The sequence below is a fragment of the Diadema setosum genome, chromosome 12 (assembly GCF_964275005.1).
Source record: "Diadema setosum chromosome 12, eeDiaSeto1, whole genome shotgun sequence".
NCBI classification, from domain to species: domain Eukaryota; kingdom Metazoa; phylum Echinodermata; class Echinoidea; order Diadematoida; family Diadematidae; genus Diadema; species Diadema setosum.
The window spans coordinates 28,990,677-29,134,855 of record NC_092696.1 but is presented as its reverse complement, the minus strand read 5'-3'; the positions used below and the strand labels follow the sequence as shown (position 1 = coordinate 29,134,855).

At 36.9% G+C, this 144,179-nt stretch overlaps 5 protein-coding genes across 5 annotated transcripts; 4 read left to right on the top strand and 1 right to left on the bottom strand.

The window, feature by feature from the left end:
• Positions 1 to 3,196: 3,196 nt before the first annotated feature.
• Positions 3,197 to 31,724, bottom strand: LOC140236118 (tetraspanin-18-like). Its single transcript, XM_072316090.1, has 9 exons — positions 31,591 to 31,724; positions 13,349 to 13,437; positions 12,250 to 12,447; positions 10,417 to 10,491; positions 8,766 to 8,870; positions 7,385 to 7,495; positions 6,377 to 6,478; positions 4,353 to 4,436; positions 3,197 to 3,346 (listed from the first exon to the last, which is right to left on the bottom strand). The coding sequence occupies exons 2-9, from the start codon at positions 13,418 to 13,420 to the stop codon at positions 3,281 to 3,283; spliced, it is 813 nt and encodes a 270-aa protein (XP_072172191.1). The 5' UTR covers positions 13,421 to 13,437; positions 31,591 to 31,724; the 3' UTR covers positions 3,197 to 3,280.
• Positions 31,725 to 41,533: 9,809 nt separating this feature from the next.
• Positions 41,534 to 48,490, top strand: LOC140236356 (retinol dehydrogenase 8-like). Its single transcript, XM_072316313.1, has 5 exons — positions 41,534 to 41,798; positions 42,681 to 42,860; positions 46,112 to 46,205; positions 47,887 to 48,012; positions 48,241 to 48,490. Exons 1-5 carry the CDS (start codon positions 41,534 to 41,536, stop codon positions 48,488 to 48,490), a joined length of 915 nt encoding a protein of 304 aa, XP_072172414.1.
• An 11,865-nt stretch (positions 48,491 to 60,355) lies between these two features.
• On the top strand, positions 60,356 to 75,814 carry LOC140236183 (retinol dehydrogenase 8-like). Its single transcript, XM_072316150.1, has 6 exons — positions 60,356 to 60,417; positions 61,279 to 61,553; positions 67,338 to 67,517; positions 70,037 to 70,130; positions 71,382 to 71,507; positions 75,474 to 75,814. The coding sequence occupies exons 2-6, from the start codon at positions 61,289 to 61,291 to the stop codon at positions 75,733 to 75,735; spliced, it is 927 nt and encodes a 308-aa protein (XP_072172251.1). The 5' UTR covers positions 60,356 to 60,417; positions 61,279 to 61,288; the 3' UTR covers positions 75,736 to 75,814.
• A 13,090-nt stretch (positions 75,815 to 88,904) lies between these two features.
• Positions 88,905 to 99,154, top strand: LOC140236089 (CD151 antigen-like). Its single transcript, XM_072316062.1, has 7 exons — positions 88,905 to 88,970; positions 90,780 to 90,971; positions 91,777 to 91,851; positions 93,273 to 93,371; positions 94,646 to 94,810; positions 97,439 to 97,522; positions 99,092 to 99,154. Exons 1-7 carry the CDS (start codon positions 88,905 to 88,907, stop codon positions 99,152 to 99,154), a joined length of 744 nt encoding a protein of 247 aa, XP_072172163.1.
• A 10,731-nt stretch (positions 99,155 to 109,885) lies between these two features.
• Positions 109,886 to 137,369, top strand: LOC140235853 (uncharacterized protein KIAA0930 homolog). Its single transcript, XM_072315851.1, has 9 exons — positions 109,886 to 110,003; positions 112,048 to 112,196; positions 114,890 to 114,997; positions 116,336 to 116,512; positions 131,066 to 131,206; positions 132,772 to 132,981; positions 133,525 to 133,663; positions 136,811 to 136,957; positions 137,262 to 137,369. Exons 1-9 carry the CDS (start codon positions 109,886 to 109,888, stop codon positions 137,297 to 137,299), a joined length of 1,227 nt encoding a protein of 408 aa, XP_072171952.1. The 3' UTR covers positions 137,300 to 137,369.
• Positions 137,370 to 144,179: the final 6,810 nt, after the last annotated feature.

Genomic DNA, 144,179 nt, shown 5'->3' with positions numbered 1-144,179 from the left:
ATCGGTTGACAAGCAGGAAAAAGTTAGACCGTAAATTCTCTGCCGGCTGCACTTGCCCTGGATAATAGTACTGCATTATGGATGGACAAGTAACAATGATAAAGAGGATGATGATGATGATGATGATGATGATGATGATGATGATGATGATGATGGTGGTGGTGGTGGTGATGATGATGATGATGATGATATTCCATGGTGGGATAACTAAGGGCGCGACATGGGTGATGTCGAGAAGGCGGTAGTGATGATGTTGATAGTACTGCTTTGACAGTGAGCATAGCAAAAAAAGTTCATATTCCAATGTTGTAATGATAAATGTAACGTGTTCGTATAGGATGTTCTACATGTTCTAAGAAGATTCCCATTTGATGATTTATCAAAGGCATTTGGACTCGACATTACCACTAACTTGGTGATTCACAATGTCACAGTTATCAAATCGTAAAGTTTGTATACGATTTTGAGTGATTTCTCGTTTTGGTCAATTTCAGCAGAATCATTACAAGAGAGAGGAGACAGAAATGCACTACGAACACTGTTACATCCATACATTTATTCAACATACAATTATGAGTCTTAAAACTTGCACGCACAGCTCAATAATAAGTTGACAGGCAACGAAGGACTGGTAATCCAACAGTAGCTCCTCGAAGTACTGTACTTCATTTTAATGGTCATGTACTGCACAGAACATGCAGAATGTCCTAGTTTATTGCCCTTAATCATCCTTTTTTCATGATCATGGGAAAATTGTCTTCCGGGGGAAAGTTATTAAAAAATGTAAACATGGATGACTCATAAATAATTTCATTTTAACCACAGTGAAAGAAGGATTTCGTAAAAATGTACAACTGCATCGTGCATTTCGGTCAATGACAGGTTTTGCATAGCGAATACCGCTGAATTGATCTTAGAGGGCGCTGTTAAACTTCAGATCATTGCTACTGCAGAATTTTCCGTACATAAGCCCTTCCGCATCAAACATGTACGAGCCTGAATACAGGATTTTGCGACAAAAAGTCTACAAACAAGAGATACACAGAATATATCTTATTTCTACAAAAGGTACAGGGAATTTTCATCAGAGCTTGTTCTTCAGCATTTTAAAAGACAGCCTCTCTATAATCTTAAATACAAGTAAGAATTACGTTTCTTATAAAAAGGAAGTTACTATGAAAATAATATGCTAAATGGACGTAGCACACGCACAAGGGATGAGTGATAAACTGATCGACGCATAAAACACTGGAGAAAATGTTTTTCATCAAGGCGTACAGAACTCTCTGAAAAGACGATAAGCAAAACGAGATGTGTTGAAAGAAACGGTAGCATAGTGCACTTTCGAAGGTAGTTCACTGCTCAGAGAAGTGTGTTTACAGCTTCTCTGAATAACAAAACCAAAGGCATCTATATCAGTTCCTGTTACAAAAAGAGTTCAGAAAATAGAACTAATTTTTAGCATTATAATCAGAGGTGTTATACACGCAAATATTACAGCTGTACATTCCTACATACTATGCAGAATAACTTCATCACCCGTAATTTCTTCCACGCATGATTTCAAGTTAATTATTCTATTTCTTCACTTTTAATTTTCAATTTTCTTTTCTTTTTAAATGGCTATTATTAGCTTATTATTCTCCTCGATTTGCAAATTTTTACACTTCATTAAACTCGTAACCCATGATTTTATTCTATATATTATTTTCACCCATGAGCAGTGATGAACCCACACGGAGTGTCTCAGTTTTATCATTTTTACCTGGATTCGGCATCCAATACCAGCAATTTCTCGTCAATAGGCCTATTTACTGATCATGAAAACTTACACTATGCCATTGTTGTTGATTGTTTTTGGTTGGTTTTTTTTTCAAAACTCCGGAGAAACAAGAACGTTGGTTATCTTGTCATTAGGTTGCCTGAAACGATCCAACATTCGTGTTTATAACCGTACTAATGTCTTATCAGGTCAGAACGGTAAGACGGCAGAAATCTTAAACTTGAATAACTATAATTATATACACGCCAGTACACAGGTAACTTGACGGCTGATAGTACATAAGATTATGATAATATTACAAATATTTCTGTGTTATTCCTTTTTTCTCTATGAATGTGGCAGCGTTGTGTCTGTTTGCGTGTTTGCACATTAGCTGCGACATTCTCACGGAAAAAAACAACCCAAAACAACAAAACAATAATCTCATTTCTCGCAAACATGGTTCCTTTCTCAAGGTTTTGTCCAAACGCCAACTAGCGGGAAACGAACAGAAATACACGTTTCTTATTGGTCACTACTGATTTCATTTTTGTTTTTTTTTTGCTTATTGTTTCGTTTAGTTTTTGCTTTTCCCTCCTACTTCTTGCGGTCGTGTCTGATATGCTATGATACATTTTTCTTCTATACAAAAGAGTAGCAAATAGATGTGTAAATCAGTATCAAAGGTTTTGTGGATATTACTTCAATCCAAGGTCCAAGGCGGTCCATTCGGTGGTAGGAGGAATACGGAGGAAATGCGACCTTTGACCCTCTGTGCACCATGTTAATTTCTTGTCTAGGTAGGCCCTATAATATGTGTGTGAAATTAGCGCACGTTTTGGTTCATTGGTATGAAAAGGGTTTACTTGTAAAATAATCAACCCCGGCCTCCATCCCCCGATAATCCCCCTCCCCGCCCTTCCCCTGTTTTTACAGGGGAAATCCTACAAGATTGTAGCATCGAAGCAAATTCACATTGTCGTCGCTATTATGTCTTTAGACATGAAAGAAACAAAAAATTGTTGGGATGATTTTTGTTTTTCAGGAGGTAGATGGAAGACACGGTCGGTTCTAACAAATTTTGCGTGGAATTTCACCCCGTCAATTTTCCTTCAGTAAAAAAATATTATGTAGAATGTAACAAGAAAATTTCACTCAGGAGGTGGACATGCAGGGAATTTTGCGAGGGACTACTTTCACAACACCACCATTCGCCAGAAATCTCGACAGATAAAGGTATTTAGAGAGCGAAAGAGGGAGTATTACAAATAAGAATGAGAGAAGAGAGAGATATTAAAGTAATATCCACTTCCTTTGATACGGAGATTCTTTTTTAAGGACATTTAAGCCTACTTGTCTATTTGCATAATTTAGTTTATTAACAGTTACTTTGTACAGAGAGATAATATTCATCGTGAGAAAATATATCGTAATTTGTAGCAACTTGTGCTAGTCTTGCGTCCAGTCTTCCACCCTCCTGATGATGTCAGAAGTCGGGAACCTGGATGTTTGGTGGCCTTAGACTACATCGTTGGCCTTTCCGATGCCTCGACAGAGTGTGATGTTGAAAATCATGACCAGAATCTAGGGAGGGAAATGATAAGAATACATAGTTCTTATCAATATCAAGTGTGCACAATCGTGGTCTGAGGTACACTGTATAAGCCATTATGACATTGGTGAATCAATGAAGCCGCTACATCCCATGAAAAGTAACTACTATATAATCAATACTACTAGTATATTATTATCATTATTATTATGATTATGATTATGATTGTTATTATCATCATTATTCTCATTGTTATTATTATTAGTAGTAGTAGTATCATTACTATAACTTTCATCATGATTTCTACTACTACTACCACTGCTACTACTACTACTACTACTATCTGACTATACTGTAGTAAATAGTTTATGCAGTGAATACTATACTGCACTCCCGTTATGACAACAACAAAAATATACGATAAAGCAGCATTCTGTATTTGAAGTAGAAATTCGGGTCCCATATTGTTGTCAGTATATCTGTGCATATCTTAATGTTCTGCTATGACGAAATTGTGATACGACGAATGAAAGTTGTTACTACCGAGTACTTCGTTATAATGGGAGTAGCTTGTACAGGCATGATCATGAGTTTCTTTGTTTTGAACAAGGAAGTCTCCTGGTCATTTTGCCGCTAAATGCTTTACCTATATAATATTTGAGAAAATTATTTGGAAGTGATTAAATTCACTAAAACCAGCATACTATCATTTTAATTCTTTTTTTTAATCACCAATTTGCGATAGAAACACTGTATTTAACCATTTAATATGATCGTGTTGTCACTTCACGGATCAGCAACAAATGTAATGATTTTAAGGTAATTTTGCAATTAAAACAAACAAAGAAACACCAATAAAATTTGATTAAAATAGGGCTCAAATGAAGAAATAAATCTTTATTCTATATAACATGCAGAATACCATCAAAGATTGATAAACATCCGGAGGTAAAAACAACATTCAAACAAATAATCATGATACATGGCGCTTGGAAATGGGTGAACATGCGGTATTAAAAATTGGAAGATTCTACATACCTCAATAACGACAAGAGCGATTCCCACGGCTCCAATGTAGTAGATATGATCTGTGACGTAGTTCTGTAAAGATTCGTAGCAGCCCTGAAAAAGAAAGAATCAAAACATGTCATTCTTTGTACACTTTGATTTCTTCCTCTGTTTATCTTACTTGTTCTTTATCCCTCTCCATATATTTTTCCATTCTTCTTCGGCTTTTTTTCTCTATCTCTCATTGTCCACTTCCGCCATCTCCATTTTTTATGTTAATATCCTTTGCTTGTGTATTCTCCTTTTTCTTAAAGGGGCCCTGAAATCCAAATGCATGTTGATTTGTGTTGATTTATGATACCCATCAACATCACCTTTGCGGTGAAACGAATATCTGGAAACATTCCATATATTTTTAAGGATTTTTTTTTTCTTCTGTTTTTCTTCAGATTACTTGGGAACGCCCACACACACACACACACACAAAAAAAATCCTTCGCCATGTCTTTTGTTAGTCGCATTAATATCACAGAAACATGCAAGTTATGCTGAGTCGAGGGGAAGGTGCATTCTTAAACATTTTAGTACTTTAGCAATGATTGACAGATGAGGTCATCTGAGGACTATTGGTTTGGAAGGAATTTTTTGTGGGCGTTCCCAAGTAATCTGAAGATAAATAGAAGAAGAAAATCATTAAAAGTATATGGAATGCTTCTCGTTTCACCGCAAGAGTGATGTTGAGGTTATCATAAATCAACACAAATCAACATGCATTTGGATTTCAGGGCCCCTTTAAAGCTGGTGAATATAAGATACTGTTTGAATTGCTAAGTGCATTACTACTGCCAATTTTTAGTACACAATATTTCTATACGCTTTCTCCGAAAGGTGCAGTGTATACGTAATATTAATTACGCACATATTCCCGTTGCCCCAAAACTCATTGAGTGTCACACTTTTAAACTTGACATTACTGATAGTTCTCAACTCCCAATCCATTACATCGACGGAAACATAAGCAAGCAAGAGAACACAGAATCGCTGAGGGTATGCATAATAGGAAGTGGGGGGGGGGCGTGGAGATCAATGTTTTTCCTATAACCTCTTACAAAAGGCTTTTATCCTCACACCAACGAAGCAAACTGAAGAAAAGTTGAGCGCCTCAAGATATTCTTGAGCTGAGCTGAGAGATAGCCTTCACGGCAGTATCCCTTCTACGAAATAATTCCGTTATGAGTCACTTCGAATTGTGTACATTTCGCCCATCGGCGGTCAGAGCGAAATTATGTGCAGTGTATAATCTTCTCCGAAGAGACCCGGCACATAATGCCAGCTTTGCACTATTGGCTCCGACATTTTGCTGTCAAACGCATAGCAGAATTTGGTAATTCGAAAGCATAAATTCTTTGGAGGGATCTCCAAACGTCGGGCTCATCCCAAGACACCCACAAGTCATACGGGCCCGCGTGTCATACAGCGGGGCTAAATGTGTCGGGCTCGTGGGCCTTTTCCGTTTTGAATAGTGTCGAACTCGTAGGCCCTGTGTGCCTAGCGTCGGACTCGAGGGCCCTAGGGGCCTGTTTCATAAAACTTGTCATCAGTGACAAGTTGTCATAGACGTGACAAGCTGCTGAAATCCTTGCAGCTGATTGGCTGAGAGCAAATTTGTCATAGAAATGTGGCAATTGTCACTGATGACAAGTTTTATGAAACGGGCCCTCTAGTGTTGAGCTCAAAGGCTGTTTGACTCATGGGCTGTATAACTCGTGAGCTGTATGAGACGTGGGCTGTATGACCTGTGGGTTGTATAACTCGTGAGTGTCGAACTCGTGACGTGCACCCAAAATCTCGTCTCACTTGGGCTTGCCTGTTACTGGTGACTTGGTTTCGTCTTGATTTCGTGTGGAGACCCCCTGCTTGCATGCTTTTTGTTTATATATTGCATGTTAAGACGCCATCTATACCGAGACGGCATTGGACAAAGAAACATCATGGAACTATATTGTAGCTCCATGGTTACACTAGCTCTATGGTTACACCGTACGTGCACTTACTCCTGTGTTGACGTAGGTGGCGCTCGTTGTAGTCAGGCAGGCGCTGATGTTGGCAGGCATGGGCCAGTCGGTTCCGGTGAGAAGATCGTTCTTATCGGGGTACTGTCGCAGGCAAAGATTGAACCAAGAAAACGGCACCATGTCAGGAAGGGATTAGCTGCCAACCATTTTTTTCATACTATTATGATTATTTCTGAGATACCATCCATCATCCATACATCATTTCCTGGAGTAGTTTTGGTGCAGCAACGATCCCTATTGAATTGGATTGGCAATCCTAAATCTATTAAGAAGCCTTTATTGGAGGTCTAAAGGGAAATGGTTGTGCATAAAATCGATGGAAATTACAAAACATACCAATGTGAGAAAGAAACTGGAACTTAAATCCCTCAAAACATGATGTCAAACATTTAGGATCAGCTTTAAGAGGCACGACTGAGATGGACTTGAATATTCTTTAAAAAAAAAAACAATTATCAACTGTTTCCACCAAAAATTGGTTCGATTAAAGTGAAAGTTTTCATCATAATTTGGAAAATACTTTACAATGGGTAATGAATAGATTATTGCATAAATTTATAGGCGTTTTAAGCAAGATCACAGTTTTCGTGAAAGCATTATCGCTTTATACTTTAAAATGTCATTGTTTTCTTATTTTGTGTGGGATTTTAGTGAATTCGTGTTCGAATTCATTTATCTTTTTAAATGAAGTTCGTCATATTCATTTTAAGCATGAATAACGAAATTGTATATCTTCTTTTATCTTCTTTCTTTTTTTTTTTTTCTTGTTGGAAGGGGGTGATTGGAATTATAGCCATCCTCTTGAAAGCTATCACTGCAACTATTTTTTTTTTCACAAAGAAACTTCAACATTTAGGTACAAATAACGAATTAAATGTCACATCATAACAAAAAGCAAGATACGTAAAGCAGCTAATAAATACGGTTAGTCATGTTGAAACTCTGTCCACGAACAGAATTCTGGGAAACATGACGGCATGTACTTACCACGCAGCAGGTAAGGGGGTAGTCTTGAGAGTAAGATTGGTATGTGGGATTACCGTCGTACCAAGTTGTGTTTTGCCAGTCAGCATAGCCGTTGGTTCCGCAGCACTCGAACTGCGCCCCACGGGAAAAAAACAAAACAAGAGGCAAATAATCTCAATAAACATCATTAAGAAGAATACTCTCTATGTATGCATGTATGCAAACGTTTCCTTGAGCGTATGTTTTTTAAACTTTCTAATAACTTAGCCTCTGCACTTTGGGCTTATTGTCTACCCTACAGTTATATCACATAGCAATTTTGTTTTCATAAATAAATTCTATTCAGATTTAAACATTAAGGTACAAATACATGTTATGTTATGACGTTGTGCATGTTGTATATGATACAATTTGACAGGTAGCTACAAATAGTCCATATAATATTAAAGGGATGGTACAGTATTGGTGGAGATGAGAATTGAGCTTTTAACTTTTTGCGAGATACCAAGAAAGCACTTATGATATAGTACAGAGCATACCATTTTAAGAGCAATTCAAGGTTTATTTGATGAAAATCAGGTTTGGAGTGACTGAAACATCCAAAAACAAAGTAAAACAAAGCGATCGTAATAAAGTGTGGGTCCCACACTTTATTAGAATCACTCTTTTTCGATATCTTAGCCATTTCAAAACCAATTTTCATCAAATAAACGTTGAATTCCTCATAGAATAACATGCTCTTTCATAGTTCATGAGAGGTTTCTCATTATCTTATATAAACTTGTCCTTTAAGGATTGACCATTGCCAACCAAGCATAATAATTTTTTTTTTTTGTTTTGGCAGAGCAATGAAAATTTGATTAAAAACGGATAAAATAAGGAAGTTATGACATTTTGATATTCCACTAATTTTTAGGCAGCAGCTCTTAAACAATCTTTTTGACTATGCAGATAGTGACGTGGTGATGTCATCCTCTTACAAGATTGCCATAATACTGTGTATATAAGATTTTGACGTTTTTGTTTCATCGAACGCAATTACGCCGCGTCCTCAAAATATATCTAATTGATCATTATTCTGAAATTATTTAAATCCGAATAAAATCACATTTTAAACTTCAATAACACAAACATTTAATTTTTCACCCTTTTTTTTACATGAGCAATGGAAAATGTTGGTGTGACGTCATCAGCTCACTCATTTGAATATCATATCAACTGTGCTAGAACTAACGGCAGAAATATAGCTATATTTCACATTTCCTAACTTCTTTAAATTTTTATCCGATTTTGATAAGATTTTTACTGATGTAATTTTAAGATCTTACTCTTTCTTCTCAGACTAACATATAATTTTACTGGAATTGTTCTTTGATAATGTAACAAGAAGTGAGTCTCTTACCAGGATCTGGACAGCGTTCCAGCCAGTGCTGGTGGAGTCGGTTGCGTTCTCTCCATTGTAATCGTCCATGGTGGTGATCAAAGTATCGGTGAGGAAACTGTCAACCTGCAGATGAGATAGGGAGACATTAACCCGTCAAGGTTCTACAAACCCGATTTCTGTGTTTTGGTGCATTATCTGTTTTATAATATTATCTACTTTAAATTGTCAGAGTGTCATATATAAGGTAAAAAATTTTGAACCCTTTTTTGTGTATTTATCACATTAATTTGGTTCCAAGATTTGCAAGAGCCCCTTTATTCGTAAACGAATGCTTCTTTTTAAATTGGTAGCACTCATCCAAGACCATGTTTCTCTCACAATCAGTAATCGGTGTTAATTTCTGTCTCACCCCTCCCCCCCCCCCCCTTTTGTGAATTAAATGGCTTTACCAGTCCAATCTAATTTTCGCCAGAATAAGTCAGAATAAGAGGAGACTGCTATATTCAATGATCAAAAGGTGATAATCATCAGTGGCAAAATTTCCCTGGACTTGCATAATCTAATAGATGTCACACACTGACTAGATATCGGTGCACTTCCTATTTAACTTCTGTTTTTCTATTCACAAAATGAAGAGTTTGGTCGCAAAAGGATTTAACTCCATTCTTCTTAATTTCAGATCTTTGTGTTCAAAGCTGCTTATAAACGAATGTAAAAATGAGAAAATATAGGGAATTCTTAATCACAACTACAGGAATAATCCTTGTTATGTAATAGATGAGGTATCACCGGAATAGTCTAATTTTGCTCTATCTAATGATGGACTTATTTCAAATTCGAAAAGGCCTCTATCACTCAGTCAAAGGGAACATTTTTACTGAACGTCAACACCTCATTTTTCCGATACGTTGACTAGTAACTTTCTACGACACAATCGAAAGTCCTCAATACTTAGTACTCAAGGATCTCAAGGATATTATTGTATTCTTTTAGAGAAAATTTTATGGAGGCTCTTTTTCTATCTTGAGTAATATAAGCAGGAAACTTTGTTTTTATATATTTGCACCGTATTGTGTTGTACTTGTATTCAGGGATAGGCAAATTCTGTTACTTTGGTGGAGAAAGGTCACAATGTGATGGTCTTGCTGATGGAGGTTTTAATTACTATTTATTTATTTATTCATTCATTCATTTATTTATTTATTCGTTCATTCATTTAGTTAGCTAGTTAGTTAGTAATTTATTTGCTTATTTATTCCTTTACGTATGTATGTATGCATGTATGTATTAATGTATTTATTTATTTATCTATCCCGATGTCTTCATTTATCTATTTATCTATCTGCCTGTCTGTCTATCTATCTGTCTCTCTATCTATCTATCTGTCTATCTATCTCTCTGTCTATCTATCTCCCTATCAATCTATCCATCTATCTATCTTTCTACCTACCTATCTATTTATCTATCTATCTATCTATCTTTCTATCTACCTATATATCTTTCTATCTATCTATCTATATCTATTTTCAGGGATTGATGCAAAAGAGGACGGGATCATCTATAAGGTTTCGTCTCAGCTCCCTGAAGTCAGGGATGGAACTAGAACACAAGGCAAGCTAGAATTGGGGGAGGCAGATAGGGGAGTAGGCCAAGCAGGTTCGATACTCACGTCGCTCTTGTAGGCGAGCACAAGGGCGCAGGCGACCAGCTGTGCGACGAATACAATGAAAACGACGATGAAGTGCTGTGAAGAAAGAGAAAGAGACCAAAAAAATGAGACTTGCAGAAGTGGGAAGGAATCATACTCGAGAGAACTTTGTGCCATGCACTGAGGGGCGGATCCAGGAATCCGCCTTTACAAAATTAAAGGGGGACGCACGCACCATCCTTCATTTTTTTTTTCTTTTCTTTTTACAAAAAATAGTGGGGCGTGACCGGTGTGCTCCCCCTGGATCCGCCACTGCCCCTTGAGGGGACTTATCAGCAATTTGTGATCAATCACAAGTTCTGTTATTCTCGATCCCATTAAAAAGCAAACAAACAAACAAAAACAAAAATCCTGTAATTATCTTTCAGTCTATTCCATGAGAGATTTTAAAAGCCATGATACAATTCATAATCCAAATTCGATATACTGCAATGATAACAATAATGATGATAATGATGAAATCAATGCTCCGATAATCTAAAGATGCATTATCCCCGTAAAGCTCTTCACATCGAATTTGATATTAAACATAACAATCATATTAAATCAATGCCATTATCATCACCACAAGCAGAGGGTATTAACCATTCACAATTTTACGCTTCTTAATAGCAGCATAGAAATATTGCAAAGTATATCATAAATCAAAGACATTTTATTATATCAACAAGCATGGCTTTGTAAATCATATAGAGGGAGAGAAAGCGAAAGGTATATAACATCCCGGCGAAAAGTTTCTTGGTGGAATTTTACGATAAATTGCAAGCAGATTCCAATGATGGTGGAAGGTGAATTTTGAGTCCTGCGAAGTACGTTTTAGCTTTATACAATTTATATTATGTTTTATTCAAATCTAGAATAAAGCTCTCCCAGCCTCTAAATGAGATGTATTTTGCATAGTGCCCTGCTGGAAAGAACACAGTGTTCCAGTGTGTTCACAGTGTGGTCACTGTGTGGTCACATAGTCGAATGTGTGAAAATGTTCGAATTTACATCGTGTCGATGATTTCACACTGTGGTTTGGTTTTCACAGAGTGTTCACATGGTAATGTTTTGTGACTCACTGTGAATTGATGATTCACAACGTGTTCACACGAATTTCACAGTGTGCAGAGATTTCACACTGTGTCCACAATGCGTTCACACTGTGTGTCTCATACTGTGGACACTGTGTTCTTTTTTTCTCTTTTTCGAAACCTGATATTTGATATTCGATCAGGAGTTTCCCAGATAATTCTAATTATCTTTGGTACAACAAACTTCTGGGATTCATAAGCTGGTCCATCTTATTAAAGGTAATGTTTACCATTGAGAGCAGTGATTTAAAAAATAAATGTTTGAGTGTTCACTTGTTTTTTATTCATAGGTTAGTTGTATCACAAAACATCCTACCATAATATAAACATTTTGCAATGAACCCTAAAACTACAAGGAGATATCACTATTTTTTCTCAATAAACCATAACTGTAGAGACGATTTGTTATAGAAACAATTTCTCATATTTTTTGTTCACATTAACATATCTAACATCGATTACACTGACTAAGCTTTCTATATTGATTGTTTCTCTCTCTTGAGTCACATATTAGAACTATTTTGAAGCATCAAAACTGTTTTTTTATTTGCAAATGGCAAACAATGCCTTTAATATACACGCGTGAAGTCTAGTGCGCACTAATAACAGAACTTATACAGAAAGCGACAAAAACCACCTGACAGTTATCATTATGTCACATGAGAGACCACCTGACAAAGTTATGGTTAGGTCACGTGAGATCAGGCTGCATACGTACCAAGACCAACATGCACTTGCTGTTGGAGCATGCCCCTCCGAACCCGATGCCGGACATGGCCATGATGAAGGAACCGATGGCGATGAGCACGTGGGCGCTATTCTTGATGAGGGGGTTATCGAGGATCTCCAGGATGTCCACCTGGTAGGGTTGGACCTGCACCCATATTCCCACGGCTAGGAGGGCCACTCCTACCAGCTGGTTATCCAGCGAGGAGATACAGAATCGATAACATCGAGAGTTAAAAATCATCAACGCACGAAAACATTGATACAGCCGAGTTGAAATCATTAATAGACCAAAAAAATAATGTTAATGATAATAGCACAGTTTTAAAGTCTTCAACAAATAAAAGCATCAATAACACAGAGGTAAAATCATATACATCAAAGACCTCGATAACGCAGAGAAGAAATCATTAACAAGCAAAAGCATCAATAACGCCGAGTTGAAACCATCAATAAACAGGAAAAAAAAACAGAAAAATAACGTAGAATTAGATTTGTCAACAATCAAAAAACAGAAGACAAAAAGACTGTTTCGTTAATGTCAGTACTAGTAATCTAATATGATACAAATTTTATGCGTCTTAATGTCGAGTCTAGTCTTGGGTAGTGACAACCTCGCCTCATGAGAAGTTGGCAACAGATTCATCATTTTTAAAAAGGAACAAATTCATATTAAATTCATTGCGCACTTAAAGGTTGCTACAATTTCGAAAGACATATTTGCGGTAAAACTTAATCTACATTCATGATTTTTTCATTGGTATCACTGGAGTAGTTCTCTTAATCTTATAATTCTCTTAATACAATGTACATATTGTACGAAATTCACCCATTTTTGACACATTAGAGACATTAACTTTATTCTTCCAAGATATGTGTTGATAATATAACCGTTGGTGATAAAGTAGATAGCAAGAGGCTTTTGGAATCTTTATAACCAAAGGAAACAAGATTATATGCCCAAAATAACATGAATAAAGGGGCTCATATCAAAGTAAATTATTTTCCTCAATCCTAAAAAGATAGTGAAATGTTCCAAACACAGAAATGTGTTCTGTCCATCTAAGGAGTGGTGTTTTGGGGAAACTCACGAAAAATAGGATGTTGAAGACGATGAGGAGATATCTGGAGCATTTAGCACATCCTCCGAGGTCGGCTCCCATGGTGACTTGATGTCAGTCTGTAAGAAGGATAAAAGAAACCGTCGCAACGGGTGTCAAGCATGATGAGAGGATGTAAAGAAAGTCATGGTAGAATGATGAGAACATAATGAAGATGATGAGAGGCAGAAACGTAACTCTTATTATTATTATTTTTTTTTCTTTTTTTTTTTTTTTTGCCGCTTTGGCAAAGTGATATCAAAAAGTTGGTGTAGCGTATTCTCTTCCTTAGTGCAAATCTGTTGTAAAAGTATTGATTAAATGACAATATTGCATTTAGCACGAATGTAAGCAATAGTAACAACAGCAACAATTCGCAGACTGTCAGCATCTTAATTCTCATCATACATGACCCTAAAACACAAACATTAGAGGTAATACAACGTGTAGTGTACTTGTATTAAACTTTACATAATTATCAGAGAAAGGGTTGCGAAAAGTTATAAAACCGTTCTTGTAGACGTCAATCCTGTGCAATGATATAACCTATAACTCCCTACAGTTAAATACGATAAGTCAAGCTTTGGTGTGTTTTGCCTGTTTTGCTTGTTTGTTTGTTTTGGTTTTTTTCTTTTTTAGTTCTCATTTGAATTCGTAGGTATCACGATGCGTTTGAGTCGTTGATCACTCAAGCAATACCAATCCTATTTTGATGTCATGAGAATTGTTAATTCCAATCACATTCAGCGGAAAACAAAACGAAACAAAAATAATAAAAAAAAAACAAGAAAACAACGTTTCCCTGGGAATTAGTTGGCGTTCGGTCTTCCTTAAAATCGCCTTCTTTAAACACGTGACTCTTGATTATCCAACCCACCACTCTTCCACATTGATTTCCTTCTTCCGCGACCACGCCCTCTTCCGGAAACACAAATTGGAAACGATTTCACGGCTGAGTGAGCAGGGACGAAGAATCCGATCTTTTTACAAGCTATTGAACTTCTATACTATGCATTGTTTTATTATTTGTCGATTTTAACAGTTTACATATGTAAAGCTGTTTCAATAATCAGTATGGTGTTAGAAAACTCAGCAAATTTGCGATTCCAGACTGAATACTCAGCTATTAGTTATGATGAAAAGCGACGCAAAAAGTCTGCTGAAAAGGGGTGTTTTTTTTTTCTTCTTCTTTATTTTTTGGTGGTGGTGGTACACACACACACACACACACACACACACACACACACACACACACACACACGGGGTCTTTTTCTTGCTATCTACGTGGGTCTACTATATGGGATAGCGCCGTGATACGATGGGAAAACATATATGGTAAGCGTAACACGTATAATTGACAAAACGTAAAGGTTTAAGGTGAAACGTTCTTTTCCATTGCACCTCCCTCCTTTCAATGGATCATGTACATGTGCCTGTGTGTGTGTGTGTGTGTGTGTGTGTGTGCGTGTGTGTGTGTGTGTGTGTGCGTGACCTTGTCTTGCCCTTTTTTGACATGCATGCTGGGACTAAGAAGCAATAGAAATGCATTTCATTCATATCGCCCCCAAACAAATGGGTTTTTATATTTTTCTGTCCTTGTATTATTATTCTGAGCATTGTGCTTTTCCAGCTTTCGACACACATACACAATCACACGTACGCTAGAGAGAGAGAGAGAGAGAGAGAGATAGAGAGAGAGAGAGAGTTAGTAATGGTGTTATCTTAAAGGACAAGTTCACCTTCATTAACATATAGGACTGAGAGAATGTAGCAATATTAGTAGAACACATCATTGAAAGTTTGAGGAAAATCGGACAATCCGTTCAAAAGTTATGAATTTTTGAAGTTTTTGTGCAGTCACCGCTCGATGAGAAGATTACTGCAGTGTATGATGTCACATGCGTACAACAATATAAGGAAAACATAAAAAGAATTTCACAAAATTTCATCTTTTGAAAAAAGTACACATTCCCTTGACTCGTTACTGACATATGTTATGGGTAATATTATTCACACTGCCTTCAGAAAGAGGCAAGTCAAGTGCTTTTTTATTATGCGAAAAAAGTGAAAATATGTTGAATTTTCTTTACATTTTCTTTATACTGTTGTAATCATATGACATCACAAGCCTTAGTAGTCTCCTCATCCAGCGGTTCCAGCACAAAAATTGTAAAAATTCATAATTTTTGCATCGATTGTCCAATTTTCCTCAAAGTTTCATTGATGTGTTCTACTAATATTGCTGCATTCTCTCAATCCTTATGTTTATGAAGGTGAACTTGTCGTTTAATGACGAACAGAATTGAGATTATAGCTAGCACGCAACCATGTAAGCCCACAATACACTGTACGTGGGGCATAATACTCGTAATAAGCTCTAACAATAACACAATAATATGGACAAATTATGGCCTTCAAATACCACGTCGCAGTTTCTCTCCGGGTTATTATTGTGATCTGTGAAAATTATTGATCTGGTAGATACTGGCAACACGTCGTTTAATATTTTAGTTCATTTGCTTTTGTTTTTGTTGTAATTCTGTCCTGTGTACTTTATGATCGGACCCTTTTACGAATGAGACTGTGTCAGAATTTTTGAGAGATTGAGCGTGATAGTACTTGCTTTCACGTGAGCAAAACTGCTTCAAAAATATATCACTTTCTCCCTGTCTTACTATATACATACCTTGACACAGATATCAACACCGTGATCTCATTGACGTTCACCAATAGTATCACTGCCACCTGTCTAATATCTAAATAATTGTATAATGTACGACAAACTTCCGTAAGCCCCTACTTACCTATCAAAAATGTCTCACAAAATCAGAACCGAAGCCTTTCCTATGATGGAGGATGCCTGCTAAAAATAGTGTCAGAAATTCCCAGGTGCTTTGATACAAAGACGACACAGAATAATATAATCCCACGACCATCCAGGTAGAAAAGTCAACAGTGATCGGCAGGGACACCACGGGCGTAGCAAACTATACGACGTTTTGACTGGACGCCGTGCCAACGCAAAGCACAAAATGCAACTATATCCCAAAGCACAGCGTATAACTACTACAGTATAGCTTCGGAGTACGGTGGCGTCGTATAGATAGGTAACGAAAGGGTCAAATCTAAACGTACACCAGTGTGTTGCGTGGGCACACGAAAAAAATGTGTGGTTATATACGGCTTCACTTTTTTTCCCCATTTTGAACGACTAGAGCGTAGCTGGTTAAACTCTTTTGGTTTTTTGGTCGATCCCATTTTGAACGACTAGAGCGTAGCAGGTTAAACTCTTTTTGAACAGGATCTGTTTAAAGCGGGTTGTTTTCTCTCCCTTCTTTCTTTCTTTTTTTTCGATTGACTTTACCCCCAACGGTTTCAATGACTGACGAAATCAAACCGGATGCTAGACTGTACTATTCCAATCACTAGTTTTATTCTCTCTTCATCTCCCTTTGAACTAACAAGAAATATGTGCATATATAATTTGATCTTTTTATGAGTCTGATCAACGGTCATGCTTGCATAATTAATTATGAATGTCTTACAGCACACAACTCTTTATGATATGGCAGGTGGGTCCGTGGTTGTTGGCACGCTGGTGTCGTTATGACACTTACCTCCTATATTGAATTGTGTCCAAAAATATTTTGCAGTGTTGATTAAAAATTCAAAGAAGATGAAGAAGATGAAGAAGAAGAAAAAGAAGAAAACTGCACTTGATCTACTCGATGTGTCAGGTGCCTTTGACACTGTTCATCATTCAATCTTGATCAAGAGGTTAGAATCCCTTGGAGTCACATCACAAGCACTTCAGTGGTTCAGCTCGTACCTTCATGGTAGACATTGTAGCGTGTCTCTGTAAATGGCGTCTGTTCTCCTCAAACTCTTCTCTCACATGGAGTTCCACAGGGGTCTGTAGGTGGACCACTTCTGTTTGTTGTTTACACACAGCCTCTTGGCAATATCATCCGTTCTCATGGCATCAATTTTCACTCATACGCCGATGACTTTCAGTTGTATATAAGAATCATTTAACCCAACGGATTAAAACCTCTCCTCTTCAATCCATTGCTTGGAAAAATGTGTAACAGATGTCAAGGAATGGATGTCCCAGAATAATCTGAAACTGAATGACAGTAAATCAGAATTCATTCTTCATGGTTCCAAATCTAACCTGAAGAAGGTGTCTTCTTTGCTTACCATCCGAATAGGAGACTTGGATATCCACCCTAAGAAAAAAATGCCGAAACCTGGGTGTTGTCATTGATTCAGGTATGACTTTCAATGACCACATTTCCACTGTTTGCAGAGGAGTGAGATTTCAGATGCGAAATTTATCGCACATTCGTAAGTATCTCTCTCCTAAGACAACTGAATGTTTGGTTCACTCCCTTATATCTTCTCGTCTTGACTTTGCAAATGGGATCCTGATAAACCTACCAGGCTACCAAATACATCGCCTCCAGCTGCTCCAGAACTCTGTTGCTAGACTAGTAACTCTAACGAAGAAAACTTCACACATCTCTCACGTCCTTCATAAATTACACTGGCTTCCAGTTGACAAGCGAATTGTCTACAAGATCTTGATCCTGGTTTTCCGTTCTTTACATGGCACAGCACCCAGTTACCTTCAGGAACTATTCCATAAGTACAAACCAACTATAGATTTCTTCGTTCATCCACTGCTCACACCCTTCGAGTTCCCCGTACTCATCATTCATGGGGAACAGAGCTTTCACACAGTCTGACTCTTCTCTCTGGAACTCATTGCCGTTGAAAGTGAGAATGGAGACCTCTTTCCCTCTGTTCAAGAGGGAACTCAAGACCTTTTTATTTCAGTAACCGTGTTTTTGTTTTTTTTTTTTCAAATGGGATCTTTTCCTGAATGAAGCAATGTGGGAGGAGGTCTTACCTTTCTGCGCCAGGAGTGCCACTGTGTGGCAGACATGGCGCATTACAAGACTCCATTATTATTATTATCAAAAAGAAAAAGAAGAAGAATAATTATGCTTGAATCTTATCTTATCACCAGAATTCATTTCTTTTAAATCCTATCTTATGGTCATCTCTTGACGTAATGCGTTATTAAATGCTTTCTGACTTTACAGTGGAAATAGATGCTTTGATAGCCAGCCAGCTCTAAAGTGAATTGCTACAATCCAATACGCCTAATTTCGATATCATGGGTACTAATGAAACATATAAATAAATAGACAAAACATCTTTACTATTTAAAACAAGTATTACAATATTGTCTCTGAATGCCGAAAGAAAAATAAAAAGGATTAAAAAAAGGCAGTCTATAGTTGTGACTGCAGGAGAAATAGAATAACTGGGTAAAAATTGAAGAAGAAGACAAATAAGAAGAACAAGAGGAAGAAAAAAAGAAAAAATAAGAAGGAAAGAACATGAAGAGTTCCTGATGGCAGCAATGGTACCACGAAAAATAGAAGAAAAACATAGACATGTTTAAAAGGATGGTACACCATTTCAACGAAAGCCATTATAAAAAAAAAAAAACACACACACACACACACACAACAGAAGCAAAGACGAGAAGCCACTTCACCAGACATGGGCGTTGCCCCCATACATGTGTGCCATACGTGGCGTATAAACCCCCCTGGCTCCCAGTCAACCTGTCTTCAACACACCATTGTAGGTTTCATCAATGAACAGGAGATGAATGGCGGACAAAGACAAGCTTCAAATTACGATACTTCTAAAACGCCATGCAGACTACAGAGTCCCTCTCCTCGCATGAGTAATCCGTCTTTTTGCGTGTACTTCCCACGCAAATACCATTCGTCTATTGTTAGTAGTGTATGGCGTTAAGTCGACGAACTATTTTCATTGCAACCACTTGGATACGCCAGCAAAGCCGTGTTCCCTCCAACAGGTAGTATGACGAGCTTTAGAAAAGATGACCTTACCTGCAGCCTCACTAAAATCCCCCTCTCTCTATTTCTTGCTCTTTTTTTTTTCTAATGTGTACGCAATTTCCACTTGCCCCGTTTTAGTCGATGACAACATGAACTAGGGCGTGTACATTTCTTATCATTTTATTCACGATTCTACAGTGTGTGACGTTCCTATATGAATTGATATTGGGGAAACTCCACAGAATTTTTGGAAAACCTTCTTGGCAGATAAAAACAATATAAGCTAATGAGATGGCAATTCGTATCATGAGGCTGGCACAGTTCTTCCCCAGTCATGAGATCAAAAATATCGACACCCCCCCCCCCCCTCCTTTCCCCTCCGGCAAAATTGGTTGTGGGAAGACAGAATAAGATAAAATGCAGACACATCATTCCTAACTCTTGACAATAATGCCTAAGATTAAAGGGGCATTCCAGACGATTTTCATAATTTCACATCATGCAGTACATAAATCAACAGCTCCATGTGTAGATTTGTGGAATTTACTGTGGTCCTTGAGCAGAGAAAAAATACTTTGAAAAACCTTAAACAAATTACACTGAACAGTGATGATGACATAGAGCCTCACATATTTCAAAAATGTAGCAGTGTAGTTCCCATTACAATACTGCCAGTTTGCAAGTTCACCTGTGGATAATGTATGCATGCCTTCTTCTTTTGTTCTGCTTCCTTGAGCCCCAACTTGTGCATTCCTTTAGTGAGGCTGTCATGTCATCATCCTTGTTCATAGTGATTTGTTATACATTTTGAAAACATTCTTTTTCCTCATCCCAATCACTGTAAATTCTGAAACTCTGTACCTGGTATAACCAATTTATAGTTGTTCATATGTAAAAGTCTGAAAATCATCTGGAGGTCTCCTTTAAATATCACGGATATAACCACTTCGTTTCTGTCTTGGAACTGTTCTATTCTCAAGCAGTTCATAGACTCTGAGGCCCGAATTCACGAAGGTGGTACAAATGAAACCATGGTTTAAACCATGGACAAAAACCATGGAATGCCAAGTGTCGCATGGGATATTTCGCTACGAAATCAGTCATTTCGTCGATGAAATGATTATTTTGTAAAGAAATGACAACATTTTGTAACTAAATGAACATTTAGTTAACATTTCGTTAACGAAACAGTCATTTTGCCGACGAAATGACCAATTTAGTGACGAAATATTCCGTTTGACACTTGGCGCTCCATGGTTTTTGTCCATGGTTTAGACCATGGTTTCGTTTGTACCACCTTCGTGAATTCGGGCCTGAGAGACATCGAATGAACACCATTACCATGTCTTTGACGGTCGACTGTACGCAAGAATTTTGTTTTCATTTCTCTCTTTACAAACCGGGGAGAAAACGGAGTAATATCATGCCTATCTGGCCCAAAACTGACACTTTGAATAAGATGTAGAGGACGGTATCCTATTTAAATAATTCTCACCATCTATCGGGGGTAATATACAATAAATGGCAATATCAAGATGAAATCGTTGCGATCATTTATGGCAGTATGTACTATCAAGGATTGAGAAGACGCGTGCACAACATCGAAAACAAACAAGCAAACAAACAACGAATAAATACTGTGTAATCGTACCTTCGAAAGACTCAAAAGAATTCTAACAATTTGTTTTTCTTTGTGTTCTCTCCCCCACTCCACCCCACCCCGTCCATTCAATTGTAATTCATGTTCAGGCCCTGATTGTGTGTAAGCATGGAGCTTCGTTTGTAGCTCCATGGTGTAAGCAAGGAGTAAACTGTACCTTTGTGGTGTTCCTAGCGGATTTGCATGCCTGACAAGTACTTTTTTTTTCAGCATGGTGTGGAGATACAGGGATGTGTATTCTTCCTTTACCATCTACAAAGAAACGCACACACACACACACACACACACACGAAGTACAGCCCAAACTAAAACGGTAACATAAGTTCAAATTTATTCTAAAAGCCACATAATGAGCCTTAGCCCAAATGAAAATGATAATGAATATAAACTATAAAAAAATAAGACATTTACAATAATTTATAAGTGAGAAATTGTAAAAGTCATTCACACTAAAGAAAAATGAAACAATAACACCTAAACACAAGCGCACTCAAAAGTCTACCCATGCGTCATTAGTTGTTGGGTTTGTTTGTTTGTTTGTTTGTTTGTTTGTTTGTTTGTTTGTTTGTTTGTTTGTTTGTTTGTTTTTGGGGGGGTTCACCGATTGGTATAATCATTAATATAAAAAGATAATATCAATTTTTTGCTTACCGAGACTGACGCACAAAATGGGCAAAGAAAAGAAAAATCCCTGCATTCAATAATTGGGACTAAGTGAGACAAAGAATCTTATATAAGATACAGTATCTCTGTGCGAATATCATCACGTTTATAAGCCGTTTGGGAATGGGATTTTATTTTAAGTCCACCATGGTTCGGAAGGGGAGAGGCGACAAATATGTTAGATTTTAAAGGCAGTAAAAGTTCTCGAAATTATTAAAATAAATGAAACATCATGAGCACATAGTCACACAGACACAAGCACACACAAACACACGCACACGCTGACGCACGCAATAGCCTCGAGTACACACAATAACAGAGATCCATCATTCTAGCATGTATGACACTAAAATCCATTTTTGTTTTCTAATTTTATTATCATTGTTTTCTCTACACCCTACTTTTTCCAATCTGAAAAAAAAAAAGATACTTAAAACAACGCCTTTCATGAAATCAGATGGCTACAGAGCTAATTGGGAAATGATATAGAACGCTTTCATCTCTAACCATGATATGTGTTTGACCCGACATATTTTTAGATTATGGCTAACCTGAGAAAGCGTTACAGATCCCCTACGAGATTACTAATAAACATTCTGTATTTGTATAAGTGGATTTCATCGAAGCGAAAATAATATTTGCATCGCATATAACCCTGAATATTTTGACGTTGTATTTTCACTTCGTTTTCCCATCACCAGGTCTCATTTGAAATAGTGTATAGTGTAAATAATTATCATAATAAATTGTTACAAAGGGAAAATATATTAAATTATCTGATTAATGTATACAGTGGTAGTGGAGGACAGGGTGCAGGAGATGTTCAGTATCACGGGCTAAGAATAATCATTATACACCACGGGCGTTGGGTCAACCGCGGGTTTTTCGACTGGTTTTTCGATTTATTCATAATTTCCAACCAAACAGGGCTCTACTCTTGAGTGTGACACAAAGGTTTTATATACCATGTGTACGGAGCCTTCCAATTGAAAAAGGTGTTTTTTCCCCCTTTGTTTCTGCCTTTCAGTCAGGGCCAGACAAAGACCAAGGCCTTATTGTGGTTGTTAGCAACTGATAGAAAGCATAAAGCCAAAAGCCTAGAGAGATGACGCATTTACCATTTAAAATGATATCGTCTTCTCATTGTTTACTTTATGAAAACATTGTTATATCGTGCATTTTTGTCTGAATTTGATGTGTCCAGCAGTTTATAATAACTGCGTCAACAAAATAATGGGTGCATATACTTATGCAGTAAAAGGTAGATTGAGGGATTGTCTTTCCGCTCTGGGTTGACTGCTTTGGTTGTTGCTTTTTAGCAGCCTCTATATTTGGATTTGTTGTTAAATACATAGACGGAAGTGAACAAACCTCCAGAGGAATTTCAAGAATTCCGTGATAAGCAAACATAAAATTTATTTCAAACATTTTAGATCGGAATGTCACGCATTATCCCAGTTTCCCATTTCCCCCGTAACGATGACCCAGTTATCAATAAATTCTGCGCAATAAATAATGGAAATGAAGAAACAGGTTGTAATACCTATTACAGTATAATTATGGTATGGCGCTGTGCTACAAACATAATTATGGAAGGCTACCGGAAGCTACACTGTCGACACGTTGCTCACAGAACGCAGAAACGCTATCTAAAACTTTATTTCTAAGGATCTTTATCTTATAGACTCTAGCATATGAACATGAACATTATGTCAATGGCTTTATGACAACCATAGATTGGTATTTTGAAATGTGTCATCTAACAATAGTTATGTAAAGTATGTAAATGTTGTACGTCAGTACGAATGTTTCTATTAAAACATCCGAGTCCACGAATTACCACTGAATTCTTAACGTTTTGTTTATCCGTATAATAGCAGCAAAGCTTTATTGCCTAAATCATTAAAATTCTTTCGACTGCTATAAAAGTGCGATATTCTGGTTCATGATGACAACGTGGGCGATCGCTGACCCGGATGTTTTTCAGAGATAGACGCATCACCAACTGTTAAAACTCACGGTATAGAACATTCCATGGTAAAGTTTTGATGGAGTCATATTAATTTTGACATGCTTTTTCTCCTTCATTAGATCGTATAATCTTTCATACGAGCATATTGATGAATGCATGTTGTTTCGGTAATTAAAATACCTAGCATATTCAACGATGGAATGTTCTTTAGTCATTCCTTGTTTCAGTGCAGAAAGCCTGTAAGTCTCATAAATTGATGATTATGTGTTTTTGTTGACATCACAATTAACTTATTTAATTTTTATTTATATAATTAGCTATCCGTTTGTTTGTTTTTTGTATGTTTGTTTGTTTGTTTGTTTGTTTTTGATGAGGAAGTAATTCCCAAAATGTAATGCGTCACAAATCCAGACTTTACAGGTATACCAAATACATCACGAATTTTGATTGTTGGAATCTTCATGCACGTTAGACATAATGCTTGTTTTGTGGGGTTTTTTTTTTCTTCTTCTTTGTGATACCCGTCTTCTGCAAGCTTTCATTTTCAACATGGTTTTGTGCCATTCTCAATATTTGATGAATCAGAATGATGTACAAATATCCATGTGTTTCCCGTAGCCATGGGACATGGGAGTGCTTTTATCGTATTTCTTTGAATGCCGGAGGCGCCCTTAGATTTCTGATAAAGAAATGATTGCATTAAGACTTACTGGTACAGTAATGTGATCATAATGCTCTTTGAAACTTAATTCCTGTATGCGTCATGCGAAATCATGGCAGTATAACTCGTCGTATTTTTACGAGACCATTATATTCGACACTGAATCTTCGCAAGAAGAAAAAAAAAAATAATAGAAGAATTGAACAGAAAGAAATGATCAATCGATGTCAGTGGTACGCGGAGATTCATGGCACGTCGAGTCAATGACGTCAGGATGACCCGGATGAAGAATTTCCCCATTGAAAGTTGCGTCAATGTCTGAAAATATCAGTGACACGCTCACACACTTACACACATTCTACACACAAACACAAACAGAAGCCGCCCAGACCCTAAAGTAAATTCTCGTTGCGCGGCGAACACGGTATAAACCGACGACGTAGGCCTACGTGCGCGTCGCGTCGTGTCAAACAGTTTGAACGTGAGCGTGGTTGTCTGCAATGTGTGCTCGTTTTAGGTAATAATGTACTGATACCTTAAACTTGATAAAAGAGAAACCGTTCCAATTAGGTAATGGATGGTGTTCGGTTTTGGCGTCGCTTCACTCGTAATGCATGGTCGGCAATCACTGATACACCTGCCTGCTTTCCGGCGGAAAGACTGCAATATTAAATAGGGTCTGCACACTGCATTGTTAGAAGAGTTCCGTATAAAAGCGAGTGCCTTTGAATCAAGTCTGTAAAGACACTCTAAAACTGATAAAATTATAAGTAGAGATGTAGAAGTTAGCCAGATATGAAAGGTCGTACTGAGGTTTGATAACGCACGCTGGCAAACACAGTCACCGAATACACAAACTGCATAATAATTTATTATGTAACTTGGTGTGTGTGTGTGTGTTGTGTGTGTGTATGTGTGTACGTATGTGTGTACTATTGGTACGCATTTTTTGCTTATAACAATTCTACTTTTTGATACATGCCGATAATGCAATTTCTTTATATAAGAAAATTAACCCATTCTATCTAAACTTTGTGAAATTCCAGCGTGCTTTTTACACGACCCGCCCAGATTCTTTAGGCAATAGACTATAATAGAATACTATAGCATATTCGGTCTATATTCATTGGCAAGACCACCGCAGTGAAATTAGGGTCGGGGCATAGTACATTCATTGGCAAGAGTGCGATTAATAACCCATGCCTACGGGCATGGCGGGTCAGGATGCGTTGGACCACGCCTTTCATGCAATATATTGTTCCTTCTTGAACTATCAATACCCGATCTCGGCCTTGAACTAGTGTAATTTGTACGAATATAAGCTACACTGGTTCACCTTTTGTCACGCAAACAAGGTTGTGAGCAATGAACTCGATATTTCCATTATGATAATGCGTATACGCGTGAAATATGTAACGAACACAGTGCCCCCTATCGTTTTTATTCTCCTTTAGGTCGGCCATCTTTTACTATAAGCTGTTTACCACTAGGAAATGACCAGTACCTCTCCGTCACGGTATAATCAATAAACAGCTCACTCCTGTTCAGTTAATACATATACTTGCCCTGTATAATTATTATGAATTTTATCTCAATTTCTAGACATACTGTACACACACATTTTGCATGCAATAAACATTACAATGTTCCCTCTTTACAAGTTACGCTTTTTTAATTCTCTTTTACGTCGACTATGTCTTGCTAATCTCACTGCTCATATCTCACACGACTTACATGCAGACTATCGCGTGATCATATGCTGAATATCTGTATCACTAAATTTCTGCCCTTTCTCCCTCTCTCTTTCTCTCTATCTGCACCGCGTACGTTTATATATATATATATATATATATATATATATATATATATATATATATATATAATTATATATATATAATCATACATATATGTATATACATACATATGTATTAATATACAATTATATATATATATATATATATATATATATATATATATATGATTATATTTCTATCTCTACCCTTCTCTTTCTCTCTTTCTCTCTCTCTATCTGCTACTTTTGTGCATACTTAATTTTCCACATAGAGGACATATAAATATGTAGTTGACCTTGTCATGCGAAAAGGGGAATCATATGATTTATATGCCGTTCCAATTCTGTTGCAGCTGATTAATAGGTTCTGCCTAGCTGCTAGCACAAAGCGGGGTTAATTGCATCATTGATCTCTTTTTTTTTTAAAGACATTTAGGCCCTTTGGCAGGAGCCAACACGAACTGTCTTTCATAACATATAACATACTAAAACTGGTATGTGAAAGAAACAGCAACAACACATCATTTCCCTAGATACGCTATAAGGGCCTACGTCAACACGGAATTACAGGAAGATAACACAAAATGATGTATGTGCCCGATGATGTTGGCACATACTTCCAGGTCCTTATGCCTGTATTTATAGGTCCTACATCTATGTATATGTATGTGTGTATAGTGATATGATTACGGTGTGTAAATGTACAGTATGTACATGTATGTGTTTATGTGTGTATGTATACATTCATTAATGACAACATACTTGAATGTATCGTATTCAACAAAAAATGCATGATTATATAAAAAGCCTACAATGTTTGTGTGAGTATAAGGGAAATTGGCATGTTTCAATTTTTGTATGAACCTGTGAAGTATAAAAAGGTAGAGTTCTCAATTATAATTGGTTCATTCGAATTGATTTAAATCCGACACCCAGGGGAAAAGAAAAGAAAACAAAAATCAACATGTGACCACTGTACCTTGATAATGCGTTTCCCTGGCCTAAGAGACAAGAAATAATGAATCATACGTTTGGTAACAGCTCGTGACAAGTCTATACTCTAGTCATCGATGTCAATAAAGAATATGTAATACAAAGGCAACTTTAAAGACATCGTGACGTCAAACTCTTAGTTGCCTAACAATGGACTTTGTGGAATCATAAAAGACTGCGCACAAAGGCGTATACTCCAACACCGAATCCATGTTCACTTGGCCCGTTTTCCCTTGAACTCGAAAGCTGTTAGTTTTACGGCGCGTCATCCATTGTATATAGACACAACTTTTTTCTCTGAAGTTAAACAAACACGGCGTATTCTCTGTACTTTCTGCTTCGAGTTGGCCGCTTACCACATGGACACGGCCAGAGCTTGTAATAACACCAGAGAACTGACACAAATTTGGGATCTGTTGATACATTTGTTGTGACCAGTATTCCTCTACCAATGTCTCCATCACTACAATCATTGATTTCACTGGTCGCCAACCCACCCCTCTTTGAATATTTCCAAATTCTACGAAAATCATCTCGATTATAGAAGAATGAATAATCAAATATTGGTTTAAAGAGACAGCGATATAATACATAGCACAGATTTATTTTAGAAAGAATCAACCAAAAAGAAAAAAAAAAAATATGTTACCAGTTATCTGAACTGATGAAAGTTAAAAAGTTCAAAACACAAAATAACTAGTCATACGTAACCCAGTTATCTAGTATAATATAGTTTGAGCATATTGTCTAAATGAAAAGTATATTACCTTATTGTATATTCTACGACGTCTTCCTTATCCTAAAGCCACAACTATGTTACATAACATTCTTTAGATTGTGTCTCATGTGCCTGTGTGTAAATGGATGCTACATTTTGCCTTTCTATCGCCATGGAAAGAGAACACTTGGATGCTTTCTTTTTCACTTGAGAAGGTTTATCGTTGGGAAACATAAAGGTGATTTCAGCTCTTCTACGACAGTTTCTTTTTTCCTAGGGGTCGTCGCGGTTCGTCATGTTCCTTGCTGCTTTTCACGTTAGTTGAGCTGCGTTTGGTAGGTCTGAACATGGCTCAATAGTCATGCGCAAAATCAAATACCTTCTACTCATCGTCGCGCAGTTTTCTACACACCATGAAGGTATATTTTCAACATCACACGGCACGCAGAGGAGAAAATGCTTATACGGGGACTTTCTACCAAATCTATTGAACCCACATTTTCTAACAAAGTAGACACAACATTTGTAATGATTCCCTTTTCAAATTGACGGTATCGTAGCACGCATACGAATCACAGATTTGTGTTCCTTCATCCTCGCGCTGTAATCCCCCGGGGGCAGGGTTGCGTAAGTTCAGCCTATAGTTTTGTTACGTAATGATTGCAACGCGTATTTGCCCACGAGATTGTTTTGGCAATACTGTTTTTGGTTACCATTTCTTTTTCTTTTTCTTTTTCTTTTTACTCTCTCTTTGCCAATCTACTCTCCCTTTCTCCCCCTTACCTGCTACACCAGCTAGATTTACTCGAGGCCGCTAGTAATTCACTGTCACTATTGAAAGTCTTCTTCTAGATCATCCGGTCTTCTAGATAACGCATAATCTCAGCTCCAATGTTAGCTCCATCTCATTGCATACCTCCATTCTCTTTCAAAGGAGGTACTCTCCTTGGGCTTACAGTGAAATTTTGCATGTAGTATTAGCACAGGCAAGATGATGCATTTTACACACAATGGAGTTATTTGCATGACAACACGTTTGCGACACTCTTTAATCCACCCCACCTCATCCATAGTGATAGGGGTTGGAGAGATTAGCGAGTCCGTTGTTTTCATTTTGTTTTGCGTGGTGATTAATTTTATGTTTAGGCCACACTACAGGAGCAGTGCTGGAGCCAGAGATCTCTATAGGAGATGTCTGGATATCTCTTTGGCCCATTCAGGCTTCAGAAGTGAAGCCGTCGCGCCGCCATCTTACGCCGCACGCTCTATGGGGATTCGCAGGCATTTTCCATCAGAGTCTGTCCCCAAGATTATGTGAATTCGTCGGCGTACACAAAATGAAAATGTACTAGTACGCGGGCGATGTGCGTGTTAAGATGGCGGCGGGGTACAGTGGCTTCAAGTCGGTTCACTCATGAGCGATCCAGTATCAGTGGCTGGAGTCAATAGCCCCTGATCACAGGGTCATTTTTGCTCGTTTTTTTTTTGGTTTCTCTCCCCCCCCCCCCCCCTCCCCAGTCGGACTTCCCAACGCGGTTTCATCCTAACTCGATGCGACTTTATTGTAAACAGTTAACCACGAAACGGTGCTTTGTATTTCTTTGAAATTAACCTTGTTTCACCCCCACAGCAGACTACCAACTCACTCATCTTCAGATTAATTACAGAAAAAAAAAAATCTGCATGCTTGTAAGGAGCCCTCTTTCTTTCTTTTCTACTCATCCCTCTTGTGGAAGGCATTACGATATTAAGAGCAATGAATACAAAGCAATGAATGATTTAATCAAATGACTTAGCAGAGAGCAGTGACAATGAAGTGAGATGGTAATTCTGCTTTCATGTTCCGCATAAAAATTAAAATGTTATCGCAGGCTATTTTCTGCCCCCTCAAATAATATTATGTCCGGGTCTCTTTAGTTGACGTTGGCTCGTTGGTACTTGCGAGTTTTTAGTCTTATTGAATTTACTGCCGTCCAAACCAAGCTAAGGCGGACCCTGTTACGGCTTCTCGGGGGTGATGTGTACACACAGAGACATCGATTTGTTGACAGCCGAGACGGATAGGACGGTAATTCGTTGACGGAGGGACGTCATCGGTAAATTATTCATCGTCATCGGAACTATGTAGTCACGGAGAGCGAATTCGACGCCAATCCTGAATGCAATCTACGTTATTACCTTCATGCTGTCATTACCTTCATGCAGTATACTGGGTATATTATAGTGTATCATCCCTGTTGTCAATAAGGAACATGAAATGAGATCATGTTTTATACATGTATATGCCATTATTCAGCCGTTATTCCTTTTATAGTTTTTTTTTTTTTTTTTTAAATCAATGTAATAGGCTGATGACGCTCATGCGCGCACGACAATAATCATGTCGATCCATGATTGATAACATTTTACGCCCCAGAAGTGCGTTTGTGCGATTTGGATGAATACATGCATACGCTTGAAGAGCAACAGCTAAGAAAGCATGCAATATGCACAGTAGATCTATTAAGAGAACTAGGAGAATAAGATAATGGCGGAGGCATACCAGTCGCCATCACGACATTCTTTATTAATAAGGGAAATTAAGTTTGAATGGTATTAATCATTGTTTTTTGCAGTTTTGCATCTGTTTTATTTCATCTAAATGTATACCTTACAAAATTTAGTTACACTTTTTTTTTCCAATGAAGTTTAGATCATTATCACATTCGTACATTCACTCTACTAGGTGTTTTCATCATATCACATTATTTTATATCATTTTTACATGTAAGTTTCATTTTACCTTGCATCTCTACCGAGAAGGTATATTCATACAAGTGGATATTTGATAATTCAAAGTTGTTATAACAAGAAATATTTATGATTTATTTCCTTTCTATATTCCTTTTCTATAAGTGCTGCAAATTAAAGTACATGCAATATATATATATATATATATATATATATATATATATATATATAGAGAGAGAGAGAGAGAGAGAGAGAGAGAGAGAGATATTGATATATCTACGTACATTTATATATATGATATATGAATGTCAATGTGTATATGTAAATGTATATAGATATACTTAACGACATATACATACACACGTTGGATATTAAAGAAAATATGAGTCAATATTTAGAAAGAAATAAATCAAAGGTATTCCTTTGATGCCCTGCACGTGTATATCATAAACGTTCAATGACATATGCCTTTGACCCTTCATAAACGTCGTAACTAGATACACGACAAACACAGGCAAGCACGTTTGACACCGCAGGCATATTATATTTCATATTTTTCAAGACTATACATGCTGCAGGAATACAAGCTATAATGTAGACTTCTTGGAATGCAGTATTGCAAGAACGTGGAATCGACTCCAGAGCGTATACAGCTGTGACAACGGTATCATTATTATGTCGTATGGGTATAAAGGTATGGAACTGGCAAGTCTATAGCCGCCTCACATGGTTCACATTCAAGAGCGCCATAAAATCTTTTTGCTTGCTTAAAGCAACACAATATTCTGCTCTTGTGATTTATCTTTTTTTTTTTTTTTTTTTTTTTTTTTTTTTTTTTGTTCTTCGATCTGGAAATGGCGTCATTTTGTTTTTCGCGCACGGACATTTGCCGTTTTAGAGGCATCGGCAATACATCATCTCATTTTGCTGGGCCTATATTGATACGAACGTCATCTAACCCGGATCAGTTTCTCTATTGTTGGTTCTTCATGGTGCGTATGCACAGTATCTGTTCCAACAGTGCAACTATACCGCGAAGCCAACACGGTTGCCATGGGAGAAGAGCATTTCACGCCATTAAAGGCTCCCTCAAATTTTATCGTTAGATCACAGCCCGTGCAAGAAAGGTTTAGGGACAATAATATTTCTAAAAGCGACATACCTGTATGTTCTTGAGGAAAGAAAAGTTGTCCGTCTGTGGCGGATGCTGGCCAGAACTACGGGGAGATGCGGCTATTCAACTCTGTGGACGAGTTTTCGATTTGTCTGCTAGGGAGAACGTGTATATGTGACACTACTGTGGAAGTGCTTGAATGATAATACAGGACGTATTCTACCGAGGTCGGTCACCCAATTAAACGTTCAGATATAACAATAGGTGACGGGACGGGGAAAAATCAATACGCGTTCGCTCGCATCGACGTAATAGAAAGTTCGCGCGGGGTCTTCGCCTAATACGTTGAGGGGGCCATAGAAGTGCAAAGGGAATGTTTGAGCGTTGCTTGCGATCTCCACACCAACAGAGCGAAACACTCTTTTCAAAGTGGCCGTGCCCTCCCCCGTCCCCGATACGTACTGGCACGACGCTTATACAGACAAACAGCGAAAGAGGGAAGGGGAACAAAAAACGACAACAAAACAAAAGGAAATAAGAAGACGGATGAAAAAAGGGAAGGAGGGGTGATCCACTTAAAATGGCGATTCGATCTTTAGACACGTTGATATGGCAACTGACCAGTCTTTAATTACTAATCATTAATAGCACTAATTCTTATGACGTCACATTTTTCCATCTTTCGTAGTTATTACACCATCTATCTCGCAACAAGAAGTTTCTCGATGAAGGTTGAAGGCAATACAAAATGAAGAAGAGATTAAATAGATATGACCTACGAGAGAAAGAAAAAAAATTGATAGAGAATGACAACACCGTTTTACTCTCAAGCTAAAATTAGAAGAAAAAAACAACAACGGGATGGTATCATTCACAATCTTTAATAAGATATAAGAGCCCGGACAAAATGACCCAATGTACGTCACAAAAGAGACATGTCATTATATACACTCACACACACTCACACAGACACACGCACAACAGTACACATATGAATAGTTTAATGAGTTGAAAACGAGATAAGCGCCATTTAAAAAATTCATTAAAATAAGTCCACCATCAGATAAGCAAAAAAAAAAAACAAACAAACTTTCCAGTCATACCTCACTCATGATATATCAAGAATATTCTGTAAGTTATTTTTAAAAACTCTTCATATTTTCTCACTATTTTCTTTAGTTTTTAAGCGATTTTAATCATAAATAACTCGACAAGAACGAAGTTAATTGGTTTGGCGATCAAATTCTTCATAACAATAAATGACGGAAAGATACAAGCAGAGTATAGATGCAGAGTTTACCCATAATAAACCGGAGATTTCGACAAGAACTCTCACCCACCAGGAACCGCTTGCATCCAAAAGGCGCTAAATCCATCATTTTTCAATGAATTTGGCGCCTTTTGGAAGCAAGCTCTTCATACGTAATCATACTAGTTATTATTGCAAAGCGTACATTTCTTTCTCGTTATATAATCATCTGTAAAAAAAAAAATGTATCAAATTTCATGACATACACTTTCTTTTCTTCTCAAGTTGCTTAACAATATGAGTAGACAAATTGTGTAGTGTGTATACGTTTTGCTTTTCGTTTAATGCAAAGAAAGTACAATTGAATTGCATTGAAATGGAATTGAATAGTACATATAGGCCTAAATCTGAAGGCAACCCACAAAAACGAACTTTAAAAAGCCAGCGTAACTAATTCATCATCGATTTCCCCCAAGAATGACCTGAACAATGTCGCATAGAACAGATTTGATGGATTGATTGACTTTTTTGCATTTCTTTTTAGTGATACAAAGTCAACTGAACAAATCAATTGAGTACAATATAATTTGAATCTAACAGGTGAAACTGATAAGTGATTAATTTAAGTCAATACAATTTAATGTTATTGTGAAGAAATTTACAACTCTCCCCAAAGATCAAATCAACTATGTTAAACAAATGCCCTAACAAGGCCAATACAAGCATGCTCTTAGCACAGGGGTAACTACACGAGTGAAGCACGTGAGTCGGTGAACACTGTATTCTGGGTAAGTGAATAGAGTGAATAGCTCGTGCAAGGACCACACCCAACAGTACAATAATATGAAGCCAAGTCTGATTGATGAAGCAGAATGGGGGGGGGGGGGGGGGGTTAAATCCCATCCTGCTTAAAGGGCCCTGCAATGAGATTAAAAACCCATGATAACTCTGCCGAGCTGATAGTAACTTAGTAGTATTGACTATCTGAAATGCATAGGCATAAGCAGGATAAAGTACGTACTTGTTTATTGCAAGCATAGTGATACTACTAAAAGTACCCATTCAATGGTTTGTCAACCAGAGACATACAAAAGATAATGCTTTTAAATCTAGCAAATCTAAAGACGGTCTTAAATCATAACTTAAGCTGCTTCAACCTAACCATAGAACAGGAGCAGGATAGAATAGGATATGAAGACTTACATGTTCATATAAACGTACATTCATGATATACCCATATTTAAAATTCAATCTGCTGAAAACCAAAGAAAAATGGTTGAAATAATTATACAAATATGATGATTTTGTTTTAATTTTCACAAATATTTCTTGTTATAAAATGACTTTATGATCATTGAAAAGATTTTATTTTCCTCAACGTGAAGATGCCCTTACTAAAAAAAGAAATTAAAATCTTTATTCGAGTGTATGTTTTTCTACTCTTTCGATTATTGAGTATCTTTGAAATATCCAATATCCACATTTTATGTACGTATATGATTGTATTCATATTTATGCACACGAATTATATCATATAGTTCACATAAGATAACGACGATGATGATAATAATAATAATAATAATAACAGTAATAATATTAATAATAATAGTAATAATAATAATAATAATAATAATAATAATAATAATAATAATAATAATAATAATAATAATAATAATAATAATAATAATATATGGGGCTTATAAGGCGCCAAATCCATCTAATAATTAAATGCACTGGCTGCAACCATGTGCAAGATTACATACAGGTACATAAGAGAAAGCAAAAGTGAAACAGTGCAGGATATATGAAATAAAGATAGTAGTACAATGTACACATGGAGTTATAAAAAAATCGATATAAACTAAGGTGCATGATGGGATAGAAATGGTGAACATTAAAGGGGCCCTGAAATCCAAAAGCACGTTGATTTGTGTTGATTTATGATACCCTCAACATCACTTTTGCGGTGAAACGAATATCTAGAAACATTCCATATATCTTTAACGAATTTTTCTTCTGTTTTTCTTCAGATTGCTTGGGAACGCCCACAAAAAATCCTTCCACACCAATCAATATTAATATTCTTGAGATTACCTCATCTGTCAATCATTGCTAAAGTACTGAAATGTTTAACAAAAGACATTGGAATGCACCTTCCCCTCGACTCAGTATAACTTGCATGTTCCCTCGCCATGTCTTTTGTTAGTCACATTAATATGACAGAAACATGCAAGTTATGCTGAGTCCAGAGGAAGGTGCATTCCAAAGTCTTTTGTTAAACATTTCAGTACTTTAGCAATGTTTGACAGATGAGGTCATCACAAGAATATTAATATTGATTGGTTTGGAAGGATTTTTTGTGGGCGTTCCCAAGTAATCTGAAGAAAAATAGAAGAAAAAATCGTTAAAAATATATGAATGTTTCTAGATATTTGTTTTACCGCAAAAGTGATAGTGAGGGTATCATAAATCAACACTAATCAAGATGCATTTGAATTTCAGGGCCCCTTTAAGATGATACAATAATCTGTGACAGAATGCAAAATGAACAAAATAAACGTAATGGTTTTGAAACACATTTGGCGATTACAAAGCATTAAAAATTTTACTGAATTACAGGTATAAATAGGCCTAGACAGGTATGATAATCAAACGTAAGCAAAACATGTATACGCAAATTTTTCTGATGCCATTATCCTCGTCAAGCTTTTGCTTATCATGATGGTCTTCTGTATTTCAGTTATATTTCGAGTTGATTAACCTGTCTTTTGAACGATGGCTATAGGATGCGTAGGTTTGCTCGTCTTCATTTTTGTATTATCATTAATAATGTTATATACTGGTAATGACAGTTTAAGTAATCACTTACCTTTTTCAACTGTTAGATTCAAACAGGGAGATTAACGAAACAATATTGGCGTACTCAATCAGTTTGGTGATTTACGTTGTGCTCCACGTATGTATGAAAAAGAAATATAAATGCAGAATTTAAATCGATCAACCGGATTATGGTTGGCCTTTTATAAACATGACATCAGGAAAAGAAATAGTAATGGAAAATATTGTAGAAGAGTGTAGTTACCTGTTTCGCAAACGTATGTGTTGCTTTGGTTGTGTTGTAGCTGCCTGTGGCGGGATGAGCATAGAATAACGATCCAGTATATGGGAAGGAACATAAGGAAGTGTATGTTGTGCGGTCTCTGGCAGCGTTTGATTCTGATGGCGGCTTACAGGGTGAGAAGTACTTTATTCTATAGTGGTCATTTTGGAGGTCATTATATGCTGATGATCGATCATTTCTACAATATGCTGGTCCACTATTATTTTGTGTGCATGATGCTATAGGGCTTTGCGTGCCTGTCGGCACACAAAACACACAAATAATGGTTAAAGTCATGCACACTTATAAAGAAAAAAAAAAGAAAGAAAGAAAAACCATTACGTCATTGTTGCGGCAAGACCTCTAATCTACAAAATGCTAAATGTTGAGGAGGAAAAAAAAAAACATGTCAGCTAAAGCACCACATCAAATAGGATAGTCTTTCTTTTGACATGCCATGGTTGCTTCATTTTTGTGTTAAGACAACTAAGATTTGGACAGGAAAAAAGAATTCATTTTCACCAAAATTTGAGATACAAGGTCTTGCCATACAGCGACGCATAATGAACCAAAATCACACAAGAAAAATACACATGGCCACTCAACACAATAGATACAAATACAACAATATTATGAATAGCAGTTGTCCATTCCACTCTCATGCAAATATAATATCGCATAACAAATCATCATCGTTAAAAGAATGGGTAAGGAATACCTTTCAGCGTGATGAAAATCTTTCAAGGACAAAAAAAAAAAAAAAAAAAAAATAGTGAATGGCGCCACCTATGGGGCAATGCCATGCATGCGAGTGTTTGGATGGATCAGCTGTGTCATCTATGCAAACATTGAATGTGTGTAGATGCGTGGTTGTAGTGAGGAAGAAAACAGCGCCATCTGTGGTGACGTCAACCAGTTATATAACCGTAACGCCCCACCCCTGTTGAGTTTCACAGCTATTCAACATTTGATATAATGGAGCAACACATTTATTACCTTGAAGTAAAAGTTGGTAAGAAATATAGTAGGAAGGTGAATAAGTGTTTGTTTGTTTTTTAATGTAAAAAAAAAAATGCAGCCTGTTAAGCCTACTTTTATTTCCTGTCTGTTCCGTCCCTGCTATCGTTCTTGTCCTTGTCATAGTCCTTTCTTTCTCTTTGTTTCGCCTGACGTCATGATATCATCATTCTCATACATGGAGTCCTTGACGGATCTTGAGATGCCCTCATTTCCCAGAGTAATTCACAACATTTACAAGGTATGCTTTTCTCGTGAATTCCTATTTTCCATCTAGAGTTACAAATATTGAATTGTATTGCTCACTTGTTTATTTACGTAAAAACAGTTGATATTTGTCATAACTGTACTTACCTACTATCCATGTTTTGTTGAAACTTATGTGATTCGAAGTTCCTTGAAATATTATGTACTCATGCAAGTGTTATGTATATTGCTTTTTATTACTTTATATAGAAATAAAATCATTTGAATTGAATTTGAATCATAATTGTTTACTTACTAGATCTGTGCCTGTATAGTTCTCTCTTGCTGGACATCATGCGCTTAACTCTTTTGGAAACACCAACTTAAATAATGAGAGGAGATCTGGCATTATAGTTATTGTATTTCATCCGGGCTGCATTCATGAGAAAACATATAGTGATATATGCCAGTCACCTCAGATGGTATTTCAGCTGGTACGTCTTAGCAGGGAGGTGAGAATAAATGTAGTAGCTCCACCATCCTGGTCTTACCCGCTTAGACCAGGGAGTTGGGAAACGTTTACCTCCCTGCTTTCAGCAGGGGAAAACTCAGGGAGCAAAGTTCAACTACCTCCGAGCATCTCGATCGCTCCGCTGCTCTTATAAATCCTGCGCAGAATTACGAACCGACCTGTTAAGTTGGGTATGTATTAACTTGTTTGATCTGTAATGGCTTTAGATCACGTTCAAATACAATACCTTGTGGTTGCACATGTAATGTTTTTGTCATGCTTTTATAAGATAACGTAATTAAGCGATGTTTTTATTGAGCACGAAATTCGTACTCTATACATACTCAATCCGAGTCTAACGCAGGGCAACGCAAACCCGTTCTGCAATGTTGCCGCTCTTCTGGCAAAGCAGACGGTGATAGGTTGGTCACGCAACGAACTGCACCTATCGCCAGTTTTTATAGGGCGCTATATCTGAATCTTGCAATGTTAAGACGACGTAGCTCCTAGATTTTGTCTCAGTGACTCTCAGCAGGATGTGTGTATGTTTACAAATGACAGAAACTAGGTAAAAATCAAGTTTGTCATCAGAATGGACAGATTGTCGAAGTTACGTGCTGGACTGGTGTACGTTTCCCCTCAAAACGACTCTGCAAACCATGCTACAACCAACAATGACACATCGTGACCGGCATTTGATTAAATAGAAGTCATTGTGTCTGATATGAACGCTGTTGCAGAGAAGTTGTCCACCTCTCTGCTCTAGGCTTTTTCAGTATAGGGCCTATACACATGCGCTATACTCATATAGTTACATGTACCTATATATGCAGGGTCAGGGAGGTGACACCTCCCTGGCTATAGGATCTGTTTACAGAGGTCAGTAAGAGCAACGTACAGCTGGCAATAGGACCCTATACGCCTGACCAGAATGGCAAACCATGCAATCTGTGCTTTGTTTGTGGTTTGGTACTCCGGGTATGCGCTGATTCAATATGCAGGTAGTAATATGGCTATTGAGACAAAAGATATCTTGTTTGTTTGTTTGTTTGTTTGTTGTCTATAGTCCATAATAGATATTACAAAAGTGTGCCAAATAGACAGAGCAGCATGGGCCGGAACGTACGCAGGTGAAAGTTTCTAAATCAAGTCTTCGTGTTATTCCGGGAGACTTTTGCTATCGAGAGAGCGTAAATGTCGAAGGTAAAGCGCTTCCGTGCATAAACATAAAAACTTAAAGGGATGGTACAGTATTGGTGGAGATGAGAATTGGGCTTTTAATTTTTTGGGAGATACTAAGAAAACACTTATGATATAGTACAGAGCATACCATCTTAAGAGGAATTCAAAGTTTATTTGATGAAAATCGGCTTTGGAATGACTGAAACATCAAAAAACAAAGTAAAACAAAGCGATCACAATAAAGTGTGGATCCCATACTTTATTAGAATCGCTCTGTTTTGGATATCTCAGCCATTTCAAAACCAATTTTCATCAAATAAACGTTGAATTCCTCATAGAATTACATGCTCTTTCAAAATTTATAAGAGGTTTCTCATTATCTCACCAAAAAATGTTAGAAACCTGAAATTACGTCTCAACCAAAACTATACGATCCCTTTAAGGATGGGGAGTTAAACCAAGGAGGTATAGCCTGTACCTGTACCTGTGATACATATGCGATAGGGGAGCTTCAAAGCTGAAATGAACATATAGGCCTATGTGTGTTTTCGTACGTGTACAATGGATAGCCTACACTGGTGCTTGTTATACGAAGCTGGAGTGTGATCCTCTCAGAATATCATTAAAGTGTCAATCTATCGACATGAAGCAGAAAACCTTCTACTGAATGGTGATATATTACTCAGGAGAAGGTTATCTGTTTTATGTCGATAGATCGACACTTTGACACCGTAAATGCAGAGAGAGAGAGAAAAAAAAAATCGTGGGGGACCAGAATGACTGATAGGCCTACAAATATTGTGGTCACATGAATCCGTAAGAGCAATGCAGACTACAATCTCAAATTTTGGCCCTGATCTAGATGAATGATAACACAATACAGCGTTTTGAAAAGTTCACACCATTCTTTGGCTATTATCCTGGACTCTGCAGGCTCACTACGAAGTTGCTGCTGCTGCTGCTGCTGTTTTTATTTCCGTGTTCAGATAAAGATATAAACAAGTGGTATATAGTATACATTGCATATAGGCCTACATACAGTACTGAAGAAAAGGGAGATTGCCCGTTCAGCCAAATCTGCAGAATATGACTATTATTCCTCAGGGTCCCGTTCATGTAGCAGAGACAAAAATAACCCTTAGTTGGGCTCAATGAATACCACTTTCATCTACAGCGCCGTTACAAAATTATTTTAATCATGTTTGATCGCGACACAGAGGCGGTAACTCAGTGTTATGTAATATATATATTTAGAAAAAGAATTACAGACTAGGATATGTCTTCTGGCTTTTGACTTTATAAATGGACAAGCTCGAAGTTAAACCTATTTTCTTTCTGTTTTTATTGCCAGTAAACCATCTCAGTTTTTTATTTTCTTAGGATACAATTCTCTTAGCAAAACGATGAAAATGTGATCAAAATCGAAAAGCCCCATAAGGTTTTTTTTTTTTTTTTCGAAGGGGGGGGGGGGGTGAGATTAACCTTGCTCAGAACCCTATACATATTTCAGGATTGTTCAGGAAAGGTTTGGTAAACTACCTTCAAATGGAAGGTCTTTCCGGGAAGCAATACGAAAAGTAACCCCTTTCAACGGTTTAAGGATTTGTTTTTCCGTGATTTGAGCCCCTTAAAGGGAAAATCCAGTCCAAATATAAGTTAGGCTGATTAGAAAGAGTAAAATACTACGAGATTAATATTAACATTTTGATCGAAATCGGGTGAAAAATGACATTTTGAAGTTTCCAAATCTTTCAGGAAACAGTTCTTGAACGGTCAATTATGAATATGCAAATGGCAAAGTGAGCATGTCATTCCCTCACAACTTGCCATATAGTTTGAATATTACATTTTGAAATTTCCAGTTTTTCATTAAAACGCAATTATACCCAAGGCTCAGATCCTGGGGACTGTTTCATAAAACTTGTCATCAGTGACAAGTTGTCATAGATGTGACAAGCTACTGAAATCCTTGCATCTGATTGGCTGAGAGCAAATTTGTCATAGAAATGTGGTAGTTGTCACTGATGACAAGTTTTATGAAACGGGCACCTGGTTTATCTACTTGATCAGTATTCGGAATTTATTCAACCAGGAATAACGTCATGTTTCAGACTTCAATGACATGAACACTGAATTTTCGTCATTTTGTGCACACGATCAATGGAAAATTGTCAGGTTATGACAATGTTAGCTCACACGTTTACATATTCATATCCAATGTACAAGAACTGTTTTGCAGAAATAAGCAGAACTTCAAAATGACATTGCCTCCGTGCATTTCAGCTGATTTCATTTGATTTAACTTTGAACTCGTAAGATTTTGCTCTTTTTTTTATCAGACTAAGTTATATTTGGACTGGATTTCCCCTTTATAGGCGGTACTATAGAGATAAGGAGCCTGATCTCAACTCCTTCATGCAAATGACAGTCACATGCATGCTTGCTAGTTAATGTTTCATTAATTTGAACTAATTTGCTATACACTTGTAGAGTAGCATAAACTCTCATGACCACAGTCAAGTGCTTTGACTCAGTATTGTACATTGAGCCTTTTTAAGTACCCCCTGTCTCACCTAGTTCGATTCTGATATGTATCATTGATAAAAATGAGGGGATCCAAAAGTCATGTTGCAACAGAAGAACCGCTGTGTAAAATCAACGACAAGGCGACTATAGCTACATACAGAAATTGCTCAGTGTTCTGTTTTTTTTCTGCAATTTTTCAGAGAGGGAGAGAGAGTAGAATATGGCAGCTAAGGTTACGCTGATCACGGGTTGCTCCAGCGGCATTGGTTTAGCCCTGGCAGCGCGGCTCGCCGGGGACCAGGCGAAAAACTACATCGTATACGCCACGATGAGGAACTTGAAAAAGAGGGACGAACTGGAGAAAGCAGCGAGGGATCATGTCGACAAGACGCTGTTCATCCGCGAGCTCGACGTCAAGAACAGAGCTTCTGTCCAGAGGGGGGTGCAGCAAGTCATAGAAGAGCAGGGAAGAGTGGACGCTCTGGGTACGGTACTCCCCTACCAGAACCCCTCCCCAATTAAAACTAAATGAAAACAAACAAGAACCACACATACCGTCAAAACTTTGTAAGCTCTTCCTTATCGGCTTAAAAAGAACACATACCGTAAATATGCAAATCATTGAAATCAGTTTTCTTCAACAACACTGATTACCTATAAACTACACCGTGACCGTGTATTATCGACTGGCGGTTTTTGAGTCCGTCTTGAAATTCCGAGCGAAAAAGTACAAACCACATATTATCCCGTTGTGAATGATTCAAATGTATACTGTTAACCATTGGGAGCAGTGATTTAAATATCATGTTCATGATATCACATTTGATGCGTATGTGTAGGTCAGTTGTATCACATAACATCCTACCATTTAAAAATCTTAATAAAGCCTGACATAAAGGAGATGTCGCTATTTTTCTCACTAAACCATAACTGTAGACGGTTTAGTCGAGAAACATTTTTATCATAACTATGAATTGTTCACATTTTGTATATTTTTGACAATATTTAACATCAAATTGCACTGATTCAAAATTTCACATTGATTGTTTCTATCCCTAGCTCACATTTTTAGATCTATTTTGAAGCACTAAATCTTGGATCTTGTTTTATCTGCAACTGGTAAATAATGCCTTTAATGCATAGACTTATGAATCCTCCACGCTTCTGACACGATAAAACTGAAATTATTAAGCAGGCAGATGAAAAAAAAGAAGAAGAAAAAGCTGCCGCCGAGAATTATTCAATAACTTGTTGGCATACCTTCCCGAGATTCCTACTTGTGAGTATATTTGTTATGAAGATTTTATTCTGTTGTCTATATTTATTGATTTATTTTCGTTTGTATGTTTGTTTTTGTTCTTGCGCAGTCAACAACGCTGGCATCGCCGGGTTCAACGCCCTCGAGTACATGGAGCACGAGGAGATTGAAGACATCGTCGACACAAATTTCATGGGCAGCTTGCGGATGATAAAAGAGGTACTGCCCCACATGAAAGAAAGAAGAGCTGGTCGTATCATCAACGTGTCATCACTATCGGGCCTTTTTGGTGAGTCTGGGTTTCTTTCTTCTTCTTTTTTTCATTCCATTGCGACAAAAAGAGCAAGAATAGACTGGTGCACATTATTTTCCACGAATTCGAGTGATCCACGTATTGCAATCCTTGCTTTTATAGTGAATCACTCTTTTTTTTTCATCCTTATCGGTCAACCTTTCAAAGTGTGCATTTATTGTCTTGGTTATTCTACTTTGATGTACATCTGAAGGGTTTGTTTGCAAAAACCGATAAGTCCATTTTTGAAGATTTTGAAGTACGATCACTGTCATAAAGTACAAAATAATACATTTTTAATGATATATTGGTCACTACATATAAAGGTATATTTTTGAAGTTATGGTCAAAAGAAGCAAAATGTTGTTATTATTCTCTTTATTTTTCTTGACCTTTAATCGCAAATATCTCCATTTGACAAATATGGACTTATCGGTTTTTGCAAACAAACTCTTCATCTTATCATGGTATATACTTTATGATTTATATTGCATTATGTATCTTCTTTTTCAAATTGACCGAATAATGTGATGTTGTGTAATTACCGAATTCATACTTTGCATTATGTTGTACTCTTTGTTAGATGTCAGATGGACATGATGGAAAATAAATGGAATAAATCCCTTCTCTTGTCATATTTGCGGATTCGATAATATGCACAAATGTTGAAAAGTTATTATTTTGTACATGTGTTTACTGTATAAACTGTGATACAGTTAACCCGATACATTTTGGTGGCCCGATAGAGTCTGACCGGTCATCAAAACATATCATTTCTTATATACGTAATAGTGGCCCGACATCTATTTTTGGTAATAATAATAATGATAATAATAGTAATAATAATAATAATAATAATAGTAATAATAATGATGATGATACTTTCATTCCACAACCTGAAGGAGCACTGAAACTAACAAAAAATAAAGATCAGTATGAGATATGGAGCTAGAAACTGATATCAGTTTAAGAGATATCTGGTACTTATTTTCCGAGAGTTATGCTATCATGTTCCATTTTCCGATAACATCTTGTTAAGAGTAGTTAGTTTTGAATATGGACTTAAAATCTTTCATAGTTTACGATCATTCATAGGCTGGCATGCGTCATATATATATATATATATATATATATATATATATATATATATATATATATATATATATATTAACTGGCTATCAAACTAGTAGTTAATACAAAAGGAAACTTTACGTATGAGTGAACACGTTCGTTTTAATCCTTCAAGGCACAAAAGTAAAAATTGTAAAAGTTGTCATGTAGTCTTTCGTTTGCAAATGCCCTTTACGATAACATGACAACAAAAGACCAGTTTAACTCAATGAGAGACATGAATGAAACATCAAAAATAAGTTTTTGTGTTCTTTATCTCTTTATAACCTCTAACATAAACAAAGTTGGAAACTAAAGGGAGAAAATAAGTAATATCAGGTAGGTCAGGCAATATCATCTCAAATACACTTGGAGTACAATGTGTACAATGCCCTTGTGTAGACCCAGTGGATCCTAAAGTCCCAAAAGATATTGCAAAGGTATGCTTAAACATCTTCTTCTGTGGAATAATAAAATTAATGATAATAATAATAATAAAATAGTTATGATAAGAATAATAACAATAAAATAAATAATGATAATGATGATAATAATAACAATGATTTTAATGATAATAATAATAATAATAATAATAATAATAATAATAATAATAATAAAATGAATGAATGCTGTGAATAAGTACGTTGGTGACTGTGATCGAAAAGTTTGTTCACGTTGGATCGGGAGCGGGGGTGGGAGTGGCTGGGGTCAAATTGAGGTCAGTTTTCGCATTAATGATAACCGAACTTGGCATGTAGATAAATTATTATCGCTGTCGGTTCAAAGAATATATTTGCACAAATTAGTACTTCGTGCCCTAGTTGATAGTTCCATGTCGCCCTGTACCCAAAAATAGATAATCTCAGAGATATTTTTTATGTGTATTATCTTTATTCGGGTAGATGATTCTTGCGCCAATAAATTCATAAGTCGCTCTTCATTAATGCAAATCAGCAACGAATATTCATACTTTGAGGAAAAGCCATGATAAAAAAAGATATATATATATGAAGAGTTTGTTTGCAAAAACCGATAAGTCCATATTTGTCAAATGGGGATATTTGCGATTAAAGGTCAAGAAAAATAAAGAGAATAATGAGAAAATTTTTGCTTCTTTTGACCATAACTTCAAAAATGTACCTTCATGTGTAGTGACCAATATATCATTTAAAAGGTATTATTTTGTACTTTATGACAGAGACCGTATTTCAAAATTTTCAAAAATGGACTTATCGGTTTTTGCAAACAAACTCTTCATATATATATATATATATATATATATATATATATATAATATATATATAATATATATATAAGAGCATGCCTACTAGATCATGTCAAATCCACAAGACTACAGGACCATGGTTTTTATCCCCTATAATAAGAACTATGCGGTGCCAAATCAGTACATTTAATAAATCATACAGTACCCGCTTTGTTGGATAGCACCACTTACACCTATCAGGATGGAAGCTAGTCTAGCACTAGTAATCTAGTTGATATGACACCTGTCCAGAAGGTCTTGGGTTCGAATTCCATTCACTGACAAGTACGTAACAAGCCCTTTTTTTTCATCAAAGCCGTTACACAGCTAATTATGTTGATGAAGGACAATGAAATTTGTAATCAGTTGCCAAAAAACCCAAAACAATAAAAACAACAACGAATATTTTGTATAAAACTTGCAATGATACAGCTGACATGTTAAATTAAGGAGGCCTATAGGTTTGTAAGTACAGTTTTCAGTTTGTTCATGACAGATTAAGGGGTGCCCCCCTCAGTTAGGTATCAGATGGGGGGGGGGGGGGAGGACTGGTGGACATAGGTCGGGGCCAGTCATTTTCACTCTTTTTTTTTCTCGAAAAGCATGATCAAGTTTTGTCACCAAATTTGCAGGTATTATCACGAGGGTAATAGACAAGTAGCACACCCCGCACCCCGCCTAAATTTTGCTAATTTTGCTAAATTTTGCTATTTATATACATATATACATATATATATATATATATATATATATATATATATATATATACATATAAACATATGTTTGTGTGTTTGTGCGTACGTGTGTCCGTGTGCATGTGATAATCAAACTGGGTTTCTTGCTGTAAGAAGGACGTTCTTCTGTCACTACACAGGGTACCCTTTCTACGAGGTGTACTGCTCCTCAAAATTTGCCACCCAGGGTCTGATAGACTCGTTAGCCAGCCGTCTGCACGAGTTTAATATCAGGTGAGGATTCCATAAAGCTGTTTTTTTTTTTCTTTCTAGGCCATTTACTTATCATAACGTCCTCACTTTGCACGCCCTATTGTTCTTTTTTTCTAGGTCCAAGTTTGCAAGTTGTATAAATACAACAAATTACTGCAAACTTGCACATAAAAAAAAAAATAAGCTTATAAAAATTATTTTTCAAAATTCTGCAAAAGTGGTCAAAATCTCAGTTCTAATTAATTATTGCTTTCAAAGATATCTTATTCATAGATGGATGCATGCCAAGTGCTAATTTCTGCTGACTTCACAAAACTGGGACAAAGTAATAGCGATAGTGTGTCGCATATTGAAAACGCTAAGGTATCAATTTCTACAAACGACTTACTCCTTTTGTTGTCATGCAAAACGCACTGAACCATGTTCACCTAATCTTATGGAAAAGGGGAAATAGTTTTGTCTGTATAAATATCTAAATAAGAAAAAGACACTAAGTTCAGTCATAACGTTCTCTTCAGAAATTAAATGGCACAAATAAGAACAATGATGATAACGAACTTGATAATGATTATAATAATGGTGGAGTCAACATTAGAGGGTAAATTTTGTAAATTCATTTTTTTTTTTTTTTACTAGATCTTGGAAGGGGGAAGCGCCCCCCCCCCCCCCACAACTCTGCCGTTCGCGCGATCGTGGTGAAACTTGGAACGCATGCTGCCCTTCACGTAATCGCCAAAAATGAATCATTATTTTTTTTTTCCAAAATCATCCTCATTTCTCTAAATAATGCTGAATAAGCTACTTTATGCAGTGGTTTTTTGATGCATCAGATTTTACGCTGTAAATCCCTGAATGAAGCTTCAAATGGGCTAATTATTTTTCTCTAAATATATTTTGTAGTATCGCTAATGAGTCAATGCGAACAAAAAAAAAAAACAAGAAAAAAAAAAGAAATGCGGTAACCAAATGAATTTTCATGTATTTTACTGTTTTTTATTTCTTATGTATTTCTTTTTTTTAAATCGTTATGTATTCCTTTGTTTTTCTATTTTTCTTCTTCATTATTTCTCTTTACCTATAGAATAGTTGATGATAAACGAAAAGGGTGTTAATATAGAAAAAAAAAAACAGGGAAAGACATTGATCTTACACTTCTTGCAAACCCCATACGCTGTACCTGCAAAAGCTAAGATAACTGCCATTTTCGGTGACATTCATCTTTATAATGAACAGTCTGACTAAAAATCATTAAAAAATGCATGTATATCACATAATGTATCCAACAAAATGGAATATGGGAAATTTATGTATTAAATGAGATTTTGTATGGATCTTATCTAGTCACACATTGCGTATTAAATGATCCGTTTTACAAAATTTGCTTTATTCAGTGTAAACCACTATTGTCCATCTTTATGCGCACTTTTCTGTCAACCTTGGAATGAAAGCATTGCAATTTTAAGTTATTCTGATTTATGGCTTAATTGCTTAATCTTACTAGACACGTTGTACATTATGATCCGCACCGCAGTATGTATTTTTTTATTTTTTTATTTTTTACAAAAATGATAAAAGAATGATATATGATTTGGGTATTGTATAATGCTTTATATTTTGTTTCATGTTTTTTGTTTTTCCTTGATGGAAATAAATGAAAATTGAAATGAATTGAAATTGGATTAAATTGATATACTTTCCCTAGTTTATGTTCACTAAATCCTGGCCCGGTGACCTCCATGATTAACGATAACATCCGAGACGGCGGTCGTCTACCAGACAAGCAACGCATTGATGACGTCACAAAACGACAACTAAAATTGGTTGGAAGGTAAGCGCTGTTACAGGCAAACGCAAGAACGCACTACATTCATGCATGACATTTCACATTATCGTATACCTTGATTCTTGCATTTCTCAAATCACGTGATGATGGGTAGGCCTTACCCATGTAAAAGTTCTACAACTTTAAATTTCTACAAACATGACATGTCGACTTTAAGATCGAGGTTTTAATCTGTAATCAATTCCCTTCTGTCTTTCCCGCCTCTTTTGAAAGGTATCAAAGATATCATTTCGAGGATGGCGTTGCCCAGACGACGGAAGACATGGCATACCATTTACAACAAGTCCTCGAGATGGACAATCCACCGTTGTGGAACATGACCCGGAAGTACTGCTACGAAAAGATGCCTTATCGGTACAACGACATCACGGGGCTGCAATGGGTCAACCACAAACGGCGACTTGTGGAGATGCCAGGGGTCGATATAGATGAACTGAGGAGAAAAGACGCGGAATCGGATTAGATTTAGAGGTGTTGTTCAGTTTCTTACGTGATCGCAATCAACTAACACATGATGGTGCCCGTTGATGGCAGTAGTTTTATTTTTTTTTCTTCCCCCTACGACCTGAAATACGAAACATTACATCAAACATACATTGTATTATGATAACTATTGTGATTTATGAGGGATATAGTTGTACATACATCATTTATATTCAATTATACAAGATTTGTGAGGGGAAAAATGTTGCAATTTTCTGTTATGGAATATCCTGTGAGTCATTTCCCGATATGGGACCTCATTTGAGAATGCATTCCAATATCGGCCACATAGTGCAGGAGAAAGAATCCAAAGAATCGGAAGTCTTTTTCCTTTTCTCCTTCCTTTATTTCTGCATTCCTTCTTCGTACAAGACTATAGCAGGAAGCCAAGTGAGCAAAGTTCGTGCATGGGTAATATCAAAATTTTCAACAGTGAATTACATGGATCGGCTGTTAGTTAAAAGAACCGAATAACACTTAATCTTAATGATACAAAACAATTTCGAGCAGGTGTCGCTACGCATTAAATGAAAATACGATTTCACGTACCTGCTGTTCGAAAGACAAGTTAAACAAATCTAGGAGTAATAAGAATGCAGGAGACTATAATCGTAGCATTCTTGACGAGGATAGTGGCTTCACACACACATATCAGACTGGCTGTCCAGTCTGTCGGGAAACGTCACGTCGGTAGTTCGCTCTACGCTGATGATTGCACCATGAATGTCCGCGAAAATATTATACACTGTATTATTATTATTATTATCATTATTATTATTATTATTATTATTATTATTATTATTATTATTATCATCATCATCATCATCATTACTATTATTATTATTTATAAAATGGGCTTTAGAATGTCTACACTCTGATTGGTCAATTGTCATGCATTGATTTTTACTGACCCACGCTGAGCCATGCGTCCGGTAAAATCCGAACATATGGCTCAAGTCTTGTATAGTGTTGTAGGTGTACCGGACGCATGATGGGGAAAATGGTTGTATTTCATGAATTTACTCTCTAAAAACAAAAACAAAAAATCGAGTGAAAATATTCTCTCTTAAAGGAGTGAATACAAAAATGAGTGAATTTAGAGTGAAATTGGAGTGAATTTTGACTGAAAATGTTCATTTTCACTCGTTTAGGAGTGACCTCAGGGATCACTCCTAAATCTTCGAGTGATCCCTGCTGTTCATGAGGTCACTCCAAAATGAGTGAAAATGAGCATTTTCACTCAAAATTCACTCCAATTTCACTCTAGATTCACTCTTGTTTGTATTCACATTCAAAGATTATAATCGGCTCTGACCCATTGCCGTGACAAGGTAAAGGAAAACAAAGTTGGGAGGAAGTCGGGCTGTAACCACGTTCTTATCCCCAAATAATCACCCTATCAAAAGCTATTTAAAGGCAGCCGGTCGTCGCAGGCGATTCGCAGCTCAGTAGAAAAGCACGACAAGCTGCTCCTCCCGTTATTGTACCCCCGTACGTACCGAATGCCGAACACGACGCTACGCAGCGCACCAGCGAAAACCTGATGGGGCACGAGCGCCGTGCGAGCTGTCCACTGTAATTTCAACATGGACGCCCGAATACCTACCGAATGGGGCCGAATGGGTGCATGCACAAAACCGCACAACAGCCATGCGCATGAAAATCTCTCCCGGTCCGCGACACAACAAGTAGTGAGAGCTGTAGGGTGTACGTACGTACGTATCTGGCTCCAGTCTCTGTTTATATGCACTATGGTGCCAATTTCAGCAATCTAGGCAATAATATCTAAAAATGTCTGAAAATATTATATAACAATATCATAAATTATTCATATATTACGTTGTTTAATATTTGGTATTTATAAATATGCTTTGATGAAGAAATATTAAAACTCTAAGCTTCATGTATAGCAAGTTGCAATGCATATGGCCATAATATGGCAGGTTGTTATGATCTCATCGTGCAATGTTGTCTGCTGCGTCAGCTGCATGTGTTATACGTACAGCTTACAGTACGTTGGGTCGGATCGTAACATAACAAAGTTGATAGAAAGTCGTCGGTACCGGTATGTCAGTATCAATATTGTGAGTGGTATGCGAGTACTGTTTGCAATAAAAAGTGCTGTACTGTTTCGGCTTAGCCTTGGCTTTGGTTTAGTAATGAAACCTCACAATGGAGATCAAACAGCCGTCCAACTCGAGGCAACGTATCTACTTGTTTGACACTATCGACGAGTGGAGAACGCAGAGAGACGTGTTCTTAGCTGGAGGACAAGTAGTAAGAGACCAGAGGGGGAGGCTTCAGCGTCAGCGTGCCGATGAAAATTTTGCTTTCCACTTGCTGGAGTTGCATGAACAGTTTTGCAGGAATTTTTATTTCGAATGTGCAAATTCGTGTTACGACATGCACGGTGGAATTGTGTTGCCACGGCTTACGCCAATCAAGCAACCCCAGCTGGCCAAGTCAACAACTTCAAGGAATCCAGATCCAGATGATGTGTAAGTAGAAGTCTACACATGAATCAGTGATTGAAGTGGAATGACTTTTTCTAATCTAGTATCAGTAACTTTAGGGCATTTGCGTTTGATCGACAAGTAGGCCTATTTTTCTATGTATAATTCCGCATTCTCATTTATGTCAAAATATGATAATGCCGTAATTGAAATGACATTTGCTGGGTCAGTTTAATGTCATTAGTCCCATTAAATGAGAAGTTTTTCATATCAATCATGTTATGCAAATTCCCCAAGAATATGATTTAGGATTTGCAAATAAATTTAAAAAAAATGAATAGATCTATCGCAAGCTCCATCATACATGTAGTCTAACCCAATAGATCTGGTAGAACTCTAACGTTTAAACAGGGGAGCTAAAGGTTCAAAGATGATAGATCTAACAATAATAGATTCTAGTTTAGGCCCTACTTCGACTTGAAGGTATGTCGGTTGGTGCACGGCCCCCTTCTATCACGGCCACAATTACACTGTGCAGTGCAACTGTGGCCGTTGGCCCTGCACGGGCACAGTCGCTTCCGGTCCCCGTCCTGAATTTACACACGCCAGGGCAAGTATGGTTGGACCTACTACTAATCGACCGCCTAATGTTTATCTGCTTGATAAGAATATTTAACACTGAAATTCACGTAAAAAAACTTGACCTACGTGATTGAGAAAATCCAGCTCTATCAAATGCCGTTGTTCCGTTTTCGATTCGAAGTTTCAGTGCAAAAATATCGCCGACGAACTTGCGTGGCCTCGTTTCAGCTCCCCGCGGTAAATCGCGTTAATAGGATCGACCGCTGTTTTTGCATTGACAATGCACGCAAACCGAGTTGTATTGAACACCGTGTTGTACGAAGCTTTTTAGAAGCCTTTTAGAAACTTCCATAGACATAACATTGTGCTGTCATTACGATTCGGTGAAAATATTCATTCGAAATTTTGTCCTTGATTAAAACCATTAATGAACAATGAATTATCGCGTTTTCCCACACCATCCTCATCTACATTCAAAGCCAATCCATTTTTAAGTGCTTTGCGCGCAGAGAAGTGCGTACTAAGTGTTTAGTGCGCGAATTATACGCGGTCGGTTTCAATAAGGGTGCTACATGGTATGGTCGATATGTAGTAGGGCTACACAAGACACAGGGTCTCCGACCCAATCGTCCGCGTTCAGAATGGACAACTCGGCGGTAATATCCGCTACCCATGACGATGTGTCATCGTCCATGATGGCCACCCTACCTATATATAATCTGATCTGACGATTACAGTGTAGTTAACGACTGACGACGATCGACGGTGCGATGAAGAGAAGGCGTACACTGTAGTCGTACAAGTATAGGCAGCTAGCTACTATAGCTCATGCGAACATTGCATCACACAGTACATACAGTATACCATACATTCAATTCACATTACACAAAATGTACTCCCCGCGCTCAGATCAATCAAGCGAGCAAACGAGATACTATAGCGCGATACATTGCTTTAGGGATGTCTTGCGCACACACACATTTCGCTTCGTATAGCAACTTCGGAAGCGAGTTTACGTGCTGCCGCCCGCGGCTGAAATATGTCCATGTATCCTCGCGACTGGGTGTCTTTAAGATATGTATTTTCAATTTCGTTGAAACTTTCTTAAGTCGTTTGGACTAAAATAAAAATGCGTTAAAAAATACTTCCGCAAAAAGCCTGTAAATGAACTTACAGAATGTATCCGCACCCTCTGTTCGTGTTAAGGGAAGAGTAAGTTGAAGACTTTCTTTTAAAGAAGGAGAGCTGTGATTGTACATTTCATTTTTGAAACCGTCATAAGCTCCCCCAAACCTGCCTCGGCGGCCACCTGCCATACATGACCACTGAAAAATTGGTTGTTAAAGATAGCGGCCACTATCTATGGTTGACTGTACACTCTTCTTTTGTACAACTTCCTGCACACACACACACACACACACACACACACACACACGGACACACACACATACCAGCAAATGGATGGATAGATCCAAACTCTTGTATTTCACCATATTAGACTAGGAACTAAGAAAGACTTGATATCACTTAAAGAATTAAAGAAGACTAGCAGGAAAAAAAAAATGATTGTAAACTACAGTTACGAAAACAAACTGAAACTGCGTGCAAGCGTGCAGACTTAAAAAACAAAACAAAACGCATCACCCCGAACAGCAAAAAAGTCATATAAAGATAAAACATCGAAAGAGAAGAAGCACTGGATCTAGACGGTGAACCCAAATAAAGCAAATGATGTGGTAATTTTTATTACCAATGCTTTGTCTTTTAATAAGACGGACTTTGGGGTACAGGCCTCCCATTATTGTGCAATCCTTAGAACTTTGGAGCATGCCAACAAATTCAAGTTCATACAATTTGATTAGTTCACACAAACATGAATAGAAAGGTACACAAGCTGCAGACAATTCGGCAAATATTTACATTGCACTGTACGAGGCGAAGTTTTAGACGTATCGAGCGTGGTAATCAAGCGAATCAAAAGATGTTTGTATACTCCTGTTACTTTGTTGGAGAACAAAAAGTATCAATGTCACACTTTACTAAACACACAAGAATTAAAAGAGGATAGTTATCACAATGAATCTATTGTATAATTTTGTAATACAATTTACAAGCCTTTCACAAAAGAGTAATATTTGCTCAGCTTTTCGTTTTCTTCAAATGTTATTGAGTTGCAACTGTTCCGTGACACGACAGTTCATTATAGCCCTTGTGTTCTTTTTGTTGTTGTTGTTGTTGAAATACAAATGCTGATTATTGTATTTGTCTATATTGTGTTTGTGTAACATAGAAGATAAATACCCCATGCAGTGGGATAGAATTCATTACCGTAGGTGCAGATGTAATCAGTACCATGATGTTGACTACTGTATTTGTATTCAGTCATGTCAGTTATGCACGTTTTTGATTGCTTGATATTTCCAATTTTATACTGCCCAATATTTCATTCATTGATTTCGCTTCATTGTAGAAATAACGGAATAAGTTTACCTGTCTGAAATAAAGTGAAAAGAAACGAAACTAAATATATAGAAAGGTATAATGTGCTCGGTAACAAGACATGACATTCTATGAGAAAAAAAAAGAAAATAACAATAACAAAACAACAACATTGCGTCTTCGGCTCTAAAGCCAAACCCACAATCTTTGAGTAATATGTTTGCATGTATGCATGTTTATTGGTTTGTTTCTACGCTTGCTGAATTTATTCAGCAAATGGACGTCATCCTTATACGATGTTCTTAAAGATTTACGAAAGCTTTAAAAATCACATATTAAAGTGATTTTCTAGGAGGAATTATCAACGCTATACCAATTTGCATGCCTGAATTCCAGTAGTTGGATTGCCTTTTTTCTCTCGAAATTTTTGTTTTATTTCGATTCTATCGTTGCTGTACATTCCGCTTGAATGTGTGAATACACAAAATGAATATACGAAACAGAATATCTCCTGTCAAGGAGTGCACATGACTCATTCTACTTGAATGTTCATATAGACACATATGCAAAATATTCACATACCCAAATGCAGATGTGTATCATTAGGCCCTATGTAATAGAACATATATATATAAACGTTCAAATACATACACATATGATACAATATTATTGTCAGCAAAACTTGCACGAGAGACGTGGCTGTGATTTTGAGTAGCAACCCCTTTAATTGAGCTTTCGGGCTAATTGCCCTTCTTCAGAATCTACAATGACAATGTATAGCAACAACATTTAAGCAAAATCAACCACGGTCTAAGATCATACAAAACTTAACCAACCTTCAATACACTAATTGTATGCATTTTTATACTTAAAGGGTGTGTACAGTTCTGGTCGAGGTGAAGATTTAGCTTTTAACGTTTTGTGAGATATTCAGGAACCACTCTATGAGATGTCAAAGAGCAAGCGGTTCTAAGGGGTATCAAAAGTTTATTCGATGAAAATCGGTTTTGAAATGGCTGAGATATCCAAAAACTAGGTGAAACAAAGAGATACTAATAAAGTTGGGGCATGTCGCCTTTTATTATTAGCACTTTTTTGGATATCTCAGCCATTTGAAAACCAATTTTCATCAAATAAACGTTGAATCCTTCTTAAATTTACATGCTCTTTCATATTTCATGAGAGGCTTTTCATTATCTCACTTAGGAATGTTCAAAACATGAATCACTACCTCAACCAGTACTGTACAGTCCCTTTAAACATAACAATAACTACAAAACATATACAAAAATACAACACATGTTTAAGAAATACCACATAACAAACAAACATAATACATTTATTACTAAATACAATCACAGAACGGAACTAGTCTTTTGATGCTGAGAACGGACTTATATGTTGTCTGTGTAAGGATTATACTAACCGGGTGTATGTGTGTGTGTGGGAGGGGGAGGGGAGATGTTCTGGTTTAGTCTATTGCTGTCACTCAACATGTTATATAATACATGTATGAATATACATATATATATATATATATATATATATATATATATATATATATATAAAGTTTGATGGCAAAACGGGTTAAGCGCCTTTTTAAACATCTTTGAAGGGTGGTGAAGCTTTAGTTGAGACTTGACTTCAGGTTTCTAACTATTTTGTAAGACACGATGAGATAAGCCTCTAATGAGATATAGTTCAGAGCACTGTCTGAATTTAAAGGGGATGGCTAGTAACTGATCAGCGGGAATCAGTGGGAATGCTTGGGATTATTGTCCCAATCCTTGTAGGATTCATTTCAGAGTACATTATATATCTCGTTAATTATATAGCATTAACAGGCCGTTAACGATCGCCCCGCCACTGTACAGGCATGCTAGCCTGGAAACATTAAACTGCACATTACTTGAATATGAGACCATTCTGAAGCAAATAATTTTCACACAACTCTTAGAATCTCACAAGGATTGGAACAATCACCCCCCCCCCCCCCAGCATTCCCACTGATTCCCACTGATCACTTACTAGCCATCCCCTTTAAGTTTGGTGCACTACAGGGATCTGTTGGTGGTCTACCACTCTTTTCCATAAAGGACTGCATGGCAAAATCTCCCAAACGCGCGGCATTGATTGGTACCATTAAGCAGATGACATCCCAATTATAAGTATCTACCCAACCTTCACTCCCATCACTTTTACAAGCAATATCATAAACTTCAGTTAAGTTTGGATGAACTCAAACTGTGGTTGACATCAAATCGTCTTAAATTGAATTATCAAAAGAAAAAGAAATCTTGCTATTTGCATCAAAACAAATAGTATTCACAATAAATTACTATTCTTGTAAAGTTTGAATTGTTGGCACAAATTACTACATCCAGTGCAGCACGTTAATGGCGTAATACTTGATCCTAAAATGTCTTCTTTGAATCACAATCATCCTGTACATAGAAGAAGCTGTTATAAGCTTTGTCGGAAGGTAATTCCCTGAACTTTATACAAATACATATATATATAATATATATATATATATATATATATATATATATATATATAAACATGCTTTGATCTCCAGTCACTTGCATTTCGTTTATTCACTGCTGAGTTCAATTTAACTCAATTAGATTGAATTTAATTTAATTTCATTATTTTTTCTCAAGTATGTAAACGATCTCGTGAATTGTTACATGCTAAAGATAACAAACTTCGAACAGGGTCATATAGAATACTATTAAATGATGTATGAAATACATTGTAAGTGGCAATCAAATCGGTTGTTACAAATGTAGGGGACTGCAAGTGCAGTCTCCTCAAAAAAAAAAAGCACAGGGTCATACATCAGTGTAACCCTTACTGCTCATTAAGAAATACAAATGGGAACAAAGCGCGATCTGAATTTGCAGCATTGACGTAAACACGGAAGTAAATGAAGGAAGGGGGACAGAAACTACTAAAAACTTTATACGAGCAGAGGAAATATATACTTGTACAGGACATTACAGAGAATGACAAAATAGAAACACGCTGTGCATGATCTACCCAGCCCAGAAATTCCTGGGGTATGTCAAGAAGAGGTAATTTGTATCCGAACACGGAAATATGAAATACGAATGTCAGCTGGCATCAACACTGATAAGCGTCAGACGAGACCTGGTAATGGTTTAAAAGAGATTTCTCCTTCAATTTCAATTTGAGGGTATTAAAACTAAAGGCATATTTGATTGATTGATGGATTGATTTTATTTTATTTCTGAATTTCTCTTTCATGACGCAATGTTATATATAGTCAGTTGAACGAACTAATTGATCACAGTATTATTTGAATCTGACAGTTGAAACAGATAAATGATTAATTAAAATATCTAACATTATCCTGTCACAATGCAAAATGATATCTTATGCATTACGTAAACATATTTAATATAATATGTATATATTGAAAAAAAAAATATGTTTTCTTTATGTGTTCCTCATTTTCACATGTACTTTGTTAATTTACGTTTTTGCGATTATTACTAATATTATGTTCTGCTTATACTTTGTATATGATTTCTCTGTTTATTTGATGGCTATGAAAATAAATTTGAATCTTCAATCTTAAAATACCATAACGAGGAAGCTTGAAAAGCAGATATGCCGCGCAACAGACCTTGGAGACAGTCCAAGAAAATACCGCTTTAAAAAGTGGGAGTGATTATCTCTTGTATGCATGCGCCACTTTATCATAGTAATAAACTACCCAGGGTAGCCTCATGAAAAGCTTTATAAAGACATAACTGTGCCATGTTCCTGTAAAAACCCAAACTACGCGATTGCGAAAGAACTATTGTAAAGTACCTGGAAAATTCATTGTTGTATCAAATTTGTATCTTTTTTTTTTTTTGATAAGGGAATGAAATCATCAATATCGATTTCCTTGGTTAGGTTACCGCTTAATGATTATGAATTTATCAAAAGAATGTTGTAGGAGATCAGCAATATGCCATAAAACATGTAAAATCACATCGTTTAAATGAAATTACTAATGTAATGTAATGTAATCACGACCTGCACTTTGTTCTTCATATCAGGGAATATAGCTGTTATTATAGGTCCTATCTGTTCTTATAAGAGAGAGAGAAAGAGAGAGAGAGAGAGAGAAAGAGAGCTCTAATGGATATATACCTACGAACTTAGAAAAATGTTTATCAGTAAACAGTACAAGGGAAAGTTCTGCGCAAAATATGTCGAAAAGTAAAGATTAGAAACATGAGAAATGTCGCCTATCTTCTCACAAGGAATTTCAAAATCCTGGTTTTTAAATCGTAATTCATTGCTAGCTGATGTCTCTTGATATCATATGCATAGCCTCATCTATGTCCTTCGATAATGTATCTTTGATATCATGCTTTAAACATTGTGCCTCGATTCATCTTTCATCTACTATAGGCGTATTAAAAGTGTAGATTAAATGGATCGTATAGTTTTGGTTGAGACCTAATTTCAGGTTTCTATAAACATTTTTGGTGAGAAAATGAGAAACCTCTTATGAAATATGAAAGAACATGTAATTCCATGAGGAATTCAACATTTATTTGATGAAAATTGTTTTTTAAATGGCTGAGATATCCAACACAGAGCGATTCACAGAAAGTGTGGGACGTACCTTTTATTACGATCGCTTTGTTTTACATTGTTTTTTGGATATTTCAGTCATTCCAAACAAGATTTCAGTCAAATAAAATTTGAATTCCTCTTAAAATGGTATTCTCTGTATTATTTCATAAGTGTTTTCTTGGTATCTCACAAAAAGTTGAAAGCCCAGTTCTCATCTACACCAATACTGTACCATTCCTTTAAGGCATGGACCTACTTAATAGGAACATTGCTCGTTAATGAATTCGTACACCTGTTTATGCCAAAGGTGTCAAAATAAGATTTTGAATATTGAAATTCATGAAATTCTTCCGTCGAGATGTTTTCATTGCAACTGATTCACTAATTGCCCTACATTGACGTAAATAAGCACTGAATTAATCAGTGTTTTAGAAGGAGTCATGATGAAAAAAAAAATCATGGGCGTACACACTCGAGCAGGATTTGAATCCTGCTCGAGTACGTACGCCCATGATTTGAAGTCATGCTGGAGTATGTACACCCATGGTTTTATTTTTTTTTCTTTTTTTTTTTTTTACCATGGCTCCTGCTATAACGCTTATCAATTTCACTGCTTATTTAAGTCAATGTAGGGCAATTTGTCAATCACTTTTTCAAAGATTTTGAATATGTTTTCCTGCTTTGATCTCATCAAAAGTGTCTGTAGTCAGCCTGAATCAACAAGACGACGCTTTGAGAAATCTAAAAACTACACTCGCAGAAGATACTCTCTTAAGTTTAAAAAAAAAAATGCATATGAATTTGTAGTCTATGATTGGAAATCATCGCTCAAACATTTCCATTTACGAATACGTACTTTACAAGAGAAAGCAAATATTTTGTCAGGTTGATTACGATTCAGATTTCCCCCTTTTTTTCTCTGTAAAGTTATAACGTCTTTGCTGTTGATTGAACGTGACAAGGATTTAGAAATCCAGAGTAGTCTTGGGAATGTTTCATGATTAACACAATTATTATTCTGTCGTGTCTGTCTGGGAATGTTAACATTAAAGGGTGTGTACAGTTCGAGGTGAGGATTTAGCTTTTAACTTTTTGCGAGATATTCAGAAACCACTCTATGAGATGTCAAAGAGCATGTAGTTCTAAGGGGTAGGCCTATCAAAAGTTTATTCGATGAAAATCGGTTTTGAAATGGCTGAGATATCCAAAAACAAGGTGAAACAAAGAGATCCTAATAAAGTTGTGGCATGTCGCCTTTTATTATTAGCACTTTTTTTGATATCTCAGCCATTTGAAAACCAATTTTCGTCAATAAACATTGAATTCTTCTTAAAATTACATGCTCTTTCATATTTCATAAGAGGCCTTTCATTATCTCACTTAGGAATGTTCAAAACATGAATCCCCACCTCAACCAGTACTGTGCAGTCCCTTTAAGTGCTCGTTACAGACATTCAAGAAGTTTTCCAATGATAAATTAACAAATTGCAATCATAAACACAATGCCAGTCACCACTATATCTATCTACCTATATATACATGTCACAGCTATATATAGGATCTTCTGCTAAAGGTACGACAGATAACAATAAGTACACCTTGAAATGTTTGCACTATCTCCAGACATGCCCAGCTAATTTATCAGTCCATGATTCTGGGGTCGACATTGACGCGACCCGGCACGTCGTCATGCAAGTTTGCCGAGGGAAAAGAACGCGAAGCGACGGCGACAATATTTAAACGGCAGTTATACTTCATGGTCATCATTTTTAGCAAGGCAAGTTGGTCTTTCGTCTCTGTTCAGACAAGGAACAAAACGTCGCATCTTTCTCAGGTATATATATTCTTTGATTGGGTTCATGTCTCACTAAAGGAAAGGAGATACTAGATACTAATATGTATTTATCGCCTTTTTCTTCGATGGCATCGGAGGGATGCGGTGTGAAAGTAACTGCCTATGCCTTTTTGGCCCGAATTCACGAAGGTGGTACAAATGAAACCATGGTTTAAACCATGGACAAAAACCATGGAGCGCCAAGTGTCGCATGGAATATTTCTTTACGAAATCGGTCATTTCGTCCATGAAATGATTATTTTGTAACGAAATGTCAACATTGTGTGACTAAATGAGCATTTTGTCCACGAAATTATAATTTCGTTAAGGAAACGGTCATTTTGTCGACGAAATGACCAATTTCGTAACGAAATATTCTGTGCGACACTTGGCGCACCATGGTTTTTGTCCGTGGTTTGAACCATGGTTTCATTTGTACCACCTTTGAGAATTCGGGCCTTTATGTGTCTGTTTGTGTGTGTTTGAATGTGTATTTGGCATGTGTAATATAAATTGCACATACGGATTTAGTTAGATGCTTCATTCCATTATATACACAATTTAGGGTTTATCCTGACGTTTAGTAATCTCAGTGTAAATAGAGGATGCACTGTGAGCCCTTATCGTATATTGACCATAATGTGTCTTTCTCTCTATTGAATATAATAATATGAATCTCATTGCTCAGAATACCTCGGAATATTTTTTGACAAACTTACAAGATGCAAAGAGTAGTCTCCGACGCTGGAGCATGTTGAGATAATACTCATCAGTCACTATAATTCGATGAGCCCTAAAGCTGTGGGGAAAACACCGTTTTTGTTTGTTCATGTCATTATTATAGTAATCATATTCATCCAGACAGGTTGAAATGGCGGCGAAAGTTACACTGGTCACCGGCTGTTCTACCGGCATTGGGCTGTCGATTGCCGCCAGACTTGCCCGGGACCCTGCGAAAGGCTACCTTGTTTACGCCAGCATGCGAAACCTGAAAAAGAAGGACGAGTTGTTGGAGGCAGCTGGTGACAGCCTGAACAAGACGCTTTTCCTTCAAGAGCTCGATGTTAGGAACCTTGCTTCTGTAAAAGGAGCAGTGAAGCGGGTCATTGAAGACCATGGTCGAATAGACACTTTGGGTAAATAAGCTAACGCATCCTCTATATGATGCATGTTGCAGAATAATATAGGCCTAGCCAGTATTCGCTGTCAGTTTAGCAAAGGTCTGATAGTCATGTTAAGGACGCTTATTCGTAGAAGATATTACTTCATCACGCCATTTCAGTGCTTCTATGAGGTCGTTTTATGACACTGTAATTCAACAATTCAATTCAATTCATTTCATTTCATTTATTTCATTCTCATTTTTTTCTTCCAACAAAATATAACAGAAAGTACAAATATGATAGGGAATTCTATAATAAGGATATATACATCCCAAAGTACGAAATATAAACGATAGTTAACAAACTAATAAAGATAAATTATGTATACATACCGGAAAATAAAAAGGTGTGCATTATGTAACATCACTCACCTTCACGATATGATATTTAATCTTTGTATCGATGAAAGAAGGAATAATATAAACGATACTTGCTCTCTTTGAATTAATGAGTAAATGGAAAGTACCACTTTCTGAAATAAAGCGGTCAATTCTAGCTTCATTCAGATCAAAAACATGTAGTTCATTCTCGAAGTGTTCTCAGTCATGATTTGTCAATGTTTGTTTGATTTCCACTTGATATTTCACGAGGCCAACAATATTCAATTGTAAAAACTTTCTTCCTCAGAAAATTGTTCATATTAAAAATTTCTGTCTCTCTTTTCATTATACTTTGAATAGTTCTCAAATAAAGCAATAGCATCATAGTCTCTTAGCTGTGTTCAGTAAACCGGAAAATGTTGTAATAAACATCTTTTACATTCCCAATTTAGAAATTTATTTTTTATCATGGTATCTGTTCACAGAGATTCCTGAGCATGATATGTGTACTCATTTCTGACATAAAATAAATGAAAATGATATTGTTGTACCAATTTGATAGCTTGCCCAAAAGTATCAGGGTATGTAATGCCCAAACTTAAAAATGCAAGAAAGGTATAAAAAAAAGTAATGAAAAAATACCAACGTCAGTATAAAAACAAATGAAATAACGGTGAACATAACTGTTCAAGGTTACACACTATCAATGTATAAATGCAACCAAAGGTGAAGATAAAACAGAGGTATTTACCATGTATACATTAAAATAAAGAAGTAATCATCTCCTGTTTAAAGGGCTGGTACAGTGACAGTTGAGTTAGGGCTTCAACTTACCAACGTTTTTTGATGACTTTTTTTTTTAGATAATTCAAAATAATTTATGAAATATGGAAACATAAATAAGAAGCAGTCAAAGTTTATTTGGTGAAAATTGGTTTTCGAATGGCTGAGATGTATAAAAACAAATTAAGCGATCCTAATAAAAGGTGGGACTTATCGCTTTGATCGCTTTGTTTAACTTTGTTTTTGGATATCTCAGCCATTGCAAAGCCGATTTTCATGAAAAAACAACAACATTGAATTCCTCTTAGAATTGTATGCTCTCTCATAAAGAGGTCTCCTCTAAGTAAAAAGTTAAATGCTTAATCCTCATCTGATCAATACTATACCCTCCCTTTAAGATTTGTGCCTTATTGTCAAGATCGTAGGGAAAGAAAAACAGATAGGAGAAACGAGAAGTCGCTCGTATTAATGTCATATAGTGTAAACATTTCTAGTGCCATGGCAACATAGTCGAAACTTGAAATTTCTTCAGTGGAATGCAGTCACTTCTTACGATATGCCATATGGCAATTACAAGAAAGTGGAGATAGCAGAGGCCTGACGAATACAAAACATGCAAAATGAAAACAAGATGTGTTCAGACGTTTTGCACAAAATCACTATATGGGGAGTATGTACAATTGACACCGCTCTGCAGCGATTCAAAATTGACTCGCAAAAGATATCGAGTCAAGATGAAACGAAATGAATAACCAAGACACACAATGTACCACCATACAGTAGTTTCACAGATGAAGTGATGATGATTTGAAGAAAGCCTTGATGTCCACTATCTATATAACCTTGACCCAAAGCACACTAACATACTTATGTAGAGTGGAATGGCACGTGTTCTTGAACTAGCTGCTTACAGCAGTAACAACAACCTGACAATGGATGAGAGTCTCCATTTTTGAAGGTATATGTTTACCATTGGGAGCAGTGATTTAAAAATGTTAGAGTTGTCACATTTGATTCATATGTGTATGTCATTATTTAACATCCTACCATATAAATGTGGCAACAAATTCTAAAGGAGACATCGCGATTTTTGTCACTAAACCATTACTGTAGATGGTTTATTCAAGAAACAATTTTATTGTTCACATTCTGTATATTTAACGGGACTTAACTTTGATTAAACGTATTAACAACTTTAGCATTATATCTACAACTATTTTGAAGCATGAAAGCAAGGGTTTTGTTTCATCTGCAAATTCATTTAATTTCATTTCATTCATTTTATCTCACCACGGATAAAAAGCCCAATCAGCAAATATGCTGTTTTTCAATGGGGCTGTGAATCAGTGTACAAAAATCATATTAACATGACATCTGTTGAGAATGAGAAGGGCGTTAAGTTGTCTCGAACACTATGGGTTTTGTGACAACTTAACGCCCTTATCATTCTCAACCGACGAATTTGATAAGAAATGATTTAAGTAAAAAACATCGACATTTGTTGCACTATATTCACAAAAGTAAGGTTTAACATGATGATTTTCATAACACAAATCTACACAATAATCACAGAATGAACATAGATATAACAAAGATATCACGGTCCCACCCTCCCAGATCATGTATATACCCCTCCAGACATCCAAAAACATTTCATTTATACCTAAAAATCCATTGAAATATCAATATAAAGTTATAATCAATACTTCAAAAAAATTATATATATGACTTATCTTTCATGCCATTCTAAACAATTTCTTATTTTTTTCTTGAAAATAGATATAAATCTTATACTTTTGAGATCAGTGGTTAGATTATTCCAGGCCACTGCTCCCCTGTATCCTAATTTCCCATAGTTTGTTTTGTTTGTTTTGTTCTATTTCCCATAGTTTGTTTTAACTCGAGGAACACAGATGCTATATTCTGACTTCCGTGTAACATAATGAGGATTTTGAAAAATAAACCTGCGACTTATATAATCAGGAACCATACCGTATAAAATTTTATGCATAAAAAGTATCATTCTTTCATTAATCCTTTCTGTGACTTTATTAATCTTGAGTTGGTGGAAAAGTTGTTCAGTTGGATATCTTTTATTCACCATAAGCACAATCTTAAGTGCTCGTTTTTTGTAATAGGTTTAACTGTGCAATGTACCCCTTTCCAGTGTTTCCCCAAACTCCATCACAATAATCCAAATGACATTGTATCAAAGTTTTATACAGTATCAGCGCTTCATTCTGAGATATACAAGGTCGAATCCTCTTTAAAAGGTATACACATTTGGTTGGTATACACATTTGGTTGGTTTGTCTTACCTTCAAGTCTAACACCCCATGGCATTTATAATGACATTCTTGGCAATGCGGGACATTCGGCAACGCTGAGACCCATATGCGGCTATCTTACATTGTAGGTCCAAATACTTTAACATCCACTTTTGAACTTTGACTTCAGCCGAGACATCCGATCTCGGCCTGTTATGGCTTTCCTGAATGATAGATGGGATCTCGTTGCAGATCTCTCATGAATTTCTGTTTGCATAGAACACACGGTCCCTGACGTCATGGCTGGTGAACCGCACTATGAGTTTCAATGATGTTCTCCAATAATTTAATTCCCAATGCATTGGTATAATTACAGTAGACGGATTCGTCAATACCGGAGCTAAACTGAGAAAGACATGACATTTCAAATGTTTTCAGCTTGTACTGTTTTTGGTCGCAATCAAATACACAAATGAGAAGAGAAGCTGCAGTCTGCACGTCACAATTTTTTTAATACGTGCTCGGTTTGCTTTCGAGTCAGAACGAAAGATAACGAGATGCTTATAGGCCTACAGGTCAGTGGAAGCATTGGGACGTAATGATATCAATCACCGCTCCCATTATGTGAGTACTAGAGTACTTGTATCACTTTTGATATGATATGATATGATATGAGTATTTATTGTCTGCCCATTCATTGAAATTTGATTTTCATTGATGACATATAAAAAAAAAAATAATAATACTCAAATGCAAACATACACACTTACATACAATATACATACAAACATATACACATATAGGCCTACATAATGTATTTGATATATAGGTGTAATTATATTCATGCACATACAATGTAATTACAACTACCATAATGATATCATCAAATTTCAAAAATATATGCTAATCAAACCTATAGGGTACAACCCAATTTATATTACCCCGTTGACAATACTTACCACATAAAGAAGCACAATTCAATTCATATAATATTATTATCATATACACATTTTATAAGCATACGTACGTGTGTTTCTATCTCTGAAATCCAACATTTTAATTTATCAACACAAAGAAAACAATATCAAGAAACATTAAGTATTCCTCTCTAAAAAAAAAAAACAACTAACTCCTACTGCAACTTAACCTTTAAATCTAATATTGAATACACTCCTAATATTCCATTACACAAATTACAGTTATTCTATATTAAAAAAAAAAGGAAGACCTTAGAAGAAACGGAGAGTGTGATCGGAAAACAGACCATTGTCAGACAGTATTCAAAGGTCTTACATTTTAAGTCCATCATTGCAAACAGCAAACTAAATCATTTCAGCTTGTTACATAATAAGAAATGCTTTTATGTTAAAAATATTTTTGTGTAAGAAATATCCTATGTTTTCTTATCATTTCTTTATCTTCAGTAGCTTTAATTGCAAACATCTGGAATCGGCAAGAGTGGGGTTAACTTGTTTTGCACTCAATCTTTTCAAATGTAAATGTAACTGTTTTATTTGAGTTTTTTGTGAAACCTCTTCTACCTTCTTTTTATCTTTAACTATTAAAGCTAAATTGAACATGGTTTGCTATATCAATTTTACTTACAATCCCAGTTTTTCAAAATGCGCTTAGCGCTTATCAAAATGGCAACTAAGTATCGCTGAACAAGTTCCAGCTTAGCTCTATGTTTCGAATTTCACCTCCCACCTCCGCTTCCCGAGTGCTGAAGGGCGGGTCGCATTCTCAACGTATCTTCACTTGTGGGTCTATTGGGTGAGCCCTACAATCCCTACTGGAACGAACACAGTGTCCCACAGGGTGTTCACAGTGTGGTAACTGTCATAGTCGATTATGTGAAAACGCTCGAATTTAACAGTGTGGAGATGATTTCACACTGTGTGGTTTGGTTCTCACAGAGTGTTCACATGGTAACGTTCTGTGTCACACTGTGAATTGATGATTCACAAAGTGTTCACACTGTTAAAACGCTCGAATTTTACAGTGTCAAGAGATTTCACACTGTGTTCACAATGTTTCGAATTTCACCTCCCACCTCCGCTTCCCGAGTGCTGAAGATACAAATGTATGTCATGGCTTTTCCTGGCATACATTTCCAGAAATGAAGTCTTTGATCACAGTTTAGAACTAAAGAATTCCATAAAAAGCTGCCAAGATAATGAATGAACGTTCTTGATTATTTTTCCCCATGAGAGGAAACTAATGCTATTTACAACAACAAATAAAGTGTTTGTAATAGTAACGATGGGATATAAAAACGTAAAAAAAAAAATGAATGGAATGAAATTGACATATTATGATAGGGAATATCAAAGACTCGTAACTGAACTTGATTCTTTCTCTCCTTCTTTGCTTTTTTTCGAGCGTAGTCAACAACGCCGGCATCGCCGGATTCAACGCTCTTGAGTACATGGAGTACGAGGAGATCCAGGACATCATTGACACCAATTTCATGGGCAGCTTGCGGATGATAAAAGAGACAATCCCCTATATGAAGAAGCGAAGGGCGGGTCGCATTCTCAACGTATCTTCACTTGTGGGTCTATTGGGTGAGCCCTACAATCCCTACTGGAACGAACACAGTGTCCCACAGGGTGTTCACAGTGTGGTAACTGTCATAGTCGATTATGTGAAAACGCTCGAATTTAATAGTGTAGAGATGATTTCACACTGTGTGGTTTGGTTCTCACAGAGTGTTCACATGGTAACGTTCTGTGTCACACTGTGAATTGATGATTCACAAAGTGTTCACACTGTTAAAACGCTCGAATTTTACAGTGTCAAGAGATTTCACACTGTGTTCACAATGTGTTCATATTGCGTTCATATTAGCCTGTATTCTACTGTAATTCAAGGTTTAAACCCATTTTTGACCCAAACGTGGGTTTAAACTCGGTCTAAGTTTTTAATAATAATAATAATAATAATGATAATAATAATAATAATAATGAGACTCTTATAAAGCGCTCATTTCTACCTAAAAATGATACTCAAGGGGCTATACATAGAACAGATACATATTGTGTCACGTTACAACAGTATCACAGAAAATGATAAGACAATAAACCAACAAACAATATATACGTACACATATACATACAGGTATGGTCAATATTGAATATGTATGTCTTGAGATTCTTTTCGAAACCATCAATGGAAGATGCTTCTCTAAGAGATTTTGGTAGGCCATTCCATAGTTTTGGGCCCATATATGAAAAAGCCCGATCCCCCAATTATGCTTGATTCGAGGTACCTGTGATTTTAGCAAGTTTGATGAACGGAGAATACGATTTTAGCAGAATACGGGCCATTGTGTTCAGGATGTGTTTCTCACACTGTGGGACACTGTGTTCTTTCCAGCAGGTATTCTTGAGCATCTTGCCTGTTGTCGTTTCTTATATTTTGTTGGGGTAGAATATCATTGCATGCCATGACTTCCATTAAGCCCGGATTTCCTATAGATATCATACGTTCCTCGGTGAATTTTGTCGCTAACCATGTCATTTCTTTTCTTCTTCTTCTTTTTTGCGTCATCGACTTCTATCAACGCCACTGCATATTTATTCAGAATTGGTGAAAATAAATAACATAGCCTTACATTCACCAACGAGAGAAAAGTGTAATAATGCTCGTTTTATGGAAAAGATGAATTTTTGATCTGTGCTAATACGCTACCATTTATAGATTGAGGCTTTAAAAATGTATTACAGAAGCACATTTGATGTAATGATCGGTTTAAGATACGACAGAGAATTTCGTTTTAGCTTTAAAAAACACAATTGTAAAAATGATAAAAAAAAAACCTGTAAAGCATAAACCCAAAGAATTGCTGCTTTTCTGGGACATGATGGCTTTCAAAATTCTACGTATCGTATGTGTGTGTTTGTTTGTTTGTTTGTTTGTTTGTGTGTGGTGGGGGGGGGGTGTTTGTACTGCCCCATAACCGTCTGTGACATTATATCTTTTTCCACCTTATCTGCCTTTTAAGTTCAAACTCAATTTTGGTGAAACATAAGTCTACTTTGGTACTAAAAATTCTGCTAACACTTAATCATTTGTGGGTCTCTCCTTTTCTAAAGAAAATTGTGCTTATTTTTGAAGAAAAAAGATCAATTGGAAATTGCATTAACATAGGTAATAACTCCTTATTTATATAACTTACCATGTTTTAGTTTTGTATTCTCATTAAACCAAAATGAGAATCAATTTTATTTTGCTGAAAAAAAAAAATGAAGTATGCGATGAACTGAAATGAGCTGAGTTAATACCATTCCAAACACAATTTCATACGGTTCAATATAACCAAGAATTCCTTAGTCATTCCTGAAAGGTCCAATTGAAATTAGGGAAAATAAGAGAGATATTCATTCTTATTATGGATTTCTTTTCAAATTATACCTGAGCAAAACAGAAGTAACAATCAATACATAGAAAAGACTAGATGATTTATGCAGTATTACTCCCCGACTCCCCAACTAAAGACGAAAAACGATATTATGAGTGCTTTCTAGAATTCCTTATCATTAGTTTTGATTAGCTATGATATGTAATGTATTAAAATGTATTAAATAAGAATGAGAATGGAAATGGAGGGTCCCACTATAAAAAGCAAAGCTTGTGCCATATGGGACCCTCAAAAAAATACATAAGAGAGTGAATAATGAATTAATGAATCTACAAACAGATATAAAACAAAATCGAACGAGCCAAATGTCAAGTGACATGAAATGAAATTAGGAAGGAAAAGAGAGAGAGAGAAAGGGAACTACAACACGTGACATTGTGGACACAAGCAAACTAGATTCCATGACCAATGATGTAAGAGTAATGATAAGATGCAACCTGGACTGAATATACTGCAAGGGATTGTACCGGTAAGCATGTGGTAAGAATGCAATGTGGTAAGAGTGGTCATAAAAGAAGGAGAGAATAGACACACAGTGCAATGACAGGAGCATCTGAGGAGGACTGGTGTTTAATAGACTATTTTTCCCTAATAGAAAAATAACTTATATGTGATTGTTTGATTTTTTAACTTTATTTTCCTTCACTCTCTGTCCGTGTGCAGGGTATCCATTTTATGAGGTTTACACCGCCTCCAAACACGCCATGGAAGGCTTGACAGACGCACTAGCCAGCCGTTTTTATGAGTTTGATATCAGGTGTGAATAGCAGAATATCATGTTGTACATAAAAATCAGTTTCACTGATGTAATTTTTAACTTTATCACGTATTAACTCAATGGGGACTGTCCACATAAGGGCAGTGCTTATCATCAAATGTCTTATACACTTAAAACATGTAAAAAGAACTTGTTTTTCAAACGCCCAACCCACTAGTTGGTAACTCCATCCCAAAAATAAATACACTTCAAAAGAAAGAGTAAAAATATTCTCCACAGAACGACACTAAACTAATGACAAAATTATAATGAGAAATAAGGAAGAAATGACATTTTGAAATGTCACAATTTTTTCGGAAAGCATTGCATTACCAGTCCTTATGAATATTCAAATTAGCAAGCTGATGATGTCATACTCTCACAAATTCTTTTAATATTCATTTCATATACAGAAAGATAAAAAATCTTGTATTTCAGCTGTATGAATATAAAAGTTGTCTTAAACCACCCACAATGATAAAAAATAACAAATAATTCTGATATATCTTAGTATGGCAACATGATTTTCCTTGTAATAGCTAAAAATTACATTTGTTTTCTGAATTCCTGTATATTACACATAAAAGAATGTCAGGGTATGACATCATCAACTCGGTCATTTAAATATTCACAAGGACTGGTCAAGAAACCTTTTGCGAAAAAAATTGTAAATTTAAAAATGTCATTTCTGCCTTATTTCTTATCCGATTTGTTGTCATTTTTTCATCAATCTGTAGGGAATATTTTTCTCTTTGTTTTGGAGCTTATTTTTTTTTATTATTTTCGCAGTTTTCATTTGACCGGAAGATTTTCGAAAAAAAAAAAATATTTATTGTGATACTTGACGTGCAATTGCATATGATATGATATATATCTATACACACACACACACACACACACACATATATATATATATATATATATATATATATATATATATATATCAATTTCTTTAACAAACATGTCGGACATGTTTGCTAAGGTTCTTTTTTTCCGACATGTTTGTTAATTTCCAGATCAGCAGTTGCGATCTTAACAAATCTAATTTGTAGAGGGAGACAAAGTGAAGAAATTCGCACCTGAACCTTCACCCCTCTTTATGATATCTTTCTTTCAGATCTTATTAGTGTTTGCTCTGGATCGCTTCAACACATATTATTCTATTATCATAACACGACGTTGTAAACATAGTAAAATTTACATATTATGTACATCTTATCCACCACATATATATATTCATAATTGTTACAGAATCTCTTCACTGATACTTGGTCCGGTGACAACAATGATAAACGAGAACATCAAAAATCTAGGTCGCCTACCCTCAACGGAACATGCCGATGACGTCACAAACCGGCAACTAAAATTGCTGTCAAAGTAAGTACGACGTGATGTGCTTTTTTCATATGCCTGTTCCCTATTAACACTTTGACACTTTTGCGATCAGGTATTTCAAGCAAAGAGGTGATGCGGAAATATGAAGATAAAAGGAAACAGAACAACCCATTTTGAATGCCCAATCGGAACACCATATAATTAATATAGTTATATGTATATATATATATATATATATATATATATATATATATATGAAGAGTTTGTTTGCAAAAACCGATAAGTCCATATTTGCCAAATGGAGATATTTGCGATTAAAGGTCAAGAAAAATAAAGAGAATGATAAGAAAATCTTTGCTTCTTTTGACCATAACTTCAAAAATATACCTTTATCTGTAGTGACCAATATATCATTTAAAAGGTATTATTTTGTACCTTCTGACAGAGATCGTACTTCAAAATCTTCAAAAATGGACTTATCGGTTTTTGCAAACAAACCCTTCATATATATATATATATATATATATATATATATATATATATATATATATATATAGAATGTGAAGCGGGCTTGGCCTCGTACGTGGTGGGTAATGCATCATTGGTATATGTGAGACGGAAGGAAAACTTGCAGTATAGACGTTGCAGTGGTGTTCAGTCTTGCCTTTATTCCCCGAGCTTTCGGCTATTTCACTAGCCTTTTTCGAGGGCTTGATGAGACATAACATAAAACCAACAAAGCAAAAGAAACATGGTATATATATATATATATATATATATATATATATGTATATATATATATATATATATATATATATATATATATATATATATATATATAATATACGTCACATATTACATATATAATTGGAAAGTTAGGTGGCTCGATATCAATTTTAGTGGATACAGCAGGGTACCTGACCACCGCATACAGAGGAAGTTATGTCGAGCCCTGCTATTATGTTCACGTAATACAGAACCTACAAGATAATAATTCCTGTGTATATTGCAAAACAGGGGGCACATGCAGAACTTGTGACTTATAACACCAAACGGATATCAAAACCATTCATGCTTGTCCCCCATTCTTAAAAAAAAAAAGTCCACCCATGACACGAAGATAGAAAAAGACAAATTTGCATAAGATAATCAAAACATCATGTGAAGCATGCTATTCCATTTTCAGGTATCTTTATAAGCAATTAAGTTAATTACTCTTTGCACGTAATGGCCTATTCGTGCGAGTTGTTGTTGGGTTTTTTTTTTTCTTCACTTTTTTTCCCAAATCATGCAGTCCATTATGACAGGTGAACCAGGAGAATTTGAATAAAATCAATGCTCATTAGATTCCTCCTGTTGAGTGAAGTAGTGTTGACACACTACTGTAGATATACTATATCATGCATCATGCTATTGGTAGTATAACACCAAAAATGGTTTCGTTAGAGCCAAGATTTGCGAAATTAAAATGCACGTCAAAGGTCTTGTCGGCAGTATGTGCATTGAATGCCAGTGGCAATTTGCGAAAATATCTTTCTCTACAGTATATTGTTGACTGTGTCTTAAATTCACTACTCTTCAAGCATGTCCGAAAGCATCATCCGCACATTTTCTCAAAATGCATTGTATAATGTGGGACAGACAGTTCACGTGTGGTTCTAGAAGTACGTATTATTAGTCACATGTGAGTTGAAAATAATTAAGGTCGTAATGCAATAGGGCAACAGAAATAGTAGTTTCTTCCAGCTGCACCCTCCATCCCCCAAATTTTCTTAGTATACCTTTTGTTTAGAAGAAGAAAAAAATCATCTTCAATAATCAACAGAAATTTCTTCCTCCAACTAATGAAATGTGACATTGTAATATTTGATAGGACATACTCTAAGTCAAGAGGAAATGATATTATTATTCTTTCTTGGAAACAACTTGCAGCTGAGTTAAAAAGCGTATAACTTAATTTCATAACTATTATTTTATTTCAGTTTAGGGAATAACATGATTGCTTTGTTAGTGTCTATTAGATGCAGACGTTCGAAATTTCGTTGAATAAACAGTGTGAAACCGAAAGCATGAAATAAGAACGATCAGCGATCAGTGTGACCTAGATTTGGTGCTGACTCTGCTTAAGGGACATATTCATCCAATGAATTATCTGGAAACACACGGATCCTTTTAAGGCCGCCGCACGACGGACAGACTTTGGTTCCGAAATAAATTACGTTAATGTCAGAATAAACATGCACGCTTGTTTATTTCAAATCGAAAGTCGCTCAGTCGTGCGACCGAAAGTCGTATAAAAGTAGTCAGTGGTCAGTCTCTCCACAGTCTTAACCAAGGGGGCGCTACGCATATTTTCTGATGGTTACAGTTTTGGTTTATATAGATGGGGCTGCAGGTTTCCAAACTTTGTGTGTGTGCGTGTTTCTGAGATAATGAGAAACCTCTTTCTATATGGAATTTGAAAGGACATGTAATTCTTACATAGAGGAATTCACAGTTTATGTGATGAAAATTGGTCTTGAAATGGCTGAGAAATAAAAATAATAATAACTATAAAATGCGACAGGCCATGACTTTTATTGGGGTCTCTTTGTTTTACCTTGTTTTGGGCTTCCTCAAGTCAGTCATTTCAAACCCGATTTTCATCAAATAAACTTTCAATTCCAATGAGAATTGTATGCTTCTTAACATTTTTTAGTGTGGTTTCTAAATATCTCACAAAACGTTAAAGGGAAAATCCAGTCCAAATATAAGTTAGTCTGATAAGAAAGAGTAAAATATTATTAGTTCAACGGTAAAATTTTGATCGAAATCGAGTGGAAAAACAAGGAAGTTATGACATTTTGAATTTTTGCTGATCTTTAAGGAAACAGTTCTTGAACGGTCAATATGAATAAGCAAATGGAAAAGTGAGCATGTCATACCCTCACAACTTACCATATTATAGTTTGTACATAAAGTTGTTAAATTTCCCGTTTTTCATTCAAACGCAATTATGCCCGAGGTTCAAATCCTGATATATTTATAATATTGATCACTATTCTGAGGTTATTCAGCCACGAATAACATCATGTTTCAGACTTCAGTGACAGAAACATTGAATTTTCGTCATTTTTTGTACATGATCAATGAAAAATTGTGAGGTTATGACATGGCCAGCTCACTCATTTTCATAACTTCCTTATTTTTCATTCGATTTCAGTCAAATTTTTACCGTTGAACTCGTAAGATTTTATCATTTTTTATCAGACTAACTCATTTTCGGACTGGATATCTCCTTTAACAGCTGATTCCTCACCTGAACCAATACTATACCATCCCTTTATTAGATATTAATTTCCATTATTCAGGAAGTGTGAGAGTTTTGATCAATTACAGATTACATTTTTGTACTGTTTGCAATACTATGGAACGTTATATAAAAATAGTTTTAACAACTTGGAAGTTTGTGCATGGAGGAATATGGCCTATACACATCACGAAATCTCATATCGAAAATGTATTATTTGCTTATAATCTGTTCTTCCCATAGGGAGACAAAAGAGAACGAGTATTAAAACACTGTCCTAAGGTTTTGTGTTGTCATATATGATTCAGTATCATATTTATGTTATATCAAGTATTAAGTATGAAGTATTTCATTGAAATATCACACACATTGTATTTTGTTACAGGAATTAATGTACACATTTATTTTCTTTCTTCGAATTATGTAAATTATAATATGTATATTGATTTTTCTGCAATTTTAATGAAAAGAATTTTGATTTATGTGGGAAATCATATTGTGACGCAAATGTAATCAAACAAACAAACAAACAGACAGACAAAATAATTGGCTGACAGGAATGGGTAGATGATTTTTTTTTCTTTAACTTTTGTATGTCTGTATTACACCATATCAACATCAGGATGAAAATCCCCTTTAAGTATGATGTGATGAAAGACAAGTAAACAAACAAAGAAACTGATTTCCTGTCGACCCTCTCTTTATTGCGTGCGGTGCAGGTACCAAAAGTACCGATTCGAACATGGCGTCGCCCAAAGTCCGGAAGACATGGCGCGCTGCGTGCAAGAGTGTCTCGAGACGGTCGACCCGCCGCTGTGGGCCATGACTGGCAAGTTCTGCAGAGACAGAGTGGCTTACCGGTACGCCGATCCAACGGGGATGAAATGGGTTCATCACCAGCGGCAGCTAGTGGAGCCGCCCGGGATGGATATCGATGAACTTAGGCGCCAAGAAAAAGCAGAAGCGCTGGAATCAGATTAGAAGCAGATATCGTAGTGTTGATGTTTCGAAATAAAGTTGATTTGACATAATCATCAGTGGCGGATCCAGAGGGGGCGCACCGGGCACACTATCACTCTTCATTTTCTTTTTTTCAGGAAAAATAGGGGGGGGGGGGGGCGTACGCCGCCACCCTTCCCCCTTTACGGAAATCCTGGATCCGCCCCTGATCATAGGCATCAAAGAGGTATAATATACTGGAGGTGTTCTTTAGTATAAATATGTCTCTTCGATACACATGCATGTCCCACAGATAAGCTTACACTCTGCAAAGACTACATACCGCAATCTATCGACTATTAAACAGAAGAGTGTAAGTGAAGAAGTCGCGGTTGTAAATCTGATGTAATAATACGGTTTCATTGAGGCCTAGAGGGAAATCCCATCCTGATATCATGTTGCTTTGTATGAAAGCTATAAAAATAGAGAGCAGGACATAAAAATAACAACTCTATGTGACATAATCATAATAATATAGTGTTGAACAAATCTGTATTCCATTTCTACACAAAAAAGTCACAATTTCTGTTTTTCTCATAAGATGACTTTTCTTCAGATCTGATCTTGGAATGCATGTACAATATGATTGATGTTCTTGCATTTCCTCCTTAGTAGATGAGTGCTGTCTGTGCCAAAATATATGAGAAAAATAGACATTAGGAATTTTGTGGGCAAAACAATTTCTGTGTGCTTTATCGTGGCGGATTCGCAGCACGATAAATAAAGCAGCTGACTCTTAATCTCGAGTCTTGCGGTTCGAGCCCTTTTCAAAAGTTATGCCTCTTGTCATGAATATGCATTTGTACAAAATGGCACACGTTGGGAAAAGATGGATCGATACTGGGATGATACCGTGTGAGGCGAGGGAAGAATAAAGTTTGTGTGTCTTTAAGTTTGATATCATTGGTGGTGGTGATTTGTTTTGATGTCCGAATGTGTGACATGTTGTTGTACCACCAGTACTTCCCTCCCTCCCGTAAAACTCTCTAGTGTCTGGTATCAAAATACAATGACTGACAAACAAAACGGAAATGGTCTGGTTGATCACCGGATGAATTTCGCATCTAGTCCATAAATCGAGAAGGCCACCCTGAAAAAAATATTAATTCTCTGTCTGCTGTATTGCCGGCAAGGTCAACTCCAGAGGCCTACTTGCAGAAGTCTTGAAATCGCACTGTCACCTTTATACATTGTAGCTAGAGCATATCAGTCCTGATGTGCCATGTGTGTTGCGGTTTGGATTTTTATAAAACACATAGCGCATAGTCATAACGGCAAGCATTATAAATCTACAAAAACCGACAAAGATGTCTGTCATATACATTTCACTTTTATTTTATTCCTTTCACAATTTCTTCACAATTTACATCGTTGGACAATATCAATGCATTTGATTCCTTCACTAGAAATACAAACAAACTGAAGGTGAGAAACCAGTTACAGGCAGTGTAATTATAATACACCACGACAGTATTATAATTACATGACTAGTGCTATCATTACATGACTGGTACTACCTTCACAAGTAACGTTAGATGGCATGGTACACCCATGTTTTATTCTATATGATAGGAATGAATATCTAAACCAAAATTACTCGAATGTATTTTCATATGTCTAATGATTTCTTCTTTTCTTTGGTACACATTACACTTTATATGTTTTCAAATTGGTTTTCTTTGTTTGATTCGAGTTTGTACAACTCAAAGTGTGGACTTGCAACAATACGTTCACTGGGACGTCGTTTCGATATTACCCTCCCCCAAGTTAAACCCAAGTAGATCTTGTAAGTTTAAATTTGAATTGCTTTATTGTTGCCTGGTGTGCTCACAAGTTTAACCACTTGCTGTATAGTGCATGGTTTGAAATGTAAATGAGCTCAATGGAAATGTAGAAAGGAACATAATGCCCGCGTTGTTCCAATCATTTAGAAAGACCTTGAAGTAATATAACCTATTGTTTCAAAGTTTTCTTCATGCTTTTCAATTTTCAGCTTTATCCTGTCCTCAATATGTGTTCTTGTGGCTATATCTGTACATATTATGCAAATTCATTCCCAATTCATTTACTTGCATTTCTTTCGCCATGTTCGTGACCCGCACATACATGTACTGTTTTTTAGTTGGCCCCTCCATTTTCCTTGAACATGTCTTTAACTTACCTTGCATTGTTTTAGCTACCGTAGTTTTATAAGAACGACGTTGGACAATTGACTACTTTGCATCATTATCTCATCTACTTGCCTTATTACATTACTTTGTGCTCTGTTGAAAAAATAATACAATTCAAAATTGGAATGAATTGATTTCCAATCTTCAACCTCCAACGGATTCTTTTTTCTTTATTTGAGTGTGCGTGCGTCCGCGCGCGCGAGTGTGTGTGTGTGTGTGTGTGTGTGTGTGTGCGTGTGTGTGCGTGTGTGTGCATCAGCGTGACCCCTCCCAGCGGGGTACGGACTGGAAGGGGAATATTATCAAATTGTTTAAATGGTTAAAGAGTTTGGTTTGACGTCTGTATTATCAACCCCTGAAGAAAAGTCCCATCATATAATTTGTTTTTATCCTCATAAACCTGTGTGCTTTACTAAAATTAAAATAAATCATTCTTTATAAACCCCATCTTAAATCCTAGAATATTATATTCCAAGACAATAGTGATGCAATATTTCCTAACCTAGATAAATTCAGAGCATATTTTTGTGTATTTTCGAACGATTTATATAAAGATATATAGATATGTAACTTAACGTTGAGAGAGCAACATTTTTAAGTAAACGTACTTTTCCATTTATACTTTGCAAACTGATACAAATTGTGTGCGTGTGTGTGCGTGTGTGTGTGTGTGTGTGTAATTAAAATTATGCGAGACTTTAATTTACTGCAGGGTTTTGTGTAATGCTGTCATTTATGTTGTAGTCTTTAAAGACCTTATAGAAACATGAGAAAGGCATTTGATGCGGTCCATCACCCCTTTTTGATCCATGAACTGATACGGAGTGCGAAGCACATCTTTGGCACGGTTTGAAGAATACCTGACAAATGATAAACGATAGGTCTCATTTCAATGTAAATACTAAAAAACATAAAGGCCCGAATTCACGAAGGTGGTACAAATGAAACCATGGTTTAAACCATGGACAAAAACCATGGAGCGCCAAATGTCGCATGAAATATTTCGTTACGAAATCAGTCATTTCGTCGATGAAATGATTATTTTGTAACGAAATGACAACATTTTGTAACTAAATGAACATTTCGTTAACGAAACGGTCATTTTGCCGACGAAATGACCAATTTCGTAACGAAATATTCCGTGCGACACTCGGCGCTCCATGGTTTTTGTCCATGGTTTAAACCATGGTTTCATTTGTACCACCTTCGTGAATTCGGGCCAAAATGTGGAATTCTGTAAGGCTCCTCATCGGGCCCTCTTTTGTTTTATAGTTTGTACATGAACAGCATTGTTCGTTCCTCTCCAAAATTGACTTTCTATTTTTTTTTCTTTTTGCGGATTAGACCAATATTATATTCACATAAATATATTGATGTTTTTACCACAACGATCAATGCATTATTCTTAACATTCTAAGCAAAAGTCGGTTATGGTTTGGTTTAACAAGCTTTCAACATAAATAATTTCATGAATGTTCAACATTCTTTTGCTTCAATTTTAAATCTCGACATTATGAAATGGTATATCTCTTTAGTGGGAAATTTTCATGATTTGGCATGATGATGTCAACGATGTATCTAGTTCAATAACATAATTGCTATACATGTATTATGATTATACAAGTTGAAAGATTTGATGTCTCTTTTTTTTTGTATATAACACTTTTATTCCCCTTATCTGATCCAGTGCATACTGTATATAGTGATTGTGGAAACTGCTGCAAAACCAAGATCGAAGCACTCTTTCTACTATAGTACAAAAGAAAACAATTAAAGGCATTATTTACTATTTGAAGATGAAACAACATCAACAACAACAACAGCAACAAAACCAGCTTTAGTGCTTCAAAATAGTTCTAAAATGTGAGTGTTAGGGATAGAAACAACGAATGTAAGTTTGAATCTGTAATGATTTAAGTATTGTTAGATATACAAAATGTGAACAATCGTTGTAGCAAAGATGTTTCTAGATGAAACCATCTATAACAGCCATGGTTTAGTGGGGGAAATAGTGATATCTCTTTATAATTTTGGCTTTATTACGAAAATTTCTATATAGTATGATGTTTTGTGATACAACTGACCTACACATATGTATCAAATGTGATATCTTGAACATTTTTAAATCACTGCTCCCGATGGTAAACAGTACCTTTAGGACATGTTTTTAGGACATGACGTGTGGAGCTCATTACTCGAACACTAAAATCAAAAACAGTCCTTCATTCTTTCGAGGTACCTACTACTTCTTCTACTAAAAAAAAAAAATGTTTACCGTCTAACATACTGAATTTATAATATGTCTGATGTCAGATTCTGAATTCGATTACATATTTAGTCGTATAGGGTGTTATATCATAATATCTGGATTGCATTTGATGATGATTAATAAATGTTGGAAAATACAGATGTAAAACCAAACCAAACCAAACCAAAGGTATCATTATCTGCAAGCAGTGATCAAGTCGTATGTGCTCGGATGTACATGACTTGTGAAATCTGTTTCATCGATGACGTTATATGCTCATCGCAACTTTACATTTTATTTAATTCGCTGATGACTCCAGCGTCTTATACACATAATGACCGAAGTAGGTCCTATTCTATTCCATACTATCAGTTATTGTGATATACTATTACTCATTTTCGTTATTTATCGAATAGAGTCAATCCCTTTCCCTTTCATTTGCAAAAAAAAAAAAAACAACAACAAACAAACATCATCAACAAGAACAACAAACACCATGATACAAACTAACTCGATTGAAAATCTTCCTGGCGAAATAACACTGAGCCAATGGTAAGAAACTAAACGCGTAGATCGTCACTAATGTTTGCCCTTGGTAGGAATTATTGCAAATGACAAAATGCTAAAAAGGACTATAGGCAATATAAATTTTATTTATCCAGTGTTCTGGACATACCAACTATAAACACACACACACACACACACACACAGCACACACACGCAGATACTCTATATCGTAAAAACCTCACATTAAGAGGTTTTGTTGTTGTTTTTCTTCACAAAGAAGATTGCTTTTGATGTCCAAGCTTTATTTCAGCAATATAGTTGATCATTCGGGAAACATCAGGGAAGAGTAAGTGTGTGTTTTATTACCAATAGAAAATGGTTATTATTGAAATCTGCCAAAGGACTTTAGGATTACATTCTCTGTGAACATAATCACTGATTCATTCTTTATGCTGGACTGTACAAATAGAAAAAAAAAAAATTCTCGTTTTCACAAATGCAAAGTATAAGAGCGATCAAGATTTTTATCCCCTGGTCAGATCTCTATGTCCTGTAAGGACACTCATTTGTCGACTTACTCCTCCCATGGTCAAGAAATTTTTCCGTCATTAATCATAGGTAAGTCTACATTTACAAACGCCCACATCATACCTCCACGATGCTGGAAAATGCTGTAGTTCACACTGCGCATGCACCGATACCGTAACAGTGTTTTTACGTATTTGGCGCTATCCTTACGAGCCAGCATTATCTCCATGGCGTTAATCGGTCGTATATAAGAAAACTCCGTTTCTATTTTTGCGCCATTACCGACGCTGGAGACTACACGCAACCACACAGTTTGACTTAGGTATCTTCTCCCTGAATCAACCGTCTTCATATCCGATTCAAGGTAACATCATTGTCTTCTTTCTAGTGGTAGCATTCTCGCCACGACAAGTATTGTCCAAGCGTGTATATTAGACGTTTAAGGAATTTAGATACGAGTATGCTCTTCATGTTAAAGGTAAAGCTTTAGATATTCCTACTGCTACATTATAAGCTTTAATCTAATATTTACACATTTTATACCAAGTCAACTGCCATATAGCCATTATTGATGACACTTATTAATCACGATCGTAATAATGAGTGTTGTTGTTGTTATGGTAACTATTATTTTGTTAGATCTACATCTATCAAATCTGAAATTTTGATACAAAATTTCCCGAGATCAGCTGTTCTCTTTCAGTAGAATTTACCTTTTACCTTGTTGCGAATATTGACAGATCATATTTATTGCGACAGTCCAATGCCAACATAATTAGGAATGTTGGCACACATGGGATGGATTGTGCTCGAATGGCGACTATTCGGCTTCAATGGCAGTATAGAGTCTCATGCGGCAATACAATGAAGAGCGCTCGATATTCCCGCAATTTTAAAGAAAATCAATTTGATATTCTACTATCCAACAGAATAACAAAACTGATATCATAGTCAGCAGAATTTGATAAATTCTCAACAATCAATTACTTCAAACTGAGTTGATATCGGAAAACGGAGAGACCATGTAAGCGATTCCTAATAATGTATTCCTCTAATAAGCCAGTGTGAATATGAATTTGAGATACCCCCTATACACGGAGTAACAAAATGAGGCACAATAAAGGAAGAATAATAAGTATGTTCTACGCACAGACACGACTACAACACAATTATTTGGGTGCATTGACGGATGCTCGTGCATTGTCGGCTCAGTACACAACTATTGTTACATAAACAATTGTCGGTATCCTGTAACACATTCATTTTTTATTGCTAGGAGTGGTTATCAGAGTCAGTTGATGTGGTCATATAGGGCGTTGTTTCTATGCCGTGCAAACCGTGCCCAAATTGACAAAGAGGGACCGTTCCTAATCAAACTGTTTGGTTTCCACTAGGTTCCAGATGTACACCATGGTCACTGCCGAATAAAATTTGAAATATTTAATACCAAGAGCGTTTTAAAATCTACAGTGAATAATTTTCATCAGCCTCATCCGTACCATCGCTTTATATACATATTCATTTGTATAAGAAGACTATTTATATGAAATGATAGAATTTTATACTAAATATAATACATACATTATACATACAAACAAACGAGCCTGCATACATTTGTGTGGGTATTGGAAAATGATGCTGTCCGTATCAGCATCAACACTGTCGTCATGACGACCGAATTGTACTACCAAGCGTGCACCATAATATGTGATGACAGAGTGCAAATAGCGAGTCGCAAGTGTGATTGCATTATCAGATTACTTTAGGAAAACTCTCCCTCTACATGCTTTGTGCTGTAAGGGCGTATTGCTGTATATATCGCGTTTCAGTGGCTACAGTTTGCGGGTAATACGGCAGTGCATCGTAGGCGCTGTCAGTGTATTAAACCTGTGCCATGACAGGCGTTGACAAACCCTGCCATCATGACTGCGTTGCCGATTTGAGAGAAACACGAGTCCATTTTCAAAATTACTTAAATAAGGAGTGAGATCGAGCAGACGGCGAAAAGCCAAAACCTCATTTAACATTCGTAAAGAAAAATTGAATTGTCAAAGTATTTATATTTGCATGAGACAGTACGTGTCATGAGTTGCAATACAATGTGCATATTTTTAAATGACAATGATCATGAAAATATCCTTCACAAGACTCCAATTACCGTGTTTGCAAGTCTACTTTTTGAAATAGGAATAAAACCCAACTACCTTATCAATAACGGAGTTGTATGTATGTATAGGTATATATATATGAACATATACATTAGATTATATAATTAGAGCCTAATACATATGTATTTTTTAAGAAACATTTCACCAGTATAGAATAAAAGAGGTGTGTAGGAGATAACAATTATTGAAAGAACGTTTCATAAAAGTATAAGTCACAAGCACACACGTCTGGATAAATCATAAAGCGCCGTCAGCATCATGGTCAGATCTTGACTTAACATTTCATTAGGTGCAATATTTTTTTCCCCATGGAAGTTAAAGAATCAAGTCTTCATATCCATCGCAGAGTTTTCCATATACTTTCCAAAACAAGCCTAAGAAACTTATATTGTGAACTGCCTTCTGTAAGGATTCTTCACAACTTTCAATGGTATTATGAAGTAAGTCTTAGGTCTAACTGTCACCAATGCAGCCGTGTTAAATATTAACCAGAGGAAAGCAGCAAACAAATATTGACTGGTGACTCAATATATTTTCCCCTTGTATACGTCACAGCCGTGTTAATTCATTCCTTTCGAAGCAAGTGTTTCTAAATTTCGTTACAGGGTCAAGTGGGTGAATTAATACTACATTGCTCAGCAGAACGTAACTTTGATGTAAAAGAAAACCGCCTACTCGATCTCTATAGTTCCTAATGTATTTATGATTTGGACATTGTGGTGTTTGGATTTCAATAAACCTGACCAATTATGGTCTTATTTAAACGAATATTGGCCTCTTCGGAAAGGGTAAAGGTACTTTATACCGCAAGGCCCTGTCTCTAAATTTTATGACTGTGATCTCCTTTGGAGCTCATGCCGTGCTGAGGTACTTCATCATCGGTCATGGGGCAATCCAATCAATTATGTATGTAAATGACATATTGTCATATCATCCATCAAAATGTTATACTCACCAATGCAGTAAGCATGACACTAACGAACGTATTGAAATGTAGTTTGTGACTAATCGACAACAGTAGGAAAAATGCATATCTATACTACAAAGAAAATATTGTTACCCTATGGAAGGCGCACTTTCATAAGTATGTGCACATACACATAATGCATATATATATTATATAATCTATATTATACAGTATTTCATTTCTACGGTCACAGTGTTCTCTTTGTTACAAACTCCATTTGTTGAGTTCTACTGAAAAAAAAATAACTGTATGAAGTTATCAAGTTTTGCACGTATTATCCCGGTATTTCATACTTAATTGGACATGTATAGCATTGCGTTCTCCTTGTTCCTATAGATTGCGTTGCTGTATAACTTGTCTTGTCTGTAGTGCTGGAGATGCACCTTTGTATATCATTGCGTTGGACAGCAGTAAAGTTATGGTTGAACGTATCGATGTATATTCCGAAAAGCTGGTTATTAATTAACATGCAATGTTAATTGGCCTACGTCGATAATCCATTAGGAAAACAGGATCCCAGATGACTGCTATGTTCGTTATCTCGCGATTACGTAATCACGAAGGGTGTGGACCTGTGATGATTACTACGGACGAAATTTTTAAGTTCATGGATCACCGCGCACTTTTGGCAAAGAAATTGGGAAGGGCATCCATAGCGCTGTGCACATATAGATCTCATATTATGTGGGTAACTTAATCCTTTGAACACAAAATTTAACACTGGTGTTGGTTCATTTAATAAACTTTAACCAACAGCAAACGAACAAACTAGCAACGTAAGCTGACTGAGCATTATAGAAATGCTCATAATCATTTTGGATAAATCAACATTCAAGCATTTGACATTTTGAATATGATCCTATAACACGTTTTGAAGATACCTCTGAGCAAAAATGTCTTCATATTGATAGTAAACCTTTTTACAAAAAAAGTTCATGCTGATACTCTGTCGCGATATGGGGAACATTGACTATGGTATAAATTGATCAGATATTTATTTGTTGTTTTTTCATTCAGTTCTAATCGCAATTATAAAATCTTCATTAGCATGCAATGCAGTGATATAGATTTATGATTTTTTTTGTTTCAATTTTTTAACCTTAAAGATGAAAACATATTAAAACGAAGCCTGAACAAAAAAAAAAAACAAAACAACAACTATCCAATCAGTATTTCAAGTTCCATTCATGATGCTGCATTTCTGCACAATGAATTGGTGAAGTTGATGTAAACGCAGGGCTGCGTTCGTTTCATTTGTTGGCAGAATTTAGTTACTAAAATATCAAACTACATAGGCCTACATATACCGAGAAAAAAAAAAGTAAACACTTTTTCAAGTTTATATTTCTCATAGAATATTTTAGTAAAAGTTGAAGAATTATTACCATTTGAAAGGTAATTTAATTGGCTATCAACCTGATAGGTCAATAAAAAGTGAAACTTTGAGTGAATACCATTGGTTTCTATTCCAAGGCACAAAACAAAAAATAGCAAAAATTAACAAGTTGTCATTCATGCGTAAGTGCTTTTCCATTAAACAATAAGAAAAAAAGACAAATTTAACACAACAAAGAATATGAATTAAGTTGCAAAAATAAGCAAATGATCTTAATCTTTGAAGCCCAAAAGATCAACAAAGGATAAGAAGAATGGAGGATAATGTAATAATAAAGTAATAGTAGGAAGAAGCAATATTAATGAAAATAAAAAAGGAAAATTGTAAATAATATTTCGTTCTTGAATTTGTCTCATGAATTTTAGATTACTTAATCAAAAGAATAAAATAAAGATATTCTGTTTATTTAATCATCTTTGTGCCCGTACTCCTTATGTCATGTTTGAGTTGATATGAAATTCTTATTTTCCCCTTTTAGTTTCCCACTGTTGATAAAGAGAACGGAAACTTACTTTTGCTGTTTCACTCACGTCTCTCATAGTGTTAAATTGGTCTTTTGTTATTATTGCTATCTTGAAGGGCATTTTCAAACGTAAGAGAACATGTCAATTTTTGCAATTTCTACTTTTGTGCCTTAGAGGACAAAAATGAATGTGTTCACTCATGCGTAAAAATTTCCCTTGATATTGACAGACTAGGTTGATAGCCAATCAAATAATCTTTGATATGGTATGTGATACAGAGATTTTTTTTTCAGAATTTTCTAAGAAAGATATGAACTCGACAAAGTGTTTACCTTCTTTTTTTTTTTTTTTTTTGCTGGGTGTATTATATTATGACATGTGCTGACAAAATAAGTATATAAATCTACATTAAATTGACTGTACAGGCACACTGTTGATATCTTAAGGGCACATTGTAGGTATTATCTTGAACCCAAATGTATTTCCTATTGATATGAGTATACATGTTCAGAAAAACAAAAAGTTTAAGTACAAAACCTATTACGTAATTTCAATTGCTGAACTTTATACACTTTGATTGCTTACTGACTAATTGTCTCTAAAACAATTAAGCATGAATACCATTAAAGTAGTTTTGAAAAATTATCTTGTTTTTATTTCTGTTTGTTGTCATTGTTTCGTTTTACATTCAAGTGAATTCTGGATGTTTAACATGGCTGTGGTAATTTGATATATCTGAATGTTTTCTCAGTGTTTAAAGGTGTTCCGTGTAGAGAACTGCTCGTTCGAAATTCATAATCATTTCAGGGCAAATAATTCATTTTGTCAGAACATGGCCACACCTTTTCAAAATTATGCTCTCTTCGAAGTCGATGTGAACTATAGAGTTTAAATGCGCAATTGTAGAGACCTGCGTAAAAGATCCCTATATTCAAATATGCACCATAGTATACCATTATGTTCACCTTCTTTATGTGAAAATAAGAATGTTTTGTTTAATTTTGATTCGAGTTCAGGAAAGATATTAAAGAGAACATTGCCGAAAATGTGGAATAGGTTGTGGATAGATACCATAGACGGACTGATAATGTCCATGTATATCGCCTGTTGGTATAAGATCAATATTATCTGATTAGAATGTCGATATTACCCACTTACATTTCTTTTCTTTTTGGGGGAGGTATGTGCATGTACTGTACGACAATTCAAAATTTGCCGCTTAGAAGGCAGGCGTTGGCAAGGCAGTGCGATAAAACTTGCGAAAAGTCTAAGCATTTTCCCCCTCCACCCAATCTTATCTGATAGGCGATTAGTAATGTGCATCACTCTTGGAGGTAGAATCAAAGCCTTGAATCGCTGTTAATGATTAACAGTGCGATGACCCCAAAATTTAGGTTCTGGCAGAGTGCTTTTTTTCATGACGTAATGCAACAGAAATGTCCCCAACAGAGGGCAGGGCGTCATTTGGTCTCTTGTGTTACATAATATCGCCACGAACACACACACTATACGCAACAGGTAGTCATGCAAAATCATGTGCGTATCAGCGTTACTGCGCGTATGTGTATGTGCATAATATATGCACACATACATAAAAAAAATTGTAGGCCTATAAGCACACACACACACACACACACACACACACATATATGTATAATATATATATATATATATATATATATATATATATATATATATATATATATACGTAAGTAGAGTGTGAACTGCAATATGGCTGACAGTGCTCAACTATTTAGGAGCCCATGTAGTACAATATATAGTAGGATGGAAGGCGTTGCTTTATTAGTGACTTAGCTGGACAGTCTGTTTCGTCTGCTGACGAGGCTTCGGCCGAAACAGACTGTCCAGCTAAGTCACTAATAAAGCAACGCCTTCCATCCTACTATATATTGTACTATATATATATATTATATATATATATATATATATATATATGTTATGTGTGTGTGTGTTTGTGTGTGTGTTGCATAGAAACTTGATTTGCTAGATGTAGACCTACCATGAGTCTGAATAAATTGATTGAAGCACAGATAATTCAGCTCTCTTTACAATACTCCAAGAAATCTGACGTGGCCTATGTTATATGCCAGGAACGCTTATATAAATGATTATATAAATGTATACAACTAGATAGTTAGACAGAAAGATAATGCATACACTGTATTGATTTGGTAACCATCTTTAATTCGGCATATCACTTATTTTCTGAGGTCATTCAAGTTACTATTGACAGATATACTTGCACTGCATCCTTCAACAAAGAAGGTGTTCATACAAAATGTTTAATGTAAGTTTCTAGACATCTTTAAAGACAGCATACTAAAATTATTGGTAAATCAAACGTCGTCTTGCTTGTGGCAAACTTCGTGAATGTCGTACTTGTATCACATGACGGAAACTTCTCGTTCAAACACGAGCCTTGCAATATGTCGCTTGGAATTTACTTAGGAATGGTGACGTAACAGTGATGAAGGGTACGGTTGTCATGATGATATTGACAACAATCTAAATATAAACATTGAAAGACTGTGTGATCGCAAGAGGATGAGACACTTTAGATAGCAGGCGTGACGTATAGCGGGTAGCATTGCTCAAGATCCGTTTATGCTCTCGCCCCTCAAAATCATCATTTTCTTCGTGTCTTCATTTTCAGACCAGGCCCTTTCAACAACAAAAGCAAAATGGTAGCCGGTTGTGGACCAAAGATCGCCAAGCTCATTCTATTCATTCTAAACTTTTGTGTGTGGGTAAGTCTTTCACTATGCTTATCAAATTCTATAACGTCATTTTCGGGATCCTTTCAACGGTTAATCAAGGAATTCATGCATGTAGATTATTACATTAAAAATACTGACGATGGCATCTTGCAGAGATGCAACTTGAAGTAATACAATTAATGTGGAGATGTTATATCGAGCTTCGATGACTTGTCTGCAGCAGTATATACACTGACTTGAAAAAGGGAAAGTAAAAACCCCACAACAACAACGCTGGAAATAATTGTTTCCATGACCAAATGGAAACAGAAATCCCAACAGAAGTAACGATATTTACAGGGATAGGCAGAATGGAAATAAAACAAGGTTCAAATTATTATTTACTGTTCCAGAGGCACCATTATAGCATTCGATGACTTAACAAAGAAAAAGAATGTTTTTAATACTGCAGCTGTTAGTTTGTTGGGTTGGTTTTTTTTAATTACCCCTGTATACAATTTGTCCTCGTACTGCCAAGATTGATTTCGAACTACAAGTCTTATTTTACAAGTGTTTTATTGTTCTGGAGCTTGTAACAGATAAGCAAATTCTTTCATTATATGAAGGAAGAGCATTAGGGTGAAAAAAAAAACTTTAAAAAATGGGGATGAAGAGATTTGAAAATCATGCATAAAGTGACAATGTGCCCACTTTTCTCTCTGTTTTGAACACTGACGGCATCCACAAACATTCCTTGTCAACAATTCGATAAACATGAATACGAGCTGGCTTTCTAACATGCTATACAGCCTGATTACAAACATAGTCCATCAGGACCATGTTTTAATAAGAGATATAATTGATTATATAGTTGATTTGTATGGTAAGTCTATGGCAGCCTGTGTGGTATAAAGGAATAATAGGGGATTATATCTTTTGATAAAACAGGGCCCAGCTCGAGTCAATATAAGACGAATGAAACGTTCATGTCCCGGCAGTCAGAGACTTCCATAGCTGTATTGTAAATTAGGATTTCATGTCAACTCCTATGTATCTCAGTTGGTATTTCCTAGGCCTACTTATACGTCACAAAAGAAAATCATCATTATTGTGTATAACAAAAAAACAACAACAACCACAAACTAGACATAAGTGAACGACGGGTGAAAGGATAACACATCCTCTTGGAATAATTTCAATAGTGGAGCACTGAAATTATTTCTTATTTACTCGCTTTTTAATGTTAAACAGATATTACTTAAATTCATCTTACTAGGGAGAAGTCCCTCGATATCCTAAACTAATAGCACCCTTTATACTTGAAATATAAATCCAACTTGTCAAAGACGAATAAAAAAGAATGAATCGGGCCAAGGACGATTTCGCCTCCATCTACTGGAATTAGAAGCCTTGGGATTAGAAGACATGGAGGGGTATTCTTACCCCCCCCCCCCCCGATCTTGCTTTTCTGCAGTCGTGAACTTCCTTGTCCTATCCAGGGTTCGAAATTAGGGGTGGCCCAGTGGCCCGGTGGCCCTGGGCCACTAACATTGATGCTGGGCCACCTCATTTCCCCATAAAAAAAAAAAAAAGTTATCTATATTGATGGCCTAATCTTGCAACTAAGATCCCAGTGGATTTTACGTTCCTTTTTTTTTTTTCAGGGACAATGCAATTCTTTTTCACGCCATAAAAATTCAGATTTACAAATTTTAGTGTCCCGAATGGGCCACATGAGAAACATTACAGTGTCCAGTTTGTCCTTTTCATAAAGTTTTATTCAGTAACCGGGCCCTTTCACACGTCACCTAAAAGGCAACATTAAAAATGTCACCAACGCAACGCCTTTATTTATAACAGGCGGCGGGAATTATTCTGATCTCCATTGGGTCGTGGATCACCGCAAAGCAACAGGACTACACGGATCTCTTTTCGGAGGATACCATCCTTATAGTCACAGGTACGACGATAGGTGTGGGCTGTTTTATCTTCATCGTCGGCTTCTGCGGGTGCTGCGGCGCCGTCAAGGAAGGAACATGTCTGCTGAAAACGGTACGTTGGCGCCGCGAGTGCGGCGTTGCGTGTGGTTGAGTTTGTGCGTGTGCGTGTGCGTGTGTATACGTTTGTGCGGATTTGCATGTGTGTGTGCGTTTTATTATTCATACACATACAAAACATACACACATATAAAAAGTAACATTGTGTGTGTTTCATCAAACTTTTTAGAAAAAAAAAAGAGTTAGATTTATAAATATTCTTTGAGAAATACACATTTTTGGTCAGTGCATGTAAAAATCCGTTTATTTTCCGATAGATGCATTAAATGCGTAAGACCCAGATGTGCTACTCTCTTATTAACACAAACAATTTCAGAATATTATGTTATCACACAGATTCATTCAAACTAAACTCCAAAATTTACGACTTGGTTTTGACAGACATAATTCATGGTCCTTCATTTGCAAACAAGAACTAGGGACATATTCACACTTTTTGGGGTATTATGATAGAATATTAAACATATATATATATATATATATATATATATTGAAAAAAAGTATAACAGTCATGTTAGGGTGTAACAGAAATTAGAAATGATAAGGACTCGACAGAGAGGACTGTCGAAATTCAGTTCGAATTAAGTTTGTTGGGCCTTTTATAACAATAATTAAATCGTTATCATTCAATCAACTAACCGGATTGATCAGTCCATAATTTGTGAATATGTGCGTGCATTTATGACATGCATGTATTTATGCGGGCGTCCTGTTTTGTCGAACTAAAATGTTTGAACGCGTTTTGCTTCTTTATTGAATGTTTGACTACAGTTTTTCCCTCTTACTCTAATTCCTTACAGTATTTCTTCTTCATGATCCTGATCATCTGCATGGAAATCACTGCTGGAGTTCTCGCATTTGTCTACGATGATGAGGTAAAATTCCCCACACAGCTATTTGTGACCCTGCATCACAAAACAAACAAAAAGTCGCCAAACACGGATTCTTAGTTAAGAGCAGATTCTGAAAGAGCAGACTCTAAGCTTTAAAATGATGTATAACTCAATTCAAATGAACTTCCCTAACCTATCTAAATACTGGAAAGAAAGCACACACTCCGGAAAAGTGTGAACTGAGAAAAGAGGCTCTGAAGTACAGCGTCTATTCAAGCAGTTAATTGTTACCAAGCTGTGCTAGCTGTGCGATGAAAGGGACAAAACACAGGATGTAAACCACCAGAGCAACAACAATGAATAGATTATCAGATTAAACTGAAATCAAACATTTTTAAACACATTTTGTCCATGATTAATGCCAACTTTCAAGGCAGTAGCATTATCCTTTCAAAGGTTATTAGACTTGAAAGTGAAGAGTGTGCAAAGGATTTTAAGAAATGAAAATGGGCCTTTAAGACATACCTGATCATTCTACCCTCCTTCAAAAAAGGGTTGTAGAAATACTGCTGGAAACACACTTTCCCATTCATGTTATGATCCCAAATTACAGAATAATGTAGAAGGATAGCTCTTTCAGAAAATATGAACAACTCAAGATTGACTCGGTTGACCAATTTCACCTTTTTTGAGCCCTCACATAAAATCAAGGGGTGCGACTTTTTGTTCGTTTTGTGATGCACGGTCACATTTTGTAAAAGTTTTCTGCATCGGAACTGCTTTGGGCAAATACATCATATGGCTAAAGTTGGTTCTTAATGACTATACACTATTGCATAATTTATTATTGATTCATTGCTGGTAGTGGTATCTAGTAATATTCTGAAATAATCATGATATAGCCATTTCTCTCTAATTTCCAACATAATTATGTATCACAGGAAGAAGTAAAGAGCATCGAGAGTAAAGAAAAAGTAAAGAAGTTGAATTATGGTTTTCAGTAATCTGTCTTTGATTATCATCATCCAATCATTTCAGAATAGTTACCATCAACATCAAAATAACTGTTAGCATTGTTTATAGATTGCACTATAATACGTATGCTTGAACGACCATCATTAAAACGAAATAGGGAAGGGCGAACATAACTAATCGTTGTGTACATGGCACCGTTGTTTTACAGGCAGTTTTAGTTTGCATTGCAAGTAAATTAATCGGGTACATTAATGATCATGACGTATTATCAAAAAAGAGAGATTAAAGTATTAAAGCTATTGTCAGTGATTGTGTTGCAGAATGCATGGCTTAACCTCTTTCGTGTTTTTTTTTTTTTGTTGTTGCATTGTCTTTGTACTCACAGGAATGTGTTCACGTGATCATTTTCCTTTGCTGAGTCATTCGTTATGTCTTACAATGATACAGAAAGCAATTAATAACAGCAAATCAAAACATTCTTCTCCTAGTTGGAACAAAGCATGTTGGAAGGTATGACCTACACCATCAATAACACTTACGGCCAGACTGATGCTGCCACAGAGTCCGTGGACGGAGTGCAAGAACTGGTAAGCAAATGACGTCATAAAACGTTGCGCATTGCATGCTGGGACTGATAAACAGAGGGCTTACATTAACCCATCATGCTAAATTTGAAGAAAATAGAGTAATCTACAAACACGACAAATGTCCTGCTGTTATTTTCATGAACCTCAAAGAAAACCAGCGGAAGTGGTTGATCCAAATTGGTCAATAATATGCTACGTAGTCAATATTAATGAGTCAGCAAATGTTATAGGCCTATGTGGTATCTGATCTGATTGGCTAACCAAAATAGACTGAACCACACATTTTGATGAAAACCACGCACTCCGAAAGTTGCTGGTACTAGTGACGCTATAGGTCAAGTGTACCGTCATTAACGACACTTTCAGTCGTATTGATATTCTATTTTGGAATTATGGTGAGTAATCGATATCTATTGACCTTGTTCGAAATCTCAAGTATAATCATGATAATAATATGTTTAGAATTAATAGGCCTATACCTTACATACCACTGAAATGTAGGTGATTTGCGATGATGGAATTTTACCATTGTTTGGTCTGTTAATGGATATATATTATTGTTGAATAACTGTTATTTCTTTTACAGAACATTTGTATGCGGCTCATTAGAGGCATCGATACGTGATGTCAACGTCCAAAAGATAAACATGCTTAAAATCTTAAAGGTCCTGGCTTTGGGAACACTTATTTCAAAAATGTTCAATGTATCATTTTTGATGCATATAATATGTGTAGGTCAGTTGTATCACAAAACATTCTACCTTATAACATTTTTTGCAATAACGCCTGATATATAAGGAGATACTATTTTTCTCATTAAACCATAACTGTAGACGGTTTAATCTGGAAACCTTTTTATCATAATTATATTGTTCACATTTTTGCTTAACAATACTTAACATGGTTATACTGGTTCAAATTTTTGCATTGGTTATTTCTATCCCAATCTCACATTTTAGAACTATTTTGAAACACTATAATGCTGGGTTTTTGGTTCATCTGCAAATGGCAAATAATGCCTTTAATAATTATCAATCAAAGTATCAATTACATGTGTTAATCTCAGGCAGTGTGCCCTTTGTATTTATATGATTTCAACATTGTTGCATCTAACTCTGTTATTTCCAGAGTGAGTGCAGAATTCATAGACATGGTCGCCCCACTCCTGAAAAAAGAAGAATAAAAAGTACACAAAAATTGTGGAATAATCATTGAGAACATATCTTGCAATAGTATTGATGCATTCCTTTATACAAATATATCTCTCACGAAAGTTTGATTGCTGTGGAGCTACTAGCTACGAAGATTACAAGTACGCGACGAACTTCGCTTCGAACCTGGCCGTACCGACGTCGTGCTGCGTCGACCAAAACAACATAGCAGCCTGCCAAAGTGGAACCAAAGGTGTACCCGACAACCCAACTCAAGTCCACCAGGAGGTACGTATCCATTGTTAGGCAGCATCACGCAGACTGAAAATCTGAAAAACTGCATGGTGGTTAGGGGCAGGGCCGGCGCGATACGTTATTGAAAATGGGGTGGGGGTAGTTTATATTTCTGGAGCCACTTCCGGGTTTCGCCAGCTGACAATCAAAAACAAAACAAAACAAAACAAAAAAACAAACCAAAACAAAACAAAACATGAGGCAAATCTCGCGTTTGAAGAAGCTACACCCCTGTAGACAATGCCAGTGTATATCTTGGCAATCAAGGACTTAAAAACCAAAGATATAAAACACCTGTTTCTTGACCCTGGCCTAATCTAAGCATTAGTCATCGCCACAGCGCGGGGGGGGGGGGGGGGGGAGGGGGCACCCACGAGAGGAGGAGATTGTTTTGGTTTTGGCATGGGCTATGTAGCTCTATGGTATACATGCAGGTGGTCGATCTGTGTACGCATGCATTGTTTCGTTATTTATGGGTCAATTTTTTTCGTTCGAAATTTAAAACGGATGACCATAGCATTTGTCAATAGAATATAAAATTGAAAACTTTAGAAAGAATAGAGAAAATTGAGTTCACTTTGAATGGTCTGCCACAGGCAGATATCCTTATCATGCTCTTACGTAAGATGCTGTTGTTGTAGTCATTAAACCCTGGCTTGGCCTCCAGGTTTGCCACGCCTGAGTAGAAAGTTATTTTGCAATGGGCAAATACATATCCTCCCACTTCTCAAACGAGGACTCGTTAGGGGGTATAGCACCCCATCAGCTTCGTTTGCCAATGGGGTCTTGTCTCAAACGGGGGTTTGACGGCATGACAAAACAAAAAACAACAACAAAAAAAGATGTCCGTCAGTTCAATTTTCGGGTGCAACTTCCGGGTTTCTTTAACTCACAAGAAATAAAGAAAAGAAAAGGAAAGAAAAGAAAAGAAAAGAGGAGAAAAGACCTTATACACGCACTTTTCTGCTTTTCAGCTGATAAGCAAAAAGAAAAAAAAAAGAAAAACTTATAACCACATTTTTTTCTGTTGCCACTTCTGGGTAAAAAAGGGGGAGGGGGTACCCTCTGTGTTATGCGAGGGCCCTTAGAGGAGCATGCAAATAATCATAATACTGCACACTAGAGAAAAAACCTGACATAATATTTCTCAAAACAGTTGTAATGGTATCGATTTCAGAAAAAAAAAATTGTAAAAAAAGCCTGATAAGCAAACACAAAAAGATTACTGTAATACTATTATTTGTGGCGCCATTGGCTGTTACAGTTTTGTGCCTGAAGCCGTTATGCAATAAGTATGTATCCTATCCGAATTAATACCTATTACAAAACACACACACAATGTAGCTCTTCCCTTATTCAAAATGTCATAACTTTTGAACGAATCGGATTTTAGCAAAAGAATACGGCAGGGATATTTCTACATTAATCTTAATAACTAACTGCAGTGTGAAAATGAGAGTGATCTGTTGAGTCATGCTTGTTTGAGCACACATTTAAGGAAAACGAACACTTTACAGAAGGCACAAAAGTCATTATATTCATGTGTGAAATTGTTTGTTTCTGTTAAATGTTTATCAGTCATTGTTTTATCATCCATTGTTGACCCCCGTCCTTTATACCATATCAATTCAATTCAATTCATTTATTTTCATTCTTCTTTTCCAAACAAAACGTAACACTGCAACTGATGAGACGTAACACATAATAAAAAACGCAACACGTAACGTAACACATAATAAATCTGAAATTACATCATAAACATAAACATTCAACTTTGCAAAAGATATATGATACAGATAAACAAAGTAATACATACTGACAAAAAAAAAATAGAAAGCTATGCAAGCTTGTATATTGTGAACCACTCAAAAAAGAATGAATTACTTACTTACAAACACTTATCACAGATATAATTTACGACAGGACGGAACTAAACAGGAGAAACAAAAAAGCATGGCACTACTTGACAGAATAGATGGAAAGAATGGAAGGAGAGAAAGGAAAAATATCAGCAGTACATTTCAGCACTTCTTGCTCCATTTCTTTTCACAGGGTGCTCACTTAACCACACAGCTCTCTCTCTCTGTTCACACGACTTGTGCTGTTGAAATTTCGTGTGGAAAAAAAATGATATGATGCCATTTCTTTCAATAAAAGTGTGTAACGAGTTTTGCAGTAACTGTTATCTGATGGTTTAACATAGTCATTCACCCTAAAATTGTGCTTGCTTACTTGCCAAAAAAAAAGAAAAAAAAAAAAGAGGAAATGTAAGGATATTGTAAGGGGGTCAAAAATGGATGACAAAACAACAACGGCATAAATATGTACCAGACACGGAATATCTCACAGTCTTCCTAAAATGACTCTTGTAAAATTTGATTTTTTTTTTTCTGGTTATATACATAAATTATATGCAATACATTGTATATTATATTTAAACAAAGCATTACAGATAATGAATATAATGGATGAATTAAACGCTTGTAGATAATACATGTACAAAATAAAATGTATTCATATCGGCATATGTAACGTTAAAGAATTACTTATTGCAGTCTAATCTGATTTCTTTTTGTTGTTGTTGTTGTTGTTGTTGTTGCTATCCTTACGATTCTCATTTAGGGTTGCGTTGCAGCCTCCGTAGATACTATCCAAGATAACTACCTGATCATTGGAGCGGTTTGTCTGGCTCTTCTTGTGTTTGAGGTAAGCATGATACCAGCCAAAGTGGTTTTAGTTAACACCAGCTCAAGAGGAGGGGGAGGAGAAGAGGGTGGGGACGTGGAGATGGAAATATTCAAGTTTTTAAACTTTTGACATGTAGAATGTCTGTTAACGCCGTCGCAGCCCATCGGCTACTTTATGTGAATCAACAGCATAACATGACGGCCCCATTCTTTTTTTCTAACACACAAGATGTGATTTCTATATAATTTGTATTCATACGTTTTGTTTTTCATGAGATAGTGTGAAAGAATATGAAAAACGTTGACATTACCTTATCTTGTTATATTTTTGTTATCTAACTTCTACCATTTTACCTATTGCATTGAAGTATTTATATAGGGTAATCTTCCCTTCCGAGATTACAAAACAAAGTTCCTGCAAAAAGGCACAAATCGAAGGCATAAGTAACATCACACTGCTTGCGTGTTTCTGTACATTTCTTTAACTTTGATATCCAAAAATAGTCGATTGATTCCTGTGGGATTCTATTGATAGGAACTTTCTCACAATTTTGGATGGTTATTGTTGTTGCATTTTTCTTCATCTGTAGGAGAAAACTATACATTTATTTCTGCATGAAGAACCATACACAGATTGCATCTCCGATTCTCATTCTTAAACACATGACTTCCACGACAACTCAGGTTCTTTATGTATATAATACAATGCAATATATGTGTTGCAGTGTTGCATTTCATGTGTATTTCTGAGGATACTCCTTGTAACTCCAGCACTTACCTGTACACTGAGGCGTGATTCTCCCTTCTATTTCACATATAAGACATCGGACCTAAGTTTTTCCCCATAGCTGATTTTCATTATGATCATGTTTGCTTCACCTTTCTTACATGAACCCGGTGTTTATTATCATATCCAACTTCCCCCCTTTTTTTCTCTAATTTGCATCATTAAGATGTTAATATTTGTCCTAATCCCATTTCTGTGGATACCACCAATCATTCAGAATATTACTTTTCCTATAACCAATTTCATAGATGATGACTGTGACAATAGTGTCATTACTTTTTGTTTTGTTTATGGTCGTATACAGCACGTAACTTGAAATCATCAACTTTGTCATTATTTTCATTGCTATAATAAAAAGAAGAAGAAAGAATTAACATTTAGATATTTCTGATGTTAAAGGTTCATGTTAAGCAAGACTGAAAAGCACCTGTGCCGACAGACCTGAGCAATCTAAGTCTACAATGACAGACAAAACTTGTGAAAGTAAATGTATACTTTCACCAAAATCTAACACGAGCTTTGTTAATTTAATGTATAAGTCAGCTGTAAGTCCTCTTCCGCCAGTTTGAAGGCATCTTTAGGTCTTGATGTTGATGGTGTATATGAAGCATTGACATGATTGAAAGAAAAAGTAATAGAATCTTGAGAGAGTAGAAAATTATATATCCCTTCATTTCTTATCAACCCGTATACCATTCCCGAACCTTGGCATTTCCTTGCACTGCAACATTTGGATTCATTTTAGTCCATTCTTTTCCATTTTCTTCCGCCCTGTCTTTCTCTCTCTCTTCTCATACGCAGATTCTTACGATGGTGTTTACATGCTGTGTTATTAGTGGAATTGAGAAGGGCGAATACGCATAAACGTCGAGCAATAAGGCATGTTACACGTATAGTGGTTTTATCCGTGCATGTCCTTGATGTTTTGTAAACGTGTGATATGAAAAGTGCTCCAGTGCTTGAAAGGCTTATCATTAGTACGCATTGTGCACTAGTGCAGGTGCACGGGATGTTCACATCTACTGTAGCTAAACTGTTTTCGTTAACCTGAGCACTTGTATAGATTACAATAATGATAATCTTTTATAAAAATGTTTTTTTTTTCATTTGCTTCATTCTACAAGCCATTGCGAAAAATAAACATTCTTAATGTTTTACATGTTTTTGAATATGCAATATACATGTAGTCTCAAAACGGTTATGAAGCCATTAATTTTACTGTTCTAAATTAAATGCTTTATATAATCTCGTCAAATTAGAGGCAATTTTGAATAAGGATGGACACGATGCTTCAAAAGACAATCGAATTTTGGATATTCATGCGTCAGAATGACCTTTTGATTTGTTATTAAACTGTGAGGATTTTAACCAAAATAATTATGATTTATGTGCTCTTTAACGAACATTACGTCTCAATAATTTTTTTTTTTTCAATGAATTTATGCATGCGTATATCTTGTGTTCTGTATACAATAATGTAACATGTATAGTGTGTTTATACATAATAGTTATATGCATACATACTAATGTACGCATATATACATACACACATACATACATACATGTATATTCATCTACTTACATTACCATGATTACATGAAAATCGGTTTCTGCTTCTGTACACAGGTTTTGACTCTGTGGGCCACGTGTTGTGTGATCAGTGCAGTCGGCGATAAGGACTATTGAGGATAACTTCCGGGTGTAAAACCAGCACGGCAATGCCAAACTGACCGCACTGCACGCCACGTATACAGAAATCCAGCTAAAAACCCCTTTTTGACAGTGTGCTCACTCTTACGAGTCTGTGATTTAAAAATATATATAGTTTTTAGAAAATATTGTAAAAAGAAATACTGCCCTTCGACATTTTACCCAATGTGACACAATGAAATGCACTTGAATAATTTTGAACACACATTCTAGGCGTAGATTAACAGATAAATCAAGTGATCTCAGTGAACTATAAGCGTTCCTGACCAAGACCGTAACATCGCCACGGTGACGTCACTACCGTTGACCATAGTAACATCATCACGGTGACGTCATACTGTAGACCATAGTAACAGGGTTTTTGTTGTTGTTGTTGTTTTTACCAATTCTTTATCGTAACATTTTTCTAGCAATCATTATCCTCGCAAGAAGAAACAAAATACTTGAACAAATAAAGGATTTGATCGCAAAAAAGACTTAACTCCATTCTTGTTGATTTAAGATATTTGCGATTAAAGCTCCTGCAAAGTAACAGAAGATAATAAAAACCTATTGAACATTCTTGATTTTAAGAATACATCGTATCTTTGTTATGGAACATTTTAGTGAAGTATAGAAAGGTTTTATTTTGTTCTATGTGATGATGGGCTTAACATAAAAATGTTTAAAAATGAGGTTAAAAAAAAAAAAGACTCGTTTTGCGATCAAGTCTTCAAATTTAATGGAGCCCACATGTTTCTTTTCTCATTATGTTCTTTTTGGCAAGCATTTAGAATGAATATATAAAATCCTGCCATGCGTAGGGGAGTTGTTAAAGTGTTTTCTATTCATTTCATATCTCAAACTGGGCGAGAAAAGGCATGACCTCATGTTTGTGTCACTTTGATAACTCCCAAAATTCTTATTGAAATGTTTTTGTTTTAAATGTTTGCCTGCTTAAGATATTCAATTTTGTGTGTTTCACATTTCGTATGAGAATCTGATTTTAAAATTTTTAGTTATACATTGCGTTTAATTTACCTTTGCTATTTCATAATTCTTTTAGTACATGGAAGATAAAAAAGGCATTCTGTACAGGTTTTCACACTTTAGCACTCAGTCGCATTAAATGTTTACCTAATAACTGACGTAATCATTATGAATACTTATGTAGGGCTACATCGCAACGTCGTGGACATCATTTACACACACAAAAAAAAAATAATTTACAAGAAAAAATCAAATAAGAAAATGTCAATAGTAGAGAATCAACTTTCTATTCGATAAACGTGGTAAAGTTGTACAAAGGTTCTGCCGTTCTTGTTCGTAAATTATGATATATCTTCGTATAATCATGTGTACATTCCAATTTACGTGAACATTGCACATGTATTAGGTATGTAAGTATACACACACGTGATATGTACACTCGATATTATTCTTTTTTTCAGTTCAAATATACTTTATGTATACATGTATTTCTTTGAATTAAAAAAAAAATCTTGCATATGTAATGTAACCACTTGATTTTGTCCCCTTGAATGCAAAATGTAATGATTGTAATTATCCTTTGTTTTATTGATATCCACAAGAGAAAAAAAGAGAATAAAGAATTATTGGTAATCAGACAAACTTTCTTGTTTGCCCTCTGGTTGCTGTACCCCCGGGTCTTCATTAGATGAGGTGACGACACTGCAAAAAAATTGGTGTTAGATTTAATACCACGGGTGTTAAATCTAACACCAATCAAGTGTCAATAGAGGACCAAACCACAGGTGTAGAAAGTATGTTGTGATGGTGTTGAAAAGTGTTCACCTGGCACTTCATGGTGTTAATTTGACACTGCAGCTGGTGATACTTTTGACACTGCACTGGCGTTAATTGAACAATGACACTGCATGGTGTTGATTTGATATTGCTGGTGTTATAGTCAATGGTATAATACCCGCGCAGCTTCAATAGGAGACCACACCCATTGGTGTTGCTGTGGTGTAAAATGTGTTCACACCTTAAAAAAAATCAAGTATTTTATCGGAGAATTCTTGATCGTCTTGTTGAAGTTCAAAATCAACAAGAAAAACAGCAACTAAGGAACTATTAAAAAAAAAATCATTTTGAAATGACACCTGGAGGTGTTGATCGAACACCACAAACAATGAGCACGGAAAATAATACCAGCTCAGTGTTTCATATTTAACAACGGACTTTTTACAGTGGTTATTTAGTCATTGTTGTTGTTGCTTTTTCCTTATTTCTTCCCTTTCCATCTGACAAAATGGCTTGATACCCATGTTTAGCTGCACAACATAGTCTAATAATGGGTTCCAGTTGTATGTACGTGAAGCGGACCACTTCATACTGTAAATCACCTCGCTCTTTTACAACGAATGAATAAATGAAACGGGATATTTTAAGTGCGTGGGTTATGACTCTCTCACACCCCCATAGGGTCCTCCATTTAACCCACTGCACGCCGCATTAATTTCCATCCACAGGTAAGTGGGTGAAATTTGTTCACATTCTTGACCCATTGGGACAGAAAGTGTTAATATTCTATTGGTGCCTACAATGTATATCCCACGGACAGAGTGTTTTGCCTCTTATACAAGCAGTGGCGGATCCATCATGCGGGGGCGCACCGGCCGCGTGCCCCCTCCCCTTTATTTTCTATTAAAACGAAAGAAATAAAAAGAAAAATGGGAGGAGGCGTGTGCCCCTCCCCTTTAATTTTGTAAAATCGCCCCCCCCCCCCCCCCATCTTCACGGAATTCCTGGATCCGCCCCTGACAAGAGGACGGCATGCTAACACACAGTATTGCTATAACATCAGGGGGATCCCGCGTCCAAAACTGAGCCATCCAAATGACTGCGAGGCAGAAACGATACCGACTGAGCCACGTACATTACAGCCCTGCTGGAAAATCCATTCTGTTATCAAGATCACCACCCCCCCCCCCCCACACACACACACACATACACACACACATACACACACACTGCAAAAAGTCCGGTGTTAAATATGAAACACCGAGCTGGTGTTAAATTTCCGGTGCTCATTCATGGTGTTAGATTAACACCTCCGGGTGTCATTTCAAAATATAAGATTGTTTTTTTGATAGTTTCTTAGTTACTAAATTTCCTTAATTCTGTACTTCAACAAGACGATGAAGAATTGTCCGATAAAATACTTGATTTTTGAAAAAATGTGTAAACACATTTACACCACAGTATAACACCAGTTGGTATGGTCTCCTATTGAAGCTGGACGGGTGTTATACCATTGAAATTAACACCACCAATATCAAATCAACACCATGCGGTGTCATTAATGAATTAACTCCAGCGCAGTGTCAAAAATATCACCAGCTACAGTGTCAAAGTACACCACGAAGTGCCAGGTGAACACTTTTTAACACCGTCACAATACATTTTCTACACCTGTGGGTGTGGTCCTCTATTGAAGATTGATCGGTGTTAGATTTAACACCCATGGTGTTAAATCTAACACAGATGTTTTTACAGTGCACACACAAATTGCATTGCACTATACTCGGATATAGCATTAATAGAGACCAAACAATATTGAAAAGAAAAAAAAAGAAAAAAAACTGTCTATACGTATAGAAACCACCTAAAAAGCTCTGAAGTAATTAGTTAGAAAATGCACCGATAACAGTCGACAATACTTTGTCTCTGTTGAAAATCAAGATAATGTAGGAGTGGTTCCGAAGAAAAAGAGTTGCACACACACACACACACACACACCAGGAATGCAAGTACACCTGATCCAACTCGACCAAAGAGATTGTATACGGGCCTACTAGCTGATTGGTTTAGATACAGTCTTTTTGACCTTGACAAGTGTATTATGCACACAACACACCACAGGGAGAACTGAAAAACACTGAATTTACAATAGGACCGAGGAGACCGTCATAAAGACGGCATTAAAAAAATAGAATAGGATAGATAATGTGGGTACCGGCAGCTGGGAGAGAAAAGAAAGCATTCAAAACAAAGGAGAAGAGATTATTATTCTTTTATGGACCTGCTGAGCGGGTCACAAGACATTGAACTGCATGTTTCGCTTCCAGTCCCACATGGCTTAAATTATGACATTTATAGTGCTTTTGAATAGAATATCATAGTCTATATACCTATATTATCCATTTGGAAAGAACGTTTGGAAAGAAAATTAACGTGTCTTTTGTTCTTGGACGAATCATTATACCTATAGTACATTAGTCATTTCCCACATCCGAAAGGAACCTACACTAGCCAAGAGGACACCTCTGAAGAAGATGGTGTCATACCGTTATAACCCTTAAGGAAAGTTACTGATACCGTATTACAAAGTAGGCCTATAGTATAAACAATAAACCTATATAATAATATACATATATACATATACATACATATATATATATATATATATATATATATATATATATATATATATATATAAAATGATCAAGTTTAGAAAGTGAGTAAGAACATGTAGAAAGAGAAAACATTTATGCGGATATACGTTTTAGAGTAAAAACTGCATTTACCTGTCAAAATCTACAGTGTGTGGTGCTTATAATATAAAGCGATATTTTGGAGGCTTCTCTGGAGACACCACGTACATGGTGTACACTTGAAAAATATCTTTCAGAAATATTTTCAGTGTTTATGTCCTTGCATTATGACCGCCAATAAGATGCAAAGCCTCTTCTAACTTAACATGACACATACATGCAAATGTTAAGGCACGGTACACGGCTTATAGGAAAATTGGGTGCAACGAATAATAATAAACTTAATGTTTGCATGCGGGGGTGACAGAATGAATTCATCTGAAACAATTTTGATTTGATTTTATCTGAAAATTCAACTCAAACATACAATACACGTGTAAAAAAAAAGTTATCAACAATTGGAGAAAATATAGATTCTGTTAAAACGCACAAACGTGATTTTGGATTGACACTATAAAGAAACTCCATTGTGACCCCTACAAGGAAACATAATACACTGTTCTAATATTCTATTAACTTATTTGAGTATGAGATAATGACTCGCAGGTCAGATTATCATTTCATTACAAAGAAATCAGAGATTTATAAACAAGCCAACATTTCGCACTGTATAATGGTGAATGAGGCAGAGATTCTCTTATAGCAGTGGGGCCTATCATTCATTTTACATTAAAGAGGAAATCCAGTTCAAATATAAGATAGTCTGATAAAAAAAAAAGTGAAATGTTACGAATTCAACGGTAAAAATTTGACTGAAATCGGAGGAAAAATAAGGAAGTTATGAAATTATGAAATTTTTATAATCTGCCCCCCCACGGAAGAAAGCAGTAACTGCATAACTGCTGAGCTGAGATAAATGCGATTTTGTGTTTTTTGCAGATTCTTTAAAAACACAGAAACATTCAAAAATAATTTTGTGGTATGATTATGTACCATACCTAGTTGTCTAAAAATACCTAGAAAAAAAAATGTTTCCATTATTTTTTAAATGTTATTTAGGAAAATGCAGTTACTGCGGTGGCTCACCCTTGTTTCTGGGTAGTTTCCCCACGGAAAAAAGCAGTAACTGCAGACGGCCAGGAGTCTGCTGTTTTCCCCATGGAAAAAAGCAGTAACTGCACATGTCACATGACCATAGGAGGAGAATTGTTACCACCACCAGGTTATAAAGTTCTTCTACTTTCTGGTTAGTCTAGATCTATAAGATCTAGGACCTAACGCTAGACCTAGACTAGGTCTTGTCGATTGAATGGCATTCTGTGTAAAAATAAGGCCTACCCTAATTGAACTTTGAAGTGCCCGGCCTTGCCCCTGACACATGACCCTGGACTAGACAATAAAATATCAAGTCTCTTCGTCTTAGATCCTAGTCGAACTCTGACATTACACTTAAGCTAGACTACAGATCTATGCCCAATGTTAGTGCTAGACCTAGATCTATTACGTCAGATTAGGCCTACTGACATTTTATCTAACACTAAACAGTTAACAATAGGCCTAGATCTACTCTGTAACGTTAGATCTGGTACGCGGTAGACCTATAGGGCCTACATCTAACGTTAGACTAACGTTAGTGTATTAATACTAGTGCTCATCTCCCTTCAATATATTTTCAGCTCACCTAGATTTTCTGGTTCTGGCCAAAGCCATGGCTACCATGACTTTTCTTCTGCAATTCATGATAGATTTACAGGCATGCGATGCCTGGACCGCAGAAACTGTGTGACAGCATGGTTAGCACTGGCATGATCACTCAGACTGTACCAGACAATACTGTGCAAGTGATGACTGTGATGTGATGCAGTGTTTAGCTAGTTCACTTACTGTGCAGTATGCTGCAGAATTTACGCGCATGCAGCTAGCTGCACGCGTATTCTACACTCTGAGCGCGCTGAGTCTGCCAGGTTTGCTAGTCTCCAGAAAGAAGCTTTTTCTACAACTTGTCATATGATTCCCTGCGGGCAGAGTCAAGTTACTGGTGAAACAATCTTTTTTATATCTACTCCCCTAAATCATGGAAGAAACTGCTGTTTACATTGTTAAAAAAAAAAAATAGTAGAAAAAATAAATGGTATTAGGGAAAAAAATATACAGGAAGGACTATACAGAGTCTGAATGATTAGACTAAATTGTTAGTTACTGCTTTCTTCCGTGGGCTTTGTTAGTTACTGCTTTCTTCCGTGGGGAAACTTGCAAAGTTGAATCAACTGGATGCAGTTACTGCTTTTTGCAAAAGTGAAAAATTGCATTTTTGGTCACTTTCATTTTTTTTTGTGCAAAACTGACCTGTTAACATTGGAGAGCACTGGGTAAACTATTCATTTTTGCAAAAAAGTAAACATTCATAAAAATGTCAGTTACTGCGTTTTTCCGTGGGGGGCAGAAATTTCTCCAAAACAGTTCCTGTACAGTGGGTATAATTATGCAAATGAGTGAGCTAACCATGTCATACCCTCACAATTTCCCATTGATCGTGTACAAATAATTACGAATAATTATTCATTGTTTCTGTCGCTGAAGTCTGAAACATGTTATTCCTGGTTCAGAATAGTGGTCTTAGTTAGATATACGAGGATTTGAGCCTCAGGTATAATTGCGTTTGAATGAAAAACTGAAAATTTCAAAATTTTCTCTACAAACTATATACGTATGGTAAGTTGTGAGGGAAAGATATGCTCACTTTGCCATTTGCATATTCATATTGACAGTTCAAGAACTGTTTTCCCCAAAAATAGCGAAACTTCAAAATGTCATAACTTCCTTATTTTTTTTTTCGATTTTGGTCAAATGTATGCCGTTGAACTCGTAATATTTACTCTTTCTTATCACACTAACTTATATTTGGACTGGATTTCCCCTTTAAGTGTAAATTACAGAGAGGGGTCCTTCTTTTTCTTTGCCCCCAACCTGGATACTGCAGTAGGTTTTGGATAATATTTTACGATACTTTTTTCATCCATTTACAATAATGAATTTCAAAAGATAGTTGTTGTTTTTTTTTCTTTTCAGGCTTTATAAAACCATTCCTATAAGATATGATAACATTTTAGTTCTTTGGCACAGTATATTTTGTATAATCAGAGAGTATGATATCACACAATTATGTTTGACATTTTTTTTTCTTATTTTTCGGGTGCTATTCTGATTAGATTCAAGATTCAAGATTCAAGATTCAAATTTATTTTCATCAAAGAAACATAGAAATTATATACAATGTATATGCAGAAGATGTTTGTAATAATTGCAAAAAAAAACAACAACCGTGATTTAATAAAGTACATGTGAAAAATAGTAACAGAGGAAGAAAGCACAATTGTATTTTTAGATATATATTATAATAATATATAATACAAGTTAATTAAGGATGGGGATGGAAATGGAGGGTCCCATTGAGAAGCGAAGCTTGTACAATATGTGACCCTCAGAAAATACACAAGACAGCGAATAATAAATTAAGCTACAAACCAATATAAAAAATGAAATAAAATGAACAAAAACAGTGTCAACTGACATGAATTCATATTGGGAAGGAAAAAAAAAAGACACCACAGCACGTGCCATCGTGGACGCAAGCAAACTAGATTCCCTTATGTAAGAGTAATGATAGAATACAACCCTATTATTGCATATATATATATATATATATATATATATATATATATATATGACCTATTGGAACTATATATATATATGTATATATACATATTTATATATGTAATTATACCGGTAAGAATGCAGGAGAGAATAGACACAATGGTATATACGGACCAATAAGAGGAACATCTGAGGAGGACTTGTGTTTAACAGATTAATTTTTCTCTAATAAAAAAATAAAAAGAATACATAATTGTTACTTGACTGAGATGATAAAACGAAACTAATTCCGTTGTACGTTATGAGATATTCAATAGGAACAATTTTAACTTGTTCGTGAAGGAGTTCAAAGTTTGAGCTGTTTTTGTATTGTTATGAAGTGAGTTCCAATAGGTCCTAGAGATGCCATGTGTTCTGAGCTATTTTAGTTCTCAAAAATGGCAAATCGAAATCTATTTCGATTGCCTATTCGGATAATATTGTGTATAGATTAATTTCTTTGAAACATTGTTTCAAGTATATTTGGAAAATTGTTTTTATTATAATTATACATAAGTTGTCCTAAGTTGAACAAATACAAATCTTTAATTTGAAAAGAAAACAACTGAAATATAGGAATATGATCCGACGTCCGCGCTGGAAGCCAAATTGTCAGTGAATTTTTTTTTTAATCATTATATGAAGAGTTTGATTGCAAAAACCGATAAGTCCATATTTGTCAAATGGAGATATTTGCGATTGAAGATGAAGAAAAATAAAGAGAATAATAAGAAAATTTTTGCTTCTTTTGACCATAACTTCAAAAATGTACCTTTATATATGTAGTGACCAATATATCATTTAAAAGGTATTATTTTGTACTTTATGACAGAGACCGTACTTCGAAATCTTCAAAAATGGACTTATCGGTTTTTGCAAACAAACTCTTCATATACTACATCACCAAAGTTCTGTGAATGCAGTATATTGCTTTTACAACTGTAACAATTTTTCGTAAAAACAAAAACAAAAACAAAAAACAACAAACCAAACTCCAGCTATTTTTGCGCACCCTCCCTCTCTCCCTCTCTTTGTGTTTCTCAATTTACGTGTGCCTATGCAATATTGTATATCACTGTACAAGCTTTCTAACTTTTGGTCCTTCCTTACAAAAAACACAAAAGAAAAAAAATATTTTATTATTATGCAAAATTATATATTTCAGCTTCCTCTTTTCTTTTCTCTCTGATGCGATCACACATTTTGTTTCCAACACGAAAAACAAACAAAAACGTGCTAGTATTCAATCCTAGAATTTGTCAATTTTCCTCTTAGTATTTTCGCGATCTTTCAAAGTACTATCAAAGTGAAAGTGCCGCGAAGTCCACAACAGCTGTTCATCGATGACCATAAATTTGCTGATCCGAGGAAGTAGCACAATGCGGGTCAGCAATTCAACAAGATTTCACCCAAACAGAAAAACCGCCAAAATACGTTTTAACAGCAAAACTGGCTTATACTTGGTGATTGGGCGGTGCCACGAATGTGAACGAATTATTTTTCGGAATATCATCTCAAATATGCTGCGGTTTTTAGCCCATAAATGGCTATACGACGGGTGGGAGCATCGTAACCTGGCGGCGATACTCGCTACACTCGGAGCTCGCGGGTCGTGTGTGTGATGTGCAAGCGCAAAAGGGGAAGCTTCAACTGTGGGCCAGGGGAGAGGAGTTAGAGAGACCGGCTGTGGAGTCAAACCGGACATCTAAAGTGCAGAAATGCACCCTGGTTTTGTCGACCGATAGCTAGCATAATGGCGACTGGTCCCGGCGGGCGACCCAGGGCGAAACAGAGCTCATTTCGGAAGATGATCAATGAGATTTTGGATGAAAGAGGCAGGGATAAGCTATGTCGGTCATTACCAACACAAGGTGAGCTTGCCTTTTTGCCTTTCAGGACCGTAGCCTGAACAATATACCACTGCAGGTGCAGCGGTGTGATAATAGGGAATGGTAGTGTCTCGTTGGTTCGTGCAGCAGCAGGGATTGGGAGGCAGGCATGCAGGTAAACCTGTGAACATGATGTATTGTAACGTTAGACAGAAAGATCGGCAGAAAGATCCGTCTGTCCGGAGGAGTCTTTTATTTTATTTATTTATTTATTTATTTTTTTGACGTTATCGCTCTCCTCCGTAGACAAGGAGGGGATCCGTGAAGCCAGACGCAGTCTCCGCGGAACATTTCCCCGACGACCAGATACAGACCGATCTTTCGGTCAAGTGAACATGTAGATGTGGCTGGTTGGCGTCTGCTCTCTGCAAGTAGAACACCTACTAGTATGTTAGACCTAACACTAACAGTTGGTTTGGTTCCCCGTTGGTTTATACTCAGTGTCTCCCCCCCCCCCCCCTCTCTCCCTCTCTCTCTCTTTCTCTCTTTTATCCATTCATAATGGTCCCCACTCACAGGGACTCGTATCAATTTGCTTCTGTAACTATTAATATAGTAATCTAGTCATTAAACTCTATGTCTGGTTTTCAATTAATTGAAGTTGAAGTTGAATTATTTGCTGTAGGGTAGCTACAACACGCTGTAGTGTAAAGCAGTAGGTGCGAACTTAGGGACCAGGGTCTATGTAGACTACATTGTAAATTTATAATGTGAGTACAGACACAGCACAGTCTAGGACAAGTCTAGTCGTCGGTAACCGTAGCAGCGACCCCAATATGTACTGTACCTCTGACAGTATGATTTCTAAATAGGTAAACTCGGCCTGACAGGTAAACCCAGACACTAGTATCACCCTCATTACATGCAAGTGCCCGAGTTTACCCAGCTGCTACTAGGCCGAGTTCACTAATTATGAGTTTACCCACAACTATGGAACACTTATTTGGCCCTTGTACAGCATAACTGAGAGCTGTGTTAATGTCCCATCAGGAAACATGGTTGGAACTGGATTGTTCTTCCAAGATCTGAAATTCTTGACATACAGTTCCGTAACTTAAATTGATTGCCTGTTTATTTTAGTTCACTAGCGTCATGTTTTCAAGACCCTGTACCTTACAGAGATCCATACATTTCACCTTGCTCAAGTTTTCTTTTAAAAATCACAGTTATTCACAATTAGAACCATGTATACATCTATTTAATCATTGTAACATTTGTATTTCAACTATTATCAATACAAGCAATACATGCATTAATATTATTTGTCTGTAATTACTAATAGTCATTGATCTAGTGCAATTGCAGCATTTAGTCACATTCATATCATTTACCAGTCCAACAGGAAGACCAGGGTGACAATAATGGGGATTAAGTATTCTCTCTTCAAAGGCAAAAATTACAAATTGCCAGTCTGCTACAGTAAAGCACTCCAATAATGGACTTGCCATTTGCCGAGTGGCGTATTAAAGGCACAGTACCAAACTTCATGTTTAAGTACAAATTACTATAGATCACTTTCACAAACATTGTCAATACCATGACCGGCCGAACTGGGGGGGGGGGGGGGGGGGCACTTTTTGTACCCGTTCATAGAAATACAACGGGTGTCACCGCTTTGCCCCTCCCCCCACCCCGCTGGAAGTGGCAGTAAAAAGAAAGAAAATAGAATGAAACCTTAACCTTTGAGCCCAGTAATGCATTGAAGACTTTCTTTTTCTTGTCGGCTTTCCTGTCAGCTGAAGAAACCAGAAGTGGAATGAAAAAGGTGAGCTGAAAACCCTTTTTTTTTTTTTTTTTTTTTACTTGTTGGCTTTTTTATCATGAAACCTGAAAGTGCCCCCCCCCCACTTTTGAAAACATAGCGCTGGAGGTGATTACAGTACTTTTAAAAATGCACCAGCTACCCCAGTACAATGTTTCCCTCACAAGACTCATAATACATGTGCATGTAAATTGACCAAACCCTGTTCTCTAATACTGCATTCCTGTTTACCCATCATTAATTGTTCTGCACCTGTTTCAATAGACGGCTTTGCCATGATTCCAATGGAGGTGAACTGTTTTTGGGCCCGCCTCTTCTCCCAGCACTTTGTGGCGGACGTTTCAGATGACCTGAGGGACGACATGCTCTTTTTCATACACCGCAAGCAGGCTACGTCAAGACAAGAGAAGCATGTGAGACTTGTTCAGTTACTGTATACGCTATATATTTCGCTGGGGTTTTATTTTCGCGAATTTCGCGAGTCGGGAGCTATTCGCGAAATTAACAACACGTGAAAATATTACCTTCCAAACTGAATCCCTTGCCTTGATGATACGAACATTTCAGTACTAGTAGTATGCTTACCGAACAGACCATACTGGCTAAGCTTGTAACTTACGCACGTCCACGTCTACTTACGAATACTGTAGAGAGCCAATCCATTATCGCAAGGGGACCACTCGTCAGAAATCTAGCGCGCTGGACTTAACCACTTCAAAAATGTTGAATTCTAATTTACTAGTTAGCAGAGTTTGGTAATTTTTTTTTTCATGCAGTGTATAACCAGTATCATTCTTATTTGCTAGTAAGTTGAAAATTTGCCACTTCATATTTTCTCTGGTCCCCCAATCGCGAATTTAACCACTCGCGAAAATGTATGATTGCGGCAATTCGCGAAAATTTATGTACGCGAAAATTATAGCGTATACAGTATCCTCTCTTTGTTGTTGTTATTTTTTTAATCCTCTAATTTAACTCATCTTCCTCTTAACTTTGTAACACCTTTGCAGCGTCAACCTTGATACTCACTTACATAATTACAATGTAACCCTCTTTATGTGCCATGATGTAAACCCTGTGTGTGCCACATTATTCTGAGTCAGCATCGTACACTACTGTGCATGTACGTACAGCTGTAAGTCATGCTTCGGGAATTCAACATTCTGTTTTTCAATGTACAATGTAGATGTAATTTTTATAGATTTGTGTTACCCTGGGCATGTAATGAACAGAGTTGTTAAGAAAATGCCAAGCTTTGCTGTGAAGTGAATTGTGCGACAAATCTATGTATTTTCCTTTCAAATAACCAGTAGCCACATTATTGTAGAGGCGTGACTTTTGCATGCAAAGCAGGCACAGACAAAAACTTCAAATTTACTCACAAATCCAATAGGGAACGCTGCATGATACGCCAAATGAAATACTGTACAAGCAACATGTGACAGGAATGGAATTACAAGAAACACTTTCATTGCATTGTGGCTTTTGGTGATTTATCAATTATTGTAGAGGTGTGACTTCTGCATGCAAAGCAGGCATGGACAAAAACTTCAAATTTTCTCACAAATTCAATAGGGAACGCTGCATGATAGTAAATCACCAAATGAAATACGAGCAACATGTGACAGGAATGGAATCACAAGAAACACTTTCATTGCATTGTGGCTTTTGGTGATTTATCAGTTGGTTTGGGCGGGTTTGTGCATTTGAGCAGAATATGCAAACTTGGCACGCCGTTGACTGAATCAGGTGTGCGAACATGGCACATAAAGCTGTAAAGATAAATGTTACACGAGTTGTCAAATTGGTCTGTGACAATACACATGGTATTCATGGAGGTAACACCCTGGGTAAAATGATCCGTACTATCACATATGTACCAACTTTGAATATCACATACCTACACCAAGGGCAGGTGCATTACACACACACCTTTTTCGTCTTTGTCTTTGTAAAGTTTAAGACCCCGTTTACAGTGCGAGGCTCGGCCGAGCCCAGCCCCGCTTCAGTGTAAACGCGCAAAAGGCCAAATGCGAGGCCAAAATTGGCCTCGCATTTGGCGTCGCTTTGGAGGTGGTCTCGGCCGTGGCCGAGCCGCGGCCGAGCCCGGCCTCTTCTTGGTGTAAACGCAAACTGGGCCAAATGCGCGGCCAATTGCGCGGCCAATTTTAGTCTGGCTTCCAAACCCTCTGCCTGTATCTTTCCTTATTCAGGATATTAACCCCCTCAACGTCGAAAACTAGTATAGTTTAAGGTGGTTTTGTCCTGCAAAGGATTTTTTCCTTCGGTAAAGGCCTTTGGCCGAACGGTGACTTCATCGCCACGGAATTCATTTGGCAAAGGGTCTGAAAACCAGACAATACCAAATTGCGTTTGTTTACAAGCAGAGCGCCACTACGACAAAATATTGAAAGGTTTGAATCAAAAGCGCGGCCGAGCCCAGCAGTGTAAACGGACAAAATTGCGAGGCTCGGCCGCGCAATTGAGGCCGGGCTCGGCCGCGGCCGAGCCGCGGCCGAGCCCGGCCCCGTACTGTAAACGGGGTCTAATTTAATGTCATCTGATTTCATAATTTTACAAAAGGGATTACCGGTAATCTTCCTTTTTTTTTTTCAATTTGAAAAAAAAAATGCACAGTGGAAATAAATCAGACAAATCTTTGTAGTTATTTCCACAGTATATCAACTGAGTTATTCGAGGAAATTGATAAATATACAATGCTTCCAAGCAAACATCGAATAAAATATTTTGAATATTTTAATGTACTGATGTGATGACACACCCGCATACAGTACACATGTATGGTACATTGTACAAAGTACCCACGAGGAACACTGGTGATAATAAAATAGGAAGTGTTGCCAGAAATGTTACTGTCATTTCTCAAAGCATAGTGTTAATTGCACATCACACGTCTATTCTTTAATAGTGATCACTTCTGTAGAATGGAACAGTGTTTCCTCCTTATTCCCAATTATCGCCTCGATTCTTCTTTCAATGTGTAATGTTTCTTAATCTGCTTTGTTTCAGTGTGAACCATTTCCTGTTATCAAGCTGCACAATCATTTCCTATTTCGATTCCTCCCCCCCCCCCCCACCCCAACAGCAAACAAGATTAGAAGTTTTCCGACGAGACTCCAAGAATCTTCCAAGCCTCGGCGAGCCAAGTATAGACTGGGAGGAGACAGTTTACCTCAATCTCATTTTACAACAGGTGAGAGATGATCATCTGTCTAGTTTCACTTCCTCATGATACTATGCAAGGCAATATTCCTAAAGATTAAACTGTTGCAGACTAGTCCCATATGTACTCAGGCTGGCGTCTTGTGTTAAAATTTATGCATGTTATGGCAGTCAGTTTGTCTTTAATGGGTTATTAAACATGATAAGATCCCATTCAAGGGCAATTACTTGAGCTCGACTTAAATGACAAATAAAAACTGATGCAAAGTTGATTAATGTTTCCGAACTGGATGGCAAGCTACAACCAAAGCATTAACAATAGCTTTCCTGCAATGGAAATAAGGATGTGTTGTACATAGTTACAACCAACTGCTACTTTCAGTAACGTACATGTACGTGTACATGTACTTTTCAAGGAGTAATACTTTTCAAGAAAGTAACTTCCTTGCTATAAACTTTTGCATCACAGTGTTAAGATACTATGCCGCAATAAAGTGACAAATTCTGGAACTTATTAGTGATGAAAATAAACCACATTTCCCACCGCCACTCATATGATGTACACGTACCAAACGGACGGACTGCAGTGTGCAAATTGAAGTGCACATGATCCGTTTGGAGTAGCCATACATGTACATGGTAGAAGCATTCCATTTTGACCATTAGAAAGGGGGGCCAACTTGATTTTCCTCCCCAATTCAGTTCCTCATTTTGGCAAGTTTTGTTGAGAAGATTCAATTCATCACCCGGTTCTCTGCTTTGGCATCTCCACTCACTTTTTGAGTTTTACAACTTAGTATGCTCCTGGGTTATTAGAGATCCCCCACTTTGTTTGAGTCCATTATTCCTTCCACTTTGTAGTGGCAGTTTTGCATCACTTCAGTGGATTGTTGAGCATTCATGTCAAATTTAATGTTTGTTTTTAATGAATAACTTGTCCCATCAAAATGATATTTTTTCCAACCTTTCTGGATATCTGAGACGGAAAGAATAGAGTTCATCAGCAGTTTTATGGTTCTCATCGAAACAAGATAAAAGTAGGAAAAAAGCTGGGCGTTTTTTATGTCTATGGTAAAACAAGAATCATTTGCGGCGTGAACATTTCACAAATTCGAGTCATTGGAACTTTCATGAATTGGAGCTGTGACCTTTCGCGGCATTGGCAATTGGCATTCAATGCATTGTGTAGAAAAAACTTTTGCATGCATTTTGTGTTCATGAATCTGGGCTCCTCGCAAAGTTCTTGCAAGTTTCCTGCTGACAAAAGTGTCTGGTTTTACAGTATATGAAACGAAAGTGAAACTAGTAGTATTTATCATTGGTCAGACATACTTGCTAGCGTCTTGTTTGTTTTGGTCCCGCCTCGCAGTATCAGTACATCTTGACGTGTGCGGTGTGCATCAAGTCGGAGGGAACGCTTACGATCCTGCGGAAGCACACGGAGCAGGTCTTTGCTAGCCCCTCGCGGCGTCGCATGGACAGCAAAGGGGAGGAGTCGGAGGTGGCCTACCCAAACATTTTCTTCATCATCGACAACTTTGATGAGGTGAGCAGGGATGTCAGGTGATATGGTCGTCATGGTAACCATGTGATGGTGCTTTTGCATATATCTCTTTGATCGTGTATGAAGATGCCAGGAAACCCCGTTATGAGACAAGTTCACTTACAATTAAATGAAGCAGAGGTCCCAGTGTTCTATTTAAAGCAGGATTTTCCCAGCCTGTTAAAATAAAGAGAGAAGATTTTTGAATATAAAGATTTATGTGCATGTGTGAAATTATGTGTGTGTTTTCGCAAGGAAAATTTGAGAATGCAGGAGTGGATGATTATGACTTAAGACATTACCGGAGAGTATTAAAGTGAAAAGGTAGCGTTGACACAAGGTATGGTGATGATGATGGGAAGGCAGATACAGGAGCTTGTGAACCTTATCAAAAGGATTGACAAGAATTGACTTCTAGTTCTGGAGTACATAACGAGTACATTGTAAGTACTGCAAACTCCATAGGAGCTGAACGTATGGCTCAGTGGATTATTATCAGTCATGGGGCCCCTGGTTCAAGTCCCCAAGCAGCAGCAGATGGGCAACAAGGCAGGGTACTTTATCCTCATTGCGCAAACTTAACTCTGTATGTGCTGTGTTTGCATGCACGACACAGTTGACGCTGTGCCAAGTTCGCCTGCTCAAACACATGAACCCACCCAAACCGATCTATAAATCGCCAGATGCGACAGTACAATGAAAGCGTTTCATGGGACTCCAGTCCTGTCGTGTGTAGCTTGCATTTTATGTGGTAATTGACTATCAAACAGAAGTGGTGTTCCATACTAGATTTCTTTGTAAATTCTAAATATCTGTCACTGTTTTGTGTGCAGAAGTCATGCCTTTACAATAGTAGCTACTGGTCATTTGAAAGAAAAACAATCATAGATTTATCATACTATTTACATAAAGCAAAGCTTGGCATTTTCTCTACAACATTGCTCATAACATGTCCAAAGTATTACAAAAGTCTATAAAAGTTAATGTAGATTTGAAAAACAGAATGTTTTCCCGAAGCATGAAAATGTTGCTGTCTCAGAATAATTTGGCACTCAGGGGGTTTCAGTTTACACCATAGACACATAAAGAGTATTTGGTTACTTGCTCACAAGTACGCATTACTTTTCTGGTGGCCACATGAAACAGATACCGATTCAGGTCAAATCAACATGTTTTTCAAGTGCCTTAAATTAATGCTTCATGACAGTGTGTTAAAACAGTATTCTGTGAGTGGCCAGCTTCACCGACACTAAAATTTTTTCTTGTTGTAGCAGTAGTGTTTGACTATTAAATAGCTCAACTAGCATGATGAGTTTCTTTGTAGTTAACCCAAAGCTGCACATTGGCACTGGTCCGACAGTCCCAGACTAGTAAAGATCACTGTATTAGAAAAGACCAGTAACTTTTTCAAGAATTCACCAGTAAAAAAATTGCAAAAACTGGGTACCTATTAAACCTTGGTCGAACAGACAAGTCAGATCGGTAGAAGAAATGGGTTAGTGTGCAGCCCTGGTTAACCTTATATGCTAGGGTCACACACGACCGGATTTCGTACCGGGTCCATAAGGAATTAAAACCATATCGACCCAGTTCGAGCCGTATAGACCCGCATTGACCCGCGTCTTAACCCGTGTCAATTCCTGATGGATTCCAGGGGCTACCATACGGTGGTGAAAAATTTTTGGTCATGTTCAAAATTTTCTCACAGATTTCAATTCCGTATTGATATCCAAATTGACCCGCATTACCGACTTGAAACCGTATGGACCCTTGCCATATACCGCATTGCCTTCATGCAATGGATGAATACAAGGTTTACATCCGGGTCGGTACAGCCGAAGCGGGTTTACACCCGGGTCGATGGGGGTCGAAAAGGATTCTTTTAAGGATTTAAAGCGGATTTTTATACGGTTCGATATGGGCCATGTCTCTACGGCTCAAACCGGGTCAATACAGTTTTAATTCCTTATGGACCCAGTTCGAAATCTGGCCACATGTGACTCTAGTATAAATTACCCTCCATTCCGGGACTAATCCCGCTCATTTTTACCCGGATTAAATCTGTTTTGTGACCCGGCTGTGTGTGACTCTAGCATAATATTGATGACACAATTATCAAACGAATTGCAGATCTTCATGTGTGAAAGAGTGTGTGTACAATGCTGCACATTGTATGTACCCATTTCAAGATTTATGCATTTATACTTGCAAGTAGCTTAGCCAGCAAAGCTTGGCAGGAGTTTAAAATGAGCAGCCAAAATGTTTCATATGATATCGTTAGAGAGTGCATAAAAGACAGTAAAATGCAAGACAACTCCACCAAGCCCCAGTACAGAAAAAAATAATATCATATTGTGAAAAGGTGTAAATCTTCCCATCAAATGAATGGTACTACAGTGTGTACATGTTGTAGTTATCTGATTGCATGTACTTGTTGTTGAGAGCATTTGGGGCTTACCATGACTGTTTGTCAAACTCCGATAAAATAGAATAGCTGTTTTTATGCCATGTGCTGTTTTATGAGAATGGTAAATAAGCTCCCCATTACCTACAGTGCATTTGATTCCCCCCCCCCCCCACCATCCCCATTAAGATTACTGCCAAGATACTGCAAGGCTCCAAAGACTATAAACATGAATGTCGCTGGGACCTTTAACGGGAGAATGAACAAAGGCTGTCTGGTGGAATAAATACCCCCAAGGCTTTTCTTTGTTGCATTTTTCATTGGAAAGCACTTGCCACTTTTTATGGCATTGTGCGAGTAATTTGGTCCAACTTTGCATCGTAATTACATCACCAAATGCACAAAACATGATTGTGCAGGGACGCCTGCATTATCAGTCTATTAAAATTGCGTGTGGTTTGATGCATGGTACACCTCATTGGTGCCATTAGTGCCCACAGTCGTGGCATGCATCTCGTTTCGTTATTTTTCCAGGGTGCGATACGAAATGGGGGTGTGTTGAATTACTACAAGTGTACACCAGATTGATAAGAGGAATTGTGCAAACTATCAACAGTCAGTGTGTGTGTTGTCTGGCTGTGTGTTTATTGGGTCTCAGCCAGCACGCACGTACAGTATATCCTTGAAACGTGATCCCCATTCAGATTAACAGTAATGTATTGTTTGAAGTCATGTATCTGAAATGCATAGATCTCTAATCTCAAAAAAGATGATGTATTCAAATTCTGTAATTAGTGCCAAACAAACTCAAAACTACCAATTTGGTACTGTATATGTCTTTTACAATATTTAGTAGTTTTTTCCCCATCATACATTACAACTTAATTTTTGGATGCACATTTTCATTTGTTTAATGAAATGTAAGTTACATAATGATGCAGCTTTAAATGAGTTTAATCTTTGCTTTTTTTTACCAAACCAAAATGTGATTTTTGCTTTTACATCTATTTTTTCCTGTGCAAGTATATTTTCAGGTCTGGGGAAGTTTGTAGCCCTGCAAACTGCTGCCCCCCCCCCCCCCCCCCCCCCCCAAGGAAAAACGCAGTATCTAACATTTTTGGCGATTTTCACTTTTTTGCATAAATATAGTCAGTGGGCAATCCTTCTTCATATGACATATTCAGATTTTTGAAAAAATGTTTAGAAAGCCACTTTTCCGTAACTGCCAAACGCAGTATCTACACTTAACTTGCACTTTCCCCAAGGAAAAACGCAGTATCTACATGATGAATATTTCCCCAAGGAAAAACGCAGTATCTACAAAGCTAGTCTTAATTACCAGACACTGTTATTTATATATATATATGTGAATACTTTGCCGGTTGTTCTGTAATTTGAACATAAATTACTTTCTTTAGATATACTTGCTCAATAGTAAGACATAATGTTCAAAATATCTAACCGAAACAATACTGATTAGTAAATATTTTGATGAGATCGTGATCCTAATATAAAACACAGTGTGTGATTAAGACTAACCGAGTGCACATTAAACAATACAACACAACACTGACAGCTTGCAGCTAGCTGCACTGATGCTGCATGCGAGCCTGTGCAGTCAGTCAGCACAGGGCCCGGCTAGTCAGCATACAGTGGGAGTGTGTACTTGGAATAAAACAAAATGTTGTCGTGGGGAAAATTACTCGTGAGCCTAGCCCTCAAGAAAAATTTATCTGCAGATAATGAGTAAGTTATTCAAAACTATTTCAATATTGAAAGAATAAAGCTGATTGTTTGTCACACGAAGCGAAGTAAACACAAATGCTTGTTTGTCACACGAAGCGAGGTAAACACAAATGCATACATTTATGTTTACTTCGCTTCGTGTGATAAACGATCGGCTTTATTCTTTCATATTCTACCTCAATGATGAACATTATCCGTACTATAACTTGTTGTGAAGTAGCTTTGTTAGGCCTAGACCCTTGTCAAAATTCCTCAGGCTCCGAATCCGAAAGTTTCGTTGAAAGGCAATAGATCAATTTGTGTTGTATCGGATAAACGTCAGGTTATGTAACATGTTACACCCTCCCTTAGATCTAAGTCTAACAACGTTAACGTTAAAGTCTTTTAGACTTGTCTAGACAGTAACGTTTGAGTCTTGCGTCTCTTTTCTAATGTTAGACTTAACGTTAATCAGAACTTTCAGGGTCCGTATTCCGAAAGTCTAAAGAAAGATCTAGTGTAGGACTTGAATAGGCCTACTCTAGGGCAGGCCTGTAGTAAGAAGTCTAAAACTTAACCACTTCTTAGAATCCTAAGTCTAGTGAAGTGTCAATGTTCAATTATCTACTCCATGACCATACCATACTGTCTTAAAATTACAGAGTTGACAATACTATAGATACATGTGAAAAATAGGTACCCACGGTAAATGGACAAAATAGAGACAGTTAAGAATAAGTTGTATTTTAATTCTTATCGGATCTAGACAGTGTCTAGACCCTAGTGAGACTGGGTTGCGTAAAATGCATGCATGATCCCATGCTGCATGCTACATAACTTACAAGTAAAAAAAGCTACATTACAAATTTACGCGACGTTAAACTTAGGTTCAATCCAGAACAAGGAATAGGCCTAGAGAGCGGATGTCACTTCATTCTAACCGTTAGACCGGTTCTAGATGTATTTTTTTTTTTCTAATCAAAGAGTCCTGGCTCGTGTAGGGCTTAAACCTTCTGCAGTTCTAACGTTAGGCTATTTTTTTTTTTTTTCTGTGAGCATCGTGCATGTATAACCTGAGGCGGTAGACTCGTGTAGCCTGCTACATAGCCAGACTGGAATAAACGACATAAAAACTAGACCTAGTCTAGATCGATCTAGGTCCAGACATCCGATTTAGATTTATTTTGGTCTAGACAGACTGTAACCTAGACTGTACACATCTAGATCTAGTATTCTAGATGCTAGTTAGCGGCTAGGCCATGTAGCATCATATTACAGCCCTGGCAAGCTTCATATTAAACACGTATCGACGTAACGTTAGGCCTAACGTTACAGCAAGATCGGTCTGGGATACACTTTTAAGCAAAACGTTCCAAGAACGATCTGTTATTTAATAATCTTATGAAGCCTGCTCTGTAATCAGGGCATAAATGGGGGGGGGGGGATGGAGGATGCATCCCCCAGGGCCAGAGAATACTTGAACAATGATGTATACATGCATACATAATTATGGCAGAAGATTAATCCTAGTAGTCATTCCGCTGTAGATACTGCGTTTTTCCTTGGGGAAATTCGTTCCATTGTAGATACTGCGTTTTTCCTTGGGGAAATCAGTCAATTGCGTGGGGTTTCCCCAAAGTATCTACATTTTCATCAATAACTGAAAAACAAAACAAAAACACAAAATGATATTTTCCAGGAAAATTGGTAGCTAGATAGACTAAAATTCCACAATGAAGGAATTTTTCAAAAGAGTATATTTTCCAGGGGCTTTGGCAAAAAGATAAAATGGTGAATATCTCGGTTGTTTAGAAATGGAGCTGGATGTAGATACTGCGTTTTTCCTTGGGGGGGGGGGGGGGCAGATTTTACTGCAAACATTCCATAAATTGTACAACAGCTGTGTCACAAAGTCCATGGTGTGTGAATTAAACATGCAGCTGTCAATACACATGTATGTATGAGCGTTACATGTATAAAGGCCCGGTCACACAGCCAAAAAGTCGCATAAACGTATGAATCACGCAAGAAATTCGAGCCTTACAGCCTGTATGTGATACAACTATGCACGATTTGCGCATTTCATGAGTTTGTCTTAAGTGGAACCTTTGTAGTTGTCCGCCGATGTGCGCTGTATCGGCACTTTACACTATTCCAGGTTTTGAGCAGATCAAAACTCGGCTTCGCGTAAGAGTTTACGCAGTATTGCGCTGTTTTACATAATTTTATGCGCAAAATATGCATGGAATATGAGTGATCTTTCACGAAAATGTTGCCGCTATCACGTTCATGCGCAAATCATGCGCGATTCATACTCAGTTCATTAGTGATAATGTGCAGATTATGCGTGGTTTTTCTGTGGACCTCAGTCGTCGCGCATGACCATACTATGTATTCGCCCTGTTCGGGGCCTTTGCGTGCCTATGCGCTGAATGTGCATGGTTTGTAAGTGATTTTTGCGTGATCTTTCTGTAGTTCTTGCACAATTCATTGGTGATCTTCATCACATAAATCAGCGAAAATCCAACGGACAAGCACGCACAATCAGATTTCTTGCGTGATTCATGCATTTACACGACTTTTGGGCTGTGTGACCGAGCCTTAACATACAATTACAAACTCCTCTTTCATTCAAAATGCTCAAGTTTCAAAAGTAATGCTCAAAGCTCATCTACAATCTATTATATTCTTTTGATGTAGGTATTTTTAGGCATTACATTTAAAGTCTTTTCTTCTAGCAATGGCAACATTAAACTTTAAAAGGTCATTAAGTATTTTCCTCAAACTACGTGTATGCTGATGTAATCTATCAACATTGCTGCATTCCCTCAATCCACACATAAGCAGTATTTGGGCTTAATTCTCCCTTACAAAGAAAAACAAACAAACAAACCACAAGAAAACACAAAACAAACAAAACAAAAATCTTGAGAACTTTGATCTGAATACAGTTGCATAGAGAAGAATTGGAAAGATAAACTGGGTAGATGGAGTAAGAAATTCTGTAAGAAATTTCCATTGAGGGGCAGGTATCTGTGGGAAATGTGTATTGTAGCAAAATCAAACCATCCTCAGCGGGTTTATAGCAGAGTGGAGGGATGGGAGTTAATCTGAACCTAAAATTGAGGCTCATGGATGGATGGGCTACAGCCGTCCCCCCCCCCCCCCCAAAAAAAAAAAAAAAAATAATAATAATAAAAAACAAAAGAATAAATGAATGGATGGATAGAAAGAATGAGTAAAATCAAATGATAAATACATCATAAGATAGAGAAATAAGTGACAAATTCTAAAATAGGGGCACGTTTGGCTACAGAATGGAGCAAAAGAAAAAAAAAAAATGTATGTTAAACATCTGTAAACAAATCAACAACAAAAAAATTATACACCTGATGAAATCTAGCCCAGCATTCTGCCTACCCAACCAGAAGCAGTAGACCTCTTGTCCTCGTCAAATAATCAGAGAAGTATAAAGAGAGCCCGAAGATGAGCCATAGAATTCAAGTCACCAAATTTGAAGTGTGGCATGCTACCATGAAGCAGCCATGTTTAATAGTCATAGGGGCATACAATATGACACACTACCCAACCTTGGGCAGTAAAAACAAACCTCTGGCCCTTATCAAATAATCAGAGTAGTATAAAAGCACCATGAAAATCATTTATAGTTCAAAAGTCTCTGAATTTGAAGTTTGGCATGTCTTCAGGAAACAGCCATGGTGGTCACAGGGGAATAGTGTACATATTTGGGTAATTCCATTAAAAAGGGTCCCACTAGTTAAATGCCCCTTCTATTTGCTTCATATTGTCATTGCTTAAAAATTACATACCAGCCATTCCATTGTGACTCGCGTGACATTTATACAAAATTTTGACTTGTTATGGTTTAATACTTGAAAAATTTATTTTGCAGACCTGTTTAGTTTACATATTTCAATCAAGGTATGGACCCTTCACATTGGTTCATAGAAATTTTTGATGTGAAGTCATTCTAGTAAGAGATACTTGACTTTTTTTGTTGTGACTCGCGTGACGCGACACTATTGAAGATTTCTGACCTTACTGTACGTAAATGAATTTTCGTAAGAAAGTACTTGTCCTATGTACACAGAATTTTCTGCATTCAATTTTGAGACATTAAGCGATAAATAGTAAAAATTTTATCAGGCCTTGACTTTTCCTTTGAACTCAGATGGCATATAAAAAATGTGACTCGCGTGACACATGGGTGTGACTCGCGTGACGAGTATCATTCAGGACCAAAAGTTGAGCCTAATATAATAGTTTTATTGAGTGAAATGAGCCAAATGTTAAACCTAACATGTTATTTATGGTTAGTTTCATCACACATATCTTTAAAATAAAGAAATCATCTAACTCCAATCTCTGATGGAATCATGGGAGCTCATAGCACATTTAATGCATAAAACATCCAGCAAAAAATTAACTTGAACCTCTTTTTTTCCTTGTCAAATCAAGAGTTCTGGGAAATCATTCTTTTTCAATGAATTTTCTTTTTCTCCCTTATTCCCTATAATTGTATCAACTAGTCTTCTATTCAAAATGAATCAAATTTAAACTTTCTTTAGGTTAGCTTGCATATGAAATGATTTGCTTATGGATTTATATGAATCCATTTAAGCTCCTTTTGAAACAAAGTTATTTTGATGCACAAAGAATCCTCACTTCTTATAACAGATAATGTTCACACATACTGATACTCTTTTTCTTTATCTACCATTACTGAGTCTGATGTGAAGAATGATCACCATGTTTTGCTTATTTAATCATAGCTAACTACATGATACAGTATATACTTTATTACGTTTTCTTTGCCAAAGTGTCTTCTGTAGTTTGAGAAAGTTTGTCACTGCTTCGTGGAGACAGTTTTCATGCCTAGTTTGTTGGGGCCATTTTATTTTTATTTTTAAGACTCAATCTTTTCATTCATTTAAAGTCTCCTATTGTTGACAAGATATGGCTGCTGTAATTTGCATTAGATGTCAGGTTCAGGCTGCCATGGCTCTTTTATCCAGCCAGTGGAATATATTCCCCTTTTCTCTAGGTGACTTAAAGTAATTGTCACTTCTGACCACTTAGGAGGCTTGTGCCAGAGATGCAGCTGGATGCTTTCTGCTGAAGGCAGTTGCCACCATCAGCCAATTGCAGGCCCAATGGTATCCTCATTTCCTCCATCATTATGGCCATTATTGGATAGATCACCACTGCTTCTCTGAGAAGTGAACCTTTTTGCGACAAGATATTCACTTTTTGAAGGTGATATATCGAAGGGATGATTAAGTTATGTGGTGCAGCTATATATATTCCAAAGATAACAGGCAGGTGCAAACCCTCAGAACAATCTTCAACTTCCCTTTGATTGTGATGAAAGTTGTAGGAAGAGTTTAAAGAATTACAGCAAGACAAAATTCCTTAGCAGTGGAGATATTTGTAGAGCACAAGATTTGATTTTTCACATAGCCGCAGCTCTGTCACTTCAGGCTTGCTCCATTCAACTGGATCTTTCCCTTGACTTGTAGTGCTGAAATTCCACACTACATTGTAGGTCAATGTTGTGTTTCTCCATTCAGCATAGGTAGGGCACTGATAACAAAGCTATTTTGAATTGGCTTGCAGGACCATATAACCATATTTTGACTAATGCACTTCACTGCTGACCACTTAAAGAAGTTCATCCAAAAAATCTACAGTCTACAACATAATACTGTTTTGTCATGGTCTATTAACGTACATTGTAGGCCTCATCATTGATGATGACTTGTAATAATTTTCTCCTGGGGTCACATGATTGATGTATATGTAGAGAGCTATTTGCACCTGATTCCAAATGGCAGATTGGACTAATATCTTAACTGGAGCATGAATGATTCTCAGCGAAGCCAATTTGGAGTACAGCAAAATCTGAGGGAAGATTTGAAGCAATTTTCTTGTCATCTTCATACAATGTAACTTGCTGATTGTTGCCACTTTATGAAGCAATGTTTTAAGAACTTCACAGAAGTGGAGCTGACATACAGTACAAGTAGATGTAATTTTCATGAAAAGTTCCTGATGCATTTTACTTTTTTGTTGATGAGGAGGCCACCCCACCTCCTACCAGTTTTTCTACTGACCAACCAGACGAAAGCTGACAATCCAATTAGCTTTTCATTACTTATTATAACACTACTTATTTACCAATTAACATAAAAAATGTACTTTTACTGGGAAAATTAAACATATTACATGATTTAGTTTTAAGGTAGAATTTATTTTTTTAAATCTCAATCATTCTGGTCTTTAATTTTCTCAAACTTGTAAACTGTGACTCGCGTGACAACCCTAAGAAATCCTTGCGTGACTCGCGTGACACAAATGTTCTGGTGTTTTTTACAATGAAGGGGTTTACAAATGGAAACCTTATTTTCTGGTATGACTGAGGACTCTTAGATCCTCATTATTCATCAGCTAGAATTCATATAGTCTACTACTTTTTAAGCAATCTAAAATTTAGACTTATTTTTGTGACTCGCGTGACACATTTCGAGGGTGTTTTCAATCGAAAATATTGCCAAACCCATTACATATAAATGAAAAAAACAACTTGATATGGTAAAATGGGTATACAATAAGACCTTGCATCAAAAAATTATGAATCTATAAGTAATAGAACATGCCTTAAATAGTGAAATAAAAAAAGTACCAAAGAGGCATCATTTTTGTAGCAAATGTGATCTTTGTTCTGGGAGGTGTAACTCGGCTGTTAGGAAGTGAAAAGCAGTAAAAAATTAGATTTACACCCTTTGATCATATACCTACCCAAATATGAATGCTCTTTCTTAATTGCTTGAACTTGAAATTTTAAGGCCCTGGTGTCTAGTTACATGGAATGGCTGATACCCTAAATCAATTTTACTTCTGAATACTCTTATTCAGGTAAGTATCTTCCTTTTCAAAGTAAAATATAGAAATTGCTTCTTCAAAGTTCCACATGAATTTTGACAAAAAGTGCAAAATCACGTTTTTAGGCAAAATTGTGCGACATTTTACTGTAACACCAGTTAGACAGATTTACAGCTTGTTTGTGGATTAAACTCTATTTTAAGGGGTCAAAAATGATAAAAGATGAGCAAATTTTGAACACTATAAATATAATTCATGCATCAATTGATACACATTTGCGCACGTAAATCCCAAGAAAGACATTTCACATGTAAGTTTTGGTGTCCCCATAATTGCTTACACGAGAAACCTTAATTTATGAGTGTGGAATCCATATTAAGGACCAGTGTTGAACTGTTTATTGTTATTTTGGTAGCAATCACATAGTTTAAAAGATTTCAAGAGAAAATTGGGGTAAAATAAATAAATATGAAAAAAGACCAAATTATAATTTTCACACACGTGGCTTTGGTGTCCCCCTAAATATTACGTCGGAGCACAGTGATAGCTAATTTTTTGTGTCTTATCACAACAATAATTTGCTCCTCATTGGCATATTTTACAATGTAGCTGTGGTTTCTTTGTAACAGGTATCAAAAATTGACCACTCTATTAATTTGAAAAAAAAAAATGCAAAAATAATATTTGGTGTCCCCCTTACACGAGAAACATTGAAGAATCTTTTTCCTGGCCAAAAATAGGGGTTGTGTCATTTTTTCAGTAGTATAGTTAATTTCTTACTTCAAAATAATCACTTCTATTGAAACAAACATAGAACTAGTTTGAAATATGTGGTAAGATGCCAAAATGGATGGTTCACCGTGTAAGGGGGACACCAATGGTGTCCCATTTACATGGTGAACCAGTTTTTCCCCATACACTGCAATTTGGTATGCTGACTTCCTTCAATTTCAGTTTAGAATGTTAATTTTCAGTCAGTTTTCAAGGGACTTACTCAATATGAATGTTTTTTAAAGGTAGGGGATACCTTTTACAGATCTCCCAAAATGCAGCAAAACATTCTATATGAACCTCAGGGGACTTGTTTAGGCCACTGCTGAGAAATTTGGAAGTCAACAGTTATCTACAATTTGAATAATGCACAAAACTCAACTACTCAGTAGTTCTGTGTGTCAGCCACACTTAAGCCTTTTTGTTGCAGTCTTCTGTATTTTTTTTTTAATCTATAAACACAAATCTAAAAGTATAAGAGCTGATGTAATAGCATATAGAGTGTGTGGCAAGAATGTATATAGAAATGTTTGTAAGTTTTGATGAACTTTCTTCACAAAATACACATGATGGACACACATGCAGTGCATGGGTCTGCAAAGGTAGCCTAGCAATGTACTGGAATTTACGGTGAGCCCCGAAAAAAAATTCAGTTCAAAATCTAACGGTCAATAAAAATGTACTAAATGTTACCTTCCACTTTCAATACTTTATGGGAGTTTCTAAAATGATACTCTCTTCAACATACCACTGTATTTATACAACTCTTCATTTAAGGCATGCAAATGGGATTCCCTACCTTTAAAGTTATGTTGAACAAAAATCCAATTTTCTGAGTTTATTGGCAAAATAGGCATGTCACAAAGTGGGTCCCTATTTTATGGAATTACCCATATATGCAAAAGAAGTGTGATGTCATAGTCATTCATTGCCATGGAAACTGGTTCTTAATTACAGTATTCATCGCATAATCGGGACAGGTTGGGAGTAGCAAACACGGCCCCTTTAAGCGGGGTGCCCGATTTCGCGATGAGCACTCACCATACACTAACGGCATACGACATGTGCACACACACACACACACACACATACACACACACATACTGACGTACTGTACATGTACATGAATACACAACCACGCTACCCCTCGGCACGACCCTCTAGCTCTCCCTGCATTCTCGCAATGATGTAGAGTAATCGCAACCGGGTTCTTCTTCTGTCACCTCTCTTCGAACACAAACAATGTGGATTAAAGCTACAGTGTACATCTGTAGCACTTTCTTAAACATTCGTAGAATTCTTGGACACGTACGCGTAGGGCGTTCCGTATAAATACATATCCACAACCATGGGAAATGATTACCCAGAACTGATGTGGGAACGTCAATGAAAAGTCCTTCAATCATTCAATCATCACGGCTTGATCGTTTACTTGCCGCGATCACTGCACTGTACATGTGTTGTCAATATGTAGCGATCTAGCTCGCCATATATGGGTTCTACACATACAGAAAAGTGCGCGAAGGCGGGCAGCGAGCTGAAATGTAAGTGTACTGGATGGACGGAGGTCAAAACACACTAGTCCGAAGCTTGCTTTGTAAGTTCGATGTAAACAACAACTGATAGGGAATCTTTGAAATATTGTTGTGGTATTTTGGTAGATTTTTTGTGTAAAGTATCAACAAAATCAAAGATCGCTTGAAGAAAAATTGTCCCGTTTATCAGAGGTCCCCGCCCGATTATCCAGTGAAAATAACGTGCATTGGAAATGTTTCTGGGAAGCGTATGTCATTTAAGCAAGGTTCCCGATTATCAGATGCCCGATTATGCGATGAATACTGTATAACCTCTCATAACCCAAATATCTGTGAACACAAGAGTTGCTAAAACATGCTGGAACAATAGACATGAATGACATTATCAATTCTGTTCCGTGTAACATAAGTTACACAGAATAGAATGGGTAATGTCACTCATGAATGTCTATTGTTGCGACAATGCCAATTCCTCACAACTCATTAAAGGATTGCGCAGAATAAAAAACAACAACACCAACAAAACAACAACTGCAATCTGCACTTATGGTTTATAAAATACCAGTCTCTTGTCCTCTATAGAATCTAGAAACAAAATCTAAAGATATGGTGAGAGGTATAGAATTTTTGATCTGCATATATTTTTTTAAATGAAATGAAATTCAGAATTCATGCATATTCCACATAGTGGGCATTATATCATAAATATACAGAGTTTATACAAAATATCAGGATATTTTGGGATATATTTACAAATGCGAAGGGGACTACTTACATATGTACTTGACACCACACACTATTATTTTACACTGTATTGATACCAGGGCTCTATTTTCTTTCATTCATTTCTTTCATTTTTATTTTCATTCCCTTCTCCTTCATTATAATTGGTCTATCAAATCCATACAATGTGTGCATGCTGCATATTCTATGTAACATCTCAAATATACATCCATGTGAACTTGTTGTTGTTGTTGCTGCTGCTGCTGCTGCTGCTGTAGATGTATTGTTGTTGCTGTTGCTGCTGCTGTTGCTGCTGCTACTGTTGTTGTTGCTGCTGTTGCTACTGTTGTTGCTGTTACTGCTGTTGCTACTGTTGTTGCTGTTGCTGTTGTTGCTTCTGCTGTTGTTGTTGCTGCTGCTACTGTTGTTGTTGTGTTGCTGTTGTTGTTGCTGCTGCTGTGGTTTATATTTCATTATATATCATTTCCTCGATAGATATTTGGAGATTTCACAGTCCAGGAGGGTCAGATGTTCTGTGTTGAGCTGGTGGCCAGTGAGAAGCAGGGACCATTCCGGAGTGTCGTCTTCCTGGGCTCTGTCAGATATGAAGCTCTGAAGACCGTCTATGACAACAGGGTAACTGTCAGGTGACCTGCGGATAGTGACATGTGACATGATAGCCACACTATAGCAGGTGCTCTTCAGCCACAGTCTTTTAGAGTGCAAATATTTAGAGGGATGGTATTTGGTTGAGATGAGGATTGAGCTTTTAACTTTTGGGGAGATACCAAGAAACCACTTATGAAAAAATAGAAGAAATATTTACAGAGCATACAATTATATTCAGAGGAACTCAAAGTTTATTTGATGAAAATCGGTTTTTAAATGGCTGAGATAATCCAAAAACAAGGTAAAACAAGGTGATCCTAATGAAAGGGGGGTCCAACCTTTTTGATATATCTCGGCCATTTCAAAACCAGTTATCGTCAAATAAACTTTGAATCCCTCTTACAGCTACTTGCTTTTTCATATTTCATTACAGGTTTCTTATTATCTCGCAAAGAAGTTGGAAACCTGGGGGGTGTTTCATCAACGCTTGTCAGCGCCGACAACTGTCGGCGCTGACCAATTTCAGCAAAATCCTTGGCTTTGAATGGCTGAGATGCTCTGGTCACTGACTGTTACTATGGTGATTCAAGTTGTCAGCGCCGACAAACGTTGATGAAACACCCCCCTGAAGCCCCATCTTAGCAAAACTATATCATCTCTTTAAATTGCATCAAAATCTCAATTTGTATGTCTAGCGCCAAGATACAACAAGGGTAAATGTAATTGGTATACACATTATTCACACGTAGGCTGGTAGGCACCAATGTAGCAATCAGCACCTGTTCAAATACAGACTTGGCACGTCCATAAGACATGCCATGTGTTGACACAGTGGTTTACATATTATGAATGTGAGCCACCATTAAATTCTTTCTCTTTTGCATGTCCATTTTATATTGTCCATTTTATATGTTGGAGAGTAGGCATTGATATATTTTGAATAGACCGGTTTTACTAGTATTTTCAAATTTAGGAATATTTCTTCAATCCTGACATAGCAATGATCCATTTCATTAAACCTTTACCTCAAATCACCTTTCAATACTTGGAATTCAGTTTGCATACAAGTGTACATAAGTTGTTATGCTGGGCAAACCTTGGCCAAGCTTTTAGGTTGTCAAGAAGAACCATTATCAGAAAGGCATGCATAGAATTTGAATATGTTAAGCCCACCACACACTATGCGATTAGACTGGTTGTACAACTGTAGGGCAAGCTGGGTCATACGATCAGTTGCACGACTCGATGCCATACACTGTACGATGAGACCACACAGCTAGGCTTATGACCGTTCTGGCTTCAGTACATCCATACCAAAGAGTATAGAAGCGCACGCATTGCGCACTGCATGCGCTTGCATTTTATACTGTATCGCGATTGGCTGAAATCCCATGACCGATCGTGAAAATTTGACATGTCACATCAGATGGCTGGCACTAAGATCCAGTCGCCTGACTGGAAACTGGCTAGACTGGTGATATCAAACTTCCGGTCTTGAGGTGGTACGACCAGTCTGATCGTATAGTGTGCAGCAGCTTTTATAGTAAACCGGTCCATTGTATTAATGCAGTCATTGCATATTCACGAATCAGGCCAGCATGACATCAAAGGTAGCCAGCAAGGTCTCCCTGGGGTTCTACCAGGGCGGGCGGGGCCGAGTCGAGTTCATTCGGATGAGGGGACCGGAGGGCAAGGGCTTCGCGGAGGTCGCGGTCAGCCGCGCCAGTTGGTCCTCGTCTGTAGAGAGCAGCACAGAGGATGTAGCCTCGGCAACAGAGAGTTTTGACTCGACAAGTGACGGGGTAGGTAATGGTGTATTCTTTGAATTGGTTTGTGGTCCTTGTGATAGACTATCTTCTGTCTGAGAAAAAGAGCAGTGCTTCTACATAAATTAGATTCCTTGAACATGTTATACAAGATTTTATAACACTGTTACAAGTGGCACAGTTGGTTCCTTTGCCCTCGGAGAAGGAGACCCTGAAAGAATACCTGTGACCGAAAAAACAGACAAAGAAACAAACAAACCACTATTTTAAAAAAGTCTTAAAGAAGTTTGTCTATTCAATACTCCTGCTCCTACGTGAACTGGAACTAATGATAATTTAAATTATAATGATAAAATTGATGGTGATAAAAATGTGATAGTAATGACAGTGCTTGTGATGATTGATAATGATTATGATAACATTAAGAATAGTTGGAATTTTTAAAGATATGAAAATAGCAATTACCCTCTTATGAATGGAAAATATCCTGATCAATGCAACTGTGTAGTTTGTCACATGTAGTCTGTCTTTTGGATTCCATGTTGATACGATTTCACTTTTGATACCCGTACCCTACAGCCGTCCACCCCTGGGGTACCCAAGGAGATTGTGACGAGCTCCCCCATCCACAAAGGGCTGCGGAAGTCACAGTCTGACAGCGAGACGCTCTCCAAACTCTCCAACGGCAAAGAGGAGGAGGCGACGTGTCAGTCTGAAGGTCAGGAAAAAAAAAAATGATCCTCAAATTGGCAACTTGGTACTGCCAACAACAGTGTGAAAAGATTGCATGGTTCGATCCCCTGAGCTCTATAGGAAGTAACTGGATATCTCACAGGCCAATGACTTTGAAGACTCTTTACCACCATCTTACTATGCACATCACCCATGCACTTGTGTATGGAGCTCATGACATCATGTGAGCTTGGTGACAGTCTCTACTGGAAAATATGTGCAAATCTCCATAGAGTCAGTGTGCCTGGTAACATGGCGGCACTGCGGCTTCACTTGTTTGTACAGCATGAATGGGCCAGTGAGATATCCAGTTTCTATGCATCCTATTGAAATCAGTAGGTTCGACCTCGGTATTCCAATTGGTTTTCTGATCTGTGAAGAGAATGAATTATGCTCATCTTACTGGGGATCCTCTTGTATGGTACATGTACTTTAATTTTTTTTTATGCCTCCGCCACGAAGTGGTGCTGGAGGCATTATGTTTTCGGGTTGTCCGTCCGTCCGTCCTTCCGTCCGTCCGTAATGAATTTTGTGGACAAGGTAACTATCAAAACCGGTTGAGGTATCCTAATGAAACTTGGCATGTATGTGTATTAGGGGGTGAAGTTGTGCCTATCAACTTTTGGGTGCACATGCTCAAGGTCAAAGGTCAAAAGGTCAAGGTCAAATACATAAAATTTCACTATTTCCACCATATCTATTGAATGCCTGAAGATATTTTCTTGAAACTTAGTGTATACATGTATTACCCAATTAAGATTCTATGGTGAAAGTTTGGGTCATGAGGTCAAAGGTCAAAGGTCAAAAGGTCAGGGTCAAATACATAAAATTTCACTATTTCCACCATATCTATTGAATGCCTGAAGATATTTTCTTCAAAATTAGTGTATACATGTATTACCCGATTAAGATTCTCTGGTGAAAGTTTGGGTCATGAGGTCAAAGGTCAAAGGTCAAAAGGTCAAGTAAAAATATTAAAACTTCTTTTTTTTCTCCGTACCTTGGAAAATTGTTCAAGGTATCTTCATGGAACATAGTATATACATGTACTGACTGGAAGTGATTATCTAGAGAATGTAGGGTTCATGGGGTCAAAGGTCAGGGGTCAAAGGTCAAGTGCAACATTTCAAAATTTTACTATTTTCCTCATATTTATGCAATGCCAGCAGGGTTATTTTTTTTTTACACCTGGTGTATGCATGTGTATTACCTAATAGAAATTCTCTGGAAAGTTCTTTTTTTCTTCTTTTTTAGCCTCAAAGGTCGAAAGGTCAAAGATCAAGTGAAAGTGCTGAACTAACTTTTTCCTCCATATATCGGAAGTGGCTCAAGTTATCTTGAAACTTAGTACATATTATGCATGTTCTACCTGAAAGTGATTATCTTATGAATTTTAGGGTCAAAGGCCAGATGAAAATGGTAACAATTTACTATTCAATTCAGAAATTGCACTTTTTTTCACACCTGTACCTTGAAAATTACTCAATGCCTAAATGTATGAATGGGTCAAAGTCAAGTTAAAGTCCTTAAATCCCTAGATACATGCTCTCCTATTCATCCAATTAAACCTAGGTCAAGGAAGGTGAACATTCAACACATTTGTGACAAACTTGTCATTTCAATATTTGCCAATTTTGTGAAAATGTAATCACACATTGTCCACTTACTACTATCTAGACCTATTGGGAAAATCATGCATTATGGCGGAGGCATACCAGTCGCCAAAGCGACATTTCTAGTCCCCTTTTACTGTACGAGCTGAAATTTTCGCGGTGGTTTTATTTTCGCGAATTTCACGAATCGCCTTTGAACCGCGAAAATAACAACATGCCAAAAATAACAACACGCAAATAAGTAAGTTCAGTCAGACCCTCGCAACCGCGAAATTAACAACACGCGAAAATGTCCTCTGAGTAGCAATTCGCGAAAATTTCAGCTCGTACACTATTATACCTCGAGTCTGTTTTCTCTCACCTTGGTTCCAAGTAATGTCCATAGGTCAGTGTTTTGATGATTCATTTGGCAAAAGGTTTCATAGCCATCTGAAAAAAAAAATGTAGTTTTGTATCTTTTTATTTTTAATGGTGCTTAACAAAGAGGAGTAAGTAGTATGGAATACCAAATAATATTCTAGATGAAAGCCACTAGCACTTTAGACGGATGGGTGAATGAATAGTGATCAAAGTTCTTGTGTGAAGAGAAACAAAATGAAATTGGAGAAAAACAACTTTAACAAAACATCAGTCAAAACATACTGAACCTGAGCAAGTTCAACCACAGCCTGTCTTATACCCCTTTCAGTAACTCATGCATTTATGGCCCGCTCCTGGTCCGAGCTGAATTAGCCCGCGCCAAGCAGTGAAAATTGCGTTCAGTAACTATAGCAGAGCCACGCTACTTTTACGATGACCCATTCATAAACTCAGTCACGTATAGGGATAACTGCCATGGTAACTGAACACGTCATGGACAGAGCGGAAGTGCATTTTCGCGCGATATTTGATGTGCGTGCCGCACGCTTCGAGCGGAGCAGCGTAAGCTGTGACCTTTGGACCGTGAAAGGAATTTTGACCCGTGCCTGGCGCTGCTATCGTTCATAAGCTCTCCGACCAGCACCAGGCCCATGCCTGGTCCGCGCCTGGTGCTAGCTGCAGCAGCGCCAAAATAGTCCGCACCTGGCACGGGCCACTTTGGCCCCCACCCATTCATAAACTCAAAATTTTTGACTTGGTCCGCTCCTGGTCCGCTCCTGGTCCGAGCCAAGAGGGTTACTGAAAGGGGTATGAGAGACCCACATTCTTGAATGAAGTGATGAGGCACTTGCACTTCTTTGTGTCTGAGTGCTATGAATAATAGTCTTGTGGTGTCAGTATTTTTCAGTCCAGTAAGGTGCATTTTTAATGGAGGTCCAAATTTGGGACCTCCCAAATTGGGGTCCAAATTAGGGCCCTCATAGTACATTTTCATCTTCTACTTACGAATGCCTGGTCAGATTTTAGTAGAGCTGTGTGTAATTTAGATTAGTGACTGGGTGAAAGGTGAACTTGCGATACTCAGGTGAGCGCTAGATCCCCGGGTCTCTTGTCACATAATACTATCGTTGACCCCCCGTGGCTTGTTTCCATGGCAACAGATGAGGGTCCTCCCAGCAGCTGGAGCAGACGGTGGATGCGGAGGACGTCGGATGCCCTCCTCCGGCTCACCATGAGGGGTAGCCAGGTGCCCGCTCTCAACGTCCATCTCACCTATGTCACCCTACCTTGGCACAGGATTATAGCAGGTAAGAGCTGTAACAGAACATGGGGCTCAATAGGAGGGATAAAGCCAGAACCATTTGGGCTTAAATATCTTCCTAAATGTCCACTATAACATTTTGCAAAATCAGGACTTTACTATGAAACCACTCCCTGATTTGTATCTGATGGCTATCAGCTTTACTCAAAACATTGCATAATTGGTGTGTATTTACTTTTAATAAAGGATAATTTGTCAATCAGTTGCAATACAGCACTCTTTCTCCTATAACTTTTTTGTCTTCACATAGACTTTACTCCGTCTGTCATTACCGTTTTGTCTTCTCACAGACGTCCTTGAAGTCAAGAAGAAGCCCGTCCTAAGCTAGCATATGGTTGCCGTGGAAACCCGCATCAGCCATCCGTTCCATCTCAGGTGTTAGGTAGAGTAGTCCAGTAGGCCGGTGATAGGTTCAACAGGTTGATGAGACGTGCTGCTCGAGTGCTACTTTGTTGTAGGAGATTCCGAGGCCAGGAGAGAACGAGTGACGTTGGTTGAGTCACTTCGGAGCAACCAAGGGGTAACAGATCCACCAATGCAATAATGCTGTCTGTATGTTCTCTCTCTCTCTCTCTATCTTTCAATTCACCCTCTTACTCATGGAATAAGTAACCAAGTATCTTTCATAAAGCAGTGAGTGGCATTGTGCTGTTTTTTAATGGGAGGGGATTGCCAAGCATGGCACGAGCACATGCTGTACGGCAGCATTTGATATTCAGCACTCTTCGAAAGACGCCACCATTGTAGAGTAACCGGTAGCTTTCACACAAGGTGTCCCTGCAGCAAACTGCCAGTAAAGAGGGATTACGGGTATGAAGTCCCATCAAACTTTATGGTGTCACACTGCACCCAGTGTGCGAGACGTCACGTCTTCTTTCAGTGGACTAGGTTCATCTGAGTTGCGTTATAGCCGACTTTGGGAGGAGAATTATTCGAAGGCCCCGAAATAAGCTAATGATAAATTGTTCTGATATCATTTTCTCATAATATGAGAGTGTGAAGCTAATTACAAGTACAAGGTAATAAATAGAAGAGTGTTCCCACTTGCACCAAAAAGCGTATACTTTTTGAATTTAGACTAGTCAACAAGTAGTATCGATGGGCAAATTTGACACTGTTCTCCAGGTAAATCGCATGAGGCTGGGTTAGCTGGAAGCAGACAGAATTCCAGCGGGGCAAAATATTTTTCACAGATTAGACCCTAGTCGTGCCGCTGTAAAGTTGCTGTTCATCCAAATGAATACAGGCAGCTGCATGTGCAGAAAGAAGCCTAGATACTCACTTGTTATTCACGTTGGGAAGTGTATTTTTGATATGCAGTGTGATACTGAAAGTATTGACCTTCTGCACATCTGTGCAATGCACCCCGAGAGCATTTTCGTACACATTTACTACATGACTGTGAAACTTTGGAACATGGCTCAGGCGCACTCACTGTGCGATCAAATACGTGTGCTATATACGTTGCCCACGTATGCTGTGCATGCTTATGGCATAATAACGATATGCTGTGTATCGCATGGGCATAGATATGGCATATCTACAATATGCACTTCATGAATATTGCCACTCTTGGTACTAGAGAAGAAGCTATGTACACGTACACTGCCATATGGTATATAGCATGGATTCAGTGTTCAATTTGCAAGTTTAGCTTAACTGGAAGGGTAGCCACCGGCACGTACTACAGCTGTGATAATTTTGTGAAAGTTGCAATGATTGAATGCACACAAGGAAAACAGCCACACACACAAATAATGTGGCTGGAGTACATTGTAATTTGTCCCACCTGAACAGAGTTAATTCAAAACTTAACTCTGTAAAGATATAAAAGTAATTTCTGTGAATTATGGAGAATGTTGATTCACAATGAAGAGCACATTTTGGTGGGTTTAAATTTGCTCTTCCGTATCCCAGATTTATTTTTCAGGTGAATGAAACACTTTTAATCTTCTAAGAAGTGTTGTCAAATTAATGGATCAGTTACATGTTTAGCATTGAAGAGGCTTGTGATAATCTAGCCACTGAAAAAGACAATCATATATCAACAGTAAAGGACTTTGATGTTGGAGAAAGTTTTACTATACCTCATGAAACACTATGAATGAATTACAGCACCACATGCACCGAAGTGTTAATTCTGAGTATTGAGGGTTTGAATGAATGAGGACCTCCTCATTTCCGATGTAGCCAGGTACATTTCACCCAGTTGGTGTCAGGTAGCTATAACTAGGCTGCGTAAAATGACATTTTGACAGCTAGGCAGGTCTTCAACTTCTGAGTAGTCTCCTCATAGTGGTATAAACAGACACTTGAACTTCACCTAGTGGCTAATACTCCGGGTTGTTTTGAATGGATGTGATATGTGTAAGTTCATGTTTAGCCGTGGTGCAAGATGTCTCGTTTTCGTTTTGTGTGTGACCGGAGCTCGATGTTGCTGCTGTAAAATTGCTTTGGAGCGAGAACGTTGCATTTGAAATGATTAGGCTGAATGTGGCTGGGGAAAAAAAAAGCATTTCCTGATTGTAAAGAGGAAAATGAAGGGAAGAGGAGAAAATGCAACTTTCTGCAAGTTGTTAGCAATACTGCCCTCACATGGTGGCAGTTGTCTGTCTTTGGATAATGAGGTGCTCATTTCAGGCACTTTATTGTTCCAAATTTTGAGCTTTCAATACCAGTATTCATGATTGAGAGTTTAGGGCATTGAAAAGAAGAAAGGAAAAATGACAGAAAACATTTTTCTTATTGAAGTATTGTATGTTCCTTTCTTCAGCTCAACATTCCATATCAATGCAGTAATGATTCTGTATTAAAGCATCATAGAGATCTCTTAGAAAAAAAAAAGTCATATTTCTTCATGCCAATACCAGATCAAATCAATTCATGTAGGTGGATATGAGCATGTGAACTTATATGCTTTTATTTGCATAGAAATATTCATGCAATGTCCAGATTTCACAAGTACTGGAAAGACTCATTTTAATTGAATGGTATGCCAAGATGATCTTGAAATTTAGATACATTTACAAGCAAAAATTCCTACAGATAAAGACAAAAATTCTAATATCAAAAAATGTCATACATTGTTTCACCAAATCTAGGCCAAGAAAAAGGACTTTAAGGTGATGCTTCTCTCTTTATATATTCAGCTTCATGCAGGTAATTTGGAAACGGGTCTCACCCAAAGATGGAAAATGATGCCATAAGGCATGGAAAGTGATGTCATAATGCATGGGAAGTGATGTCATAGAAAGTACTACTTTTCTTTCAAGTCATATGTTTCCATGCTTTTTGCAATGCATTGTAGTCTCTCATGAATTCCTAGCATATCTTGTATATGTTTGTCTTTATGTTTTTCTCTTTGAATAAAGCATGTAGGTGGAGTCCTTTGCATTATTTAGCTAGTAATGAAAATGGTTGCACCAAGGAAGGCAGTATTTGTTAAAGGAAAAGTGGAGACAATTAATTTTAAAAATACAGTACTGGTAGATTATGTTGTATTATTTACATGTACATCATGGTTGTTTTTCCACTGAGGAAGAACAACTCTAAACTGACAATGTCTAGTATGTGTCTCCTTTGAAAGGTGTAAAGAACAGACTTGATGAATTTCTGTAAATTATAACAAAATTTGATGCTTTTCAATTTATGTTCCACACGCATGCCCCTGACTCTTTCAACATAGCAGGAAGCTTCACACTATGTGTGAAGCCTGTCAGTAATGAAAAGCAAAAAGCAATACTGACTTCAATACCACTACATTTTGTAAGTCAGTCCCAGTGATGTACAATGCGTGAAAGACTCTAAATACGCGAGTACCTTTGGAATTGTCAAATATCTTGGGTGCAGATATTTAAGAGAATTGCCGTTGCCACAATATGAGGCTCTAAATGTTAAAGAGACAAATTGGTGTTTTGATTAGCTTTAATAATTGAACACACCATTTGAATAGGACAGTTTATTGCCTTATCTGTGCATTCACATTTCACTGCTACAGTGAACTATGGTAGTTTAAGTTAGCTTTGAAAAGTAGACCTGGCAAACTTGGGGATACCATGGAGTGGGAGGGTGGGCCCGGCTCGGATATAACATACTGTATACGCCGTTATTTTCGCGAATTTCGCGAATTGCAGTTGGATTGCGAATTTAACAACACGGGAAATTGTCTCCGTGCACTTCATTAATAGAGCATTAACGTAAGCGTCTGCGTTGATTCACGAAAACAACATCTCGTGAAAATGTCTATGACCTTGTCATTCGCGAAAATATCTGTACGCGAAAATAACGGCATATACAGTATTCGAGTAGAAACCTGTAACAAATTGTGTACACACACAAGCAGAGAATCTCAACAGGAGTCAAACTACTCATGGTTTTCGAAAGTACCCTGGTTAGCAGCAAATGCTGTAAAACTAGGAATGTTCGCGTGCATTTTAATTTCGCGAGCGCCAAGATTCGTGAAATTAAAATGCACGCAAAATTTCTTGTCTTCACTATATGCATTGAACGCCAGTAGCAATTCGCGAAAATTTCATTCCACGAAAAAGGCCGTTGGCTCCTATTTGTGAAAATTTTGTGCTGCGAATATATCATGTTTTGCAGTAAAGATGCTAGAGATGCTACTTGGTCTTTTAAAGGGTGTGTACAGTTCTGGTTAAGGTGAGGATTTAGCTTTTAACGTTTTGCGAGATATTCAGAAACCGTCTATGAGATGTCAAAGAGCATGCAGTTCTAAGGGGTATCAAAAGTTTATTCGATGAATATCGGTTTTGAAATGGCTGAGATATCAAAAAACAACGTGAAACAAAGAGATCCTAATAAAGTTGTGGCATGTCGCCTTTTATTATTAGCACTTTTTTGGATATCTCGGCCATTTGAAAACCAATTTTCATCAAATAAACGTTGAATCCTTCTTAAAATTACGTGCTCTTTCATATTTCATATTAGGCTTTTCATTATCTCACTTAGGAATGTTCAAAACATGAATCCCCACCTCAACCAGTACTGTACAGTCCCTTTAAACTTGTAGGTCACTTTGCTTATACTGTGCTGAGAAGATAAAACCACTGGCTGAATGATATTGTCCTCCATAATTGGTCTGAATCAGATGGTATTATCATAAGAATACAGGGTAATGTTCCTATTCAGAAATGCCTATTCAGTGGTAATCCTTTGATAATAGGGAAGTGCCCACCACTGTCAAAAACTCATCTCTACCAAGCTTGTTTCACAGTACAGAGGTCTAGATTATCATTGCTTGCTTTTAGAAGTAAACATACAATGTACATCAGTGGCATATAGAAGTATTTAATGCTACAAAGGTAGATATCTAGTAGCCCTGTGTCAAGGGTCCATGTTTGTATGTTAAGGCCTTTTTTATATCATTTTTTTTTTTTGGGGGGGGGGGGAGGAGGGCAAGGGAGGTGGGGCAAGATACAGTACGCGCCAGTCATTGTTTGTAAACCTCCCCTCCCCCACATTTGAATTTATGTAGGCCTCACTGCTACTGCCATTTGACAATTATTTCTGAAAGGGAAATCTCTTGTTGTAGGTGCATAGGCCTGATGGAATTACAGCGCCAAAAATTTTCAGGTTTGTGGAAAAGAGAAGTGAAGAGTTTGTTTGCAAAAACCGATATTAATAAAGTCCATTTTTGAAGATTTTGAAGTATGGTCTCTGTCATAAAGTACAAAATAATACCTTTTAAATCTGCCCCCCCACGGAAAAACGCAGTAACTGACATTTTTATGAATGTTTACTTTTTTGCAAAAATGAATAGTTTACCCAATGCTCTCCAATGTTAACAGGTCAGTTTTGCACAAAAAAAAAATGAAAGTGACCAAAAATGCAATTTTTCACTTTTGCAAAAAGCAGTAACTGCATCCAGTTGATTCAACTTTGCAAGTTTCCCCACGGAAGAAAGCAGTAACTAACAAAACCCACGGAAGAAAGCAGTAACTAACAATTTAGTCTAATCATTCAGACTCTGTATAGTCCTTCCTGTATATTTTTTCCCCTAATACCATTTATTTTTTCTACTAATTTTTTTTTTAACAATGTAAACAGCAGTTTATTCCATAATTCAGGGGAGTAGATATAAAAAAGATTGTTTCACCAGTAACTTGACTCTGCCCGCAGGGAATCACATGACAAGTTGTAGAAAAAGCTTCTTTCTGGAGACTAGCAAACCTGGCAGACTCAGCGCGCTCAGAGTGTAGAATACGCGTGCAGCTAGCTTCATGCGCGTAAATTCTGCAGCATACTGCACAGTAGTAACTAGCAGCTAAACACTGCATCACATCACTGTCATCACTTGCACAGTACCAGGTATTGCAGGTCTGGTACAGTCTGAGTGATCATGCCAGTGCTAACCATGCTGTCACACAGTTTCTGCGGTCCAGGCATGCCTGTAAATCTATCATGAATTGCAGAGGAAAAGTCATGGTAGCCATGGCTTTGGCCAGAACAAGAAAATCTAGGTGAGCTGAAAATATATTGAATGGAGATGAGCAATAGTATTAATACACTAACGTTAGTCTAACGTTAGATGTAGGCCCTATAGGTCTACCGCGTACCAGATCTAACGTTACAGAGTAGATCTATTGTTAACTGTTTAGTGTTAGAACAAATGTCAGTAGGCCTAATCTAACGTAATAGATCTAGGTCTAGCACTAACATTGGGCATAGATCTGTAGTCTAGCTTAAGTGTAATGTCAGAGTTCGACTAGGATCTAAGACGAAGAGACATGATATTTTATTGTCTAGTCCAGGGTCATGTGTCAGGGGCAAGGCCGGGCACTTCAAAGTTCAATTAGGGTAGGCCTACAGTAGGCCCTACATGTACCTTATTTTTACACAGAATGCCATTCAATCGACAAGACCTAGTCTAGGTCTAGCGTTAGGTCCTAGATCTTATAGATCTAGACTAACCAGAAAGTAGAAGAACTTTATAACCTGGTGGTGGTAACAATTCTCCTCCTATGGTCATGTGACATGTGCAGTTACTGCTTTTTTCCATGGGGAAAACAGCAGACTCCTGGCCGTCTGCAGTTACTGCTTTTTTCCGTGGGGAAACTACCCAGAAACAAGGGTGAGCCACCGCAGTAACTGCATTTTCCTAAATAACATTTAAAAAATAATGGAAACATATTTTTTTCCTAGGTATTGTTAGACAACTAGGTATGGTGCATAATCATACCACAAAATTA

Bases quoted from the DNA above. Each gene is read 5' to 3' on its own strand.
- LOC140236118 (XM_072316090.1), bottom strand. From the start codon at position 13,420: ATGGGAGCCGACCTCGGAGGATGTGCTAAATGCTCCAGATATCTCCTC. The intron at 12,448-13,348 runs GTGAGTTTCCCC...CTGGATAACCAG, and splicing joins TCTTCAACATCCTATTTTTC to CTGGTAGGAGTGGCCCTCCT. The intron at 4,437-6,376 runs GTAAGTGCACGT...TTTCTTTTTCAG, and splicing joins CCACCTACGTCAACACAGGA to GGCTGCTACGAATCTTTACA.
- LOC140236356 (XM_072316313.1), top strand. From the start codon at position 41,534: ATGGCAGCTAAGGTTACGCTGATCACGGGTTGCTCCAGCGGCATTGGT. The intron at 41,799-42,680 runs GTACGGTACTCC...GTTCTTGCGCAG, and splicing joins GGGAAGAGTGGACGCTCTGG to TCAACAACGCTGGCATCGCC. The intron at 46,206-47,886 runs GTGAGGATTCCA...TACTTTCCCTAG, and splicing joins CTGCACGAGTTTAATATCAG to TTTATGTTCACTAAATCCTG.
- LOC140236183 (XM_072316150.1), top strand. From the start codon at position 61,289: ATGGCGGCGAAAGTTACACTGGTCACCGGCTGTTCTACCGGCATTGGG. The intron at 61,554-67,337 runs GTAAATAAGCTA...TTTCGAGCGTAG, and splicing joins TGGTCGAATAGACACTTTGG to TCAACAACGCCGGCATCGCC. The intron at 71,508-75,473 runs GTAAGTACGACG...CGTGCGGTGCAG, and splicing joins CAACTAAAATTGCTGTCAAA to GTACCAAAAGTACCGATTCG.
- LOC140236089 (XM_072316062.1), top strand. From the start codon at position 88,905: ATGGTAGCCGGTTGTGGACCAAAGATCGCCAAGCTCATTCTATTCATT. The intron at 88,971-90,779 runs GTAAGTCTTTCA...TATTTATAACAG, and splicing joins TTCTAAACTTTTGTGTGTGG to GCGGCGGGAATTATTCTGAT. The intron at 94,811-97,438 runs GTACGTATCCAT...ATTCTCATTTAG, and splicing joins CAACTCAAGTCCACCAGGAG to GGTTGCGTTGCAGCCTCCGT.
- LOC140235853 (XM_072315851.1), top strand. From the start codon at position 109,886: ATGGCGACTGGTCCCGGCGGGCGACCCAGGGCGAAACAGAGCTCATTT. The intron at 112,197-114,889 runs GTGAGACTTGTT...CCACCCCAACAG, and splicing joins CGTCAAGACAAGAGAAGCAT to CAAACAAGATTAGAAGTTTT. The intron at 131,207-132,771 runs GTAACTGTCAGG...TTCACGAATCAG, and splicing joins AGACCGTCTATGACAACAGG to GCCAGCATGACATCAAAGGT.